At 41.0% G+C, this 143,760-nt stretch overlaps 1 protein-coding gene across 2 annotated transcripts; it reads right to left on the reverse strand.

Annotated features, from left to right (window-relative positions):
- Positions 1-46,164: 46,164 nt before the first annotated feature.
- On the reverse strand, positions 46,165-111,988 carry LOC121355885 (ephrin type-B receptor 5). 2 transcript variants are annotated; one of them, XM_041471712.1, is made up of 17 exons: positions 111,855-111,988; positions 93,093-93,311; positions 83,211-83,275; positions 80,053-80,749; positions 67,421-67,576; positions 66,081-66,419; positions 57,655-57,779; positions 56,467-56,629; positions 55,608-55,722; positions 52,787-52,842; positions 52,554-52,673; positions 51,911-52,158; positions 50,790-51,005; positions 49,634-49,783; positions 49,300-49,493; positions 47,901-48,056; positions 46,165-46,887 (listed from the first exon to the last, which is right to left on the reverse strand). In XM_041471712.1, exons 2-17 carry the CDS (start codon positions 93,184-93,186, stop codon positions 46,779-46,781), a joined length of 3,003 nt encoding a protein of 1,000 aa, XP_041327646.1. In that variant the 5' UTR covers positions 93,187-93,311; positions 111,855-111,988; the 3' UTR covers positions 46,165-46,778. The 2 variants fall into 2 exon arrangements, with proteins under 2 accessions (XP_041327646.1, XP_041327645.1); XM_041471711.1 differs by lacking the exon at positions 111,855-111,988 and adding an exon at positions 111,374-111,755.
- Positions 111,989-143,760: the final 31,772 nt, after the last annotated feature.

Consider the following 143,760-nt stretch of genomic DNA (forward strand, 5'->3'; position numbering starts at 1 on the left):
TTGTGTAAGCCCTGGTTCTGATTTTGCATTCTTCTTCATTGTTATAAACACTGAGTAATTTGATCTTTGTAGTTAAAGCAACACTTTGACATGGCAGGAGGCAGAACATAATTCAGTTACCAGTGCTAGACCTTTTTTAAATTTTGGTATCCGTTCTCCAAATGCCTTCTTTCATAAAATTGCATCCTGTGATCCTTAGCTTTCAAACTTCCTGCATAGAACCCCTGCAAACAGCAGCATCAGAACTGTGTGACTGATTTTCTGACTTTGGAATTGCCTAATGTAAATAGGATAGAGAATCAGAGAAGGAAGGGACCTTTAAAGGTCATGTAGCCCAGAAACTGAGCAGGCACATCTTCAATTGGATCAGGTTTCTCAAAGCCCTGTCCAACCAGACCTTGAATGTTTCCAGAGATGGTGCATCCATCACCTCTCTGGAAAACCTGTTCCAGTATTTCGCCACTTTCACTGTAAAAAGATTTCTTACTGGCTCCTACTGGAATTTGATTTCCAGTTTCCTAAAATGACTTGCATATTTAAAAAAAACCAAAAGCATGGAGAAAGACTTTGTGCAAAAGGGGGCAGAATATTTTATCAATAGTAAATTGATTTCCCGGTCTTTTGTTGATGATCAATGATGCAGACCATTTTTAGAATAATTTTATTTATCTGTAGGATAAATGGCTACAGAACAATACTGGAGGTGTGGAAATTTGGCAGAGGTAATGGGCACACCAGTTGCTGGGAATATCAAATTTAATACATAAATGTATTAATGACTACCTACCCTCATTCATTTGGACATAGATACATGAAGTTCACCTGTGTGAATCTCAGGTGGTGAAGTAATAGGAGGCACTGGAATCACCTTTGAGCTGTTTCAATGCAATCTGGGTCTGACTCAGCAAAAGCAGTGACTGCAGTCACACAGAGGCAGAGCACTTTCACTGTAATATTCTGCATGAATGTGCTGCTTCAAGATTTGCTTCAGGTTTTGAGCTTTTTGGTGTAGTTATATCCTAAAATTCTGAAACAGTATTGCTGCTCCTTGCTGTTGCAAGGTGTCTTTCCTCTCCCTCCTAACAATATTGCAATGATTTCAAAACAGAAATTCGTCCCCTCTCTGAAAGTGCTAACCTCAAGCTGTCTTCTACATTACTGAAGTTTATGATAATGTGATGAATGAATGTTTTGATCCACTTGCTTATAGTTGAATGAAATATATTTTGCTGACAATAAAAATATGGAGTGTCTTGACTGCTTCTATGTGTCTAAAATAACTATCAGGAGCCAATTTTTGTGTTAGCTTCTCTAGCAGCAATAATAGTCATTAGCTGACCAATTGTTTGTATTGTCACATATGGGTCCACAATAAATTTGTTTTATTAAATCTGTTGTTCCACAACAATCCACTTCAGGTATTTCTTTATACAAAGTTTGTATAATGTTCCAAATACCGATTTCTGGTTTAAACTATGAACTGTCAAGGCCCTGTTTTTTAAAGTCATTGAGAGTTTAGTAAAAACTGCAGGGCAGTTCTCTTTTCTTCAGGGAAGAAGCTGTCCTTTCATGTTCATGGAATGATGCATGTTGGACAGTGAGGCAACAACTCCAATATAATACACATTTATACAGAGTTTTCTCAGGAATGCACATGAAAAACAGATACAGATAACTCAGTTTTATAATGTGTCAGTGTGTAATCATGGTTCACTGCATTTGATGTTTACACCACTTCTTAAATAATTACTGTGAGTCAAGTTGATTTTTTGAAAGCTTCCTAAATGGGAATGAAGCAATACAACAAATACTTGGTTCATAGAGGATTAGGGTAATAATTAGAGCCATTAACTATTGATTTTAAGAATAAGGTTAACTTTATCTGTGAAATTACAGAATTTAAACCAAGCTCTCAACTGTGCACTGAGAACTCTCTGGCAAGAGTTGTGTCCTGACCTGAGAAATCTACAATCCAAGACAAGAAACTAGTGAAGATGTAAGCAAGCATTTCTGAGCTGGGCCATATGAAAACCCTCTGGTCTTGCTATTGTTTTATGCTCAGTTGATAATTGCAAATTGTTTCCTCTCTGCTGCTCCAAAAGAAGCACACTCTACCATCAACACTGCATACATGAAAACCTTGTCCTTAGAACACCTTCCTACTCCTTAATCAAATGCATTGGTTGGCTGAAGTTCTCCTTTTATTGCAAAGAATTCACTGAGACTGTATGTTGGAAAGAACCAGTAGGAAAGAAAACACTGCTCTGTAAGCTCAACCAGCCTACAGTACCAGAATAAATGATTCTTTATAATCTCTCAGAAGTTCTAAGTTAATCTAGGAACTTTAATATAAAACATCAATAAATTCGAGCTTCCAAGGTGGCAATATCTGCAACATATACTAATGAACTCTTTTACTGGTGTAGTCAAACAGCTGTGACAGCCACTTGGCAACACCGTGCTATGCATTGTTCTGTCTGGGTCATGGATGGAAAACTGAGGAGAAAGTTCTTGCTTCCTAGAATTCCCAAGGACGTAGCAGGGTAAATAATTCATTTATTTGTGCTTCAACTAAAAGATAATAAAATGACAAGAATAGGTTTTAAGGAGGTACAAGGCAGATGCAGCTGCATCTATGCTACTTCTGCACATGGATGTCCTTAGTGCTTCCTCTTATTGTATTTTATGACAGACATGAAACAGAATCCAATAAATTCAGATGAGAGGTCTTTTCTCAAGCATAGTCCTGTTAATTTGCTTGGTCTCCTGGGGAAAGTGCCCTGGACTGTTAAAGCAACAGAGACTGGCTCATTGTAACATGATACTCTGGAAATACTGCTGAGATGCTTGAGAATGCTGGCATGCTTCTTCCTCCTGTGGCTCAGAGTTTGGGATGGGCCTCGCCCACTCCCACTGGGAAGACTGTATGATATTCCACGTATGGAATAATCAGGAATGGATCATAGATGTCAATGTGCAAAAGGTCAGCCTCATGGCATTGTGTCAGCAGCTGGCATTGGCTGCGGACAGCCAGCACACACACATCAGGGTATCGATCTTCATTCTAAAGCAACTGACCTTTAACAAACACTGATCTCCCTGGGGTGGGGCTGGTGGAAGGAGTGGCTCACCAAATAGCAGGTGGTGATCCTAGCTGCTCTCCTGGGCTGAAAGCATAGTAGTTTCTACAGACTCATGGTCTGGAGGAACCTATGCTGAAAGAATACATGTAGTCAGTCCAGGTTTTTTGGTTGTGCTAAGATCTTTAGCCACCACCTTTTCACAACCAGCTTCAATGCTCTCCTCCTACTCTCTGCGAAGGACAAGGCTAGGATATTTTGAAATTCTTTTTACGTATGGTACCAATGTGTTTCCACCTCTCCTTCACTTCAAAGAGGAGTTGCCATTTATGTATTTGTTCTACATTTTTCCTTCAAGATTGTTTGATGTATAGTGTTGAACACTATACATCAGGTAAAACAAGAATAATTGAAAGTGGTTTTTGAGCATTTTTAAGATGACTTTCCAGAATCAGTAGTTGGTGAACAGGGTGCTGGGAGAATCTGAAGCAGCATTGCCTTGGCAAACTACAAAAGCAACCACCATGGTGCTTCTGTTCTTGAGCCGTCAACACAAATGATCCAGTGTCAGAGCTACCTCCTCATAATACGCAAGAGGTGACCTATTTAAAGACAAATATATGTATGAATTCTGAAAAGTGAGGGCATTTTTGAACCATAGCACATCTGGTCACAAATAACAGGAAAAGGGTGAAGTGATATAGTCAGGAACTCGGCATCTTCTTGGGAAGGTCTAGTCAAAACCCTCCAGTACTTTCCAAAGGTTTGAGTCCAAAGATTCAGACATATAATTGAATCCCAAATTAATAAAATACTAAATTAATAAAATTCTTTGTATTTATTTGTTCCTGTTTATGAGACACCATCTCTCCTATTGACTGGACAGAAGATATTGATAATATTAAATAATATTATCTAATATTATTATATTATCTAATATCATCAATAATAGATATAGATATCAGTAGTAGATATTGATAATATTAAATATTGCTATTTTATTAATATTAAATAAGATTATTATTTAGTATTAATAATATTAAATAGATCCTTTAGTTTACCATAGTTATGTCTGTGTTGTTGGTCATAAGTGTTTCTGACAGCCATTTTGATGATCTATGCTATGCAGTACTTCCTCTAGATGTATATTTGTCTTCATATTTTAAATACCTCTATATCTGGATTTTTGCCTGGATTTTCTTTTGTAGGAAGGAAAGAAGAAGTTTTCTGTTTCTATCATTCTCTTTCTTCAGTACTTCAGCAGCTCCTTCCCTGAATACTTTCATATAGTTCTTTGAGTATGGGATAATCTGCCAATTTGCCTTTTAAAACTCTTTAGTTTGAGGCCACTCCCTGACAGGAAAAGATACAATCAAAATCTTTCCTAGTTTTATTATATTATAGACCCCCACACTGCTTTTGGGGGTTTTGCAGCTCTGCAATAAATAAGTTCCCTTCTCAGCATCACATTGCAACCTCACACTGAAACTAATGTTCGCAGCCAGTTAGAAAATGAGACTTTCAAAGAAAGATATTTTCCTGGGGCTAAAATACAGAAAAAAATCTCAAACCTGTGAGATATTCCTCATAGCTAACAATTCAAAGCCTAAAATTTACTTGTCTGCATGGTACCTCAACTCATGCCCTGAGCTCTGTGCAAAAGGTATGAAAACTAGTACAGTCAGTATGGGCCCATAACAAAAAGTAAAGGAGCCCAATTAAAAAACCCTGAAATTAAGACAGACATAACTTCACCTGCTGTAGTACAGTACTGTACTAAAATAGTGATACCTGTGAGAACAAAGGCATAATCATTTTTTCCCCACAGCACTGAGGAACAACACTCTATTATTCAGAGTGACATTGCTGAAGGTCAGAAATGAGATAGATCAACAATTTACAATACAGTAAATTTCATTTTTTTCATTCTCATCTTTGCAGACCCCTAACCACTGAAATCCATTTAAAGGTCTGTATATATACAATCACTTTTTCAAGACATCTACACCCAAAGTCTCTTCTGTTTATGCAAAGCATATTTGCTTTTTTTAAAACTCAGGAACTGCAGGCTTTTACTCCTGGACTTATATTCATGGTGAAATGATGAAATGCTACATTATTATTAGAATCTTTGTTTTTAGTGGTAATTGCATAGCAGATTCAAAAGCATTTTGAGAACTACGGAGTTCAGACTTGCAGAAAAGGTCAGACAATTTCCAGAGTATTTTCTGTAGGCATGCATGAAGAGTATGCAAACAAGATACAGAAGCATGTAAGATAACTGGGTACTTAAAGAAGGTTGCTTTAAATAATTTTTCCAGGGTTTCACATTATTTCATTTGACTTCTATGCTGAGTTCGGAAATTTGGGAGCTGAACTCTTGTTTCACATTATTACTGTGCCAACTAATTTGGGGATTTCTTCCACACTATCTTCCATTGTCATTTAGCCATCTAGGATTCCTGCACAATAATATATTCAGAAAATTAATTTGATATGCTGGTTTTGGTTGGGATAAAGTTAATTTCCTTCACAATAGCTTGTATGCTGGTTTGTTTTAAAATTGTGATTAAAGGAGTGTTGACGAGACAGAGATGTTCTGGTTGTTGTTGAGCAGTTCTTGTACAGTGTCAAGGTCTTTTCTTCTCACAATGCCCCACCAGCAAGGAGGTTGGGGGTGCACAAGAAGCTGGATGGGGGCACAGCTGGGATAGCTGATCCCAGTTGATGAAAAGGATATTCCATACAATGTGATGCTGTGCTCAGCAATAAAAACTAGGGGAAGAAGTAGGACGAGGGGCAGACATTTGTCTTTCCAGAAACACCCTGCTACATGTGGTTAGTGTATTTCTATTCATTTTGGTCACATCAAACACACACCCAACATACGCAGAAGTGAGAATTGCTTGTTTGTAACCACTGAGCATTTTCTTCACTTGCCAACTTCAGTATGCACACAAGTAACCCTTCTCTGTTTGCATTTGCCACCTACGTGCATGTTTTGCTTTTGAGACCTGGGAAAAACCCTGTGACACATAAAAAAAGTAGTGAGCAATGGTGAGAGTCCTGTTTGACTAGTTTGGCATGCCAATAAATAAAACAGAATCTAGCAAGGACAGGAGTGTTTTTAAAAAGTGATTAAAATGAAAACAAATGCATGGAACAAATCCAGAAGTGACTAACCACTGTTCAACTTTTCTGCAAGTGATGTTCCATCCATGGTTTCGGCACTGAAAATTTAGAAGAAAAAAGTTAGAGGTTTTTAGTATGGAATACTAAATTTTGTTAGTATTTTGTTATATAGAACATAAAGCTATAAGAGAAGAAATTATTCAGTTTTCAAAGAAGCCAGGTTTGGTTCAACTTTTCATTCCTTGTTGCCGTATGAGCCCGAGAACAGTTAGGGAGGGAAGCCCATGGACAGAACTGACAATTTTCTCTCTAGCCATCTTTTTCCTGTGTTTAGGAGGAGATACAGAGCATGGGTAGAGCAAGTTACAAATCTGTTTTGTTTGACGCAGTCTCTGTGAAGAGAAAACTGGGTCCTTAAGGGCATGAAATACTTCAGTTTGGAGGGGACATCAGGAGGTTATTTTGTCCGTGTTCCTTCTCAAAGCAGGGTCTCCTGTGAGGTCTGACAAGTTTGCTCTGGGATTTCTCCAATCTGATCTTGAAAGCCTCTGAGGAAAGAAACTATACAAGCCCTCCAAAATCTCTCCCAGTTCTGAACAGTCCTCATAATTAAACACCTTTTCCTTATGTCCATTTGGAACCCCTCTTGTTCTGACTTTGTCGCTTGTCTCTTGACCTCCCACCATGCACTGCTGAGTAAATTGTCTGTGGGTATAACACTCTGCTGAATACCCACAGGCAAATTAAAGCAGCGACAACCTCACTGAAAATAAGTATTTTCCCAAATGGTTTGAAGAAAGCTTAGGGGTTTTCCACATATTACTGAGTGCAGAAAACATAAACACAGACAATGCAGTGAGCTACTGTGGCTTGCCACTAACTCAATTTTACACAGTACCTGGAACAGAGCCCATGATGACTTCAGATCCTGTTAATGGAGATGGTTTTACAGGGGGAAACACCACAAACTGCTATAATAAATATTTCTTAACAATGAACAGGAAGATGCCCAAGTCCTGTTACACTTGAAGCTGAAAAAGTGCATGAAACTGATTTGTATTATGGCATGTGGCTCTGCTGGAGAATGTAAAAAGAAGTATTCTGTGGCAGTTAACAAAGGGAGCAATGGAAATGTTGGTGATCTGTCATGTTGGGAACCAAACCCTTTCCACTTTATTCATGCAGATGCCAGGAAGATTTCCAGTATAACATCAAAGTTACACTACACTTATATTTAATTGACATGACATCTTGTCAGATCAATTCCTAAGTATCACTCAAAAAAACCCCAAAACCAAAAAACAAAAAAAAAAAACCCAAAAAAAAAAAAAAAAAAAAAAAAAAACCAAACAAAAAAAAAACCAAAACAAAAAAACCCAAACAAACAAACAAACAAACAAAAAAAAACCCCAAAAAGCAAAAACCAACCAACCAAAGGAAATTAAAAATTATGAGGAAAATTATATTAAGAAAATATTTTCTTTGGATTTGAAAAGAGTACTAAAGATTTTGCCCATTCTTCTGGCTGAATCATTTGCACAGGTGTTGTCTAATACTGAAGACTACCAAAAATTATTGACCCTATATTTCTGCCCATGTGACACCTTGATTTCCATCAATCTTCAGCAAGACATGCATGCAACTATCCAAAATCTGGCAGCACAGATTTTTAAACTGTTTTAAACCTGGAGGGATTCTTAGATTGCCCTGGAAATCTCATGTGAAAAATCTGATTGTCTAGATATATTCTTGGGTTGTGTTAATGGCCTTCACACTGGGGGGATGCAGTGCTGCAACTCTTATTTTCCATATCCTCTTTGAAGTTATATTTTCTAGACTGGCGCATAACTGAGCAGCTGTGAATTATTTAAAGCTTTTCTACTACTAAAAAAAATCCCTTTGTGGCTCTCTCTCAAAACATAATGATAAAGAGGTCAGATACTGGGCCTCTAACATTACCCTAACTCTTCTTTATGTGAGCTAAGTAAGTCAAAACGTTTACCTCTAGAAATTGGGAACTTATGCAAAATTTTGTTTGCCATGTCTCATAATTTTGTTACATTTTTACATTTCAGTCAACTAGAAAATGTTAAAAAAAACCCCAAACAAACCAACAAACCCAGAATTACAAGAAAAAACATAGTTAAAAATAACTTTTAGCAAATAAATAAGGGCACTTTTGTTCTCAAAACATCACAAAGTTTTCAGAGCCTCTTCATTTCACCTTTGTTCACTTAGTAAAAATGCAGTTTAAAATCGGGACCCATGATATAGTTGCTTCATTCAGGCACCACTATATTTGAAAACTATCTTGTTCTCTGCAGTTGTAGCACTACCTGGGTATTTTCAGATGACTTTGTAAATGGGAAAGTGGAAATGCAATAATTTTAATTGTAAAGGAAAATTTTCTGCTGAGCTCAAATCTATGCTTGAGAAAACAAATTTGGGACAATCAAGAAATTATTTTCCAATCTAGTTCATTTCAGTGTGTTTCCAAATATTGTTTTACAAGGTTAAAGTTAAACCTAAGTAAACTTTCTGATGTTATCTTTTTCTAAAATCTATAAAGACATGTCAAAAAAGTAACCCCCTGAAAACCTCAAGATAAGTCACTTTGGCCAGGAATTTTGATATCATTCCAGCAGTCTGCAAGACTGGGCAAGTGATCTCCAAGCCTTGAGCCTAGAAATTGGGCTCCAAATTGGAGGGTTAGGTGCAAGACAGCAGAAATGCAATTTTTAACTGTAAGAGAGCAACTGTAGGTTCAGAGAACTGTCTGACTAGAACAACCAGAATTTCTCCATTCCGTCTTTCTATTTTCTTGCATTCCTGCAAGTGAATTCCTGCAAGTGCTGCTTCATGTGGGAGAAGATGAAGGGTAGGAAATAAATAATGATCAGACTAGAAACAGAAATAGAGAAGACAGACAGAAATAAAACATAAAAAAGAGAAAAGAGAAAGTGATTCCCAAAAAGTTTAGATCATGTCTGTATTTTATGCCAACGTGAAAAGAAGGAAAAGTTTCCGTACCATCATCACAGGTGGTGGTGAGTGCTCCCCCTAAAACAGCTGGACCACTGTTTGCACAGTGCAGGTGATCACAGAGCTCCGGGAGTGATGAATTTTTACACTGCACACCAAGGCATTGCCTCAGATTTCCGTCTTTCATTTCACACGCGCGGGATGTAAGAGTTTGGTAACACCTAACTAAAAGGAGTAAAACATCACAGTCTGCGACAGAAGAAAGGAAAGACCTCCATGGCCCACAGTCCATTTTTCCTTAATCTTGCCTTGAACAAGTGGAGCGAGTCATGGCTAGGGAGTTGTATCAGCCTTGGAGGAGTCATGAATTTCAGAGGATATTTATTCATCAGCAAGTGAAGGTGTGTTCCACATCAGTGGCTGAACTGTCATTGAAATGGTGATAAAGGACTTGAGTTCATTTAGCCTTGGCTTAACTATGGCAAAAAGTGAAACAACTTCTCTAGACAAGCCAACAGAGTGAGAATGAGCTCCTGCTACAGACAGCAGAGCATTGCTAACTCCCAGCATTCATTCTTTCTCATCAAAGCAATGAAGAACATCTGAAATATTTTCTTTATTAGCTGAAAGGACAGCTTAGAGGAATCCATTTAGAGTCTTAAGCTTGCTCCAGAGTTGTGTACATGATTTATTTTTCATTTGAGAAAACAAGAATAATTCCATCTGAAGATGTGGTTTCAATTATTCCTGTTCTTCTACTGCTATGTGGCTTCATTTTTTGCCAATTTTCCTTTCCAGAAACTGTTTCTTCTTTCTTTTTGTCAGACAATCCACAAGACAATAGGCATTGTTTCACATTGTCTATTGTCTAATAGAAAATGGTGGGCTTCCAGGCACTATCAAAAGTACCCAGTACTTAGAAAATAAAGGCACTCGTTACTTTTTCTAGCTACAACTCAATATAAGTAGGTGGAAAAGAAAGGAAAGAATCAGTGATTTGTTAGGTCCAACATTTCCCATATTCACTAGAATAGAAGTGCAGATTATTTTCATTAATATATACTGAAACCCTGGCACAGCAGAGATCGAAGTGAACGGGATTAACAGGCATTCTGAATTTTCCATTTGTGGCCGAGTTTTTCCTCATCAGCATCCTTGGCTAGCCCTTGGCTAAAATGAGCAATGAAGCTGAATCTCATGATTCTCTCCCAGCTCAGAGACTGCCAGTACATATGTGAGAAAGAGATGTTTCCCAGAGACATGTAGCAAATGTGACAGGAAGCCCTAAAACATTGTGACATGAGGATGGATCCAATACATTGCACACATCAGATTTTGCCAGGCCTTTTTCTTTTTGCTTTCTGCTTAAGGCATAAATAGAAGAAAACAACAGTCTTCAGTAACTGGTCTGCCAGACACGGTGTGAAGTATTGCTTTGCCTTAACCTTAAAAATTCTTAAAGATAAAAAGAAGATAGCAGAGGATCAGAGGGGTTAAAGGCAGATACATAATTTATGTTTCTCCCTATGAACTCAGCGACTCCAAAAAATGCAGAGATGAAAAAATCCTGCAGAAGCTGAGGAAGGTAGAAGGAAAAAATAATTCTGATTTCTCATTACAGACAGAGAAGTGGCCACCAGGACATGGAATGAAACAGAAAAATGCAAGCTAGAAAACCTATTGATCATTGAGGGGGGAAAATGAGTCCTGGCTATTCCCACAGTGCTTACTAAGGACAGCAATTTCCCTACAGAACAGCAGAAAAATAAATGTTGTCCTCTAGCTAAGCATATAAAGGACTCTGAGTTTTGGCCTCATTCATATCTGTGTGCCTGTCACTTGGTGAATATTCATGTGTGCACACTGGTGTGTACGAACTCACTTTCAGCTTCTGTAATAATATTTTCCTTTCAGCACTTACGAAAGGTATTCAGTCTGGTGGCAGTCTTTCAGGGATACCTTTATATCTTGATGATGCTTTTAGCTGAGTGGTGTCAGATTAAAAGCTTTTTCTCATAATAGCTGCCTAATTTACTTCATACACTGTCAAATTATAGTTGACATTTCCAGTACCTGTTCATGTTGGGCCATGTTAGCATTCAGATCTCCCTGCTTCAAAGAGAAACAACGTATGAATCAAGCTTCTACTCTGAAGAAAATATGAATGCTGCAGAATAATAATGAATAAGTTGAACTGGAAAAAAGAAAAGGAGAAATTAAATGCATTTAGTAAATTCAATAAATTAGGACTCAGAACTGCAAAGTTAACTTTGAAGTTAAGTGTGGGAAGAAAGAGAATAGAATTTGTGTTTATGTGTATATATATAGGTGACTGCTGACTCTGCTCAGCTATTTAGAGGGTAATAGAAGAATGGAATAGAGAAGACAATGGGTTTACATTTCTCCATATTTCTGTCTTGCATGCCTTTGATAGAAGCTGCTTTGTCAATACAAAACATCTTGAAAACATTGAGCTTTTTCTCTTAACACACAACTCTTCTTCAGCATCTGTCTCTAAAAGAACAATGTCAGAATTGGTAATTTTAGGCAACACATGAAGCTCATCAAAAGTCCTTTACTACAGAGCTCCTGCTCCCTGGCTGTCCTGGTAAAAGCTTTCCTCAATAAGTGGAAGCATATGCAGATGTACAATGCTGGACATATGCTCCCAATTTGTGATTGCATCTTGGCCTGTAAGACCAAATCATGCAGTCAGTTCAGCTGAAAACCTTCCTCATGTTTGGTTTCAGGAGTGTGCAATATGTAGCAGGCTTTCATCTAGCTTCCTGTCAATTTATCTCGACTGTTGGGTTGCCATTAACATTTTACATTTCTACATCCTTAACCATGCAAAGATGTCAAAACACTTGACATATCCTATGGAGTGGGACATAATTATTCATCCTAGCAATAGTCAAATCGAAGGAGTTGAAATGAAGACTCATTTAAAATTCCTGTACTTTAGAGGGAGCTTACTTTCAAATCAGGCACACAAGATTTGAAGACCCTTACGTGTTCAAGCTAAATACTGTCCAAAATTGCACAAGAAAATACTACTGGACCTCAACACAGAAACACAGACCTTCTATAGCAATGTCATGTGGTCCAGTTTTACTGAGATTTTTAATTTGGCTCTTTGTGGAGAGCTCTAGAAGGAGAGAAGGATCTAGAATAAGACTGACTGGCACACTCATTAGAAATTAGCATTTCCTATACCACAGCATCTGATGGAATGCAGAAATTTGGCACTTTCCAGGAGCAGCAGGTAGGGTTAAGTTTTTTAGTGGAAATTTTCCATGTTGACAATGCTTTCTTCAGCCTATAAATACCCAAATAGTTTACAAATGCCTCTTTCCCAAGATTGTTTTTTCCCATTGGACATACAAGCAATCAGTAGTGGTGTTGTTTCTCTTTCAGACAACAACTCTGCCTGCATGGAATCTTCAGGCAATATGTCTTCTATTGTTTTCTGTAGCCAGATCTTAAGTTTTAATAATGGTAAAATTACAGACGCCACTGATGGCTAGCAGCTTCCAGATGCATGAGGCAAATGATGCTAATGAGGCATAGCTAAGTGAATAAATTCCTCTGTTTAGAGCAGTGATGTCCTAACAATGTGCTCAGGTGAGGCTGTTTCCTCCAACGGACCCTTTGTATCTGTCTTGTCTAAAGGCTCTGTGTTCGGGAAAGTGATGCAACTGAAGAACACATTAAAGTGCTTTTCCTTCATTCCTCATACACAGGTGATGTCAGTGTTTGCTAATATCATTATATTTAGAGCTTGTTTTCAAGCTGGGAGGTATGTGAGCCTATTCTTTTGTTAGTGCAGAGAGGTGAAAGAGTCAGTGGTGCTAAATTATAGGTACAGTGTGCCAGGAAGGGTCATGGAGGTTGATTCGTCACTGTAACTAGACTGTAGTACCATATAGTCCTGGTCACAAACTTATCAAGCTTTAAATTAATCACACAAACCATAAAAAATAAGGAAGTCTCATAAACAAATGCAGGATCATGGAAAGCATACAAACAATGGCAACAGAAACCAGGCATAAGCCTGTACATGAGGCCATCTGCTTGATTCCAAGTAAAACTGCTCAGTTAATTTCTGACATCAGGCAGTGGATTTCCCTTAACTTTCATCATGTATTAGGAAACTGCTCAATGTCATGTTTTCTCAATGGTCCATAGTGGGAGGCTGCTCCAGGTAGGAATTCAGCCTGCTTTGAGTGCCTCTTGCAGTTACAGAGTGAACTTGTTTGCTCTCTGACTACTGACACTGATGCCTTCCACTTATATTGGATGCCTGCCCCTGCAGTGTTATGCTTCAAGGAAATTTATTTTCTGAGCACTCACTTAGCAGGACATCCCTGTGATAAGACTTTTCTTACTTTCTAAACATGCATGTGTCACTTTGCTAAATTAATAATGACTGCAGGCTAGTGATATGTATGACCTCTGAAAGCAGAAATAATTGGAGGTACACATTTTGACTTTGATTTCTCTGCAAGTAGTCTACTTTTTAACAGCAATTTCACCCCCTTGGAAGCATTTTCTTTATTGTGGTAAATATTTAGACAGCTGCATTTGAATCAGAGCTACAACATTGAGATACTGCATAAAACTTAACATTTCATGGTTTCCTTTCAATTTCCCTTTAAGGAAGATTTATTGTATTTCCCCTTTTTTAAATGGAAGAACAACACACCTGAATAGGTGACATCTTTGAGATTCCAGTGAAAGTGTCCATTTATTTCATATTTGCACTTCAGATACATTGTAGTTACAGAAAACCAAAGGAATTCAACCCTATTGCTTGCCCCAGTATCACTTTGGAGATCTGCCATCTGCTTTGACCTCAGTACCCTGGTGTGCAGCATGAACTGAATGCTTCCAGGGATCAGCGTTAGGGCTGCTTTTCAATCAGAAATCCAGAAGGGATTTTTAACATGTCAAGATCACTTACTGGAAACTGCTGGACCTGTGGTAGCTCAGTTCTAACTCAGAACATTTTTGCACAAGTGTGAGGGTATTATTTACTGCAAGTAACCCCCCCTCCAAATGAGATCAAAAATTTCTAATACTTTAGAACCAGCTCCCTAAAGACTAAATGAGAGACTGTAGTTACAGTGATTTTCAGGACTAATATTATTCTTGGTTTGTTTGTTGGGTCTTCTTTCTTTCTTTTCTTTTCTTTTCTTTTCTTTTCTTTTCTTTTCTTTTCTTTTCTTCAGAATTTTGTAGTTCTTCTACTTCTGTTTCTTTTTCTGGTCTGTTTCTTCAGTTCTGTTTAATCACTAACCATTTTCCCCTTTCTGGAGATCTTTTGCTTTCTTTCTTCCATCAAAATCTCTCCATCATTCCTATAATTTTCATTATCCCATCTTTCTTTCCTTATCCTCAGCTAAATATGAGAATGCTGCTTTAGGTTGTTCTCCTCATCCTCTACTTCAGAAAATAGCAGGAGATGCAAAGGTAACCAGGGTTATCAATATGGCCAGGACTTCACACCTTTTGGGAACCTGGCCCCATTGACCTTCAGTGATGTAATTAAACTGTTGAACATGGTGCTGAGAGATAGTGCTTGAATTCTCCATAGAAGGATTGTGAATATCACCTTCCCCACTACATTGTTATTCCTGGAACACTTTCTTTGTCAAGAAGAGTTTGCTTACTTGAGGTATTTCTTATTTCCATGCTTTAAAAATGTCAGCAAGCCTGTCAGGGAGGAGATCCATTATCATATAATTCTGAAAACCACCACAATTGAGTATATTTAATTGTTTTCATATCTGTCATACTTTACAAGGCTTTATTTTATAGGATGGAGAACATGAAGCAAGATTTCTTGCCTCTTAGACCGCAGGTTAAATTTGTAAAATTACACTTAATGTGGAGCTAGACATTTTAAATTTTCAAATAAAAAGGTTGAGTCAGAGATCGTTCTACCAAAGAGTAGATTATAAGTAAGAAGTTCTGTGTATGCTCCATATTTAGGGTTTGCTTCCCAAAGCTGAATTGCACTTTAAAATATTTGAACAAGAAAATAATAAAATCAATGTTCTCAAATTTTGTTTAAAAAGTCTGGAAGGAGGGACACAAAGGTGATCAGAGGGACGGAGCACCTCTTCTATGAAAAGGGGTTGAGAGAGCTGGGGATGTTCAGCCTGGAAAAAAAAAAAAGATCCAGGGAGACCTCATTACAGCTTTTTAGTACTGAAAGCCTGTAAAAAAAAGCATGAGTCACCTTCTACACAGGCAGATAATGACAGGACAGGGGAATGGTTTTAAATTAAAAAAGAGATACTTAGATTAAACATTAGGAAGAAATTCTTTACTGTGAAGTGTTAAGGCACAGGAGCAGGTTTCCCAGAGAGATTGTGGATTCCCCATCCCTGGAAGCATTCAAGGCCAGGTTGAATGGAGTTTTGAGCACCTGGTCTAGTTTAAGGTGTCCCTGCCCATGGCAGGGGGTTTGGAACTGGATGATCCTTACGGACTTTTCCAACCCAAACCACTCTATGACTTTATGATTCTATGAAATACCAAATTTGTTTGCTCTTGGCTGCGTTATGAAGGGAAGGGAGAAAATGGAAATGCAGGGATGAATCTTCATTTAAAGTTAGCTGACTCATGATGAAATCCTAATTGAGAGAAAGTTCTTGTTAGTGTGTTAAGAGATAGGACCATAGCCCACTTAGACTTAAACATGCATTGGTAAAGCCAGGGCAAAGTGTAACCTTCCTACCCCCTGCAATAGTTCATCACAGCAAATTCCATATGTAAATAATTCTCCTTCTTTGCTGTGCACAATAACTCTTTAGCATTTCCTACCTCTCTTGCCTATGGAGAGCTGAAAATACTAAGAACATAAAGGTAATTTACCATAGTAGTATTTGTGATTATCATTGAAGATTGGGAGCTAATTGGTCACGCTAAGACAAATAAAATTTAGTGTTATTGCTCCCATTTTGTATAAGATGGAATTGAGATATAGAGCTGAGCTGCCCAAGGAAATACCTGTACTTGGCAGCACAGCTGCTGTCACATTAATCTCACTTTAGTATACACCTGAGATAAATACAATGGTGTGGTAGGAAAAAGAAACATCTTTTCCTCAATCCATCCTACTGGTTATATACAATCCGCTGTGGATGGGCTCAGATCAACTTCAGGGCATGCAGCCATCCAGAGGGACCTCAGCACGCTGGAGAAATAGGCTGACAGGATCTTCATAAAGTCCAACAAGGGGAAGTGCCACGTCCTGCACCTGGGATCGCATGGGAGGAGCAATCCCATGCACCAATATGTCCTGGGGGCCACCAGCTGGGAAGCAGCTCTGCAGAAAAGGACCTTGAGGTTCTGTTGGACACCAGGTTGTCCTTGAGCCAGCAATGTGCCCTTGCCACAAAAAGGTTGCATTAGACAAAGTGTTACCAGCAGGTCAAGGGAGATGATCTGTCCCCTCTACTTGGCTCTGGCAAGGCCACACTTGGAATTCTGTGAACAACTTTGGACTCCCCAGTACAAATGGACATACTGGAGAGAGTCCTGCAAAGGGACATGAAAATAATTAAGGGACAGGAGCATCCCTTGTACAAAGAGAGGCTGAGATAGCTGGGGCTTTTCAGGCTGGAGAAGACAAGGCTCTGGAGGGGATCCATCAATCTGCACAAATATCCGAGGAAAGGATGCAAAGGGGACAGAGCCAGGGTCTTTCCAGTGGTGCCCAGCAACAGGACAAGAGGCAGCAGGCACAATCTGGAACCCAGGAGGCTCTGATTGAACTTCAGGAAATAGACATTTCTGAGTAAAGATAATGGGCCAATTCTTCAAAGGATTGTTAGGGAGTGAGAGAGTTTGTTTTGAGTGGGCAGGGCAGGATTTTACCACTTCTAGGCCTTTTCCTGGTCAAAAGTCAGACCCTTGATATTTAATTGCTTTTCAAGGGACTTGAAAAGGGGACTTAACCAAATTGTATTTGTCTGATATTTCTCTTAAGTGGTCCTGAGAACAAGCATCATTGCTTCCCTAAAGGAAAGGCTGGTCACAACCATCAACAGAACAGTGAAACATAAGTTAGGTTTGCTTGTGTGAACACACGTTCCTACCTACCCTGAACCTGAACTTATCAAGACCCTCACTGAGGGTCCTGACAGGCAGCTATTCAATTCTGAGTTACAGAGGTTCCCCTTGCCCCTTCATTTTTCTCTTTGGACAAAGACAGACCTCTCATCCTGACTGCCCCCGATGCCAGGAGGCAACAGAGGTTTATGTTCCAAGTCACTAAGGTTCTCACACTCATATGCAGCTCCCTCCCACCAGGCAATTCCTTTGTGGGCAAAGAATCAGTCTTATGTCCACAGGGGTAGTGAGACTCTCTGAGTTCATTGGGTTTATCCTCATGCACTTCAGCAGACCGACTGCACCCAGACACCTCACTCAAGCCAGCCTGCCAAACCTTCGGCAGATTACAATCATTCCAACTCATTCTTTACAAATCTAAACGACTTTTCTTTGATCTCTGGTCATGACTAGAGAATGAAGCTGCTGTCCTTGGTTTAATGTGGCAGCCAGATGATGCTGTGGCTTTGCTATGTCTTTTTAGCAAGAGACCTGTAACCTAACTGAACTTCACACATCAGTTTTGGGTTGGTGTGCTTGGCATGCTCCTTCAGTTGAGTAGCATGAGAGACATGAAACAACGGCCTGATTCCTGGGCCCTCACATGTTTTTTTATTGCCAGTGTAGCACGATCAAATTTTCATTCAGGGATTATTAAGTAGGCATAACAGGAATCAGCACTAAAGAGATCTTATGAAGGTGGCTCCTTTTCAGTCCCTCTGCTGATATACTTTTGTTTTGATGGTTCAAACGGGGAAAAAGAACATCTTAAGGTATCTGAAGGCCATGAGCAGCTGTTACTCAGGGCTGGGTTTTAAGCATGTGCAGATGGGATGGCTATTGTCAGAAAGAGACACAAGAGAGAACTTTGCCTGGGAACTTAAAGCAAAAGATCTTCAAGAAAACCTTCATGTTCTCCTGTCACTAATACCATTCCTGCTTCTGCAGATAGAGACAAAATAAGCCTGAAAGAGAAAGAAAGTGAAAAGAAGTGGAGGTAAATTGGAACCCCTGACAATATTTGGTGCTCTTCTTGTAAATCTGCTGTTTATCTTTGAAATCTACTGTTGCAAATATGTTCTGGAAGTCCTGTGTGGAGTACAATTAAGACTGTGGGAAGCACAGTAGATTTCTTACAATCTCTGAAGAAAGCTGCCCCTTTTTAAAAGAGGAAGTAGTTTGGGAAAGGGGTGTGTGCTTGCTGTCTTTCACTCAGCAACTCTCCAGCAGCCTGTCTCTCCCTGAAACTCAGCCAAGTTGCATCCTTAGCCAAGTGTTGCAATTCCCTGCCAGTCTTCTGCACCAACATTTCCTGCAGAAGCATGATTCCCACTCAGTTAGTCTTACCTCAGGTGGGGTAGCCTTATCCCAGGTGTGCCATTTGCTCATGAGAAGGAAAAAGAGATGGAGGTGATGGTTTGAGTTCAGCTGAGGATGGCACAGAACCACGGAGATGGCCCTGCCTAAGTATCATGGGTTGCTCTGGAGCTCTTTTTAGACACTTTACAGGGTGACAGGACTCAGGTCAGATGTCTGGATGAAATCAACCTAATGCAGCAAAAAACGTATGTATAAGGCTTGCTGTACCTTTCTGCATTTTACTTCAATTTTTTGTGGGTTTTTGGGTTTTTTCTTTCTAGTGTGCTATCCCCACCTGATATTTACCTGTTTTCTGTCCTAAATTTGCTATGTTGAGAGAGCTTGGAAAGAATTTTTTCCTTTTGTATGTCATTGGGTGTTAAGAAATGGGCATTCCAAAGATGCTAAAAGCAAACTAAAGGATACTACAGCTCAATGGCATTGGTACTTTGGCAACAGAGAATTCAGCAGCTCCCAATTGTGAGGGAAAGCACAACAGAGATCATAGGAATCCCCTGTCATCATTAATAGTTTGTGGTCTTGAGGGAGCCATACTGTGAACTTTGGCCCAATTGCAACCAGAAATTTGGTGTGTCACACCCATGATTATCACATATCATCTCTGTCTCTTCTCTGCTGAAATGTTTATGAAGAGGGACAAATTTTTAAAGCATTTTAAAATTGTGTGACTGTGGAGAAGAGTAAAACAAAGATTACAGAAACGTTCCATCATGCCCATGTAAGGTCCTAGGGGAAGAAAGTCAGCCAATGAAAAGCTGTATTGGCCTTACAGTGAGGCTAAATTTGTGTGGCCACAGTTAGATGAGGTTATGTGCTTTGGATGCCACTGGCAGCAGAAGTCTTCTCCCTGTGTCCCAACCCACCTACATTCACTCATCACCTTCCTTGTGCCAGCACTAATGCTAATGTTGCTGTGCTGCAAGATGATGAAGAGATGTGGGCTTGTTGCAGAAAAGAAACCTGAGAAAAATATCTGTTTTCAGCTGGATGTGCTCTTGATGTGTTGTTGTGAGCTAACATGAATTAACCTCAGCACAAGGAGGTACAGATGCCTGCACACCTGGGGCACAGACAAGGGTGAGGCTGAGCCCTCCTGGTCTGCCCACCCCACCCCAGCAGTGTGCTGTTGCATCCCAAGACACAACACATCCCACTCCTGATCCATCTGGCTCTGCTGTCAGGCTTTTGGCATCCTTTTCTGGCAGTGGCATCCTGTGAGGTGGTGGGATAGCCAAACAAATTTAAATTAGGCTGCAAAGGGACTACCACTGCAGTCTGCTTGGTGAATGGGCACTGAACTTGTTCCTTTGAACTTTAGCTATCTGAGAAGTATCTCATCCTTAATTGCGGGGAGCTGCACATAACAATTACCATTGTGACTAATTTTCAGGATCCATAGCACAGGGGCCACAGCATCTGTGTTTCTGAAACAACACCTAGGAGAGAGAGGGGATGACCAAGGTGAGCTGTTGGGTGCTCAGAACACAACCAGAGGGAAAAAAACTCCAACTATTGTCAGGATAAAAAAATTCACAATCCTAACATAGTACCTGCTGTGGACCCTGCTCTTGCAAGGTATTTGGGGAAACTGAGTACTGCAATGTGGGTGATCATTTCCTGTGGGTGGCCAAACAGGTGAATCACAGGACTGGCTCGATCAGCTATTTATTCTATTAAGTCTTAGGGTGTGCAGAGTGTAATTGTATCTGGCTTAATCATGGTCAAGGCTTGCACCTGAGGAGCTCATGAACATGGAGGCAGTAAAACTTGGCTTGAGAACTGAAGTCCAGAGGGCCACTAATTAGTAACCAGAAGGTTAGCAACTGGAAACCTTTCCTCTAAGCCCTCCTACTCTATTACCAATTAATGCCACTGAATTAATGAACTGTTCAAAGCAAATAATGAAATTAATGGAATGTGTCTGAAAAGTGGAAAGGGGTGGGATGTTAGAATACTCCCATTGTTAGCAACTTCATTTTTTAAATTTTGGTCTATTTAAGTGTAGGAAGAAAATAACAATGGGAATATTGTAATGCTTAGCACTGGAAGCAGCCACAAGCTGAATGAGAGAAGTGAACAGTTACAGAGCCAACATCCTCCAGAAAATTTTCTCCTCTCCCAGTCTGTAAAGGAGCTCATTCAGCCTTGGTTATCATATCTTAATAAATGATGTGAATGTAAGAATGGCCACAAAAACTTATTTAGAGCATAAAGAAAATGTGATATGTGACAGTGTTTAAATTGTTTGGTTTAGGAAGATTAGAAACTGGGTGAGATGATCCTGTTCATCACACAGTGGAAGAAATCAGAGAAATTGTCAACAAAACCAAAATTTGCTTTACATAAGAAATGCAATTTGCTTCTAGAACTGTAAGTTTTCTACAGTGAAAAAATTAAAATGCAGGACATCTAGACCTTGGGCTTTTTCTTTGTTTTGTTCAGAGTGTTTTTCTTTTTTTTCTTTTTTTTTTTTTTTTTTGTTGGTAGATTATGTTCATACCAATGTCCAACAGCATGAATCTCCTGTATGCAGTGGGAGATGCAAGAGACCTGTTGAACAGCATTCTCCAGGCGAAGCTCTGCCAGGAAAGGGACAGTTAAATGTCCTACAGATTCTCCCATCATCGGTGCTGTTATGTGCTGCTGCACAGGGCACCACTCCCCAACAAGCACACTTCATTGCCTTATATTCCTGAGTGTATACGTAAGTTATACCCACAAAGGGATCTGATCCTGCTGTTGGCATTTGCGAAGCCTCTGTCATCCTTCTGCACTGTACACGTCACTGGGCATTCTCTGACAGGGCACTGAGTGAGCTGCCATTGTGTCACACTACGGCCAAGGCCATGTTACCTCAGTTTCAAAAAATAAGAAAGGAAAGCATCATGTAATCTTGAAATTTAATTGCAGCGAATGGCCTTGGATAACTTGAACTACCTCTCCTTAATTTCAACCTTATAACCTGTGGGATAGGGCTTCCCTTTTGGTTATCTCATGTCCGCCAGCAGGTCTGTGTTAATTGAAAACTTTGACTATATCTTAAGGAGTAATATATTGTAATTCTTGCATGCATTAAGAATAGGATTAGGTCGATTTGCCCCAGGATTTCATTCATTTAAATTATAATATATATTTTGATTTTTCATTTTCAAATTATTAAATACCATTAGATTATGCATCTATCATCAGAACATGCATAGTATTTTTTTCAACAATACCTGCATTCCTGATGTAGGAAAGGCCAAGTGCTATCAGTTCATGTTTCACCAAAGTTGTTTATTCAGATATCTACAAAGCACCCCACTGTCCAGCAGGAACTGGAATTTCATGTAGAACTGTCTGGGACATTCTTCTAGATGATTACATAGATAACATGCCAAGGAATGCAGCACTGCTAATAGGGTATTAGGAAAGTAGTCATTACCATAAATGACTGTATTTTTAAGAGTGACTTTTTCTAACAGGTTTATCTAAAGAGTTATTATGTAACACAAACAGCCCACAGCCGTTGCATTTTTATGAGGTAAATCCTACTCTCAGTGACACTGTCCAAACTCATTGACCTCAGTTAGCCCGTTCAAGTGGCTCCAAGAACAGATGACCTTTTGGCCAGCATTCACCTCCTCCTCTGCTGTCTCATAGGCTACACAAACAGTTTAAAGGTTTATTTCATGTTTGGAGTACAGTTTAATTTTCTTTTAAAATAAGAATAGAATAATTCTTGTTAGAAAATCCCTTTGGCAATCATCAAGTCCAAGCTTAACCAAAAGTTAAAGCAGGTTATTAAGGGCATTGTCCAAATGATTCTCAAACTGACAGGCTTGTGGCATTCACCCCCTCTCCAGGAAGCCTGTCCAGAGGGATGCTGTGAGAAATAGCACTGAAAGTCTTACTGCAATCCAGAAAACCTTCACTGACTGTCTTTCCTTCACCCACTAGGCAGCTGATGTCACAGCAGAAAGCCATCAGATTAGTTAGTCAGGACTTTCCCTTTAACTGTGCCTGATGATTTCATTGTTTCATTGCTCTCTAAATGCCTTTCAATACCATCCAATATGATCTTCTCCATAATTTTCCAGGTGCTGAGGTTAGAGCAACAGTTCTGTAATTTCCTAGATCTTCATTCTTGTACATTGGAATAATGTAAGCTAGCTTTCAGCTTCCAGTCAGGAAAGAATTCCCCAGACTCCCAAGGCCTGTGATAGATGATGTCAATAGCTGAACAGACCTGTAAACTGAATTGTTAAGTTTAGTACTGTCTCTTTTTTGGAAGAGAACTCTGATCTCGTAAGGAAAAATCGTGAATATTATTTGGAATTCGGCAAGATTTAAATTTTCATGACCGTAGTAGAGGGATATTTGGAATTGCTCCTTAAAATTGGTTTAATCAAAGAAATCTAAAATTAGGTACAATAATTTTAGTGATTTTAACCTTAGACTGACTGTAGGTTTTCTAACCCAGTATACCATCTTTACTGATACCTGTGCTACATGGTTCTGAAGAAGGTAAAAGCACTCACACTTAACACCTTGAAAAATAATTTATTCACTGTTAGCTTTTGTTTTGAAACAAAGGCTGTGTTTTGAAGGTTTACTTGATTGTCCCTAAAGTATTGTCCCAGATTTATTATTTTCAATAATACACTGAATATAACCTGTTGGCAATTCTGATTACGTTAAAAAGCAAGCAGATATGATCTGCCTTGTTACTTGTTCCTTAGGAGAGGAAAAGATGAAGTAACCGGTTGTCCATGAAGCAAATTTGGCTAAAATAGCCACTATAGGATGCTCTGTTTGGCACTTATTCCTGAAGGACTCCTGGTGATGCAATGCTACCTTTTCCTACAAAACTGTGTACACCTCCAAAACACAATATTCATTTATATCTGTGAAAAAGATCCATGCTTTCTTGGGATAGAATAGCTGCTACATAAGAGTTTACTAAGACAGTAATTCTAACAAAGGTACTTCTTAAATTACATGTAGGTATGGAGAAGCAAGGCAAGGAAAGCAGCAAGAGGAGAAAGGGTGTAGATAGGTTTGCTTAATTTCATGCCAGCTGAGTCCCCACAGCAAGTCCAGAGTGATGAACAGAAAGGCTAACAGGAGACATTAATACATAAAGAGATTATGTGTTTTGATCAGAAACAGATGTGCTGAAACGAGACTTGAGAAAGGGCTGCTAGCATTTACATCTTGGGTAAGACACACCAACATCAGTCAGTGTATGTTGGAATTGTTCCTGATTAGAAACTGTATGGACTTGGCAGGATCACTTTCCAGAGAACACCTACTACTGCAAACAATGGCAGTGTTAGAGAGACACTTCTAGTCTTTTTTGTTATGAAAATGGTGTTATTGTAAATGCAAAAACTATAAGGAAGTTTCTTTGTTCATTTAGACCAACAGAACAATTTTTGATGGAGGTCTTTATTTCACTAATAGGAAACTTCAGGTATGTATTTAAACTATTTAAAAACAGATATGTTTTACCTATGTATTATTGTTGTTCATATTGTGAACTCTGCAAAATTTTTAAGTTCTGTTCTCTGAAAGGAAGTATAAATATAACATTTTCTGTAATACAGACTTCTGTCGTCCTACTGTTGTTTTTGTTTTGTTGTGATTACCCATATGCAAGCCTTTAACTTCCAGGAGAGTTGCAACTAGCTTGACATCTATAAGCGACCTATTCTGTGAATTCTTGGAAGCATTGACAGAAATTCCATTTGAGTAGCAGCTGGGATGCATCCAAGGATTCTCTGCTAAAACCCCCCCGGTGTTTTGGGAATTAGGTTATCAAGCAGCCGTGGCGTCACCAGTGATCTCAGTGGAGCACAGAACATTCCCCAGCAGCAGAAATATCTGATAGTGTGGCACCGCTGGTATGTTTAAGTATCCAGTAAGTTCTCTGAGCTAAGAGCCACATGATGCAGTGAAATTGCTCTTGAACCCTGTGACTGGCCCGGTGACCATGAGGAGCACAGCAGGCACACCAGAAATTCAGATCTTTTCTGTGTGCACGGCTCAACACAAACTGGAGGTTGGGGCTGTTTGTGTCATTCTGTTCGTGACACAAGATTACTGTCACAAAGACATTTGAAAAGAGAACATTATTCCACAGTGTTTTTCATGAATGTTCTTTTCTAGATGAGTTTCCCCATCTGAAGATATTGTGATGCTGTGTAGAAGGGATATATGTTCTACCTTGTCACAATGGTATCACAAACATACCACCAAAGCAGAGACTATTCTAATGATCACTTTGCTGTCTTCTATCCTTCTTTCTCCCTTTCTTTTTCTAAATAAGTTTTGCCACAGGCTTATGGAAATACTTTTGTATTGGCTACCTGAAAGGGCATCAATAAACAAAACTTGAGACACATCAGTTCCATTGGTTGCCATTTGCCTTGGGTGTCATTAAATAACTGAAATTACTCACGCTCAATAAATGCCACTGGGTTTGTTTGTGTTTAAACTTTTCCAGAAACCATTTCAAAATCTCTGTAAAGGGGGAAGAAAAGAACCTTAAAATACGGTTTAGTCTATGGAGACCTACTTAAAGTGGAAGGAATTAATCCAGTAATAATTGGCCACATATGCACACAGATTACAGGGCTACAAATTGAGAGCAAACACTAACTGCTAGTTTTTAGAATTAATTGTTTTATTCCAGAGGGACACAGAACCCTTTCTACTCTGGTTTCAGACAATGCAGAGTGGTGAACAGGTGACATGGGAAAACAGATAATTCTAGGCCCATGCTTCTTATAGCAGGATGTAAGGTAAGAAGGCAGCACACAGTATCTTTGGATAAATCTTTTAGGACCAGGGCATTGCTCCCGTTACTGTTTAGTCATTCTGTTAGGAAGATGGGGGAATGGAAAATGAGATCAGGTTCTTTTGCTCTTGGGTTCTCTTTCAGGTTTCCCTGTGAGCTTAGTGTAAACCTGGATAACAGAAAGATTAATGAAAAGAGACAAGGAGCAGGTCACTGCTGCTCACTCTGTCATCAGCGCTGCAACAATAAACAGAATAAAGATTAAAACAGAGGAGTTTTGCAAGACACTGGGGTTTTTTGGCAATCTCGATCCATACTTAGAGATGTAAGTCTTGTGTGGGTTGTTTTTCTGTTTTTAATAATACGGCTATATAAACCAAGATGATCAAAGAAGAAAGCTATCTATAACAATGGACAGGGTGTGAGGGGGAGCACAGAATCAAAAACCATGTCGGGGTAGTAGAGAACAAAGAAATTGACATGACAGTCAGTGTGAAACTCTTGCCATGCATATTGAAGGTATTATGCAAGAGAAAGAATGTAAAATGTTAATTAATACATAAATTGTTAAAGCGTTGGAAAAGTTAAAAAACTTGTTGATGTGAACTCTAACAATGAATCGGTGACTGGGGAAACATGCCTGGCACTGAAAAGCTTACAAAGTACAGTCCATACAAGTATTAAAATAAAAAAAAAAAATGAGAAGTGGCATGTTACAAGAGTTAAGTATCTCCACAAGGAGAAAATGCCAGCCTGGCAACAGCTTTGTAAAGTACCTGAGAATGATGTAACAAGAAACAGTGGCTTGGAGCTTAAGCCAATGTTAATTTTAAACAAAAGGAGTGATATTATCTGTAACAGCAGCATTGATTAACTGGGGAACAAAATTCCGCAACAAATGGTAAATTTTTAATCCTCAACACTTTCTTGAAAACAAACTCCATCTAGACACCTTTACCCACACCTCTGGTATGTGGAGAGCTATAAGCATCTAAGAGGTATGGAAGGTCAGCCTCTGTGATTTTAGGGTTGCTTCTGGCCTTAAATTTTAATAATCCCCTTTATTTCAAAGAGGAAGGGAGCACAAACTCTGTAAACATGGGAACAGGGGTGTAGAGGAAGGGTAATGAGAAAAAGGCGAGCAACAGCTACACATAACCAAGTTCAGAACTTATTATGTACAAGCATCACCTTCTGCCAAAATGGTGATAAAGCACATTTTGTCTTTGACCTTGTACTTGTCCTTCTACGCTGGCTAAAGCCAGAGGTGGAGAACACCAAGTATTCTGAGGAGGCTGTCAATGCTGTGCTAGTCAGCTGGAGAACTATTTAGTCAGTAGGAAAAATGCCTGTGCCTCATTAAACTGTTTTTGTATGTTGCAGTTGAAATTGTTTTGCTCTTTGTGCTACCATTACATTCTGTGTCCTCCCCTGTTTTATAAAATGGAGAAGAATTCATAGAATCATAGCAAGTTAAGGGGTTGGAAGGCACCTTAAATGTCATCTAGTCCCAATCTCCCCTGCCAGTGGCAGGACCATCTCCCACCAGACCAGGTTACTCAAAGCCCCATCCAGCCTGGCTTTGAACACAGCCAGGGTGGAGACATTGACAGCTTCTCTGGGCAACCTGTTCCAGTGCCTCATCACCCTCACAGTAAAAGGTTTCTACCTAGCACCTGACCTCTGCTATGACCAGAGACTGTCAGTCAGACGAGGGGTTTTGCTTATACTTTGAATCTTTGAAATACTTGTGTGCACCTTACTGGGTTAATCATTGCGTATGAAGTTACTTCTTATAAGATTGCATCAAATAGTGATGACCTACATATTTAAAAGATAATAAATCTAGTGAAGAATGTCCAGTCTCTGTTTATATAGTGTATTGTGCTAGAAGTGGTTGCACAGTGCACAACCAGCTGAAATACACATCATCACAGGCTTTTGTCCTCGTCCTGGATATTGGATAATATTATAATCCAATCTTGAGTTTTAGTGACTGGGGTCAAGGCAATTAGTGGCTGCTGTCTCATAACTCTTACTTGCTTCTTTACTTCATGCATTAAAAGTACTCGGCGTGAAAGTTACAATTTAGGATTCTAGGCGCAATTCTGTGCGACAGAGCCCATCCTGTATTTTATGGGAGAGTGGACTGACTAGAGCAAGGCCCATCCATGAAATAACTGTTAGGATAAAGTGAAAACTAATTTTAGATAAAATTTCTAATTTCTGGTACATAATATTTGATGATCTTCCCTTTTCTAGCAATGCTATTTTGATCTATGCTGTGGCTAGGGCTGGGGTTCCAGAATTGTGGAGCACAAAGCAAAAGAAGGCGCCAATGCCAGAGCCCTTTGGTGTCTTTTGTGCAAGAGCCTATAGACCCTGCATTGAGCTGGTCACTACTCACTCTTTTCTGATAGAAATTCTGTGCAAATATATGAGTAACAGCACTGGTGCAAGTGAAAAATGGTTTAAAGACAGACCAACATTCTTTTGTGGTGATGTAGAATTTCTCAATCCGCTTATTTTTCTCAGTATTTTAAAATCCTTCAAACTGTTTTCACATTTGCAAAAGTGAAAGGTAAAATCTCATCTTTTTCCTTCCCGTCTTTCAAGGTACATGTGCTGTCTTTCTGAGTAGTAATCTGATTCAGGTTTTTTTTAAAGCAAAGGACTAAATAGTACAGCCTTGAGTGCTGCAGATCAAAAATTAGGAAGACAATAGAACAAGAAAGTGTGAAGAGAGAAAAAAATTAGGAAGACAATAGGACAAGAAAGTGTGAAGAGAGAATCTTTCCAAGTGAGAAATATTTTATGTAGGAATGTTTGTGGTAGGTTAGGTGTCTGGGATTTACTCAGCTTTTTGAGCAGCTTTTCGCACCTGTAGTGATGCCTGTGCTGCCTTGGGTGCATTTAAAGCTTGCTCAGGTAAATAAGCTGGAAGACACAGTTGTGACATCAGTTTAAAATCCCCAAGTAGGATAACATTTGTCAGCTACTCAGAGAGAAGAACATCTGTATTTGCTCTCAGCTTAATAGCTGAGCTGTTTGGAAGTGCAGCACACACAGAGCAGAGATGTGGAAGTCTTAGGACTGTGCAGCCTGTATCCAGAGCCATGATGCATTTTGAGTATTTTTTCGTTTGTATACTCACTAAGAGGCGGAATGCAGTGGGTGTCAATTTTCTGGCATTGGTTTAAATTCTTCTGTGATGTGTAAGAAAGAGGGCTCATGCATCTGCTCCCTTTAAAAAATTGCTAAACCCATTCATTCCCGGCCTTTGGCATATTGGACAGATCCACACTCTCACTAAGGAAATACAAAAACCTGCAATCACCCGGAACACAGCTGATTGCAAATAAGTATAATTCAGCATCTATAGTAAGGGAAGCAGAATTCTGGCACAAATTAGTGAAACTAATCTCTGAGGGATTGGCATAGATGAGTTTCCTTTTGTGTGGAATCCAATTTAACTCTGTATCAGAAACACAATTCTGATTAGGTAAATGTAAACTCTCTTAAGTGGGTCTCAGACATCTGATTTAAGCGGAGTAGTTTTAATTTCAGAATTGCTGGAATTTTTCTAATTGTCGTTATTCAGAATAAACTGCCACACAATTATTAAACAAAGTGTCAAATAAAAAAACCCAAAGCTTTATATTTGCTAACATGGAGCCATATTGGGTTAAGAAAATAAAAAGCAGTTTATGTTTTGCTGTTATGGCTTCTGAAACAGAACTGCTTCAAGGGAAAATGTCATTTCAGCATGTATGTAGGACACAGATATCAGAACTTTTCTATGTCCAAGTAGAGATTAAATAAATTTCTGTTTGACTGAGCATTTTCAGCAACTATTATCTTCACATTTGGCCGATCTGGTTTTCAGAAAAGCTAAAACTCCTATGAGTTCTGACTGGGTACTTAGCCACAGAGCAATAGATATCACCCATATAGAAAACTTTTTGCTATTTACAAGGGGTGCATGTCTGCTAACCTCACTCACCTGATGGTGAGTCAGTGGAGAGAAATTATGCAGCTGCTGATGCTTATCATGATCAGATTGAATCACCTCTATCATTCCTTTCTGCTGCTGCCTGGATAGTTCTATTGTGTCTTTGGAATCTTGAGAACAAGCCCAAATCATCTGCTCATTTATATAGGTGATTTTTCTTTAGTTACAAAAGAATGTAGTATGTTTTATTCAAAGACAGCAGGATTTTTGTGGGGAGAGAGGAACCTCACTGAAAACTCTTTTTAAGGGGTCTTCAGTGTCTCAGAATGCAAATCATTATGTACAGCAAGATATTATTTTCTTCTAAAAGATCTTTTGGGCAAATCTTGTTCTGCCCTCCTTCTGTGCAAATGGCTTCACTCTGGGCAGCATGCAGGAGTTTGTATCGAGGGGTTCAGGAGCCAGAAATGTGGCACAGCTGAAGAAAATGTAATTAAATCGGGCAGACAAAAAATGATCAATTCTTTATATTACAAGAGCTCTGTTAGCTGATATAGCATTTTCAAATGGACCAAGAGAGACTCATTGTCTGAGCCAGGGTGCAGTCAAGCCTGGGAATGAGAACCAGGTGTATAGTTTTATGGACAAACGCCCTGACATTTAGAGGTAGCAGCTGCATTCCAGTGTTGTAAATCTGGCCTCATAAAGCCTGTGCACTTTTTACATGGGGTCTGATATACCCCCAGGTGTCAATGGTTTAGCCAAAGAATAGAGTTTGGAGGGGGGGGGGGGCGGTTAGGTTGTAGTGGTTTGTAGCCACTTGAAATAAAACCTAGTTCAAGTGACTTGTATTTAACTGGAGTTGGCAAATACATGCCTTCTCCAAACAGAGATAAGGTGAGCAAGTCTTTATATGTCAAGTTCAGGCAGAGATGAATTTCTTCAAGCCCTCCCTGTTCTCCACTCAAGTCTCTGCTGCAGCCTTGTGTTCATTTATTCTCACTGCAGCAGAATGGCTACATCCTCACCAGGCCTGCCTGTGGTCCTAGAGTGACCAGCAAGAATGAGAATTTCAAGTTCATTTAAATATTTGAGGTAGTCATTTAAAGTAAGCCTTTTTGTGCTGGGTCCAGCAAGGCATCTCTCAGCTCAGCAATTTTTTTTCTAGTGCTAGAAAAATAAAATAAACTATTGTTCCTGTCTCAAACCAAATTAATCACATTTACTTTCAAAAACATAAATCACCACTATATGCCATCAGATCTACTGCTATTTCAATGTTGGGCTTGATTTCTCAAGGAGAGTATCACTAAATCTTTGGGGGAAAAGAGAAGAGAAGAGGAGAGAAGAGAAGAGAAGAGAAGAGAAGAGAAGAGAAGAGAAGAGAAGAGAAGAGAAGAGAAGAGAACTTCTTCAAACTAAAGCACTGCAAAAATAAACTGGTCAATATATGGATCCTGCTGTTCTCCATGGAAAAATCCATGTTGCTCAGCTCTGTGTCCTGGTCAAAATTACATGTTTATCTTTTCCAGGCCACTAATACACCTGTCAGAACTGTTGTTACCTAAACTATCAGCCAAGCCAATCCTAGCTGGATATCACAAGCAGTTACCAAAGGGAGCAGATGCTCTCTTTATTCAAATAAAAGCAAGTGAAGTTCTCTTCTCTTCTTTTTTTGCTTAAATACTGTGACACTGTTACAGTATTTAAACAAACATAAATGGAATGACAGCCTCAAAATCTGGAAAGGTTATGTGGCAGTCAAACTGAAATCATAATTAGTGACCCACCATCAGGCTTTAAGGATTAATAATTAAACAATAACAAGATTTCATAATTGTATGAACTTCCAAGAAGAGTGAATCTCACTGCTTGAGTCATCTTAGTATGAATAACCAGTGAGTAACACGACCAAACACATCTGGGAAGAACAAGTCTAGTGAGGCATGAGTGGAGATTAATTCCTCTATTGAAAGGTAAGAAGGACAAAAAGGGAGGAAGCTTTTCCTTTTTCTCTTCCTTTGTTGAGTAGGACTTCATTACAGACTAGCAATAACATTTCAGAGCATGGAACTACCAGTCAAATGGTATTTTGATACTCTTCAATAAGATTTTAATCAAATATATTTAATGTTTCTCTATTGAACTCATCGGGCTTTAACCATTCTCAAAATTCAAATTTAGCTACCTGGGGGAAAAAAATTCTGTAACAAAAGAATGTAGTTTCTTGATGCCTGTACTACTTTACAAGCAGTACGTCAGCACACACACTCTTTCACAGCCCTGTTACAGAAATTGATGAGATCTGTACAACAATCCAGTCTTATGTGGATACACATATCCCATCAGGTGATGAGCACCTGATGGGATTGAAAATCATTCCAAATAACATAGAATATACTATACAAAAGTTTGATTAAAGTTTTAATTAAGGGGTATTGCATTTACTGCATCTTCACAAAATTTTAATAGTAAAATTTTAAAATTCACTTTAGGCATTTTAGCATAATGAATAGCTGAGAATAGAGACAGAGAACATGTTAGGCACAGATGCAAACAATTTTAAGGCAAAGGTAGAATTATACAGACAATGATCTTATCCTTAAAGATAAAGCAATAAAATTGGTTAGAGTGGCTCAAAGAAAACACATGGAACTTAAGAAAATAATTAGGTAAACCCAGAAGATTCAGGTAGAATTATAAGAGATCCTTCAGCACAAATACAGTTCTGTAAACCTGTAAAACAGTCCCCTCAAGCACAGAAGACCAAACATTTGTAATCTAAAAGATTCAGACTTAAGCAGTGGCAAAAAGTGTGATTTTTTAACTACCAAGGGTAGATCACAATGAAACAACATTCCAGACTTACACATATATTTTCTTCTGAGAAAAAATATTACCTTAAGCTTGATTTTGTCCATATTTTAAATTTCCTGCAACTTCATGTTTGAAATTTTAATTATTCCCTAATCAGCTCCCAGGGTGTTTTTTTTTTTAACTTATCTTATAAATAATTCAGACTTAATCTGATTTAATTCTTGACTCTCTCTAGGAGTAACAAGAGACAGGAAGACCTGATCAGTTTTCCTGAGGAACCTGCTAAACTGAGGGACGTTGCTGCTGTCTACATTTTGGCCCGTTCCTAACACTGAGGACATGTCTGCATGGATAGAGAGAAGCTGTAAAGACTTCAGAACCTTTTCTATGAAGTGCTCGGAAACCATGCAGAAACACATGATGGAAACTTAAAAGACTTGGTAGAAGGGTTTCTCTCATCTTTTTGTGGGAAACTAACGGAGGATCAGGACTTACTTTCTACAATGGGTTTAGGGTAAATGATGAGCCCTATATCCTCTTTCAATGTTTCTTTGGGACTAACATCCAAATACATGTGCATGATACCTCTGTTTTCTTGAGCAGAAAGGCAGCAAAACAGAGGTCCTGGGCTGTGACTGCAGATGTTTATATTACCTACTGAACCATGAGGAACTATGACAACCATTTATCTTATCTATCTTTTTAATAAATCAGGAATTGCATTGCTGGTAACGACGAGTAGCTGACAGCACTACCTAGTGCTGTGCAGAGCCAGTGAATGCCGAACAGTGCTGACTCTATACTCAAGTATACTCCTGTCTCTTCATCCTTTTCAGCTATTTCTTCTTTGGTTTCTGTATCATATTTTGGAGATGCAGGTCAGAGAGACACAGCTCTTTTCCTAATTTTGCTCTCCAGCCTTGTATATCTGTGGTGTGATACCTTGTTGGCAAGCTCTGCTGTTACCCCAGTCTTGTCCTTTCAGCATGTTTGTCAGTAACTGCAGGCTTGACTTCTCAATTTCTTAAGCACAGCCCACCTCATTAAAGGCAGAAGGGTTTTCATTCCCTCCTTATGAAAAGCATGATGCTGCATGTTGTTAGTACATTTTCTTAGCATATCACCTTATTTTACTTACGTTAATAAAGAGATGAAGGAGAAGCTTCCTTTTTTATTTTGATTTTTTTTTTTTTTAATTTGGCAGATTAAGCTGGCTGGGACTTTACAGGCTGAACCCCTGTGGCTTTCAGTATCAGAGATAATTACAATGGGCATGCAGCCAACCTTTATGTTACTTAAAAATTATTTACTTCTCTTAACAATGACATCTTTATTTTCAAACTTTCCAGAGGGGTCATTATGTATTGTATTGAGCTGAAGCTCCCATGCTGGGATGGAACAAGATGAAAGGTTTAAATCTTTAATTAGGATTCTTTTTTACCCGAATTTCCTGGTTAAAGCAGAAGGATGAGAATCAAAGAGACAGCTTTGTGTTCTGGCTGTGTATTTCCATCTGTCAGAAAGAAAGGATTTGGTTACTGAATTCTGTACTATGGCAAGAATCAATGATCCAGTCTACTTGAAACTGGTTGATAAACTTGAAATGGGAAGAGAAATCCAGAAATAATGCCAGGAATATGTGCAATTTCTGCATGGATCTCAGATGTCATGTGCTGGAAAATGCTGAGGCCTGGCTGTATAAGATTGGACGGTAATTTGACACCCTGTACAAAGTCTAGTCAAGTACAATAAATGTACAATAACCCTGGAATGCTGAATTACCACCTGAATCAGAATTATGTTTCCTTTGTGACATCTTCATCAGCTCCCTAGTCATGTAAAAGCTGAATTATAGATCTTCTGGTTATGCAAAATGTCTGATTTATGAAAGGTGGATCATTTATATGCCTGCCTTGAGAGTTCTCAAAGTATCCGCTACCTTGAGAACAAAAACCTCTAACCAAGTCTGGTTTGCTGATGCAGCAAAACTAATTTCCTGTAACAAATGTATTTATTTTAAGACTATGAATGGGCAATTTTTATTGTTCCAGGCTTTGGGAATCTCCCATGCTGCAGGCCTTGCAGGATAACGAGCTGTTCAGAAACTTCTTGCTTGTAAAATCTGTTGAATTCGTGAGACAAGTAGCGCCCCTTCTTGTGCTAGTCTGGGTTGCAATACTTTTTTAGAAGAAAACTACTGGGGCCTGTGTGTTTGGACAATGGGAATCAGACTGTAGCTGTAGCAGAAAATAAACTTGCCAGCATGAAGGGGAAATGGCTGAACGGTGGGGACTCTCATGGGGATGGTTAATTTATTAAAATGTTCCTAGGTGCAGTGGGGGAGGCAGCCCTGCATGTGACTGCCTCGTAGGACAGTGTGGGTGCTGCTCAGCTCTGACAGACACAGCCCCAGAGCTTGTCAATGAAACAATGACATCTGAGCTGTAAGCTGGTGTAAATACATGAAAGGACAGTACGAGGACATCTAAATGATCAAACATGGTCCAGTAATGGTCCAGAACCATGTTAGACATTTACTCAGGATCCCACAGAGCTAGTGAAAATTACCTGCTCAAGGATGTTTTATTTTATTCACCCATGACTCAGTTTCTTGATACTGCTGAATACTTTGCTTTTATTCCAAGAGGTGAACTGTGTACCTACATGGCCTAAAACACCCATGTCCCTAAACTGTGTATTTATGATGACCTAAAAAGCCCATAAGTCAATTTTGTCCTTGGAATGTATCCCATTCTCAGCTTTTTTTCTCCATTTATTTTTACTATTTGATTTGTCTTTATTGATAATTTAGAAAGATCACATTGTGATCACGTCTGCAGACATGTTTCAGTGCAGTGTGGATCCAGATGATGCTTTTCCAGATGAAGCTCATTCTCACAAATGTTGCTACACAGACCTGCCAGAGAAAGCAATGTAAACAGTTGTGGGGAGCAGCCTCCTCCCTGAACAAACACAATTCATGAGAGGAGAATGCATCTGAAGTTCTTGTAAGATCATGTAGCCCTCAGGAGCCGTAGTATTTATTTGTGGTTTTGCCTAAACACTACATTCACACTGTGAATTTTTGGAGGGGGTATGTCACTTCTTAAAATGCTTTCATAGCAACTCTGCATTGCGTGAGAATTGCATCCACCTATTTCAGAAAAAGTCTAAAAAAAATATGGGGAATAGTGATTTATGTGTGAAACCTAGTTATGGTCAATTTCTGATCTATGAACAAAGATCCTCCTTTCTCTGTGTCACAGCTTCTCCATCTGTACAAGATCATTAATTATTTCAGAGCCATAAATCTGGCTCAAAGGCTACTGCACTGAAATCTGGTGAAGTAGCATTTCCAAGTGCTTGAGATACTCACACTGAAGTGTTTAGAGAGTATAAAATTATGACTGGGAGCAGAAGTGGAATAAACAAAGTGCTAAAACACTTTAATGAGAAATGCTGACAGTGGATTTGTTCACTCCTGAGTGGCAATTCATTTCACAGATCTAATATCTGCCTTTGGGTCCAAACAAATTGAATCCTGCATGGATGAGAGACTAGATCAGATCTTATGGTCCTTCTCACAGGACAAAACCCAGACTGTCTTCTAGAAAGTCACTCCTAATATGAAAATGAGAGGAGTCTTGAACTGACAATTTCCTGAGACTTGAAAGAAATCTTATGCTTCATCTCCCTAGTTCCATGGATATTCATCACTCATTGCCATGGAAATATTTAAAAATCCTGCGGTTTCCTATTATCTCTCAGTTTTTGACTAATAAAATATCTGTGGCTGTGCTGTGGATCTCTAGTTGTTGAAGTGTTTCTGGCACATTTGATATGGTGTGAGAGACAATAAGGAGATCGTGTGTGCAGGAGAGGCTGCTCTTCACAGTGCTGTGGTAAAAGAAACCATCAGTTTGGTGAAGGTGATAATGGAAAAGGGAGATGATGTCAAGAATCCTCAGGCCACTAAATAAATTGTCAGTCACAACTATTACAATCTCATCTACTTTGGTATTCACCTGTGGGTTAAACTGCTGTGTTTTCTTTATTTCTGACATGGGTGTCTCTGCAACTGTCCACCTTTTCTTCCTCTTTCTATCCACCTGTTGAATCAGTAGCATGTCTGTGTCTCTTCCACAAATCGTAACTTCAGAACTGCCAAGGAAGACAATTCTTGTCAGAGAACTTTTCTGCAGAAGTTTGGTCTTAAAAAAGGAAGCAGTTTTTTGTCCCTGTACCCTAATGGAACTGTGTCCCGTGGGGAAATGCCTGTCTGAGCCTGCAGGCAGCCTGATACAGTGAAAAGAAGCAGCAAACTTTTATCCTGTAAGATGATGGTACTGACAAGAGCTGTCAATGACTTCACTGTCACCCATTACAACACTAATACAACTAATCTGAAACTTCACACCATGCTTTCTCTCTCATACCAGGCCCAAAAACATCAGCTCTTCATATGCAACTATGAAAATATTCTGCAACCTCAACTGTCAATAGAAATATGCAATATGAAGTTCTGATGTCTGTGGAAAGTGATTCTAAACCAAAGTCATCATAACAAATCATCTAAAGAACCCAAAAGGGCAGATTGTGCAAATGCATCCTCATTGTTAATAATGTATTCAAATGGAACTCTTGTTCTGTGGGTCCAGATGTATTGTAAGGTAACATTTGACATCAGACATGGCTTCATGGTTTGCCCCTTCAATTAATACAGATGGCTTTGAGAAAGTGATATTATTAATTTAAAATTTAGATGTCTGAACATATGTATATATGAAATATTCATATAATCTCTTATCTACCCTTCTGAAATTGAAAAGCATTGCTTCAGAGTGCACAGACTTGTGATTTTCTTTCCAAAGCTGTCTTTCCAATTTGTTCCTCATGAGGATGCATTTCCTTCTTCCATTCTCTCCTATAGTCTTCGTGTCATGTCACATCACAGCACGCCACATCATCTCTTCTCACCTAATCATATGCTTCCAAAAAGCATACAACAGTCACAGACAGAAGATATTCAAAAAGGCCTCAAAAATACAACAGCAAAAAAGGGGTTGAAATTTGATAAGCAAAAGTGTGTGCTGAGTACCAGGAAATATTTGTGATGGTATGGAACTGGGGATATTAAGCATTAGGCACTTAGCAGACAAATTCCTGCTCACTTTAAATTAGAGTAGCTAAAGAAGTATTATTAATATGCTAACACTCAGTAAATCTCTCTCTTGACACAAAACATCTGTCTATGATAAAAAAACTCTCTTTGAAATGCTGGGACACCTCTGCTGCCAGGATTTGGCATGGCAGAGACTGAAGATCAGCATAGTGTCTTCTTGCAGGAGAGAATAATATTTTCATTATACTGTTAATCTGAATTAGCCCTGAAGAGCAGAACATCTCTGCAGGACAGGTGGAAAAGAAAGCAAATCCAAACAGATTTTTTTGATTTCCATATTTCATTTCTGTTTTCATTTCTCCAAATTCTGTAGCTTGCTTGTTGTATTGCTTCTCCCTATAATGCTGGGTTTTCCCCTTAAGATACTACTGGGCTGAATTGTCATTTGATACAGACTGGAATAATGCAAAAACTGCCAGTATTTTATTTATGTTAGTCAACCAGCTGGCCAGCATATTTAGTAATTGTCAATACCACAAACTGTGAGTGTAAGGAAATAAGACAAGAAATTTACCATTACTTTTATGCTGACACTTCAATTAATTTTTAAGCCAAACATCTGTGTGGTGCATATATGTATATACCTGTGGTGTGTACAGAAACATGTGTACTTTGTACTTATATATGACTGTACTATGTGTGTATTACATTTTTGCTTCCATTTCTTCCCTGGGAACATCAAAATCTCCTCCTACTGAATCTGACATCATAGATCTTTCCATCCCATTGATTTTTCAATATTCTGCTTTAAAACTGTTACTGATCTAAATTACAATTGAGAAAGCATGAAAAGTTCCAAAAGAGAGTCACTTATCTCTCCATGTAGATACTTAATAAAAGCAACTTTTCAGAGAGTTAGACATTTTTCAAATCAAATCTGCTACAGATGGTGGTCTAATCTTACTCTTGATTACTTCACTGTAAATATAGTGACATTTCATTGAAGTAAAGGCATTTTAAGTGAACTACTTTTATGATGAAAAAAAATCCGTGTAAATAGAGCCATTATGAGGCTGATGAACTCCTTTACATCCCACTCACACTATAAAATAAGATTGAAGTGGGACGTAAGCCTTGCACTGTGCATGATGAACTTCTCTTACATGATGAATGCTAAGTAGGAGCATCCCCTCAGGTTCTGTACTGCCCTGCTAATAGAGACCATGAGTAAGAGCTCACAAACAGGACATTATCAACAGGAGTTATGATTAATATAAACAATTCCTTTTCCCTTTTGTTTGCCCTTTCTAATGTTTGTAAATAATTATTTTGTTATGCTTCCACTTCATTATATGAATAGTTCTTTCCATGCCCCAAAATCATGGAGACATTTCTCTTTTAATTCCTGCACTAAAATGAAATGCCAAAAAAAAAAAAAACCCTGTTATAAATCATGCCTCTGGCTGTATGGCTTTGCAGAAAGTCTGGGGATACTGATGAACCACAGGTTGAACATGAGCCAGCAATGTATCCTTGACACCAAGAGAGCTAATCCTGGGCTGCATTAGACAGATCAAGGGAGGTGATCATTCCCCTCTGCTCAGCTCTGCTGAGGCACCACCTGGAGACCTGCATCCAGATCTGGGATTCCAAGTCAAGAGAGACATGTAGCTGCCACACAGAGTCCAACAAAAGGCCACTAAGACAATTCAGGGAGCAGAGTTTCTTTGCTATGAGGTGAGGCAGGGAGACCTGGGACTGTCCAACATGTACAGAAGTCTGAGGGGAGTGTTTAAAGAAGGCAGATCTGGACAGGCTCTTTCAGTGGTGTGCAGTGACAGAAAAGAAAGCAATCAGCATGAACTAAAGGACAGCATGTTCCATCAGGACATGTATTTTACTGGGAGGGTGATAAAGCACAGGAGCAGCTTGCCTAGAGATGTTGTACAATCTAAATTTGCTGCATTTTCAGTCATTCTGAAGCTCTAAGCCCAAAGATGTTTCTTACTTTAAAATTCTTCATAGGTTTGCTTGTGTCTTATGTATTTTCTCAGTCTGTAAGTTCTTATTCCCCTCATCTTCTCCTCTGAAGAACATAAATATTTCATTTGCTCTGTCTTTACTCTCTGCTATGACTTAATTCTTGTCAAAATAATTTTCTTTCTCTTTCAGGCAGCCCCCCTTAGATTCCTTTACTCTTTTTGCCTTCAGCAAATAATTCTGGAATGTTGTTGTGGGAATTTCAAATGAAGTGGTGGTGTGTAAATGGAGACATTTGTTGACACAGAGCTCTCCCTCTGGATCATTTGAATGGTATTTTTCAACCTCATGGTGAAAGATATTCAGTCTTAGGCACTGGTACAGTACAAACTTGAAGAAAATGAAATTAGTTCTCCAGTTTATAATAACTGATTAGGGATAAAACCATACTTCTTTTTCACCATTTTTCTTTTTCTATGCCACCATCTAAGCAGATGATTAAACAAGACAGAGAAGATCCAGGAATGGATCCTTGACCTGTCAAAAAATGAAGAAGCAGGAGAGATTGATGACTAGGATATCATGGATACAATTGCTTAAGAACTTAATAGTAGTTCAGTGTTGTGGGATATTGACTACGATGGATCAATTCGAAGAGGGAAGTGGATCAATCTGAAGAGGGAACACGTTATTTTTTATATCCATCATCAGCTTAAAGGACTTGGTAATTCACATGCTCCATTCCTCTGTGAACAGCATCACAGATCCCAAGTGATGTACGGACAACCATCGAGTTGCTATGATGAAACACACCCACCACAGCCCTCTGCAATCCAACAGCACAGTCAGTTTTATAATGACAGGATCACTTTACAGCACGGCTATCCAGATCCACTAAAAGACCTGAACACCTAAATGCCTGATCCATAGTTGCTCCAGCTAATCTATTTCACTTTCAGAGAGGATGTAGTTTAAGAATTTCTTGACTGAGTTATTTTAGACCCTAGGATACTGCTGTTATGCTTACCCATCAGATCACACATAGCTTAGACTTAGAAATAGACTTAGAGATTATCTCATCTAGCTTTGCTCTGGCAGTACCTTGCAGGGGACCTGTCTGATAGGTACTCTCTCGAAGCAGAAATGGAAAAATTGATAGGATACAAACCAGCAGTCAGGAACCAGCATTTGGCAGGTGAGGTGGAAAGGCCCACCTTTGATAAGGCCATTAGGGATTCAAAAGTTCTGGATCACTTTCATTTTTAGATATATTTGTAAATTCCTGGTTGTAATTAAAAAATGCTATAGCAATATGTAACTCCTCTGCCCTTGGAGTTTCACCAAAGTGAAGTCACAGGTTCATTCCTTATTGTATTTAAGAAGGGCTTAGAACCCAGAAACAGCTAGATGCCGGATTCTTCTGACAATGTGCTGAACAAGCAAGGGAAAACCGTGTCTAGGAAGGAAGTGGCAGACACTGATATATTTTCCTTAATTCGGGCAGTTCTGTTGAATACTTACTCTTGAGATTTGGATAGCAAAGTTTCCATACAATTGATCTTACGTAGTCCAGACTTGACTTACGGATAATTTTATGGTCTGTTAGATTGAAATACTGATTAAAAACTGCTTAGCATGGTAAAATGCCAATATGAAGATCCATTTTTTTGAAAACTCTCCTCTAACAGTAGTTCTTGACAGCTGGGGGAAAAAAAAAAAAAAAGTGCACTTTCTACATAGAATGGGTTCCCTAAAAAAACATTTACGTCAGAAGGATCAGAGTGCCCTGAATGAGTCAAAGAACTCAATTGTGAAAGGCTCACTGTGATCTGTGGGTGAATAAGCAGTGAGCAGCAGACTGGTTCTGTCTGTTCTTGATATTCTCCTCTTAGAAAGGAAGGCAGAAGATGTGAAGAAGAGAACCATAACAAGGATGGGAGGACCAAACAAGATGTGTGACAGGGAGACATGTAAATATTCCCTTTTTCTAGAATATAAAGAAGAGAGTATGTGACCCAAGGATGGTGGAAAATGCAGAAGTATCAGATTACAAGCAGCTCTTTATCCAAATTGGGTAGTAAACAAAAAGTACCAGGCAAACTGTAATTAAAAATTATCACACAGCCATGGGAAAAACCAGTCCAAAGTATCTTGTAGATTCATTGTTCCTGAATTAACCAAGATTAGATGCCTTTCTAGCAAAAATTCTTCAGTCAAATATAAATTAAACTCAACAGTGGGTCAAGAGGTGAAGTGTGCTGTCCTGGAGGGTAAAGATCAATGTTCCGTCTTCCACTTTGACAGTAGAGACAGTAAGGCATACTACAATTGCTGTCTTTTTTTAACAGAACAACATGAATAGATCTATTTTTAAATAGCTTATTTCAGGTAGTGCCTTCTCATTCATATCTGTCCAACTAGATGACTTCTCTGAATAAATCTCATTTTCTTATTTTTAATCTCCTGTTTATTTGCAGAGTTAGTAGGGTTCAAAGAGGGCAACAGTCTGATCTCAGCAACAGAAATGTTTATAAATGATCAATCTGCTCCTGCTGTCCAAATGCATAGGCACTAGTAGGTTTGGCTCAAAGTGCCCAAAATGCGATGAGATGTAACTCAAATTCCAGTTGTAGCCTGTGTAGTTTCTAGTGTCACTGTAAACTGGAAAAAATCCAACCTTACTTAGCATAGCCTGAATTTAAAAGAGTAAGTTTTCAGAAGCAAACAGCTTTATCACTGTCAGCTAAGCACACTTGGTCTTGTATAAGAGACATAAGTAACAGGCCAAACTATTAACTATTTGGGGCATAGATGTCAACCCATTGCACTCACACTTGTGTCTTGCTCTTGCAGCACTTGACTAAAAGACCACGTTACTCTGTTTGAGGAAAAGAGGTCATGGAAAAACCAGCAGGAAATCTCAGAATGTTTTCATTTTCTCATCACCTGGGAAAGGGAAATGAAATAGCTAAGCTCCAAGGCTTTTTGAGGGCAGTTCTGTACTACAGCACACCGGGACACTTCAGCTCTGCATTTAAGCACACCAGGGGGAGTGATTCCTCTTTGAACAGGTCCTAGTTACAGCTCCACAAGGTCTAGAAGACACAGTGGCTTTTCACCAGCTCAGCACAGCCCTTTCAACAACACTGAAGTGGAACAGCTTTACACAAAGAGCACAATGACCTTGAATGCCACAACAAAATATAAATTCTGAGAGAGGTGCCATTTTTTCCATATAAAGAGAAGGATTAGACTAGCTTTTAGGTAGAGCAATGAGGTTTGCCCTTCCATGATGTCTTTTAATGATATCCAAAGATTTGAATTTATGTGTCATCTGCAATCCTCCAGATGCCTGGTACTCATGAATAGTCACTAATGCACAACACATATGATCAGCTGGTTGCATTGCCCCTCTAGCATTACCTGGTTTCAGGAAGAGAATTTATCACTTTTGTCCTGAACCCAAATCTACTGCCTAGTTGCAACTCGAGGTGTAGAAGACATGAACTTCACGTAGAAGACATGAATTCTTCATGAAGAAGAATTGCATAGCCAACTGGTGAGAAAATGTGCCAAAAGCAGGATGGATTCAAGCTGGTTACCTTCACTTGGAACTGCCCTCAGGTAGATGTGTTGGCTGGAATCATGACCAAGGAAGATCCAGTGGTAGGGACAGCTCTCTTGTTTGTTTAGTAAAGCCAAATTCTTTGGTAGTGTTCATCATTTCCCACCACACCCATAGGTTTCATTCAGCTTCATAACATATGAATTATCTGGGACTAGCTACAGCAGCTTCTTTCTTTCTAGATAGCCCTAGGTGCTGATATATTTGTGCAAAACAGACAGACTCTTTCAGCATTTCTCTCCACTGAGCAGCTTGTGCTCCCTCAATTAGCCCTAATACAGTGTTGTTTAAGCATGGACTAAGATTACACCCTTCAATTAAAAAAAAAAAACAAACAAGCAAACAAGAAACCAGGGACTTCAGCCATTTCACCCGCACATGCATTGAAGGTACTTGGATGCAAAGCACAGAAATCACTGTTTAAGTTACACTGTCATTAAGCCTTTCCTTATAATCATTTCAGGCATGGAAGAAAAAATCTTAGCTTACGTGCTTGTCTTTGAACACTCTGGTGAGCAGGGCCTACTTCTGGCAGAAACAGGCCACGGCTTAGTGAGGCAGGAGTGCACAGGCATGTAGCTCCTGGCTGAGAATTCCACTTGGCTGCCAAAGCAGCATAGGTGGGAACTTGCTTGCCCGACGTGCTCTCTGGCAGCACAGAACATTAACTGACATCCTGGTGCAGATCCAATTATCTGTCTGGGAGGCTGTCCAGCAACAGACACCAAAAAGACAGGTTCAAGGAACCTCATCAAGAATAATTACAAAACAGCTTGCCTTAAGGTGAAGTTTCTTCCTGTTTCCAGATAGTGAAAAGTTGGTGTTCAAGCACAAAAGACATTAATCTTTGAGATATATTCTTTCTAGCTATAGGCATGACTCTTCTGAGCTTTCATACAAATGCCTAACACCCTTAAGAAGGTCTGTCCACTGATCCCTGTGCATTTAGTTTATTCATTACTCTTGTACACTGCCTGTTGTAGAAATCATATGGAGTGAAGGCGGGCAATAACTTGTTCGTCTCCCAATGCTTCTCTGACAAAGCCCTGTAAGACATTTTCAGCACTGTTTCTCACTCTTCTGGTGAAGGGCAGATACCAGGCGCCTAGGTGAGCCCACTGCTTTCCCTCCTCATTTCCATGCCTACCTGTTAGGGTTGCTCATATACTGCAGGACATCCCAGATGACTGTGGAAACAGAATGTAGCATTTCTGGTTTCAGATGACTGAGAAAAGTAAGATTAGGGTATTTCTAATGCTTTTGCCATGACTGCCCTTCCTTCATCCTTGCACAGGTAAGGAGTGACATGATGGCAAATGACACAAGTTGCACTGCAGCTTGAGAACCTTTGCATCCCAAACTGTGTAAGAGAATAACCGCCTGAAAATTGGGAACACACTGGGAATAAAGAGAATGGAGACACTTCTTACAGAAAAGAGTCATCCATTTGCACTCAAATGTGATGGCAAGCCTGCTCCTTGTGCAGTTTTAAGTCTCATTGTTAACACAAGAGAATTCAGGCAAGGGTCCCATTTAATTTCCTATCGCATGAAGAGAGCAAGAAAATGTTTCTTCTGCACGTAAATTTCTACTAGGCTGAAAAGAGGCCATAAAATTCTATCTAGATTGCTAATTTCCCCAGTAATCCTGACCACTCAGGGCATGGAAAAGAAAGGCTGCCTAGTTTCCCCAAATGGCACACAGAACTTCTAGAATACACTCATATATGAAGACGCATACATGCACTGTTGTCCTCCAGTGAATATATATGGAAGGTGCTAGAGACCACAGATTCCCCTCAACATCTTGTGCTCAATATGCTTTCTGAAGAGGACAACACTTGTTCTGTCTCAGATGCCGTGGGTGGAGCTGACAGTCAGTCAGCATACATGGGACTGGATGTGTGAGTATTACAAGTTTCCAGAAACCCCTTAAAAAGCACAGACTGAGATTTTCTAGGTTGGACTCTAGTTGGATGTGATTTGGGGTTTTTTTTTAATCTTCACACTCTCTTTGTACTGTCATGAATGTTTTATTCATGTTTCCTTTTATTGTTTTTGTATTGCCTTTTTATATCTTGAAAAATGCACTGTTGTTCTCCCTCTTCAGCTAAAAAATTAAAATAACGTTACTCTAATACTGCAACAAAGAGTCTGAACTGCATTGGCTATTCCAGTGCAACTCTTCTGGAGCACTTCCCATCATATTATTGGACTCTTCAATCACTCTTAAATGTGGCTTCTTGGTCTTCAATTGTTAGGTTGACTGGGGGAAATCTTTAAATCCATACAGGAGTAGTATGTGAAGAAGTTGTGATGTTCTTGACAGCTGGAGAAATACATGAGGTTCATGTCTAGCCCACAGATGAGCACAGATCAGAACAGTTGGGGTTATTTCCTCTCTACACACACAGAGGGTATCACAACTGGGGTGTCGTTTACCTGGGACATTTCCATTTCCCTTCCTATGTGCTGATGAGGTAGACAAATGTATAGTTTATGAGTTTTCCTCTCAAGTTCAACTTCATAGGGATAGATAGAGAGATACAGCCCCAAAGCTCTGCTCCTTCTTGAAGCCGATTTTCCCATAAACAGGTACTAGTCTGCTTGAAGGGATACATAAGCTCTGCCATTCTGGTCACTCTCATGTGCCTTGGGATCAACACTGTTGAACCCAAGAACGTTGTTAGCCCTTTTGTAAGGACGGAAGTGACTTATGGGACTGGTACCATTCCCTGATCACTCTTGACAAAAACTTGTGAAACAGTTTCATCTTACCCATTTAAACTGTCTGTTTGAAGTTGACTACTGCATGTCTGCATTTTCTTCAAAAAAATATTCAAACTGTGCCTAATGGCTAGGGTGAGAAAAAGAGGAAGTACTTTTCAGCAGCATAGGGTTCAGATTTTTTTCATTCTGCTTTTCATTGTAAGGGGCTCAGAAGAAAACAAAACCCAAGATCTGGGTACTCAGGATTTCCATGTATCACAGGTTATGCCTTTCCTCACAAGAATAAGCTTGTGAGAACCAGAACCTATTTGTTTCCCCCTTCACTTGCAGGTCTTGCAGGATGGATTCTAGAAATCGTTGTTTATTCTGTTGCAGTCCCATAAATAGACTGTTCCTCACGTCAGCACAAAAGATTAGCAATTCCCATCATGGAGCAGACCCAAGAACTGCACACGAAATAGCATTGAATTTCGATTCTTTACTCTGAACCTGTGTACCAGGTGACATCTGTTTTTGCTTACCACATGCTGTGCACTAGCTGGAACTTCAGTTCCAAACTGAGCTGGCACACCAAGTGACAGCCTGATGCTCATCTCCAACTGAGGAATAATCTTTCACACCATGATGGCATTCTTCTGAAAAAAAAAAGCTATTTTTTTGTTGCCTTTATTACGTCTTTGCAGCTTTGCTGGGCTCTCAGCCATAAATAAAGCCTGCTGATGACTTTGTAAAGTTGTCAGATACCTTTTGTTGGCAGACAATAGGCAACAGGTGCTTGTGATCTGTCCAAGCCATTATTCCATCTCCACCCCGTGTTATTACAACCTTCCCTCCCCAAACCCATTCCCAATGTATGAAATCAGCCACATGTAATTGTCACCAGTCATTTAGTTCTGCTTTCAAATCACGGCAAGGCTTGGTTTTTGTTCATGGAACAGGACACGTAGCGTGCACTCTCTGGGTGCATTAAGTCTTCAAGTAGCATACTGACATCTTTTTCTTACACTGAAAATCCCTCTGAATTCCCCCAGAACCTTTCCAGAGTTTGAGACTAGTGGAATGAGGATGATGTAAACATCACACTTCAACTGGTTCAAGTTGATTCAAATGGACTCGCATGAGCTGGATGCTGTTTAGAATCTTCTTCTGGTGACCAACGAGCGTGATTCCAATACGCTGGATATCTCTGCCAAGGAACAGAGGACACAGAAGTTGTTAAAATGAACTGCTTGTTCTGAACAGTCTCAATCCATGTTGCTATAGATGCAAATAAACGTGTATGGATATGTATGTGTGTGCCTATCTGTGTCTGAGAAACAGCTGACGAGGCTTCTGCTTTTGCTTGACAAACATGTGTGGGTGGAGGGGGTGTTGGCAGAACTTGGTAGGTACAAAAAGAAGCAGTGAAACTGGGCCACAAAAAGGATCAGAGGGCTGATCTCCTATAGAAAAAAAGAGAGTTGGAGTTTTTCAGCCAGAAGAGAAGGCTCCAGAAAGAACTTTCTCAATATATAAAGGGGGCTTACAAGAAAGATGGAGAATTACCAGGCTCTGTAGTGACAGGACAAGGGGCGGTGGTTTGAAACAGAAAGAGGGTGGGTTTAGACTGGAAATAAGGAAGGATGGTGAACACAGAAACAGGTTGCCAGGATTAGTTCTGGATGTCCCATCCCTGTAAACATTCAAGGTCAGGTTGGACAGTGCTGTGAGCAACATCATCTAGTTAAACGTGTCTCTGCTTATGGCAGGGGTGTTGGACTGGATGATCTTTAAAAGTCCCTTCTAACCCAAACCATTCTATAATTCCAAGAATGTTTTTTTTCCTGGATCCTGTCTTTTACATAACACTTCAACCCAGTATATGGTGTGGCTGGTTCTTCACATCTGCTTAAAACTGGTTTTTATTATCAGTGCTAGCTGTCATGAACACTCTCATAAACAGACTCTCTGCAACACTGACAATACATTTTCTGAGGCACACAGGATCAGGTTTATAGATACAGATTACAAGTGTATCACAGCATGGATGATGTCCAGAGGCCCTAGTAATATGCAAGGAACAGTAGCTACTTTGTTTTGGCTTCCCTCCCCTTTTTCATGTGCATGTATTTTCCATATAGCAAATTTCTCAGTCTGCTTTCACCTTCTGCATGGAAAACTCAGTGTCTGGTATCTGTTTCTCTCTGCTCTGTTACTTACTCGAGAGTCATACGTGATATGACATCAAATGTAGCCAGACCAGCCTGGTCAAAATTCTCCTTGTAGCGACCCATCTTGATAGCATCCAACCACTCGTGGGCATTGCTAAGGGAAGGGAAATCTGGAGGACAGTTGCTCAGGAGAGGTTGAGATGGTCTGCAAAAGAGGCAGGTTCTTAAACCCAAGCTATCGGCACGAACTGAGCACACTAGTAAAGTAAGAATTATGAGAGGGAGAGAATGCAGCCTCCGAAGAGGACAGAATGAAGAACAATGACATTTGTTCTTCATGCCCTGGCTCCTGAAGTCCCACACTGATGTGCTGTTTCTAGACTTCCAGTGTCCCTTTTTCTGCCTGAAAACAATCAACCAACCCAAGGAATTGATTCTCCCTTCCCATTGCCCATACTCTCTCAGACACATTCTCTTCTTGTTGCCCAAGATCCTTCCACATTTTCTTGGTCTAGACCTATTAGCTGGGCAATGAACTGCAGTGAGGAGGTTTCTGAAAGAGACCTTATACACCTTTTTACCTTTGTGACTAGGTGTCCCTCTCCTAAATGTTCTCTTTCAGTCAGATAGTGACCCATGAGACAATGACTGCGTTGTTTCAGCTCCAACACCCACCAGATAAAAGAATTGCATTAAAATGCTGAAGAGATGACTGTTTACATATGGTATTTGCTCTTTTCCTCATCATCTGAACCCGTCCCAGAGCTTTAGCACTCTTTATGTGCTGCTTTCAGTAAACTGGGCATCACTAGATACTCTTCCCCTTCCCCAGCTGTGGAGTACATTCCACTGAGACAAGATTTATAACCACAGGGAAAAAACCCTCCAGGCCAGCAGGATGTAATTCCGTCATCAGCCCAGCAGCCAACTAACCTTGGCACCGTTTATCCCTCCAGAGACTTCTTCTTTGCTGACCTCCTGCCTCCTGTTCCATCAGACTGCAAAATGCAGTTGGGAAAATATAGGATGTAAGCTGCAGTTCTAATTATTCCTATGTAGAGACTTCCTTCCCTCCATAAACTAAGGTCTACTTTTTCTTCATCATCTCTTGTGGTCACACAATATGGTGTGATCACAGAATATCTCGTGCTGCTGCACCCAGATGTGTCCCTCCCTTCATTCCCTATGATCCCTCAGACATCATGCTCAGTGCAACTCATCAAGATTTATCTCCTGTCACATTCAGCACTCAGAGCTCCCCATTAACTGAATCAGGATATACAGTTCTTCCAACCTGCTTCCTCTCTTTTTTTCCACTTCCTGTTTGCTCCCAGTCTCCAATGACAGGGTTAGGAAAAAAACTATATAGCCTGATTTTTGGCTTCCCTTTCCTCATGATGCCTACTGAGACACAAGTCCTATTATTTTGCATTAAATCCCCCTCTCACCTGCTGGTCCCAGTGCCAATGGCTTTAAGGGCTGATGGCTTGCGAATCATTTTATCCAGGGCACTGACTATTTGCTCAAATTTGGGTCTCTGGACCCTCTCCTTCTGCCAGCAGTCAAGCATCAGCAGGTGCAAAACAGTTGGGCAGTCTGGGGGTGGTGGCAGGCGATAGTCCTGGTCAATGGCATTAATCACCTGCAGGAAAAGAAGAACAAAGCTTTATCACAACTGGAAAATAAAAGAGCTTCAATCACTCGGTGTGTGTGGCTTTCTTCTGCTTGAATTGATACAGGATAGAGATGCAGAAGTACATCCTCACCACTTCCAAAACTTACATCCTGATTGGACATGTCCCAGTAAGGCCTCTCACCGTAGGACATCACCTCCCACATGACAATGCCATAGCTCCAGACATCACTGGAGGAGGTGAACTTGCGGTACTGGATGGCTTCAGGGGCAGTCCAGCGGACGGGGATTTTGCAGCCCTGGCAAGCAGACAGAAAGCAACCAGAATGTAGTGAGATAAGGACTGCTTGTGAAAACAACACCACTGAAACAATCAGATGTTAGCAGCACAACACAGCCTGGAGCACAGAGTGACAGTCTCGTTGACTCTGTCTTGAAAACACTGCTGGTTTAAATTCATACTATTTTCAAGGCTTCCACCTTGTTTTGCTGAAAGTATAAATGAAAAGAGAGAATCATGCCTCCTTGATGCTACAAATCCCATGATTTTATACTTTCACAGCTTTACAGCATTTGAAAGTGGCATATAGCAAAATCCTCCTGAGTCACAATCCTTTGGAAATCTAAAAGCATTTAAATAATGCCAAACTGCAGCACTTAGGGACAGATACACTGAGTAGCTAGCATTAACTCATTTCCCTTTCCATCTTGACCTCTCTAACTGCAGGTATGACCTGTAAGATGAAATACCATTCAGGTGCTGGTTCTTCAAAATGCACACATCTAAAAATTGTTCCACTTTTCAGTGACTGAATTCTTCACCCCCTTCTTTTTCAATCCACCTGTTATACTCCCACCCTTTTTGTAGTATGCGTGACAGGTGTCAAAACTTCATAGGCAATAAGCTCATTTGATGGTTGGTTTTAAGCCCATAAATACACCTAGGTCATTTATCTTTTCTGTAGGAAAAAACCCAACCCTTTCTTCAAAGAGTGGTAGTACACGATGGTAATCTCTCCTTCAGTCCTTTATCCTTCCTAGAAAAAGCTAATGAAAGGGGGAAGATAATAGCTACATCAGGCTGTGAGGTTTGACCTATTCACCATCATGCCACGAAGAACAGCACTGAGACTTCACATGGCAGAGTGGCTCAGATACTCAGTTATTTTTAATTTTTTTGCTTTGCCCACAAATAGCCAACAAGACAGAAGGCTCTACTCCATGCTACTCTATGGTCTTAAGATGGACTAAAGAGGGTACACCAAACCAAGGACTACAGTAACTCCCACCACAGCAGTGACTCACCAGACCCCCAGTGTAGGTGGGATTGGAAGCATCATCCTCCAGGAAGCGGGACAACCCAAAGTCTGACACCTTGCACACCAGGTTACTGTTGACCAAGATGTTTCGTGCTGCCAGGTCACGGTGCACGTAGTTCATGTCTGACAGGTAGCGCATGCCGGCTGCAATCCCCCGCAGCATTCCCACCAGCTGCAGCACACTGAACTGCCCTTCCTTCTGCTGCAAGGGAGGAGGCAAACACAGGCTCTCATGGCCACAGAACATGAAGCCAACAGGGGAGAATAACAAAGAGCAAGGTAACAATGTGGATTTATGAAGTAAGAGAACACACATCTTAATTTCAGTCCAAATCTGAAGGTTCAAGGACAACAAGTAACAAAGGAGGGTGGGCTTAAAACAATGCACCTCAAATAACATCAGACATTGGTGAACTTTTCCTGAAGGCAAACCTCCTCTTATTGCCACAACCCCCTTTAGCATCCTACACCTAACCTCACTAAGATGGCTAAATGAATGTGAACAGACAAATCTACTTTTACTAAGATCTTTACAATGGCTTTTATGCAGTTCTACTCAGTGGGTTCATGTGCTCTTCAAATTGCACCTGCCAAAGCATTTGCGGCTGAATGGGCACATGAATCAGTAAAAAAGGAGACGTGAAGCAGCAATACTACATAGATTGTCCATATCTGTGTTTCATTACTAGAAAACTCGACAACGAAAAATAACTGCAAGTTTCATTACTTCATTACAATGTTAAAAACAGAAAACATTCTGTGGAATAAAGTCTGAAAAAGATTATCAGAAAGGAAAAATTTGGAACATGCACATAAGCAACTGAAAGGGTGCGTACAAAGATTTGGTACTGTTTACATTAATTACTGGAGTTGAAGAAATCTAAAATACTGAGATTTTATATGGTTTTTGAGCCCTTGGAGTATTTCACCATGTTGTCCTGAAACCACCTAATGTGGCTATTTAGAATAATTTCTATTGCATCTGAAGAGGGCAACTGAGGAGTTAGGGAGACAGGACTGAAGAAAAAGGACAGGCAAAATTATCTGGTCTGAGACTGGCACAGTGTGAGATGAAGAGGTTAATGGTTGTGGGACACTCTGTGGTACCCTGAGGAAGGAATCCAGCGATCCATTCTCCATGAACTCTGTGACAATCATGACTGGTCGGCTCTTGGTGACCACCCCCTCCAGGTGGATGACATTGGGATGCTCAAATTGCCCCATGATGCTGGCCTCGCTCAGGAACTCCCGCCGCTGCTCCTCTGTGTAACCTGACTTCAAGGTCTTAATAGCCACCATGTATTCGCGCTTCCCTGGGTGTTTCAGGCGCCCAAAGCACACCTCTCCGAACTCTCCTGTCAGGGAGGGAAGAAACACACCTCAAGTAAGGAAACACAGCAATGGATTTTAGTCAGATGTACTAAAGCATTCTACTGTGGACAACTTTGGGTGATGGTAATAAGGTTATGGGACCGTTTAGATTATAGCAAAGTCTTTGGTGAAGGCTACATCTTTGGAGACTACTACATCTTTTGGGTTCAAATGAAGAGTTCTGAATCTTCAAAGAGTGTTTTAAATGTGGCTTAGAGCCAGCATGTAAGGGTCAGGAGATTAAAATGAATTTTGGTAAAAATGAAGATTTAGATATCCTGGGACACTTGATGTACTATGGACCACTTCAGGCCAGTAGTGTGCCAGGTCTCAAGACGAACAAAAAGCACTTTAAATAATCTGCAGATTCTCACACTACCTGATCCAATGACCTCCTCAATCTTGATGAGAGACACATCAATCTCCTTGGCAAATTCTCGAATGGCTTCATTGGGATCTTCATAGGTTGAAGGATCAATGTAATACTTCACTCCAAGTCCTGCAGTGGGGAAAACAGCCCGAAACATCACCAGGATCAAACCCTGAGACACAGGTGTTAATGAGTCCTGAAAAGAGACAGGCCCTTGCCATCTGTTGCTCAAACACACTTACCTCGCGCACCGATATACTGCTGCAGGCGGTCTGTGTATGGGGTCTCTCGCCTTTTACTGCAGGACACAAAGGAAAGGAAAGTCAAAACACACACAAGAGTCTCTCATCAGATGCTTGGGTAGGCTTCTCAGGGCAAGGCTCAGACAATCCATGAAATTAGGGGTAGAAGATGGATGTTAAGATCCTGCCCATCTCCGGGTAACCAGTGCATGCTTGTTTTCTATGTCGTGGTTTTTATACCACTGCTGGCACTCCCACTTTAGAAATGACAAATGATAGGGCTTTCAACACTATCCTGAAAAAGAATATTACAGTTTAACATTACTGCCTTGGAAGTTTTATTGCTATTCAGTCTAAATTTGCATTTTAATTTAATTTAATTACAACAAATTATTCTTCTCAATTATAATGTATGCCTTCTTCTGTGATGCCTTTTAGGTTCTTCAAAAACATTCTAAGAGCCATTTACTCTAATGATTAATATGTATAGATCTCCCCCAATTATTTTTCCTCCTGGCTTTGTTTAACAGCATTTACTTTGGCCAATCTATTCATAAGTATGGTACCCAAACCAAACGACACAGACCCAAACAGATGGAAATCTGTTCCTTGATGTGACTTTTGCATGTGCAGGTCAAAACAGGAATGGTCTTTATTATTGTAAGGTTTATTGCATATGTGCATCTCATTTCCAGTAAGCATAGATCCTTCTCAGCATAGGCATTTCTCAGATTTCATTCTCCTTCTGTATGTGTATGATTCAATCATTTATTTCCCACACAATCTAATTATTTTAGAAGTTTCATTCTATTCTTTGTTTGCACTAGATCTATTTGCCATTTTCAAGCTATTTCCTTTGTTCCAAGCAGTGTTCATTAAAAAAAAAAAAAGAAAAAAAGTACGTTTCATGCTAATTTCCAATCATCCTATTAATTAGACCAGACTGTAAATCAAACCCTACAGTATCCTGCAGTATCCCTGCTGTCTGCATGGATTTGTGTCAACTCATGTTTTGCTGTTTCAGCATGAGACCTTTCAGCTGCTGATTCAATTAGCATTTGAAGGCAAAGTATTGTGAAACATTATGTTACTTTTCTTTATGAATGTAAGTAATTCTGACATTCGAACAGCTAACTGTATTATTCTTACTTGTCAGACTTATCTCTTTAAATTCTGCTTTCAAATCCAGAGACAGTTTTAACTTCAAAATTTTTTCTCTTGTGCAAAGAAATCAGCTTTGCTGGGGGCCTACGCCTAAGAGCTCTGAATCTCTTGCTGAACCTGAAAGTCAGGTCTACAATAATGTTTTTTATAGGTTATCTAACAAATTAATTGTTTTCCATATAAAAAGCCAACAAAACAATTAGCTAAAATAGATGTTTCACAGTGCATATTGCCTGAAAAATGTGTACCAACAATTTATAAAAACAAGTTAAAGTCACAGCATTTGACTCTACATATGTTCAACCTTTTAAGGAACTACTCATTTCATCTGGTGTTCCTAATTTTCTGCATCTTCCAACTTACTTTTCTTATCAAGGACAAATTTAAAATAGAAATTTGGTATCTCCACTTTTTCTGAAAAGCTGTCTATTAACTGTACATAATTCTTCAAGTATAAATGAATGTATTTTTTATGATATTTCATCATATGTATATTTACAGATGTCATTAATGCCTTTCCCCAACACAGTTTTGGTAATATTAACTTATTCTGGGTTTGGTTTATTTTTTTTAGAAAAATATATGCTTTATTGAGTTGTGCACATAATATCACATTTTCAGCTGTAACAAGAAATTGTATTTTTAACAGTTCAAAGCAACAAAAGGAGGCAACATTTCAAATATAACAATATTTGATAATTCTTTTCTTTCCAAGAAGAAAAATATTAAAAAAGAATATACAAAAGAGGAGAAAACAAATGTAGAAAAGGGAAGAGAACAAAAAAGAAATCATGAAAACTAGACGTCACTTTCTAAAGTTAAGTAGTTTATACATTTTTTTTTTTAGGTCAGCAGAAAAAGCTAAAAAGTCCCTCTTGTGCAGAGGCACAGTAGAGCAAAGACACAGAAATCCATTACTGACAATCTAGGGGATTAAGTTCAAACCTCAGTAAATTCAAGGAGTGGGTAATGACTGTTTCTTTTCTTCAAATAACAAAACCCCCATTGTTTACTTTTGTACCTCTACAAAAATAGCAAACCTTACTTTTTTCTCTTTAAAATTTCTGACCTTTTTTTTTTTTTTCTCTAACAGATTATCTCTACAATCTTTTATATGCCCTTTATTCTTTCCAAAATGGAAAGTGGTATTTGCTTTCTTTAACCTGTATTTTATGAGCTAGTGCTCCATGGAACCATTGGGGTTGTATAGATTTTATTCTTCAGCAAATGAGCCCTTGTCTCTTGGTCCTTGGTGAAAGGGTATTTATCACCTTCTAAATAACTGGATATGCATACTTATTCCACCAGTCCTTCTCCACTACATTGTTTCATTCTCCACTTGCTTGCCTAAAATGCAATTTACAGTCCCTCCTTCACAGCGATGCATTTAAATACCTTTTGAGTACTGGCTTTGAACTGCTTTCCTTGTATTCATATTGCTAACTAGCCAAATATCAGCTAAGTACGTGAGTGGTTTACCAAAGGAGAGGCTCCTCAGATAGGAGTAATGGGGCAGGATCTTTCCTTAATTAGAGAATGGCATCTCAAGGACATCTGGATAAATGCAGATCAGGCTGTTTCTCTTGGGACAGGGTTATGTTGCGGGGTAAGGAAGTTCCACTGTCTGAAGTGCACATGAGCAGGTCAAGGAATTCACCTCTTGAAGATGATGGCAAGGATGGCAATGGCAGCAATTACCAAGAAGGCCAGACCCCCGAGCGCTGAGCCCACGATCAGCGGCAGCCGGTCCTGCACCATCTCCGAGCGCTCCCCTGGCAAGGAAGACACACATGCACACATGGATGCAGAGGACAGGAATTGTGCAGAGCTTCCCTTCTGCTCACCGAGATCTCACCCATAATTCCAGCCCTTTGCTCCCCAGTCACTGTGCTTCTCCAGTGCTTTCTTTCCTGCATCTGAAAAGCCAGTGCTCCCTCTGAATCCACCTTCTCTTCCCCATGTCCACTGACAAGCCACTTAAGCACAGGCTAGCTCTACACCTGGACTGTATCCCATTGTCCCCTATCAATGTAGCTTGCCATGATCCATACCAAAAGGATGGTGATCCCGCTGGAAAGCAAGCTTCTGCACATATGCCTGTGTCCCATCTACCTTTGTGTCCTGTGTCCCACCTGTCTTTCAGACATTCACAGAGCTTTCAGCTGTAAGCTGTCCCTTCCTAGCTAGCTAGGGACCAAACTACAGCAGTACATAGTGCTATGTACTGCCACATCTCCCTAGAGATTTTTACTGGCACACTGCACCTGCTGGTCAGAGGCACAGAGGCAACAAGGAGCAGGGCTGGGGAGTATGGCAGCAGCATAAACAATACCCTCTGACAGCATGAAGCTTCTCTGAGTGAACAAATCCGCATATGCAAATTATTATAAACAGAACTACAAGTTGAGCAGGAGTGGCTGGTAGCAGTCCTCCAGAGGATAAGCCAGTAGACTTAGGGACACAGGCAAGGGGAAGGGGATTATGTGCAGACCTCGGCACAGAATGGCAGCACTTACCTCCTGTTAAAGTCTGGAAATACATCTTCCCACTGTAAGGGCCGTAGCCAACTGCTGTCCTTGCACGCACTTGGAAGGCATAGATCTTGCCTGGGCTCAGACTTGATATCGTGGCCATGTTGGTCTCACTAGTTAAGGTCAATGAATTATCCTCATCTTCTGCCTGTGAATGTCAATGACCAAAAAGGAATGCGAAATTTCTGCCTACACTGCTCACTCTCCTCATCACGGCATGACAGTTTCCATGTCAACCCAATATTCTTTGAACCTTTACAGAGCCTCCCAACAGCTGCTATTCCAGACCTTACTTCCTCTCACACTACTCATTCCTCACTGCTGCTTTTCATTCCCCCAGGCCTGGGCTTCCCACAAAGCTCTGCTAAAGACTCTCAATCTAAACAAAAATGAAAGACAAAACTTTGTCCTGTGGTTCACTTTCTATAAACTCCAAACTTGTGTACTTTCCTAGGACAATTCCAATCAAGAACACAGGCAAAGCTGTATCCAGGAAGCTGCAATACACATTATCACAAATAGCAGTCCTTTTTGCCACTAAAAAACAGTAGCCCTGCAAAATCCTGCAGAAATATTTCTGTGAAAGATCAGTAATACGGAATGGGAGTTCATCTGAACAGCCCCACACATCTCTCTTCCCCTCAAGTCAGATGGATTAGGAGTCACAAGACATGTGAATGTAGGACAAATTTGTATTTGCCACCCTGTAATTCCAGCACACAAAGAGGTATTTGCCACTTAACAATTGAAAGAGGGCATTTCTTCTCGTAAAATTTCTTAGAGATGTCTGCCCAGGCATAAATGGGGACATGAGACTTCTCCTCATAAATGAATGACAGACTTGCTGTGAATCCAATTCCAGTAAACATATTTAGAAACTTCAGCTCCTTCCACTGTTACCAATGTCAGCTGACACTAAACTTATTGTTGGCTGCAGCTTTTAAGCTTAAACAAGTGTCTTCTCTTTTCTTAAAACCTGCCTTGTCCCTAGATGTTTCCAAGTTGGGAAATGCAGATGGACTGATGCCAGATGACATGTATATCACAAACTTCTGCTATTGCTAAAGTTCGTTCCTTCCTCATCACTGAAACATTTTTTTTTTCCACCTTATTCATTCGGATGCAGGGGTGCATGACCCAGACAGAAAGTGCCCAGTATCCCTTTTTGCTCACCTTGTCAAAGTAGCGTAGCTGGTAATCCAGGATGACCCCATTGGGCTGGTCTGGCTGAGGCCACGACAGTGTGATGCTGTTGGTAGTACGACTCACCTGATGCATCATAGGCACAGCAGAGGGGACTGGAATAAAAGACAAAAAGGAGACATTGCAAAGGGATAAGGTTAAAAATGAACTGTAATTGAAGATTCCTTAGGATGAGTTAATAAGTTAGGGCAGCTCTTCCTTTAATTTTCCTTAATTTGCATCACAAAGTACTCCATAAAATAACCAGAAGAAATCCAGGCACAATACTACTCTGCTAGGAGATACAGTCACTGATAACTCCGACTGAAAGAAAATTAAGAAATCCACATCCAGCTGATTATGCACAGGAGTTAAGAAATTATCTACATTATAGCTGGAATATAACTGTGATCTTCAAATGTGCAATTTTTATGTGCAAGATGAGAAGGTGCTCCTTGCCACTGCCTTAAGATCACTCTTGGACAAAGAATACGACAGTGGTCAAAACAAAAGCAGAGCACACTACTTCTCTTCTGCTCCTCCCCCAGACTGTAATTCTTTTCCTTGGGGAAAAAAATCAAGTATAGGCTATCAGAGTAACGGAGGCCTTGTATAGGAAACATTCTAGAGAATGGAAATCCACATCTACCAAAACCATTCATGAACCCATCTGCACACACATGCACACTTTCCAGGTTCATGCAAAAGCTAAGAGTGTATGAGTTTCATGTTGAGAAGAGATTTCCAAGCAAAAATTTCAGGACAATTTTAAGAGGATCCAGTTGTCTTTTCACAAAGCTCTTCTCAAGTTTTGTTTTCTCTCTGCAAAGAAAATGTCATGTTGTCAAGAAACCCACAGGTAAGCAGCTACGGTATCCTCATTTTCCTAATGGATGCAACATTTTCAGCAACATTTAAATTTTCCAGAAAAAGCACACCAATGAAAAGCTGCCACCAAACCCCACTGGTTTTAGAAAATAGACATAAACTTCCTTGATGTGAAGAATGAAGCAGAGACATTTGGCAAATGATCAAAACCTGCAGAATAGCATTTTCTTCCCTCGTTAATAGTGAAGAAGATAAAAGGATTGTTTTTAATAACAAGATAAAATTATTCTGAAAAACATATTTCAAATGGGTTTCAAACAGCTCAGGCAAGTGGGAACTAATTTAAAAATGTAAATGAAACAAGAGTCTAAGCAATAAAATACTTTCTCTCCGTGTTACTCCTTTTATTTTTTGCCATTGCTTATCCTTCAAACAAGATTACACAACTACTTCACCTGCCAATGAGAATGTTGTGACAAGAATGGAAGAGAGCAACAATTAACCAAGACCATATGTAGCATTTAAGATGTAAATTAATAACACTGTAGTAAAATGTCAGGAGGTAACTGGTCAGTTAATAATTGACCAAGACAGATTCTGCTACGTTTAGTGTTTCAAAAAGTTTAACTCTCTTTCACTGAGGCACAAAGCAAACACCGAGAAAATGTGCAAACCTAAATGCAGAGCAACATTGCCAGGGAACAGTCCACTTCCTTCTAAGATTTTACAGAATGATCAGAGTTAAATCTCCCCGCAATTCCTTTCCTTCCCACCTCTAACAGTTATTCTCTTGCTTCTCATTTCTTCCCAATCCCCAATTTTTCCCCTACCTGGAAGAATTAATCAACAAAGAAATAACAAAAACACCACTCAAGTGTATCTCTTGACCACGTGCCAAAACATTCTAGAATGTTTCTATTATCCACATATTCATCACTTAGGATAATCAGATGGTGGCGGGGGGGAGGCAACCAGGATACTGCAGTCTGTTCTATTAAAAATAGTAATTTCAGTGATTTGCACCTAATAAGCAGAAACTACTTAGAGCAAAAGCCATTAAAAACGCTCAGAAATAAAACCAGCTATGAATCACTGCAAGGCAGGTTGTCTTTAATCTGCCTCTTTGAGACAGAGTTGTGATTTTGATAGATGTTTGTCTCTCTTTTAAGGACCTAAAAAATTATGAAACACTAGCCAGGGAGCTCTTCCATCACTTGAAGCAAAAGACATATCAAGATTTCTCTCCTGAAAATTTCATACTAATATGGTATGAATACCAATACTAAGGTGACATGCAAGACAAACCTAATTGTTGGTCGAGTAAGTACCTATTTCCTGTCAGAGGTGTATTATAAGGTTATTCTCTTAGTGTTAATACATTAAGAAATATTAAGTTCAACATTTTATGTCTATAGACATTCAAAGTTCCATACCTCTACTGCCACAGAAGTGCCAGATTAGTATTCTCCCTTGTCTGCATGCCAACTTTTAAAAACATTTGTAACAGAATCTTGCTTTCAAAACTTTCTTTTGCATACACAAATCTGACCAGGTCTATATTGATTTTATTCTTTTCTTTTTACATGAGGTTTATAGACATAGACATGTTAGGTCCCTGCCTAATGGCAGACGAAATCACAGTGCCTGATTTAATCCAATCTGGGCAGTTGGACTAGATGATCACTGTAGGTTCATTTCCAACTATTCTATTCTATTCTATTCTATTCTATTCTATTCTAATCTAATTGTAATTCTATTTACTGAGAGCAAAAAACAAGCTATGAGATCAGATCTTTAATTAAGACTGAAAAAGCAGTTCTCATTCTATGTAATTTAAATAATAGCAAATGTATGGAAAATTCTTGCTCACATAAACCTAGTTAAAGCTGTAACGAAGTCCATACACTAGTTAAATACAACTCCCACATTCTATATTTTGTGGGTTGTCATTTTTTCCTGGCAGCAGACACGTGCCTGCAAGACTAAAAATCTATCTCAATCAACAGACTAGGTAGGAAAGAAATGTGAAGGAAGTGCAGACTCATGTAACAATACATAGCAATCCCCATTTCTACAGAGCACAGCCAGGTGCCATTCTCAGCAGACCATGAGCATTTCTGGCATGTGACATTCAGTCCATACTACATTCTATGAAGATATTTCGGGAGAGCCAATGTGGCCCCTTTGTGGTTCTGCCTGGAGGAGTCCTGTGGGATAACGCCCTGGAGTGAAGAGTGGCTCAAAAAAGCCAGTTCATATGCAAGGATTACCTCTTCCAGGTGCAAAAGCAGTCCATCCCAACAATCACAAATTCAGGCAAAAATGCCAACAGGCCTGCATGTTTGAACAAGGAGCTCCTACCTAAACTCAGACACAAAAAGGAAGTACACGGAGGGTGGAAGCATGGACAGGTAGCCTGAGAGGAACACAGAAGCACTGTCCAAACACGTAGACACATGGCTAGGAAAGCCAGAGCCCACCTGGAATCATATCTGGCTCCATACAGCAAAAGCAAGAAGGGTTTTTCTAAGTACAGAGCTGGATGAAGAAAGAGGGAAAATGTGGGCCAACTGCTGGGTGGTGCAGGGGTCCTGGTGATCAGTCTTTACCAGCAAGTCTTGCCTTTAGGAACACCAGATTGTGCAGACCTTGGGGAAGTCTGCAGCTGGGAAGATCTTCCTCATGCCAGATCAGGTGACTGAGCATTTAGGCAAACTACTCCATTCCATGGACCCTGATGGGATGCATTCTTCGGGCTGATGTAATTTTGAGAGCACTCTCGGTAACCTTAGAATCATCTTTGTGACTGTGAGGGGTGAATGAGTAACAGTGGAAAACAAATGTCACTCCTCTCCTCAACAAGGGAAGGAAAGAGGATACAGGGATATGCAGGCAGCTAAGCCTCACCTTCATCCAAAGGGGTTGTTGAGTCTCCCACCTTGGCAATATTCAAAGGTGTTCTGGGTGTGGTCAGGGGCAATTTGCTTGAGGTGACCCTGATGAGCAGACAGGTTGGAGAATATGTTCTCCAGAGGTGTCTTCCAAGCTTAACCATTTTCTGATTCTGAGGAGACATCCATTTAGCAGTACTGACTAGATACCCACAGAGTACAGAGGAATTCAGTGATGTGGGTCGTGGGTCATCACTTTACCAGGATTCAAACTAAATCCTGCCAAGACCTGTGTGTTAAATCTAGTTATTTATGTGTTTTCTTCCCCTTCCATCTAGCCGCACAATCTTCTGAAGTTATACGGTTTGATCAGCCTCAGCTAGACCTCTAATGTTCACTAACATGTCTCTATAGTCTCTCTTGGTTATTTCACTTTTGTTACCTCTTCAGGTATCCTATTCTCCTCATATTCCAAGCATATGACATAAAGACCCAATCTTTGTTCATAGCTTTGTTCCAGCTTCCCAAACATCATCTTCTAGGAAGAAAAGTCTGAATGCAGCATGGAAATTCCCTTCTTGAAGTGTTTATTATCTTATCCTTATTTTGAAAATGTCCTACATTTTTCCACACATTTCAATTTAGTTCTGGCCCTTTCTCTAAATACCCAAAAATCCTTTAAAAGTATCTTGGATTCTCTTCTGTCATAACCTTGTACTTTTGCTCCCTATGGATGAAGAGTGCTTTAAAAGGGCAAATTAGTCAGTTGTTTTAACTTCCCTTCAGTCTCTTATTATTGGTTTTTGTATGTGCATTCCATTCATGCTTAATGAAAAGGAAAACAGCCTTTATGACACAAGGTGCCATGTTTTACTTTGTATTTTGTACTTATACTTGCTCAAAAGATTTCTGACTTCATGTGAACAGTAAGTGAAACCTGAATTTTGAAAACAAGCACTTTCGTTCTCTGCTCATGCTGCAGAGATTGGGCACATTAAAGAGAGAAACTGGAATAGTTCCTTTTTGTGGAGTGACCATAGAAACTATTATTAATTCCCAGTCACAGCCGGGCAAATCTATTAAAGATGGCTAAATTGACAAATGTCATTAATGTTGCTAAGGGAAAAATTAAAACTTAAAAGAATATTTTTGTTGTTCCTATCTGAACAGAAAACAAAAAAGTTGAATTCTTTGGGAACTTTGGTGAGTGCTCAGGGCTGGCAATTAGATCATAAATAAGTGAACAGCTAAGGACTTTGAAAAACAATGTATTTCATTTGCCAACTAAGTCTACTGTACTTTTTTGGCTCCCTTTGGAAAAGTGAACATCTTCAAGCAATTCATCATTTCCCTTCACAATCTCATAATCATACTTAGTATTTAATTCTTTTCCCCTTCTCACACCATTTCGTGTGAAAATCTTCTGTCAGGTCCTCTTAAAGTTCCTGGCACTACCCGAAAGTGTCCTTGTCCTCATTCATCCTCTTACACAAGCCTTCAGACTGTCTAGCACTCATTTCTGCAGCGCTACAGATTCTTGGTATTGCTAGGTCCCACTGCTCTGATTTGCACTGATGCAGAAGGCTGCTACATATATTTTCACAGGTACAAGGCAACCTGGTCAAATAACCTTTACCTTCACATACCTATACGAGCTCTCAGAATGTCTGGACTCAGCTGAAAACCCCAATACATTTGCTTTTAAAAGTCTGCATTGATTTGTTCCAACATTTAAATCTCTGCTGCCTTTCTTTTTCCTCTTCTTTCTAGGAATGTAAGAACTGCCTGAACGAATAAGTTCAGTAGCATTTCTCTGGCAACAGATATTACTACATGCTTCAGTGAAAGATGCAGGGAAAAAGTGGTAGTTACAGGTACTACAGCAGTGCACAGAAAAAAATTTTTCACAGTCCTTTAAATAAAAACCTGACTTCTGTCCTTACACATGAGAAGAGATATTTGTTTACCTTGATAAGTACACTTGAAGATGTTAAAATAATGAATAAAAATTTAGTCAGTTTTATTTTTTGTGATAATATGGTAGGAGTTTAAGTTCTTTGCATTTTTGTGTGTCAGGTTCACACCTGTGAAGTATAACTTCATTAGAATTACATAATTGCCTTTCATCATGTGGTTCCTGCTATCTGCAACACCCTTCCAACATCTCTGTATACTTCCTGACATTTATTTAGGTATTCACCCTCAGCACTTCAAACCTGAGCTGAAAGCAATTCCCTTCTCTTGTCTCATCTCTGCACAGTTCTTCCGGTGATTAGCATATCATATTTGCATTTCACACTATTACTATCCAAACAGGTTTCATTACTGTTATCCAAACAGGCCTCATGTTTCAGGTTAGGTCTTACAGTAAAGGAGGTTTTTCAGTGACAGCCCTTCTAATTCTGATTTCAGGCACATGGTCACTGAACAGTAGGAACGTCATAATCAGTCTGCCACAGAAAAATCTCATTCCAAAGGATCCTATCATACTCTGAAGAAGGGCCAGAAGACTGTGAGGGGTACACAAACTCTTAGAGGAACAGTGTTTTGGAGATAAAGTTGAAGAGTGAACAGGTATGACGGGAAGAAGAAAAGGTAGGATTCTTTCCACACAGAACATTGCCTAAGATACCTCTAACAAAGGGGCAGGAGTATTTTTTGGACCAGAAATTTAGAAGAAGAGAGAGAACTCAGAGTGATGTATGAGTAAGCAGAATCTTCAGAAACTGCCAGGACTGGAGGGTCTTTTTTTGGGTCATCTTTAATTCAGTGGGGAGTAAATTTTTGCTATGGCCTTTATCCTGACACTGTACCTTTTTCTGCTTTGCTTTTTTTTTGTACCCTTCATGTTTTCCTGTACCCTTTTTCTCTCAGCATGTAAAATCCTGAAGGTTCTATCTCTGCTTGTATAATAACAGAAATAATACTAATTGTTACAATAACACAACATCAACAAGCAATGCTGAAGTGAAAAGCTGCTGAAGGGATCAAAAGGAGGGGGTATGGATGAGACAGGCCATGTGATGGAGGAAGCAGGCCTTGTTAGTATGAGCTGTCAGTACAAATCAAGGGCAGCTCATCTCAAGCTCACTCCTAACGATCCCAAGGAAAAGCAAGGAAAGAAAAAACTGCAGCCAAACACAAAAAAAAGCCACTCAGTACACCCTGATGTTTAAGGAAGTTGTTGTCCCCTGAAACAGCTTTTCTGTGCGAGAGAGGCACCTTAGAGAGGAGAACCCAAGACACCCAAGACACCCAGAGACACCCAGAGACACCTGGAAGAGGAGTGGTCAGAAAATTCAAACAGAAACAGAAGAAGAGGGTAGACTGGGTGATTCCGGGAAGGAGGAGGAAGCAGCTGCTCAATTAAGTTATCTCTGATATAGATAAAGAAGGTTGAGATGAGAAGCATGAAGAAAGAGAATTCTGTAGGACGTTAACAGAACACCCACCTTTCTCCAGGAGAAGCCAAAGGAACTGCCTGGAATTACCATACAAATTACCCAGCCACATTTTACTTCAAACAAAAACTGATCACCCACTTGCAGTCAGCTTCTTAAGGAGACCAGGGATCCTAGAGGTGCTTTGCTACTTGATGTCTGTCAGGTAACATTTCAAAGGGAACAAACAGATCAAACCTGGCATCTATTAACAGCAGCAAACTAGTTGGGGGGTATATATATATATATATTCCCTTTCTTTCCATATAATAGAAACAGAAATCGTAAAATGTGATTCAACCAAGCCCATGATGCCACATCTGGTTTCACAGCACTTCTCTGGAGCTTTACCAAAACCTTGTTTTGCAGGGGTTTCCACACTGCACTCTAGAATCTCATGCAGGATTTGTTTCAGTTTAACATTTACACAACTCTTAATGTTTGCAGACATTTTCTGTCACTCAGTTCAAAGTGTTCCCCCTCTTTCTCCTCTTCATCACATTACTCCTTATTATATCCTCTTAAACAAGCTGTGTATAATTCCTCTCCATATTAGCTTATATGTGCTTGTGAAGAACAACATATGCCCAGTCTCTTAATGCTGACATTTAGCAGAACTCTATGCCTGGATGTATGTGTCTCTCTCCAGCTCCAGTCCTTGTAAATTATATTTACAGGAAACAGAACTCCTCCGACTGCCCACACAACCCATCAGTATGTTGGTTTAGTCATCCCCATGGTTTAGTTCCTAGTTACAAGGATCACGACATTTTTGAATATAACTGCACAACACATTCTACCATGTAATGAGCAAAAAAAATAAAAAATCGTTTCTTATGAAAAGGAAAATACAACGATGAAATGGAGAAGAGTAGAGGATAGAGAAAATGAATAGCTTCTCTGGCAAACCGATGCTCACAAAATCCTCATCAAACGCTGGTAGTGTCCCCTCTCTTGCACAATGAAACAATGTTCTTCATCTGACCCACAGTGCTATACCTCATTGCAATTTCTCCAGATTCTTCCCCAACAATCACATCAGCTGCTAAACTTGAGTTTTTCTGCCAAGAAGCAAGAATGGAAAGCCCATTTAGATAAGGCAGAAAAGAGAAGAGCAAAAGTGAAACTGTGGAGCTAGCAGGGCAGGATAAAAAAAGGCACACAACACAAGTAAAAAGACAAAACTCCAGCATTCAAAAGACAAAAGCAAATCAAATGAGACACAGAAGTAGAAACTTCGAGACAGGGGCGTCCTCACCTGACTGGCTGGTGCTAACATTGATGGTGGCAAAGTGGGGCGCTTCTGAACTCAGCTCAGTGACCAAGTTGACGGCCTGGATCTCGAAGGTGTAGTGCACACGGGCCAGGAGGTTGGAGACCTGCACGCGGCTCTCGGTCAGCCCCACCTGGCGCGGCTCGAAGTGCACGCTGTCCCCGCAGCGCACGCACGGCCCCGCAGACCCCGCCGGGCACACCTTGCAGATCACGTTGAAGAAAACGTCCTTGCGGCCGCCCAGGTCCTTTGGGAGGCGCCAGGTCAGCAGCACGTTGGAGCCAATGATTTCGTAGCTGAGGTCACGAGGAGCAGAGGGGATGCCTGCAAAGAAGAACGAAGGATCAAAATCCCAGGAAAGAATGGGAGAGAGGTGAGGGAAGGGAGGAGGCAAAGCAGAGGGAAAAGCATAGAAGATCGAATTGCTGCTTCGTTTTATTCTTACTCTTCTTCAGTTGTTTCTTAGGGCGAGGCTAAGATAAACATACTCTTTACTACATCAAGCACACACATTAACAAAGGAACAACTGAATTAGCACATTTTAGACAAACAAAATTACAAAGAAAAGTCTTTGTTTCAAGGGTGTGACTTTTTAATTTCCCTAAAAGAACAGCCATTGTTTAGGGAAGTGCCAATCCCTTGAAATTTTAAACTTTACACAAGCTTAGTAAAGATTTATCTCTACTGAGACCTGTAATTCTCTCCTTTGGCACCTAGTATCTCTGAACTTTCTCAGACTTTAGTTAACCTGTTGCATCTGTTCAAGGAACTGGACACCAGTTTTGCCTGCAATTATTCCTGGTGCCAGCCACATTCCTCAATGGCATCAGAGGTAAACTCTGACAGCTGAAAAACTGCCCATTCTGCACATCCAACACTTCCCTTGATGGCACAGAAACAGAGAAGAGAAGGAGGAAAATGCAGAGGGTGAGAAGAAGGCATGGGGATGAGAATGGGACAAGACACTGCAGCTAAGAAGAGAAAAGTTCAGAAACATAGAACTGGGCAGCAGAATTGCACTGCCAAACCTGGGCACAGACACAAAGCAAGATGGGAAAGGGAGGGACAGAGAGGCTGAGCTCAGTAACAGGGAGGGCTGAGGGAAATGTTATTTTCAGAACATTTCCCTCTGAAGGCTGTAATGCAACCCGCGAATCCTCATTCTCACCATCACTCTGTAGTCAGGTGCAGGAGCAAAGGGAAGTTTTGGGTTATTTCAAAGGTCTTGAGAAGAGGGGAATTGCAACTCTCCCCAGATCATTTGGGCACATTCTCTCTCATTAACTGCCCTTCTTGCTTTCAAACACTTCATCCAAACACTTACCAGTACAGGGAGCATCAGAATTGTCTGAAGCAGATCGATAGTACCGGTTCTGACACACACATTCCCGGGAACCTGGCAGTGGAGCGTGGCTGTGGGCAGGGCACAGATGGCAGGGGTCATCTCCCACAGATACTTTAAAGAAACCAGGGGCACAGGCTAAAAGGAGGAAAATAAGAGAGGCAAAAGCAGGAAAATAATTAATTCAAATTTCAGAAACACTGCAATCTTATTTACATTTAACTTGTGCTCCTACTGCTGGGAGAAGTTATTGCATAGAGCTACTACTGGTTTTGGTTCTTTATGGAGCATATTTTGTCCAAGTTGCCCTTTCAAAACAGTTTATTTTATTCTGTATGTAAGTGCTTAAATTGATTCACTGGCAGATGAAAGACAAGCAGTCCTGAGACAGCTTTGGCCTCCTCGAGTAATTGTCTTCTCATTATTCACTCAAAGAGCTTTTAAATTGGAGAAGCCAAGGAGCCCAGCCAAGCGATTTGTCTTGAAATATCAAACAGTTGCCCACACCTCCTTCCCCCTACCCTACATAGCCACAAAATTGGATTTTTTATGCTGCCTACAACAGTTTCATTGCTTAAAGTAATATACACTACCATTGCTGATTTTGCATTAAAACTAAGAGCAGACACTAAGACTGGCAGTCCTATTTTCTTCCTGTAGGTCTGAAAACTTCCCAGTAATGGATAAAAGTATGTTAATTAGTCAAATTTAATCTGCAAATGCACAGGAACATGTATATGCAACAAGCTGAAACAAGGATGGAAATCCATCCTACAGGGAAAGAAAATGAAAAAGTAATTTATTAACAATATGGGAGTATGGCACATTCTAGGTTTGGCAAAGATGCCTAATAGGAGGTGCTTGGACCTTATATAGAAGTGCTAGGATACAGCTTTTACAACTTTTATGTATGTTTTCTAAAGCTGATTTTCTATATAAATAGATGCAGCTCTTTTAGATTTTATGGACTAACAAGCTCAGGTGAAAGTTCATTTGCAGCTGACATTTGGTTCATTAATTTCACAATAAAGAACATTTTATTACATGTTAATTAAATTCATAATAAAGGGCATTTCCATACCCAGGGAATGGGAAACTTTCAGATAGACCCCAGATACGCATTTGATGTTAAAAGACACAAGGGACACCCTCGAGAGCAGAACTATTCCAGTGGTTATTGTAAACAGAATATTCCAATGGATTGAGGATAGCAAAAAGTCACCTAAAAAAAGCAAAGTAAAAAGGTAAGAGAAGAATATTGTATAGAGGTGTTATATGAAATCAGATTCATGTGTGTTCAATCCCCATTGGGGCTACAGGCGCAGTACAGAAATAACAGCCAATAACATCTGTGGAGTCCCTTCAGTTTATGCCTCTTGTATTACTTCATCCTCTCTGTCAAAATTCTTTTTGGATGCACACAGCAACCTCCACATGTACAAAGATAAGAGTGCTAAGTCCTAGAACAGGCCAGACCATAAAGGGGACTTCAATAACTCTGAATGAAAGCTATTAGATAGGGGAACTCTGTTTCTTTCCAGCACTCAAAAAATGACAACATTCAGTGTGTGATACATTGCCATTTGGAAAGGAAAGGGGGAAAAGAGACTGTAATTTTTCATGTGATGGATGATTGTTAAGAAAAGTGCAACTGCCTTTGCCTTCAGGCCTTTATCCAGCAGAAAATCAAATTATTCCCATACGGAAAGACACATCCATATGTTTGTATGGACAAGAAAGAATATGTAAGATTTTATCCACTTCATAAACTATACACCTTTCACTCAATTTTAGGCTCTCTTAACAGCCACAGATGTAGGATATAATATCCACACTTCTTGGCAAATGCATTTGTACTGAAACTAAGGGTAGTATGCATGGGAAGTTCTCATCCAACACACTGCAAAGTCATTCAACCAAAATTTCAGGGATCTTTCTTTCTTTACTTCAAGTTTGAGAATGCTGAACTTCATGTGAATGTCTTTAGCTTCTTAAAAAGTAATTTTATCTCATCTGTTTTTTCTTGCATCAAACTCCTTCTTGAGCTTTTGTTGAGCTTAGAACTAATGACACATTCATTCCACCTGTCAAGGCAGACCTTGTAGAATGGTTATTTTCTTTCATTCAGTATTACAGCCTGATATCAAGTAGGACACCTTGCTGCTCGTCACAATAATGAAAATGAACAGATAATGGTAATGTCTGCCACATATGTGATGCTAAAGGGAAATCTGTAGAGGGTACAGACCTTACCCCTGAAGTACAAAACCATATTTACCCTACAAGGACAGTGCAAAAAGATTTAAGGTCAATTCACCTTTAGCCCAATTACTAATCATATGGAAAGCTAGCAAAGCTGTGAATGAAGAATTCGTCTGGTATTTAGTAAATACAATTAATTTTAAAATAAACATGTTGTGTTAAAATAAATAAACATTTATTTTTACACAGTTCCTTAAAGTGTACTGGCAAGTTGCTGATGAGCCTGGGGTGCAGGTGTGAGGTCTGCAGAGATGGCACACTGTTGATGAATTAGCCAAAGGTAGTAAGCACAAGTGCAGTGCTGTAGATTTTATGCAAAGGAACAAAATGGTGCAGCACCGCCTCAGTAAAGAAGGGCAGTCTGTGTCAGCACCTCTACTGCCTAAGAGGCAATGCAAGATTTCATCCATGTTATGGGCAGACACTCCAAGTGACCATAAACATTCAAAACCTGCTTGTAAAAACCAACCAAGCAACACACAGAGCAAGAACACAAGCCTCTGGACAGGAACATGGTGTCAGCTAATGGATAACAATGTTATCTGCTTATATCACTGATGCAGTACACTGCTATAGGGACAACACTCTGGAACAGGTATGTGTAACAAACACAAGTGATCAAATACTTACACCTCTTCTTAACTGCCTCACAAAATCTAATTTCACTGTCCATGCACTGTGCTTGGCACTACACGTCTGAACCATATGCAGAAGTAGGCTACTGCTGTCTCCCCAGGCACTGCCCAGGGCTCCATGCCTTTTGTCTCGTGAGCTGATTCCTTGCTGCCTAAGAGATCTCTTACTCACTGAGGCCGCAGCTATTTTTGAGTGCAATCCCAGAACTGTAAGAGTCACTCCATGAAGAATTGTTTACTTAGGTTCAAGAGTAATGACAGCATGAGACAGGTGACTTTACAGTAAATTACAGGTTTAAACAAGAAGAATATTTCCACCAACTAAAGCAGCAGGCTTCTGAGAGAAATTTAAAATACTAGCTGTAGACAAAAAAAACCAAACCCCCGCCCCCGCCAAAAAAAAAAAAACCCAAAAAAAAGTTGAAAAAACAAACAAAAAAAAACCCCAAAATCCTAACCACATTTAAGAAGGAACCTACCCTGTTTACGAAGTGATTTTGATACAGCCATTTACGTCTCTTCTTTCCAACATCTCCAGGCCAAATACTCCCTTGTCCTTTATTTAATTTAAGCAGAGTGAAGCAGCCACATAGGCTCATTAATAAGCACTCCACTAGAGCTGAGTAAACTGAAGAAACAAAACTTCACTGCAGCTGTTCCACCAGTGAAACAAATTTCAGTAATATGCTGACATGTCCTATGTGCTAGACCAGAGTAGACTGATGCCTTGGATACACCAGTGTGTCTCAGATGGCTTCTGATGTTTACCTGTGAAAAACTGGATGGAGCTCAGAGGTGACAAGCTGGAATTAGCCTCCCATTCAGAGGCACTGATCTTCAAGGGGGACTACAACCAGCCTACTATATTGGAGGAGGAACACAGCAGGGCATAAGGGTTCCAGGAAGTTCCTGGAAAGGATTGGGAACTACTTCCTGACCCAAGCAATAGAGGAGGCAATGAGGGGACATGCCCCCCTGGGCCTGATGCTCACAAACAGGGAATGGCTCACTGGTGATGTGAGGGCTGAAGGCAGCCTTTGCTACAGTGACCATGATGTGGTAGAGTTCAAGATCCAGAGCGCAGTGACCAGAGCAAAAAGCAAGCTCACAACACTGAACAACGGGACAGCAGATGTGACCACCTGGGTGATCTGGAGGAGCCCCATGGGATAACACCCTGGAGTGAAGAGTGACTCAAAAAAGCTAGTTCATATGCAAGGATTACCTCCTCCAGGTGCAAAAGGAGTCCATCCCAACAAAGCACGAATTCAGGCAAAAAATGCCAACAGGCCTGCATGTTTGAACAGAGCTCCTAGCACAGAAAGGAAGGGTATGGAGGCAGAAGCAGGGACAGGTAGCCTGAGAGGAACATAGAGGCATTGTCCAAACACGTAGACACATGGCTAGGAAAGCCAAAGTCTACCTGGAATCACATCTGGCATAGGATGTCAAAAGTGAGAAGGGTTTCTCTAAGTTTTCTCTCAGCAGCTCAAGGAAGACTAGAGAAAATGTCTAGGGTCGACTGCTGGGTGATACAGGGCAAGTTCTTCACATCGGTCTTTACTAGCAAGACCAGCCTTTAGGAACTCCAGGTCCTGGACACCTCGGGGAATTCTGCAGCAAGGAAGATGATCTTTGGCTTCTACTCAGCTTTGGTGAGGGCACACTTGGAGTCTATGTTGAGTTTTGTGCTCCCGAGTACACCAGAGACATTAACATGTTGGAGAGAATCCAGCAGAGGGCCATAAAGATGATGAAGGGGATGGAGTATTTCCCACAGGAGGAGAGGCTGACAGAGATGGGACTGCTCAGCCTGGGGAGGAGAAGGTTTCTGGCAATCTCATCAATGAGCACAAACAGTTGAAGTGAGGAAGTGAAGAGGACAGAACCAGGCTCTTTTCAGTGTTTCTCAGTGACAGGCCCAGAGGTGAAGGGCACAAACCGAAACACTGCAGGTTCCCTCTGAACACAAGGAAACAATTTTTCACCATGAGGGTGACCGAGCACTGAAGCAGGTTACCCAGAGGGGTTGTAGAGGCTCCTTCCTTAGAGAAATTCAAAAATAGTCTGGACCTATGGCTGGGCTACTTGCTAGAGATGACCCTGCTTGTGCAGGGAGGGGGTTAAGGTGTACTCCAGAGATCTCTTCCAAGTTCAACTATTCTGTGTTTTCCCTTAAACATAAGCCAATTAAAATGTGTGGATAGAGCCCTGTGGCCCTGGTTGCCTCACTGCCAGATCATTCATCACATACATGATTGCGGGTGGGTGGACAAGGAACAATGAATGGAAAGTTCTTGACATTAGACTACATCTCATTTCAGATGTTCAGAAGTGAAATGAGAATAGGATTGTCTGAGGGAGGGGCCTGAGAAAAGACTTTAAACAAGACAGGAAAGTGTAAAGAAAAGCAATAAGGAAGAGATTCACCTGCCCAGTTCCACTCAGATTACAGAAACTGCACCTGAAGAACTGTGGAGTGGAATACTGAGCAACTTGGGAGGGAAGATCTCTCCACAGTGATTATTTTTTATTGTCGAGTGAAAAAAATAATTACTACATAAACCTATAATCTCACATTGTTATTTCCAGGAGGGATGGCAGATACAGAGAAACAATCATGCTTTGAAACTCTCATTCTGCCCCTGGGTATTTCTATTTCCAGAAGAAAAACAGCAAAATGAAATCACATAGCATACTGCAAGCAAAGCAGATTTGCAGTGATTAAACATGATTCACATCTCTCTCACCTTCCTAACAAAACATAGTTGGAAAAATAATACTATGGCCTAAATTTTATTGTTGCTTATATTTTACATCTGTAATTTTGGCCAAAATGGCCTGACCGAATAAAGTAGACACCAACTGGCCTCAAACTACAAGAAGCTAAAGAATGGCTTACAAAGGTAGGCACTGCAGCTATCACAAACTTTCTGCTTCCACCTGAACCTCGCCTCTGCATCTAGTCAGAGAGCAGCTTACATTCACAAGCATGTTTATCCCTTTCCAAAATTGCCTAAGATAGGCTGCTCACAGCACTGAGGACTTTAGCCCACAGATAGCAATAATAATTGTTCCCAGGACATGGAGCTTTTCCTGGCATTGCCTCAGTCCAGTCACTATAAATAGTATATCGAAAGTCAAGTCAGGAGGAAAGAGAAAAAAATTCCCTGGCAATCTAAATAGGCAAAAGCCACTTCCTCTTATTCAAGCACTTACAGTGAGCCTAGGGCTGTCTTCGTACACACAGACAGAATCCATCTCTCATTTGTTTCTGAATGATCTTACCTTGCATTCCCTTCTTACCGCAGATCATGGCATCAGGTCCACTTGCCGTGGTCCTACAGCCTCTGCAGATGACTGTGCTCACTGGAGACAGTCGTAACAAATGTTACATACTAGTCCTGGTGGCCCGCTGCCACCAGGACTAGTATGTTTTCCTTTAGTGAACACAACCACTTCAGGACCATCCCAGAGAAAGCCTGAACAAGAGCGGCTTCTCCTGAAACACCTCCACCATGTTCCTGCAGAACAACTTCACACAAAACATGAACACCAGCTAAGCCACAGGCCTTGTCACTGGCATCACTGGAACTTATCATCCCCCAGCACCAGGACTTTCCAAGAAAACACGGATCTAGCTGTGATTGATTCACAATACCGGATGCAGGGACAGAGGGCTGCAGAGCTAGCACCTCAGGGGCCACAGCAAGCTGCCACTTCCCATCAAGTCAGGCCTACCATGAAAGGAGAAGGCAGAGTTTGGAGTGCGCAAGCGCTCTTCCTCAGCTTGTCTCAGTCATTTTTCATATCTTGGCACAGTGTCAGAATGCCACAACAGTTCAGCTGGGCACAGCTCATCTCAGACACTGACCCAGTTTTCCTCAGCTCCCCCTACAACGCTCGCCCCTGTGTTGCCTGTGTTTGCCTGACTGCTCACTGGAGACAAGTTCCACCCGGGAGGCCAGAGGAGCAGCTTCTGACAGACTTCTAGCAATAACAAACGGCAAAACCAGCACAGAAAAGTGCTGGAATCATAGAGTGGCAGTAGGGAGAGGGGTAAAGAAAATGAAGATGAAGAGAGGACAGACCAAGAACCAAAAAGGCAGAGAAAGAGGCATTAAAAAGCTCAGTCTGACAGTAACAGCAGAGAGGAAATATTTGGAGAACTAAGCAAAATACAAGAAGAGGAGAAGGACCAAGAAAGGCAGCTGGGAACTTCACCAGAGCTTTATGTACACCCAGCAGTGACTTTAGGGAATGTGATACAGGTGACACTGACTTTTTGTATGCAGTTATGACTTGGAACTGAATTGAGACACAAGGAGACATTTAGAAGAGCATAAAATTGCTCTCTTCTTGACTGAGACAAGTGATCTGTTTCTTGTATAGGAGTTCTGATCCCAGGTGTACTGTGGACAGCAAGAATAAATACTAGATGTGAGAGCATTGAAAATGAACAATGTCAAAGCTGGAACTGGAGTCAAACTGGGAAGGATGAATGGACACAGATGACTTTGAGGCCTAGGGAAAAATGGATGTGCAGAGATACAGAGGACCTCAAATGAGAATGACTCTAGGTAAAGGGATGGAGTTTGGCACTTAGAGGACAGGATGATGGAAAGGAGTTAGCAACCAATAATATTGTAGAATCATGATGCAGACATTTAGACATTACATTTCTCAAAATGCCAGAAAGATAGCATAATTAGCATGCAGAAGACATGCCAGAAAATAAAAATTGTAGTGTTGTTTAGATAAAACACTTCTTCCCCACTCCCTTTCCCATAAATATATCTATGGCTTGCTTATGGAGATAGTAAATTCCTACTGAGCCAGGCTATTCCACAGCTACTGCTACTGTGCATCTTGCATCTTGTTCTGAGTAAGGTGGGATCAGCCTGCAACAGAAGCCAGGCATAGTGATGCAATAGAGCCCTGGGTTAATCTAGAGTTTCACAGTTACTACAACTGTTTGGGTGGGGAAGAGAGACTGGAAATGAAAGAAACATAAGGAGAGAAAAGTGTGTCTTTTGAGTCTTAAAGAAGAGGATCAAATCAACTGAGATAAAATAAATGAAGTGACTAAGAACTCTTTCCTGCTTAACTGTTGATAGGAGATCAGTTGAGTAAGGGATTTTTTAGGTAAAAGAGGTGGAGCTGAAGCAATTACTGGCTAATTATATGTGGGAGAACTGCCAGGAAATGGTTTGTGTGAGGAAAAAAAAGGCAAAAACACGAGAGGAAAGATCTGGGCAGGGTAGGACAGATTATGAGTAGACAGCAAGCACTTGATACAGGAAAAGAAGCAAACTACTTGAAAAGCGCCAAAATGTATGTGCAAGTAGCAGAAGGAGGCTGGAGAAGCTGATGAAAGGAGCAATATGGAAGAAAAAAAATTGAAAAAGGTAATCTAGATCAAGGCACCAAACATTATTGTCAGCTGTGAGTTTACCTTGAAATTAAAGCTCTTACCCAGGAGAGGCTAAGCCACTGGGTTTGTTCATTTGGAAGCAGAGCAGGCTGTGGGGCGGGAGCTTACGGCTGTCATCAGCCACCTAATGGGAGGATATGAAGAAGGTGTAGGCACAAGGTGGCAGAACATGAGATAACAGACACAAGTTGTAATAACCTCTTACTACATCTTACTAAAATCTTCTTCTACATAGGAAGAAGTAATTTCACCATGGGTGTTGTCAAATATTGGAACAGTTGCCCAGGGACATTGTGTTTTCAGTAATAACTAAAACTAGAGTAGAACAGGCCTTGAGTGACCTAACCTAATTTGGTCCTGCTTTGAGCGTGGAGTTGGAGCAGATGACTTTCATAAGTCCCTGCAACATAAATTATCCTGTGGTTTTAAATGAAGCATCCTTTAAGTGATTAAAATTTAAGAAGAGCTTGTTGTGCTCTTTTTTCCCTTTGCTACTAGTATGTGCATATTTTTTAGCAGACTATCAAATCTTTTATTTTAACACAAATCTTAACATTCTTTTAGCCTCACACACTGAAAAAGGTTTATCCAAGCTGATGAGAAAGGGCATTTTTCAGTAACACAAAAATAATCATGCAATATTCTTCCCAAATGAGACCTCCAACAGCTTCATGCACAGTTGCTTTCTCCTGTAGTTATCAGCAGTACAGATGTGATTCCTTCTGCAATCAGAAGGGACTGCGTATAGCCAAAGGACACTGGCAATTTTATGGAATCCTTACAGCTACCACAGATGACAGGCAGACCTTTTGCTTGCTAAATACTCTTAGAAACAAACATCCAGAGAAAGAAGAGAGGACAAGCAGCCATGTGGATGGCTAACCTTGGTGAACACCCAAATGCCCACCCTCTTACTCTCCCTCCTCAGCAAGACATAGGGAGAAAACTGCATGAGAAAGCTCGTGGGCAGAGGTAAAGAAGTTATAAAGACAGGGAGCTTGTTTACCAATTACTATCACAAGCAAGACAGACTTGGCTTGGGGAAATTTAATTTATTGCTGATTAACATAGATTTGGGTAATGAGAAAACAAAAACAAACATTAAACCAACACCTTTCTTCCTCCCTCTCCCAAGTTCAGCTTAAAGCTTTTCACTCCAAACTTGTTCCCTCCTTCTCTTTCTGGCTGATGTTTTCTGCCTCTGGTTAAGTATGTTTGTACAGAGGTGCCACACACATGGCTAATCAGCTCAGCTCTGTCCAGAGCTCTGTCCTTCTTTATTTAGAAGTCAGCTTAGCACTTTATCAGGCAGTCATTCCTCTTCTCTTTTTTGTCTACACTGTAATTTTAAAAATATTTTTTAAAATGCCCCAGTCATAAATTCTAAATATTATTTTCAAAAGTACCTGGTAATCTAAAACCTATATGATTTTGCATAGCAAGGCACCCTGTGTGTGCATACATCTACAGAAAGAAAAGGAATTAAGGTCCCAACCTTCTTTTTTCCTCTGTAAACCGCCATTCTCTTTTTTGACTGTTCACCATGACAAGTCTAATCAGATAAAGTGAAAAGTGAATCCCACGCAGATTGCACCCACATCACCCAAAGGGCTTGCTAAAAGTTGCTGTTTTACTCTTCTATTTAGCTGGAGAAATCTGCCATATAGTAACACAGAGCAGGCAGTCTTATAAAAATAAGGAAAGAAAGTAGCTTAAATCATGATAGGGGACAGGGTGGAAAAAAGGGCTTTCTATCTATCTGCTCAGAATGGCTCTTGGCAGATTTGTTGTTCTAAATAAAGAGGTAACAGCTGGTCCAGGAAGGAATCCACAGGCTTGCATATGGTGAGGGGGAAGGCAATGCCCACACACTCTCCTACCAAAGTGTAAGAAGGAAACTTGCTTCTCCTTCTTATCCTTGGTTGATTCTTCAGTCTTATTACGAACACCTCTCTGCATTATCATCAGGAGAAATCTGCCCTTGAGCTATTGCTTTTGTTCTGTGTTTCATCTAGAACACTGTGTCTGCTCTGTATCAGGACAGACGTCTGTCCTTAGGAAAGGAGAACACAGGCACAGAGGAGAAGGGCTGGAGAGGACTCCACACAGAGAACACCAAGCAAGGGGACACAAGCTGAATGTGGCTTCGTTCAGACAGGACAGCAACATGTTGTTAGAAAGGAGAAGAGATTGGGAAGGATGATCAAGCCAGAGGAGTTCACAAGAAACATGAGGAAAGAATACCCTTCAACATTATGATTCATATTTGGTTGTCATTGGCTGCTCTAGGCTGCTCATGGAATCTTGGGAAGTAAATTTTAGGAACTGACTTTTGTAGCTTGATAGACTGTCATTACTTCAGTTATTCCTACAATATTAACCATTCTCATCTGTCTCCAGCTTCTGTGACAATCAGGCTGCAAGGAAGTATCAGCTTTCACTGAATACTATGGAAAATGGAAGACATTAAAAAAAATTCTTGTTTTTATTTGGCAAGCCAAATTTCATTCTTTTTTTTTTAAGAGTACTATATGAAACTAACTTATTGACTGGCAGTTTATTTAGACAGTGAACTAGTCATGCTACTGATGCAGACAACAAATTTAGTGCCATTCAGAGCTGCTCTATGTCAGAGCTTACTGTCTCTGAAGCAGCACTAAATGAATGTAGTTACATTTCTCTCAGAATGAGCAGGATAAAAAAGGCACACATATTCCAATTATTCTCAAAGTTTAAACAAATGAAAAGCACTTACCAATTTTAATTGCTTTTTAAGGCTCCAGTACAATGACCTGTATTTTAATCAAACTATTTTGCATGACCCAAATCACTTCACGTAGCAAGAATTTAAGGTAATATTGACAACACCAATTATTCGTTGCATTTGCACTCTGTTGTTAACCAGAGTATTTGTACGTTCCATGTCCACGTTGAACTCTTGTTTTAATAAATCCAACTTTTAAATTTTGTCTGCAGCCAGGACTGTTCCATGTGACATTTATTTTTTAGAGTACTAAGTGTAGTGCAGCAACATTTTAGACTGCTGAGAAATTTTGAGTAGATGCAGATTAAAACAAAGGATGCACAAAAAGAACATTATACACAAATTATACAACCAACATAAGCAGTTTTCTCTAATGGACTGTCCTAAGCTTAAGATACAAACACAGTCATGACATTAGACTGGGTGCTCAGACTTGGCCGGATTTTAGCCCAATACCACTTCTGGGTGACATGTAATGTACTCTACTCCTCCTACAAACATATCACAGAAATACCATTGGCCCTGGGGCAGAGTACATTATTGGTAATGATGATACCATTATGACTGATTTTTCTAGTCAGGACAGGCTCACAAAGGCACATTTTCTCTGTCCCGTGACCAGGCTGCTGCCCTTTCCACTTTTTTTATTTTATTACTATACACTAGCAAAAGGGCCCAAAATAACTAGTACAGAGATTGTATTAGCTCTGGGCTCAGCTCTCCTCCATGCAGCATCTTCCTTCTAATGCTGCTGCCTCTTGATAAAGAAGTGGAATTATGGTAGATCTGGCCAGTGACAGCTCCTGCTAGTTCTGTATGTACCCTCAGAGGCTGTCTCTGGTGGCAGCTGTAACTAAGGCCTGAGTGGAGCTTCCAACCATTTTCTTAGCAGCTAGTAGTAGTGTCCTGGTTTTGGCCAGGACAAGGACAATCTCTTGCATTAGCTGGGAGTGGGCATGGCTGTGGGGGTGTAACCAGGACCAGATGTTACTCTACACCACCTCTTATCATTGACAGGGGTGGGGGGAAGGCACTCACACTCCAAGGAAAAGGGCATTCCTTTCTGTTGGGAGAAAACTTCTCTGTGTTGCAAAGAACCAACCAGACCAATATTTGTTTATTGTCACTTCCCATGTAAATCATCGGTCTTACACCTTTTGTTGTTAATATTGTTGTTACTGTTCATTTTATTATCGCATTACTGTTTCTAGTAAATGTTCTTATCATAACTGATGATCTTTGCCTTTCGTGCTTCCAGCTGGAGGGGGAGCGAGTGGCAGCATGGTTTTAGTGGCAATACCAAACTGGAGAACACCATTCCTAAACCATGACAAGTGGTCACTCTAACTCCAGTCTGAGGAGCTAAATGTGTGAAAAGAGGCTGCCACAAGGTGATCTCTGTGGGAAATTATTTACTCTCCCAGCTCTGTGAAATTTTGGCTAGGGCCAAATATTGCTGGCACAGAGAACCAATGAAAAAATGGCTGCCTAAGAGGAAGAGGGAAAAAAGTTCTCTCACCTTGGCAGGCTCGATCATCATCCACAGGCTGGTAGCCAGCCTTGCAGGTACACCGTCCAATGGCCACCATCCACTCCCCTTCTCCATTGCAGTGCAGCCGAACACTCGAGGACCCCGTTGTGCTCGTCTCTTCAGCGTTGGGTACACACGTCCCCGGGGACTCCACCAGTGAGGTCCTCTCCCCGCCAGCAAACGTTTCAGGAAAGGAGGCAAATCCTTTCACCACAGCTGGGCACTTGTAGAAAAAGACTTGGACTGCCACCAAGGACATGCAGGCTCCCGAATCCTGGAAGGCCAGGTAGAAGCCATGCTTGGTGAGTGGCCCAAAGCTACGGACTTTAACATTCATCTTGACCACCTTCCCAGTGCTGTCCACCTGGGAAAAGCTTTCATCAGCTGCAATAGTATCCACTTTGGTCCAGGGGCCCTCACGCCACTCTGGCACGTCCTGAGAGGCTATGTCAGCCTCTGACTGGTGGTAGTAGAGTGTGAAGGTCTCCTTGCAGGAAGAGGCCACAGTGCGCATGCTGGCGCAGTCCCTCACGGAGAAACGGAGGCGGACGTGGACGCGGTGGGCCCCGCGCCGCTCTATGAAGTGAGTGCGCAGCCAGTTGTTCTGACCTGGTTCAGCCACGTTGCACACTTGAAAGGTTCGGATCAGGCGCTTCTTGTCATCCAGGACACTTACCTCATCCCACTACAATGGATACAGAGGAGAAAAAAGAAACAGAAATAAAAAAATGGATTCAGTATTCAACGGCACCAAAAATACAGGACAGATCTTTGTCCTCCCCCTCTCCTTGCCATGTCTATGACAAGATTTGAACTTGTTGATGCTATGTGCAGCAGAGCATTCTAGACAGAGTATGACCCTGTAAAGAAGAGCAGTCAAAGCTCCGAAGTAAGAATTGTTGTGACAGAAAACATAAATGATGCAAACTTGGTCACACGACATTGAGAATCTTAAAATGCAAGAGTCACACTTTCTTACTTCCTATTTTCCCATCTCTGATCTCCAGAGACAAAACAAATGACACAAACAAATGAGACAGAGCAAAAAGACACTGTTCTCTGGCGAACACATTAAAGCAGAAGTCCCTTCTACCTAACTTTACCACAGTGGGAGCTATGTTCTAAATCTCCTATGCACATAAACCACTCAGCATGGCCACTACAGGGGCAGGTCCAGATCTGGTTTGTGGCTGCAGGAAGGCACAAGGATAAGGAGGGGTGAGAGCAGGTTCCTCCTGTACAAAGCTGTAAGACAAAACCTACTCTCTCAAAAAGCTTTACAAAATAGGTACAAGGCCCTGGGTATGACAGAGGATGTGCACAGTGAGGTAAAGGAGAAGGAACCTGCTCAAGCATTCTCATGAAGGTCTGACCAACTTCTCACAACAAGATTTGCATTAGGACCATTGGCCAAGAAGAAACAACAGCAAGTTATGGTCATTAGTGACTCCCTCCTGTGTGAAACAGAAGCACCCTTTTACTGATTACAACATCTTTTCAGGCAAGTGCTGTCTCCCTGGGCCCCAGTTTAGCAATGTCACCAGATGATGGAAGAGCTTAGTGCAGCCTTCAGACTACTATTCACATCCGCTTTTTCACATGGGTACAAACAATGTCCCAACAAAAACTGCAAAGTTGATCAAGAGAGTTTTCAGGGCCCCGGATGAAATGTTAAAAAAATCAGGAGCACAGGTAGTGTTTTTCTCAATCTTTTCAGTAGCAGTAAGGCACATTTGAAAGAAACAAATGATGCCAAGACATCAATACTGGCTTCAGGACTGGTGCCTCTGTCAAAATGCTTGGGTTCGTAACCACTGAAGAATCTCTGAGACATAGGGTGTGTTGGGACATGACAGGATCCACCGTCCCAATGGAAGAAATGTATCTTTGTTCATAAACTGGAGGGACTGATTGAGAGATTTAATCTGTAATTGATGAAGGAAGGGCATACCACCAGGAGAGCTGAAGGTAAACCACGGGCTGGCATGGCATAGACTTAGGATGGCAGTGCCAGCTGGGATTATGTATGCTGCTCCTGGGAGCACGGAGAGCTCAGGAGCACAACTGAAATGTTTGTACACCATGGGAGCATTGGGCAATCATTCACAGCACAAAACATAACAAGAACAAGTGCCAGATCCTGCACCTGGGATGGAGTAACAGCAGGCACAAGTACAAACTGTGACAGGAGTGTCTGAGTGCCCTGCAGGGAGGGCCCTGGGGGTGCTGGGGCAGCAGCAGCTCAGTGAGAGTCAGCAGGGTGTGCCCGGGCAGCCCAGAGGGCAGGAACCGCGTCCTGGGGGCACCAAACACAGAGCACAGCCGGGCAGAGCAGGGATCATCCCCTGTGCCCTGCGGCCTCACCCGGAGTGCTGGGAGCAGCTCTGGGCACCACCACTTCAGAGGGGTGGGAAAGTCTCTGAATGTGTGCAGAGGAGGGAAACAAAGCAGGTGAAGGGGCTGGAAGGTGTGTCCTGGGAGGAGTGGCTGAGGACTCTCGGTTTATCCAATGTGGAGAAAAGAGAGGCTGAGGGACAACCCCCTTGCTCTGCAGCTCCCTGAGGAGGGGAATTGGAGAGGGAAGTGCTGATCCCTTCTCCCTCAGATCAATGACAGGATGCATGGGAATGGTTAAAATCTGCCTCAGGGGAAGCTCAAAATTGACATCAGGAAACATTTCTTTACCTAGAGAGTGGTCAGACACTGGAATAGGCTTCCTAGAGACGTGGTCAATATCCCAAGCCCGTCAGTGTGTAAGAGACATTTGACAGTGCCCTTCATAACATGCTTCAACTTTAGGTCAGCCCTTAAGTGGTCAGACCTGGACTAGATGATTGTTGTAGGTACCTTCTGAATGAAATATTCTATTCTATTCTATTCTATTCTATTCTATTCTGAGGGGTGCCTGGAGAACTCTGTAGTATCTCTGGAGCAGAGGTGAAGGAATAGGGTAAGGACGTGGCAATAGCATCCCACTCAGCACCCTTCTCTCTTAACAATCTGGCTTTACAAAAGACATTGTGTTCAAATTCTTCATATATACAAAATCTACAGACCAAGTCTCACAGTTTCCCTTTCTTCATCAGATGCATACATGTCTTCCCAGCAGACACAGAGTCAAGAAGAGGGACAAGGGAAATGCTTACCCCATCAGAAGGGTGTGCAGTCCAGCCAATCTCTGAGGTCTCTTGAGTTGTATCCAGAAGTATTTCTGTTTGTATTTAAAAACATTAAATAAAAAAAGTATTTTGTGCTATTCCAAGTCAGATTAAAATCTTATCTGTTCCTCTCAAGATTGTCTTGTAGAGGACTTCTATACACCAAAAATAAACATTGATGTTTTGAGACTAAATATGACAGGTTATGTCCACACTAATAAATTAAGAAAGGCAAGACAAAGGCAGAGGCACTGGGCACATAATCATGTTAACTCATGATTCTCAAGTTGCTTGGCAATATTCTCACCAGACTTTCCCAGGCAAAGTATAAGCACACTGACAGCATGGCGCAGAGTTATCATAATCAGAAGTTCAGATGAGGCCACTCTTTTTGGAAAGGAAAAAGTGGGACACAAGATGAGCTACATGAATGCATGCCAGTCCCATTAGGACTACGGTTGCCCATTTTATCTGCACATGTAAGTGTGGACATAAGGCCAAAGCATGTTTGTTCCCAGTTCTGGAACCAGATTTCTTTGGGAGTTTATGACCCAGCTGATCCTGTAATGGATTAATTTTGTTCTGGAGCTGGGAATTACATTGCAGGCCTCTGTAGGAATCCCAGTATTAAATAATCTGTTGCATTATTACACTGCTCAAGAGTAGGATACATGCAGCACTTCACAGGCCTAGTTTATTCCCACAACTAGTCTGCATTTCCATTGTTATTGAATCTACCACTGGAGACAGATATCAGCCTTGACTGCTCTTGGACAGTTATTGTCTGCTTGGGTACAAAGAAACACAAAAGAAATTTTGACATTACAACCTATAAACATAGTATTCTCCAAAAGAGAATCTCAGGGTCTGAGACCTCTGTGATATGCAAGCATGTGCTCTTCACTCTGTATATTTAGGACACAGAATAAGAAAATTACTCAGATGAATAGGTATTTACATGTGTTGATATATACTGTATAAATCAATTTTCTTTTCTTAAATTCTGGGAAGCTTTATTTGCTTATTTTGATTTTCATATTTCTATTTTATTGCTTCAAAAAAAAAAACCCTGCAAAAAACGATTAAAAAAATCCAACCCAAAACCTAACAGCCAGCTTACTTACAAATAAGGTTCACAATCCATTATTAAAACTTTTAAAGGTTTAGTAATATGACTGTTCCACATTTTATGCAGCACAGATATCCTCAATGGTTTTTATTTCCAGTTTATGGATTGCTTATGTCACTATCCCTACCAATACACCTAGGGATTCACTCCACATTAATGACTGGAAAGGAAAGACTAGGCTCATCCTAAAGCAGACATGATCGAGTGAGCAAGTTTATACAGACCTCAGCCTTGACCGATGTTCCTGAACTATATTCCCTATATTCCTACAGGACATTTTATACTTTTCAGACCTCCCTGAGGATGCAGCTCCTTGATTCAAAAGCAGTGCAAAGTACCAGGGCTGGCTTGCCAAAACTGGAAAGAACTACTGGTTACAGCTGAAGAACAACCCCACTAAAATTATGTAACAGACCTCAGGAAATGCTGAGCTGCTCAGTTAAGGATAGCTCAGCTCAGACAGCTCCTCTGAGCAGCACAACATCTGCAAAAGGCCTATGCCTCCCTGAGGCACAGTCTTCCCTAGGCTGTCCTAGCAGCAGAGGAACTTGGCATTCCCCCACGCCCATCACCTTCTCAATTGCACAGTCTGGCACAGAGATTGCACAGTGTCATGTCATTACTTTGCCACTGGGATCCCAGACATAGTCTTGATATGCTGAAATAATGCACAAGGCTATTTTTCAATGCAGAAAGAACTTTTTTTCTAATCAGATCTGAGTCTCCCATTTCCCAAAGCACAACGCTTCTACCCCATGGAAACTCTAGAAGAAAGTAAAATAGAGAAAAGTTAATCAGGGCATGGAAAACCATACAGAAAGTGAAGAAGGAATGGGGAAGAAAGGAAATAGAGAAGACTTGCTCAGTAGCCTGTGCTCTGCCGTGTCAAGCATATCCTCCAGACAGCTTCTCACCAGTGAGCAAGGTAGTATTGACCAAGCACGTGAGTATTTTACAAGCAAACAGAAATAGGCAGCCTGAAGCAGACAGAACTGTCCCTTTCACAGTGAATGCTTTAAGTCAGAAACCACTAGAAAAATAAGAAAAGTACACAAGAATTTTGTGTGCATAAATCTCATTTCTCAACCTACGGCCGAAAGTCCCTCACTATTTTTGTTCTTCCTCCCCTTCCTACTGGCTGTATGCCTGGAATCACATCCCCAGTCACACTAGCTGCATGCACACTCATAAATCTAACAAGCTGTTAAACTGCTCTCTAGCTCTGAGGACAACAGGCACAGTATGGTTTATGTTCCCATGGCTAAAAATTCCAATCCCATAGAAGTGCACAGCTGCATCCAAACCACCTCCCAGGAATGGTCCTCAGTCCATCCTAACCCCTGACCTATGTGTAAGCACTGTTTATGATAAGATTATTTGGCATGGGCCAAACAAACCCATGGCTGTGCTCATAATTTAACAGTATTAATGACTACAGGTGTACAGGTATAAGCCTTCACTCTGGCACTTTATTAGCACTGATGACTGATGAAGCACTTCACATCCTCACTGTGCTGGGCCAGACCAGTATTCTGCTGCTCTTCAGTGCAGACAGAAATGATCTGTTCAGCTGAATTTACCACCTTGGAAGAAAAATGGCTTATACCCTTTCAACATTGCTCAAAATCAAGGCTCTTGCAACATCAGTTGAGAGACTGAGACTGAGACTCAGTCTCAGTCCAGCCCATGATGCTGCTAGAGACAACACTGATTGAGGTATCTCAGGGTATCATTGGAGCAATATTCCACTTTGCATTAAAAATGAGGAATAGGCAAGATATCTGAACAACCTAGAGGCTTTGAAACATGTGTAATTATGACAATTCTACAATTCTTTTTTCACTCCTGGTATAATCTCAGTTTTGAAGAATGATATTCCAATTTCATATTGTAAGTGTTATTTTACTTCAAGGAAGATAAAAACAACAGATGAGAGATTCTCCTATATGTTTCTTCCCTAAACTAAAAAAGAAAACAACATCACTTTTTATAGAAGAGTCAAATGGGTTCATTACACTCTGCAAAATCTAAACTCTCATTTGAGTATCCTCAGTTCTTGCCAGCCAGAGAAGGTGAAATAAAAATCCCAAATACTTCAGCTAGTACTATTCTACATTTACATCACAAACCAATCTCTTGGGCTACATTATGCTATAATGTCAACATCCAGAAAAACTGGGCAGAGGCTGGAAGCTATTACTGATCAGGCTGTTCAGAATAGGCACATTAATAATCTTCACATTTTGGTCTGCCTGTACTTTCAAGCAAGACTACTAAGCGCTTGTGTTACAGACAAAATGAGCCCCTGATGCAAGAGGATGACAATTCACCCAAGGATGACTGACCCTTAAAAACCTTCATGGAGGCAGAGATGGCCTAACAGCTTTCTGGATTGAAGGACATTGCCCTCGGTGTCTTAACAGGGCAGTGGTGCAAGAGGGAATTATACAACCAAAGCCTTGCAAACTACAGCCATGGACAAGAGAGCTGATCCTGAGAAGAGAGGAAAAGAATCCCTTTACCTGTGTGATGAGAATCTGCTACTAAAACTATAGAATCACAGAATGAAACAAGCTGGAAGGGACGTACAGATGTCATCTTAACCAACACCCCGCTCGAGGCTAGGCTAAATTACAGTAGGCTGCTCCAAACCTTTCCTAACTGAATTCTGAATATATCCAAAGGTACTGATAGAAGGCAAAGGGCACTATGGTAAAAGGTAACATTTAGAGAGTTTTCTTTGCTATGGAGCTGAATGCCCCAAGCAGCAAAACTTGCTCACTTAACAGACCTGAAATGAAGTGAAACATTTCTGAGCTTACTCTGCCTTCTACGATCATTCCTTGAAAAAGTAGGAAGGGTGTGAATGCTCTCTAAGAAGGCTGGGAAGAGAAAGCATTCCCTGGGCTTGTGCAAAAAGAGTGTTAGGAGTTGTCAGATCCAGTAACCTCACACAAGCCAGGCTGCTGCAGCTCCGTGGCCCCAGGCACAACCAATAGCAGGGTTAGGTGGGTATTCCCAACAGGCACACACACAAACACATGCAGGCACTGCACATCTATGAATGGCCAGCCACAAAGACCAACAAAGACAGAAGCACTCACCAGTCATGCAAACAGAAACAGCACCACCAATGGCCTCATCCTGCTCCCCTTTCTGGTTGGTCAGGATTAAGGTCTGTTAGTGGGAAATATATATGCATTTGTATACAATGTGGATCTGTGCAATAATTGTCCTTCGAGATTTAGCCTTCTGACCTCTGGATCTGTGCTCTCTCCATCTGCTGGTGCCTGAAGCTCACAGCCCCACTCCTGGTGTGAGTAGTCAGGCTCACTCACCGATACACCCCTTCACACACACACACATATGCATGCTATGGATCCCCTGCTAACTGGCTTTCTGGGTGCAGCCTACCCAGCAGCTAGCCCTGGGTGCTTGCTCCCCTGGGCTGCTATTCTGTGCATCTCTCCACCAAGCGGTCTTTGCCATTCAGCCTACCCAGGAACTGCCCTGGGATCCTCTTGTCTCCGGGTGTGCTGAGATACACAACACACAGACAGTACTCTCAAAGAACCCCTGGAATTTATGGTGCCCAGAACAGCTGACCTGGACCTCCTTGTAGTTCTTCCCTCACTAGATAAACCCCTCCATTTGTCTCACTCATAGAGACACATACACATTTAAACTGGTGTCTCATTCCTCCTCCAGACTCTGCTCTTTCCCTGCCCTCCCAACCCACTAACTCCACCATCAAGCTAGTCTGGCTTGCTATAGAGATCACAGACTCACTAATACAAGCTCACTCACTCCAGCTGCTTGCATCACAAGTGCACAGATCCTATAACCTGTGGTCCACCTTGAGTTGCTAGCACTTGATTTTCATCCATTCCATGATCTCCAGCTGCTGGTAGTGCTGACTCATGGGCCACTCTGACCTGTGGTTCAACTCCAGTTGCTGGTATATAAATGTGCATACACACACACACACACACACACACACACACTGGTGAAAAATGGAATTTAATAAGACAGGATAGACTGTGGTGATCAGATGCCTGACAGCCATACTGACCTGCAGCTGGTGTATGTGACTGGCCCCTTATCTCTCTACTTTCTCACACTTAATCCTCCCTTTCCACACACACGGTTACTCCCCTAGACAACCCACAGTAAATTCTGCAGATTATCTCCCCTACATCCCATAATAAATACCATGCCCCTGTTGGCAATAATCTCCTTCAATGTGAAAGGTGTCCCAGAGAGCATTTCCATTGATTTAACTTAATGGGTTCATTCCCACCCCACAGACTGATCACACTCCTGCGATAGCTCTGGGAGAAGATGGGTCAGGACGCTTATTTCTCTGTTTGGTTACTGAGGTTCCCTGGCCTTTCCCTACTCCTCCTTTGAGCATGGGGAGAGGGCCCTTTTATCAGGAACCTTTTATCACTCATATAAACAAATATATTAAGGCACGGGGTCTGTCATCGGGAGACAAAATACAGTGAAACCTTTTGGAAGCCTTATATACAATAGATCTTCCAAAACTAAACAGCAATTGTGGTGAAGTAAAAAACATATGAATAGTTAATGACATATGCAACTGTAGCAAGTATTCTGTTTTTCACAAATGAGTTGATGAAACAAGTAAAAAACCAAACAAAAATAGTCCAAAAAATCCTACTTGTTCATAACTGTCCAACACAAAGGTTGCTGTTATTTTTTAAAACAAAATGTCGTAAAGTAGCTATGACTTAACATGAAAAAACAAGATACAGAGTTATAGAATATGCCTCCTAATGGATACAAAGCCAAACTATATGAGAGAAATTAGTTCAAATTTTTTCTTGTATAAAGCCATAATGTCAATCCTGCAATGAATGATCCTGTGTTACTTCTGCAATGCTACATCTCAAATGCAATTAATTTTAGAAAAGCTATTTGGAATCAATGGGATATGTGTTTAGTAAGTTCCATGAAGTATAATGTAATTTAACTGCTTGCTATGTCAGAGCAAAATGCTGACACTATCAGAATATCAAAGTTGTCATCTGCAAGGAGGAATTCTCACACTCCAACCAGGAGTTATGTACCATCTGTGAAAGAGAGAAATGACAGCCAAATGGTGTAGGATATGGAAATACACAGCTTTCTGCAAGGTAACACAGTTTTTAAGCTTTATGAATGATTGTGTATTTTTCTCTTCCCCGGCCCCTTTCTTTTGTTAAAGCTCTAAGGAAACTGCTGGGATTAGCATGTTGCACTACTACTGATGTCAGAAAATGCAGACATCAAGAAATTAAAATAAAAAAAGTTCCAGCTTTGCATATGAAATCAAGTTAAATTACTATTTACAACTTTCCTAGAGATACAATATAATATCTACTCTTCCACAGCTTAAGAAGTTCATTCTCCAAACACCCACTATTAAGTCAGGAACTTGGGTCCAACTGCCACTGCCACCAAACCAGCTACTTTCGATACAGCACAGCGTGACTTTTTATGCTTATCTACGTTCTCCTGCTTGCTTATTTTCATAGACATTAAAAAGGGAGCTTATGTCTTCCAAAGCTTTACCAAGGCTTTACCAAAGTCCCGGAGACCCTGCACTACAAGAATGCCATTCCTTTTCTTTCAAGCTTTAATTAGCTTTGAATATAAACAGTGTTAGTTGCAGCATGAATAGTCTCTCCTGTCCTACTGGCCTCCAAGCAGCAGATCGGGAACAGATTCAACGCAGGGCATGGTGCAAACCTGGGAACAGGGATGCCCCCTAGCACAGGAACTACACAGGAATCTATTATGGAAGAAAATGAATCAAATGGAGCTGCTGAGACTGACCAAAAGGATAAAACCCTGCCTGTTCCCCCTTTACAAACAGGCTGCACATCCAGCCCCGTCTCATTCACGTTCTGCATGTCTGCAACAGGATATTCCTCTGCCCTGGGCTTTCCAAGCACGTGGCAAAGTTTTTGGCATGCAGGAGAGCGTCAGGAAAGAACTGTGAAGAAAATGTTTGCTAGGATTTTAACAACTCATGTGAATCACAAGCAATCAAAATAAAAAGTTAATTTTACTTTTTTTTTTCCCTCCTGAAGTAAAATGACACTAATTTAAACCTTTCTTTGTGTATACTAAACTGCATATAATAAACCAAAAGACAATGGTATTTTTCACTCTGAAGATTCCCTCTGAGGAAGGTATATTTTCCTCCACTTCAAAGGCAAGCCAATTTGAGCAATCAATACATTATTTTCAACAGCCCAAGAAAACAACCAGTTAGTAGAAAAAAATAGGGGGCAAATGAAATAAGAATGTCTGACCTCACTATTTTTTTTCTTCCATATTCTCTTTTGCCAAGGAGACACTCCTAATTCAAAGAGGTTTTACCAAAGCAGAATAATTATTTTCTCTATATCTTGAATTTCTGGAAGATACTTAGAAAGATTGCCCAGCTATTCTGCAAGCTAAAAAAAATCCTGTATAGAAATGTTTTCTGTTTGCAAAGCAGTCTTCCCTCAAGTTTCCATTCAGGCTTTTTTTTTTTAGTGTAAAAATCATGTCTGGAAAACTTTGCACAGACATGCTCATTCCTGGTGAAATCAGTGTGTCCAAATGCAAGAGCTGTATTAAATAAATTCAGACTAATGTCTCCTTTTTATGCATTAAAACCAATACCAACAAAATAATTTCAATTGCTTACAAGAACTTCTTTACTTCTGAGTCATGAGGGCCTTTAAAGTCCCATCAGGTCCTGCAAAAGCGTGCTGCCTTCTTTCTATCTGAGAGGCATTCTGCCTGAGAAGTATTTGCTCTCTTCATAATGCATATAAAGATAGTCTGAATCTTTTGACTACTTCCCTTCCCCTCTCCACACCTTCTCCCTCTTTTCTTAATGATTAACATTAAGGTTTAGAAAATTTCAAAGTTTGAACAACATTTGGTTTTGAGACAAAATGTGATTTACATTCAGATTATAAATCTAACTCAAATACCTGAGAAACACTAGGAAGAATTGATTGACTGATTTTCCCACTCAGTCAATTCTCTTCAGTTGGAGGTGAAGTGTATTTTAAACACCATCTAAAACTTCTAAGAAGCTCTACAACAACTAAAGACCACACTGGATATTCCCTATATTTTTTAACTTAAATCTGAAACCTGAATTTCAAGTTTCTGCTATATATAATAATGAGTCAACAAACAAGCCATGGGCCTTTTTTCTTCCTTATGGACAACTCTGCACTAAAGCAAAGCTTTCTACATAGTTATCATCAGACTTTCCTCCCCTACCATATAATTTTTATTTGACTTTTAACCACAACAAAAATACTTGCCTCTGAGATGCAAATCAGTTTTAAAGTGCAAACTTAGGACCATGCAGTACAGTCACAATGAAGATGCTGACTCCCCTGACCCTGAATTGAGAGCTGAAGTTCGGCTCATGGATGCCTTTACTGCTTCCTCTCCACAGGCAGAATTTTACTGTCCTATTTTAATCCAGGCAGCTCAACCATGTGATCTGTGAAGCTGTATCACACAGTACTTTCTAAACTCTTTTTATCTCTACAAACTTTCAGGACTGAGCACTGAATTTTAAAAATGTTCATTTGTACAGGCATCACTCAGTTACTTCATATTTGCAGAGAGAATTTATATTTTCCCCCCTTTTCTATCTCAGTTTCTCTACCAGTTACACAAGGAATTACACAGTAATTTTAAATACAATTTTAAAATCAGTAATTCACAGAATTTCAGAGATTTAAGAATTTGTATTATAATCTTATATCAATTATTTAGCCTTTGAACTTCCCACACACACTGTATTTCCCTCCTATTAAGAAAAGGGATGCTTTAACAAGCTTTCCTCTTTTTTCTAGATCTCACACTATTCTCCTTTCCTTTCCTCTAGGTCTTTCCTTGCTTCCCTTTGATTCCATCTCTCCCTCCTCTCCTCTTTCAATGGCTTTCAGAAATGCCAGAGATGAACATTCATCACAAAGCAGTACAGTTCACTGAGCACATGTAGCTGCAAGGATATTCTTGGAACAAACAAGGGGACTGTTTACAGTACCTCTGCCCTTCTCTAACTCTGCTCCATAGCTCTCATCTTATCTCCTGCTCTCATCGCCCTCCCTTCTATCATCTATTCTCTCTTCTGCCATTTTCTTGGCACCTCTTTTCCCCTGCCTACCTTTACCCTACCCTGACTCCAGTGCTTTCTCCCTCCTCTCTCCGCTGAATGTGAACTGCCTCTTCTTGTTAATGCAAAGCATTCTCTCCATGTCTGTTATTTGAGGCAAGTTTTTCAGAGGTGAGACAGAAACTCTTGATTTCAGTCCATTGGGTGCTGTCTTCTTGAACAGTATAAGCATGCAGAGATTGTTTCACAAAGCAAACATGGTGTAAGAAGAGAAACACGAGAATCAAATACATGCAAAGTATAAACAAGGAGCTTATTCCTGGAGCAAAAAAAAAAATCTATTCTTTGAGGCAGTCACTTCTGAGATAGTTAGTAGTAATGCTCACTAATGATCCTTCATAAGAGCGCTTGCCTCTCCCACCAGAAACAATACTAATAACTTCTTAAATCCCAAGAGATAGTGATCAACCATCAAACAGAAAGACATGTGCTCAATGCTCATCTGGACTAGGATATAAGCATACTGGAGAGCACACTTTTCTTTTTTTTAACCTCTACAGAAAGCTCTTTAAAGTTGATGTGAAACATCTGTTCTTACCTTCTAATGAGGTGACTAGATGAAAGAAGAAGACCATCCAGAGCCAACCCATTCCCGACACTCTTCTTGCACTGATGCCAGCATTAGAATCCATGAAGATTCTCTGCAAATACCACCATCTTCAACAAGCACACACCACTCCCTTGAAATGGTCTGAGATTTCTTGGAGTGTTTTAATATCTTCCCAAATTAAAGCACAGAGGTCTTTGCAGAGAAATACTGTTTAAGAAAAAAACAAAAGGTAGAAACAGAAATCAGGTCACTCTAACACAAAACTGAAAGTTTTTATACACCCATTCCATCATTTACTACTTCCAAGATATGGGTAAAAAAGGAGTGGCACAGACCCAGTATTTTCCATATACCCACCCCTCAAGACTTCAGTCAGTCACAGGTGTTTTTTTGAGACACATATTTTGAGCCTTTCATGGCATCAGGGACAGTGTGGTTCCCAGATCAACATTAATCTCTACCACAGTATAGGCTGTACTATTACGGAAGTCCTGATCCTTTCTGCATCTTTGGCAACGTTTCTTGGAAGGTGTCCATTCCATTTCCCCTGTATGCTTTTCAAATTCTATCTCTTGTAGTTTACACTTTGCCTTTTAAGGACTCTGCAGGGCAGTAGCCATGACAGGAGTTTTTGCCAACAAAAATCTGCACAGTTGACACACTTGTAACTGCGTCTCAGATGCAAGCATTTGTCTCTTTAAGCATTTGACTGCACAGCACTACTAAGTTGGACAGTATTTTTCCCATTGATATGTTGTACGTGTGGAAGCAAACGCTGTGATATTTAAGGTCAAATAGGGAGCCTGCATTACAGCCAGAAAAATCACACAAGTCCAAGTTTATTATCTTAAGTGGGAAAAAATCCAAACAAAATTCTACCACCACCATTAAGAACCTGACATAAAAGCTTATCTTACAGTAAGGGAGCAGCATGTAGCCTAATCCAGCCCTGCATTAGATCAATACAGCATAAAAATTTTGCTAAGCAAGGTAATTCTAGCTCCATCTGTCCAATTCTCAACCCAGCAGAGAAATATCACAGTAATATGTAGGTTGCATGCAAAAAGCCAGTATGTTTTTTTTTTCTTCAGGTGCTCTTTGAGCAGAGCATGGAAAATGCTCCAATGTCTTCAGTGAGACAGTGAAGCGTAGCTAAGGAGAAAGAAAAATGTCTCAGGCAATATACAGAAATGGTTCAATAACTTGGCTGAAAGAGGGGAAGAGGGGGGAAGAGTTGTAATTAAAAGGGGCAGCCTCAGTGCAATTATCTGAAAACCTTGCAGTAGGGGATTTGAGCAAGTTGGGCATAGCAGAGGAAAAAGCAGCCTGGGGAGTATGTGAAAAGGCAGCGGAGTGCAATTAGATTTGCTGTACTGGAGAGAGAGAAAAATTTGGGCAGGATGGAACAGTTCTCTATTCTGCTGCTCCCAGTGAGAACCTAGAGCACCCAGGACAGATGAACCAAAGGCACTCTGGGCATCACTAAAATGTAAGAAAACTAAAGGAATCTCAGCAAAACGCAAAAGTTTTGATTCATGACTTCTAAGGAAAGAAAAAAATAAAATCATTAAATATTACTGAGAAAAAATTAGGATTAAATGTGAGGATGGATACAGGTACTGCTTATTACTTTATGAAGCATCTACACAACACAACACATCATTTACAGAAACAACTATCCAAGCGCACAGCAGCAGTCTCCTGGAACAGGAGTACAGACTGCTGCCTGAGCCACCAAAACTAAGACTGCGCACACCAAAATCAAGCCTGCAAGACACCTTTACATGGAGATATAAATACTCACCATTTCCACTGGTAGTCAACTATAATAATGTAATATCTGTAAGTTTTTTATTAGACCAGTGAAATCCTAAGAGATGGGGACTTTTAAGCATTCATAATGAAGGCAAACAAATGCAGAAACAGAGGTCAAACAAACTGAAGAATACTTTCATTTCAGTCAGTGGGACCTCATTTATCTGCAGAAGGCTTGAAAACATCCCACAATTCAGATACGCTCACGTCACACAATTTCAGAGTCACAGAGCAGAAAACAGAACCCAAATACACTTTGGCTGCTGGATCTCATGCCAAAGCATCGAAATTACCACAAAACAGATATAACTAAAAAATCCCTTGTACACAAAACCAGACACAAAACAATTTCTGGCTCCAAGGAGACCAATTGTTCTGCTGCTGCCCTCCTCACCTGCACATCACTCTTACAACATCTGTTTGCCTTATCCTCATTTCTCCTGTATCCCACCAAAGTTACACTGCTCTTCAAGAGGAATCATGCAGCCGTTGTCTGGATTAGACTGGCAGTTATTTTCCCTAAAATAAACTGTGGCTAAATCAAAAAGCTGGTTGTGATTTAGCAGATAAAAAAGGTAATTTTTTTTTTTTTTTTTTAGGCTTTGGGTTTTTAAAAATTTTTATTCTGCCTCTTCCACACCTCAATGAAAAATGCTTACTCCACAATGAAGGATAGAGAGAACATTATGGAAGCATTTAAGGGAGAGTAGGAGGGAAGCACTAGCCTCTGTGAATTAAAGAGTACCAAGCCCCTAAATTGCTAACCACTGCCCTGCCCTTCCCCCTAGCACTTGATGTGTACAGAATCTGACTACACCCAAAGACGCTCATCTTTCATTCTTCAGTTCTCCTACTACTTCTACCCTACACCAAACTACGTAAACAGAAACCTCAAACCATCCCAACTTTCAAACCACCCTCTTCTCTTGTCCACACAAGCACCTTTCCATGGCCGCCTCAGCTAGTTACTTGTTCCAAAACTGCTTTCAGCAAGATTACTTCTCTTTGCTATGGAATCCACTATTCCCCACACTCCTTCAAACCCAACTGGAAAGCAATACATCTCCTGCGCACAGGATCCTTCGATAAACTTCCTTAAATACCCCTCCTCTCCCTCTGTCTCCTCCAAGTACATGAACTTGCCACTCAGGTACCAGCTGTCAATCTTCTTATGATAACCTATTTTTAGGTATATATTTCCTTAGCTAGTGGAATGATCTCTATTTCCTTGGAAGTCCCGAAAATTTTAAACCACCCGAGAAGTAACAGTTCCTGAGGATCAAAAGGTCTTTTAATGATTCAACCCTATAAAACTGTGAAGATTCCAAGCAGTCAGAAAAGACCAGTCACATATTACTTTTGCTGTAAATCTAAGCTCCAAGATACGGGAGACAGAAGTTTCTGGGTTGTCTCCTTACATTATTCACCAAAGCTATCATGACTGTTTACTTTGGCACCATCACTGTGGTACCTAGATTACCAAAATTTATGTTTGAAATCCCAGTTAGAGATAAATACAATCACCACCACTATTTTCAAGAATCCTGGTTTCTTAGCTGGTCAACGAGCAATGGAGTAGAGCTCTTTGGGAAGCTTGTCAAGGTGAGTTTTAAACATCACCAAGGACGGAGATTCCTCACCTTTTTTGGGCTTCTGTAGCAGTGTTGAACTAGGTAATTTTTTTTTTTTTTTCCTGGGGATTTTTAGTCTTCCTTATATGTAGTCAGAATCTCCTTTGCTGTCTTCTGTTTGCTATCTCAACAGAAGAAAGTCAGCTCTTGCCAAGCACCTCAAAGCTTCTTCTACCCAAGACTGAAAACACAAGCCATTTCAGCTGGAAAGCCTTGAATGTGAAACAGCATGCCTGGCTTGACTGGCACTGTTTAAATCCTATTTATTCTCACCAGGCAGGGCCAGTGCTGTAATTTCTCACTTTTTCTGAACTCAATCTTGAAGTGAGAACACTTCAGTACCATCTCCAGGCAAATGATGCTCAGTGCTACAGAGGAGATAGTGATAGTGCTCCCACATGTGCTAAAACAACTGACAGTAGTACAGTTCTGTGCTTGTCAGACTTCTGTCACAAAGAGGGCTGCTGTCTGTCCGTGCTGTACCCAAGCTGTGGCAAAGCATTTCATGCAGCCAGTAGCTTTGCAGCAGCTTCTTTATGCAAATAAAGGATTCCCTCAAAGTTCAAGCATTGTCAGTGATGACACCTGAAGAGCCATAGGGCACCAGTGCTGCTAAAAAGGTTAGCATTAATCAAGAATTCCCTTCCATCAGCGCATGTGGGGTTTTTTTGGAAAGGAAGCAGGTTTGCTCCAAGGTTTGTGCAGTCACTTATTTTAGAGCACACCAACAGTATATGTCTGGAGTCTTGATGAAGGTGGTCATGCACGTGACAAACCTAAGAGGGGTCTCCTTGGAATGGACTGCTTTTTTATTCTTCTGGGGTTTGCATGGCACTCTGAGACTGATCAAAAACAGTGGCAGCTAGATAAATGTGTTAATTATGTGCTGGCCACAGGTTCTTCTTGACCTAAGCTTTGAACAAAACCCCTCCTTTTCTCAGCCTTTTGACTCCAACCATAAAACTTTGGACAGATCTTCACTGAAGCACGTTTTAGCTTATTACCCAGACAATATGTAGTCACAGATCAGAAAGTAAAGTACAGTGACCCTATTCCCCTCTGACAGATACCACCTGCAGAACCTGACATCAAATAGCATTAACCACTCATCAGAACCATGCATGTGTCTGGCTTCCACAGGAGGAATTCAGGTACGCATTTCGGACTAAGAAAAAAGCTGGGATTGTTCAGGTACTGCACAAGCTTTCTGGAGAAAAGATGAGGGCCTGAAGTTAGCTGTTTCTTTGAGTTCTACATTTCAACACATAAGAAAATGCAGAAGCAGATGAATGTTCACCTAAGCCAAGTTTTCTCCATGTCCCCACTGCCAGGAAGAGGTGCTATGCACAGATAGCTTGCAAGCCTGACCTCCGTGTGACCCACTTCCCTCCTCTTCCTCCGGTATCCACAAATGTAAGACAGAGATTACTAGAGAATATCCCCCAGCTGATTCACTTTAGTATCTCCTTAGGAATTCATCCAATCCCTGTCTTGAACTTCTAACAGATTTGGAAAGATGTCTACCCTCGTGCAACAAAGTATTTTTACGTATTTTATATTGTTCTACTAATAGAAGCTGAAATCGTAACAGTGCCAATTTTTTTATGCTTTCAATTCTTCTTATCTGTTCCAAGAACTTTTCCAAATCATCTTGTTTCCTCCCACTGGAACAATGCTTCTTCCTTGTTCATTGTTAACTGACTCCTCTAGGCCTATTTCACAGTAGAAATCATTATATGGGTCTAACTTCCCTCTGCCACACTTGATTCCACAAATTTTCCCTGTATTTGTCATACTTCTTCCTCACACAAAGGATCTAGATGCAAAATAAATGCACCTCAAGAACTCTCCAGGGTAGAGAAAATGCTGTACCTTTGCAAATACAGTCTTTCCTCCTCCTGCACATTTTGCACTGTGACTCATATCAGCTTAATATTATCTCTCAGCAAGAACCATTAAAAAGATAAATGAGCACAACATCTGGGAGAGTCAATAAACTACTATTCCAATTAATTTGTGCCGCACACTGATTCATCACATTTAGGCAGAGTACAAAAAGTGGAATTGATACCTCTCATTCATGATAAACAGGGAATCATGATAGTGTTACACATCAAGCAAAAGGCCTTCCCCCCTCCTTTGTGCCCCCAGCTCTGTCCTGCTATAATTGCTCCTTTGCCACTGATATGCCCTTGCAGCAGTGGTCACACATCTCACTGGGATAAATCTCACAATGCTGTTGTGAAAAGCTGTCACTCAGTGCCTGACCAGCACTCTGAGCATGACATAATACTGCCTACCTTCTTTCTTAGACAATAATTACAATAACTGCTATTCATAGAAATTTTTCTACGCCCCAAACAGGAAGTGAATTGGGGGGGGGGAGCAACACATAATTTATCGCTCAGGGTTTTAATATAATGAAGTTAATGTGTTTTCTTCAAAAATTCTATTACTATTTATGGGCACATAAAGCACCACAGAAAAATGATTGGTTAAATAAATAAATCATTTTGATAGCTGCTGTATATTCTTTTATCCTCTGTTACTAATTGAGATTATTTTTAATGACACCAAACTACTCTGAAAATATCTGAGAGCAGAATTTATTGAGAAAACCCTTGTGGATTTTTTACAGTCTGCTCAGTTGATTAATTTAATTTTGAGAGAAACACTCTAGATAAAATGTATAACTAAGTTTAAAGGAATACTTCCTCAAGAGCATACTTCATAGCTGGCTTGATCATGAGCTTCCTACAGATTATCCAGATAGAGTTGTGTCTGTGTCTCTTGGGATCCCTTAAGTATACAATGACACTCCAAAAGCTGATTCTGAATGTTCTCCAAAGAAAGGCATTCATTTCCTTGTTTACCATGGAAACACCAGGCGTCTTGAAGCTGATCTTCCATGCTCTGATTATACATTTCCTAGTGGGATCCAAATTAAGAACTTCCATAGCTCTTAAAGGGAAGAAAGAGACGCTTATTTTCATGAATTTTTATTAAACCCTTGAGGGTCTAATAGGGTGCCTAACTTAGAAGCATAATCACTCAAATGACCTCTACAGTCAGTGGACTGAGCTGAATCATGCTCACCAGGGTAACTAGGATCTGCACTAATTAAAAAGGGAGCTATGGACAGCTCCCCCCCGATGACTCCCCAGGTGCAGCCTGAAGGTATCTGGGGAGATTCTGAGCCTCTGTGCCATCTCCCAACCCACACAGGAGGCCAAGGTAGCATCTCTTTAGATAACTACAGTGCTTTCCCTTAAATCTCTCTGCCATGACACATACTTGGCTAGAGTAGCTTTACAGCTTAGCTTGTAAATCTAGTCCTTCTTCCTAAGTAAAATTCATTCACAGCTGCCCTGTGTTTCTGGAGACTTTCTCAATGCCTCCACATCATGTTTTGCTCTGCCTAACAAAGATCGACACTGATCTCTTGAAACTACGGCAATTAAAAAAAAATTCTAATTAAAGATACAGACTCTTTCTTCCATCTATTATGTACTTGAATTACATACATATTAAACACAATTAAGTTCCTGAAAACAATTTTTTCCCACCTCAAAAGATTTGACTTCACTGACAATTTTTATAGTGATTTGTGTAGTTTTCAAAGAAACATTGGCAATTATAGTCAAGTTTCTAACATTAACACTGGGAAGAAAAATCCCAGCTCTACAATATTAACAGCATTATAGAATGAAAAATTTGAAGAAATTAATTGTTATTTATGTTATCCATTACTTGCCTGATAGGCACTCCTCTAAAATATAACAGGAATTGGAGTAATACAGAAATTACTCCCTCTGAATTTTCAAACTTTCATAAATAAAGGAGACTGTGCAAACAGGGAGAAATGAATTAACAGCTGTCCATCACATTTGTCTTCTTTGATGGAAAGAGAAGATGACAACTGTACCCACTGGGTATGGTTTCACTGTCCTGTTATTGATTTTACTCTAATTTCTCAGGATACTTCTCTCAGTACAACTGTGCACAGATCCTTGAGCTTTTATCTATATAGAAATAAACATGATGTTATCAACTTCAAGTATAATTTATCTTCGACAATTATACTTTCTTCTCTACAAAAGGAAGACACAAGGCTTCAGCGAGGAAAAAAATACGCAATTCACAACTCTAGGGCACAGCTGCAAACCTTTGTCAAGCACTATGTAAAATGTTGTATTTCCAAAATTCTAAGCACAGAATTTTAAGTTTAGAATACTAGACTCTGAAGACATAGACTAGACAACTGAAGTATCCCTGAAGATCACACATTATTAACTTCTAGGTGAAAGTAATCTATGGTACTAAAAATTCATAGAAAACTGACGTTTCCTTCTCTGATGCAACTTAATTTTAAACAAACACCCCAAAATTCACTGCAATTTTATAACAGAAGATGTCTGGAAACAAGGAAGAAGATGCACCCTATTTCGGCATTTAAAAGGGGAAGGGAAATAACATATTTTCACAAATGGTTATTAAACAAATAATGTTTTACTGTCCTGGTTTTGTCTGGGATAGAGTTAAATTTCTTCTTAGGAGCTGGCACAGAGCTGTGTTTTGGATTGAGAATACTCTTAATAACACAGATGTTTTAGTTGTTGCTAAGTAAAGCTTACTCTAAATCAAGAACTTTTCAATTTCCCATGCTCTGCCAGTGAGGAGATGGACAAGAAACTGGGAGGGAGCATGGCCGGGAACAGCTGACCCCAACAGGCTGAAGATATTCCACACTATGGAACATCATGCTCAGTACATAAACAGAGGGGAGGTGGCCAGGATCTGTTGATCACGGGTCAGGGATGTGCTGGGCATCCATCAGTGGGTGGTGAGCGACTGTACCATGAATCACTTGTGTTTTTTGGGGTTTATGCCTCCCTCCCCATTTCCTTTCCTTTCCTTTCCATCATCATCATCATCATTATCATCATCAACATCATCATCACCATTATTACTCTTATTATTTTACTCCAATTATTAAACTGTTCTAATTGTTGTTATGTCAACCCGTCTTTTACCTTTATCCAATTCTCCTTCCCATCCCACTGGGATGGGAGGGGTGCGAGGGTAGGGGCTAAGTGAGCAGCTGTGTGCTGCTTAGCTGCCAGCTGGGGTTAAACCACGACAGTGACGTAAAGAGAATGTCCCTAAAATCATGTTCTCATCTACTCAGCAATGCTGATCATGCTTTTTTTTTCAAGTGAAATTAAAGTTATTGTATACCAAGTTCTGTTTGCTGATGGGTGGAAAGTGGTAAAGAAGACAAGCACAGTGTTTGCAATGGCCAGACAAGCAATGCCACAAATCAGAAAAATAACCATGACATTTGCTGACCAAGTCTGCAAATGCAAATGCAAATCTGCACAGACAACCCAAACACAGAACTGCCCAACAGCCTTAAAGGCACTCTCAGGACACTGGAAAAGAAATCAAGGGCCTGAATGGTTGAGCAGGAGCAAAAGTGAGAGCGGCTTGCAACACTAAGATATGAATAAGTCTAAGAAAAGAGATGTTTTATACTAATGCTGCTTCCCATTGTAATTTAAGAATGTAGCCTTACATGCCATGTCTAGAAATATATGAACCAAGATCCATGCACAAACACTCAAAAGATACAATGGAGGGAAAAAAAAGAACAAGCTGAAAATACTTTTCTTAAATCGTTCATTGTGGACCAGTTTGAAAAATCCTTTAGTAAGGATTAGTATTTTCTTCAGCTGCAGTAAAGAATTTCATTTTTTGCAAAAATATGCTTACTGTCTTCATCTCTAATTTTACTTTTGATTTCATGAGGGTTTTACAGTGAGAAATATTTAGCATAAGCAGAAAATGCATGTTATTCATATTCACAGTATCCAAGGTTATGTTGTCTATTTGGATATAGTGGCAGCACTGACAGCCAGTCAAAAGATAATGTTCCTCTTCTATGGGAATTCCCATCATTTTGAAATTACCTTTCATTCCATGAGAGAAACTGTCATTTCAAAACAGATTACAGAAAGAACTAATAATATTAAAGCATCTTAATTTAAGTGCAGCTCTTTTTATTAACCTCCTGTCTGGCTTCAATGAGGCAGCTTGGGTTTTCAAAGAATGTGCTTCATAATTTAAGGGTTAATTAAAACTACTTTTTTCCATTTTAATCAGTTTCACAGCCTTGGGCTGTCATAGAGCTTGGTTCACAAATTGTTGGCTTCATGCATTTGCAGATAGAGGTTACTTTTAAACTATTCAATTACTAGCATTATTTATCATCACTTTTTATTCCTGTTAAGAGAAGCAAGAATGTTTCTTTGTAAAACAACAAGGCAGAAAAGCACTGAAGCACGATCACTTTACTGCCTTTATCACTGCTTTGACCTTGCTGTCCAAACCTACTCTCCTACCTTCACTCCATGCAGATGATTACCAGGTACCTCCCCTCTAGTTATTACCCCACAGAATTACAAACACCAGTTTTTGAGTTCATAAGGTTGCCCCAACAGAGCTCTGTAACATAACATACTCCCCAAATGGTAGTGAGAATAAAAAATTATATTCAGTCAAACTGACTCCCTGATGTTTTGCTGACTGCACTAACAGGCTATACAATATACAAGCTTTAGCTCCAGCACGTAAATGAGAGCGTTTGATGTGGAAATATATGCACAAAACTAGGAAGCTATGAGGGAGGGAGAAAATGGCTCAGAGAAGAGCTCTACCACACAGCCTTCATTCTTTTATGACCACTGTTTGCCTAGATGGGAATTCTGTCTGTTCTACCATTATTTTGAGTCTCACATTCATGTTAGATAATAAAACATCATAAAACAACCCTGCACTGCACTGGTCATACTCTGAGAAGTGCATACCAACACTTACTACAGTCTGTCTACAGCCACTTTTTGCAGGAGGTGTTACTTCACTGCGCAGTAACAGGCAATTAGGGAGCTACCTTGGCAGCATCCTCCTGAGAACACAGAGAAAAGAACTATGAGACCTAGAACTTCTTCTGAACAGACTTTGAGAAAATAGATGGTTTCTTCAGTTTTGCTGTCTTCAGTTACAGTCTTGAAATCCATAATATTCATTCAGACTTAGTTGTCTTTCCTCTTACTTCCTTGGTCTCACTGTTAAAATGACTGAACTGAGCAACAAGAACAGACACTACAGAAGTTCTGCTGGACTTCAGAAAAATCTCACTTGGCCTTTCACACTAAGTTTCTTTTAACTTTTGTCAACATCTAGATGTTTATTTGGAGAACAACACTAATGATTCATGTTGATTCAAGGCTCCGACCAGGTTTTCACTTTGATTTTGGGAATCAGGTTGCCCAAAACTGGATCTCATCTATGAGACAATCAAGAGGGAATTGAAGCAGAAACAGCAGCTTGAAGAAAAGAAGTCAAATGGAGGCTGCAAAGAAGAAGTGATCTGAATGGCAATGCCTGATTGACACAATTACCCGAGTTCAGTGAAGCATCAGAAGGAGCCCATGTGCAGCAAGAGTGGGTTAGAGAGCTCCACCAAAAATTTCAACTTGCCACTGGCAGAGCCTGAAGAGCAGCCAATTTTGCTCTCAGGTCCTTCCCTCCTCCTCCATCCTGCATTTCCAGTTCGATGTTTCCACCCTCAGGAAATGGGAACATTATGTGCCACTAATACTTCAGCAGAACAGAAATAGTCTTAAGAGGAAAAGGGAAGGCCAAGCAGGTTACGGTAGAAAGATATTTCAGGCTCATAACATCGCTTTCTAATGCATGTTTGTATTATTTTTCGTGCCAGAGATGAAAGCAACAACACATAATTCTCAGAGTTCATCCTGCCTCCTCAGTGTCTCAAAGGCTTATTTATATTTCAGTGTGGATGCTGGGGCTCACTGCTCTTGTTACATCCATGTCCAACCTCAAAACCAAAGGATTACATTTAAAATGGAGTGAGTAAAATACACCACTTCCTTTCCTTGGATATCAACCAGTCTTGGTCCTAACAGAGTGGATGAAAGGTACATTTTCTGTCAGGAATGTAGTCCCTCCCCCAGCTGGTGGTAAGACTATAATAATAGAAATTAAATAAGGAGGATGGGAACCTTTATTTAGACAATATCTGGCCTACAGTCCCTTGTCAACTGCAGGATTTTTGTCAGCATATTTCTTTAAGCTTCCCTAGTCATATTTTTAAATGTCATCAGCAATAAGGCTTCCATGACTTTCTACCATCTATGTGGGTCTTTGCTGGAAGAAACCACACCTTAATACTGAACCCAAACCCATCTACTTTGGGCAATTTGAGCCAGCCCTTTTCCTTTGGCCAGCACATTGCCTAGGATCCTGTCAATAGTCTTTTAGGTACTCTAGCTACTCCAGAGCAAACCCTTTTCACTCATCAGTAAGCTAGTGCTTTTTAATAGCGTTTTAAAAATTCCCCATAGTCACCTAATCACTTCTGTTGCTCTTCACTGAGCTCCCAGTTCATCAGCGCTCTGGCAGAGAAGTTCATGCAGTCAAACACAAATAGTCTCTGTGCATTTGCATTAGTGCCATCAAGTCAGGGCTGTCCAATTTCAACATCACAGGTTCAGAGACGTAAAAGAAAAACAGTAGAAAATGCCAGGCTGATATGCTGTGGTCCGGATGGAAGAGGGGAAGGCTAAGCCTTTAAAAAAATAATCTAAAAACTAATTTTAAAATAACTTTCTAAGGATTTAAGGCAAGTTCCCCCTTCCCACTCTGATTTCCATATACAAAACTCTTTTCAACACTGATCTGGTACAGTGGCCTGGTACAACTATCAGCCAGGAGAAGCATTGAATGTACAATTCAATGGACCCTATTCTGATCCTGTCAGTTAGGACTGTCCAGTAGGTGTTAATTTATCAAACAGAGTAAGATCTGTTTTAGCTTAATTCTTTTAAAGAATTTTTGTTTTTACTCTATTTCTAAAGACTGATTTGCTTTCTTCACACTCTGTCATCATGCACACTTTTTGGGGGGTAACGCATTAGACACAATCAGAAGAATCTATTTAGGAGACAATTTCTTAAGCTATTCTTATCAGGTAACAGGGATCTAGTCACTAATTTGATTTCGCAGAATAACAGAATGGTTTGGGTTGGAGGAGACCTTAAAGACCATTCAATTCTGACCCCTGCCATGGGCAGGGACACCTTCCACTAGACCAGGTTGCTCCAAGCCCCATCCAGCCTGGCCTTGACCACTTCCAGGGATGGGGCATCCACAGCTTTGCTAGACAACCTGTTCCAATGCCTCACCACTCTCTGAGTAAAGAATTCCTTCCTCTACACCAACCCTTCAAGTGTGAAGTCTTTCACAGGTATTGTATTGCTTACAGGTCCTTGCCAAAAGTCCCTCTCCAGCTCTCTTACATCCCCTTTACGTACTGGAAGGCCACAATAATGTCACTCCAGAGTCTTCCCCAGTCTGAACAATCCCAGCTCTTTCAGCTTGTCTTCAGGAGAGGTGCTTCACGCCTCTTCCTGGACTTTTCTGGCCCTCCCTTCATGGCCCTCAATCTTCTGCCTGAGGATGTCCTCAGCTCTTTCAAGAACCTCCAGCTCTCTGAGACCATCCAGAGCCACTTCTAATTCAAGAGTGGTAAAATTAACCATGAGAAACACACAACCGTCAACACCATTCTTACAGTCTGAGTTAAGAGGACTTCTGACTGAAACAAGGAGCACAAGTCATGCATCATTCCCATTACGTTATTTCACCAAATGTCTTTCTGGTGCTCAGCCTGGGGCCCCAAGCAAAAGGGTAGTTACAGTAAGGCTCAAAATGAAGACTAATTACTCTTCACCATCTGACTCCACATACATGTCCCAGCAGAACAAGGCACGTGCAAACTAAGATTCCCTCTGTCAAAGCCTCTACCTATCCCCTAGATTTTACCAGACTGCTGATTTACACTCAAGTCACCAGAATTTGCTCTCACATCACATGAGAACATTTTTATGTACTTCTAACATGGTTAGATACTGGAAGAGGAGAAGACCACTAAGATCCTCTCTGTACTAGCAACGAAACAACCATTCCTCAACAGCGCTATTCCATTCCTGATACCACAGTGATGGCAGTGCTACCTGCTGATATGGTAGCCCCTTCATGGACAACACATGCACCAAACGGGATTACTGAACTCACTGAAAAGCGAAAATGTCAGTACATATTTGCATCCCCATTGCTGCTGGCACCAGCTGAAAGCCCACTGACATTAGAAAGGGAAGGGACCATCTGGGAGACAACTGCAGGCATGCATCCCAATCCAGCTGTGCTTCCAGCAGCTTCTTCCTGGCTCAAACCCAAGAAGGAGTAATTTCAAACATCTTCTGGTAAAGAAAGCATTCCGGATTCTGCGTACTGGAATGAAATTGATCCTAGCTGTGAGTGAAACATTACATTTGGAAATTCAAACAGTCTTATAAACAGCCCAGTTTGAATTTCCAAATTGAAATTATTCAAAACCTGCCCAGAAGAATCTGCAATATTGTCCCTCTTGTGACATGCCACTCTCTTCTTAGGGAATAGTTAAGAAGATAAGAGAGTTCTGCCAAGGAACCAGGCTTCCATTTGCAGACATCCCCAGGATCTGAGAGAAGCTGTGGTAAGCCTGATGCTAAAGGCTTTCACACAGGCGTCTGTATCCTACACACTGCCTCTGAAGTGGTCAGCTGGGCCAAACAGATTCATATCATGTGAGTGTTTTGCAGTAAGTGGGAGAGAGATCAGGTCATTTAGGGAGCTTTGAAAGCTTTACAGTAACTTGGAGAAACATCAGTATGCTAAAACAGAAATATCTTACAAAGAGTCAGTAGTTCTCAGTCTTTAGCTTCTAGGGTTTAATTACATGATTTAGACACATTGGATATTTTCCAGAGACATGGCACAGAGCAAAAAACTGTACTTGGAAACTGCAGAATCAGCAGAGGAATCATTTACTTGGCAAGCTTAAGGAGACAGAGGAAAAAAAAAAAAAAGCCTGTCTGAAAATGAAGTCATGTATGTTTCAATGTGCAGGTCTGGGCTGGCGAGAATTCCCATCCCAAGGTGAATCAAGAGCTTAAGGATTCAGCTTTCATATGTAAGACTGTAGTTTTCAGTCTGGAGAGGCTGTGTTCTTATGGTACCCAGCATCTTCTCTGCTCTTTGCCCGGAGCTGTGTGCACACTCGGGCATGCGCACATGCGTGTACACACGGGCGTGGGGGTGTGCATGTGAATTGTTTGAACAAAAATCTTCTTGACAAGCAGGCCTGAGTAGCAGAATGCACAGGGGCCTCTGGAGGCATGGAAAACTGAAACCAGTGACTAGAAGAGCTTTTGTCAGAAGTGGTCTCAAGAACAATCTTCATGTAGCACCTCTGTGACAGAAGCATCAGCTTGCTCCATGGTGACTTTTTAAGAGGCAAGACAGCACCTTCAGTATAAAATAAGGTGCCAGGATCTTTAAAAAGTACACACATTTTAACTGCATTTCTTAAAACACAACATAAATTAACAGTATACTTCCAATAAAATTCTGTTTCTGGTGGCACAGTATTTCTTGAAAGCTCAACAGACTGCCTCTGAAAAGGAAGTACTAGTGTAGTTTTTTGTTAAGTTTAAAACTCCTTGTATAAATCAAGAGTGAGAAGAGTGACAACATGAAATGGCTTTTTCTTACTCAGAGTTGCTGCTCACATGTTTGACTGCTGTGGCTGACATGAGCAATTAAGGAGCTTTTATCCTTTTGGGGGTCTGTTTACCCCCATGCTCATGTCAAAGCAGCAGTGGTGCTGCTCATGTCAAAGCAGCACTGGAGAAAAAGTGCTAGTTTGCTGTTGTACAACATCTACAGAATTATTTACAAAATACACCCGTGTTACAATTGTGTACACCCCTGAAGCCCATGACACTTCATAGTTGCCAAAGAACAAACATGGAGAGAAGAGTGATATCCAGCCCAAGATTTATCAGGTAGAAGCTAAAGTATAAGGTCATGAGTTGGAAAACTGCTGAATGCGTGCAGTCAGTAGCTGGAAGAAATACCTTACCTGTATTTCTGAAAGATGATACAAAACTCACTAACAAAATCAAAATCAACAGCAAGATATAACAGTAATATAATACTAAATCAGGTTTAACAAAAAAAACAACAGCAAACAAGACTAAATAATGACAGTATTATAGGAGCTCATCAGTTTCCCCCTAAACCTTTAATCAACTTTTCACAGAAATAAGTCATTGAGCTTTTTGAAAAAAATCATCACAAGTTTATGACCAAAACCAGACAATCTGGAATATTCTTAATAAATACTTTTTAATGACAGCACCCTTTTTAGAAGACACTGCCGTCTTGTTTGGCGGCTAAATGACATTACAAAGCTCTAGCTTGACCACCAATTTGTACTTCTTCCACCTTCTATTGTTTATGTGTGCAGTAAACATATGCAATATGGCCACAAAAATGAAAAATAAAAATATATTGTGCAACCTTAAGTGTGCTCCAAAAGCACTCCGCACTAATCTGCAGTGACTTCAGGTTAACCCTCTGTACAGGGACTGCTGATGGATAATGAAATACAAAGAAACTAAGGTTTTAGAGGAGCAAATCTGGAGACAGGAGCATTCCTGAACCAGAGGAAAAGCATGCATAAATCTTCTGACAGTCCAGGGAAGGAAAGCTGGCCAAAAAACAAAACTGTCTTAATTGGAGGCACATCAGATAACGGGGCGGGGGGGGATACACTCATCTCTTACGTGACTCTCTGCATATGGCACATGCAATATCAGAGGGGAGAAGGGGAAGCCATCTGCACCTGGGCACAAAGAGGGATCCACACAGTGAATCCGTACAGGCATAAGGAAGACAATTCCCAATGGGCTAAGGGATCAGCTCCCTTGTCAGACACATCTGCTGGCAGCCTATGGGAGCATGCTGGAGAATAAGCAGCTGCCTCCTTGGAGCCACCAGCTGCCTTCCCCCCAAAAAGGATTTACACTGTGCCATTGGTCAGCCTCCAAGCAAAACACAGGAGGCAAAGACAGTAGCAGCCTTGGGCAAAAGAAAAAAGAATTAGACATCTCCTCCCCAACCCCCTCCAAAAAGTCTCAACAACCTAAGCTGTTCATGCCACAGATAACAGCTTGGAAGAGCTGAGAACTTCAGGACAACGCAAGAAAACATGGCTTTCTGTGGGGTTTCAGTGATTAAATTAGAAAGAGATACAATCCTACTTCATACAATATCCAGTGTAGCAAAGTGATGCTTTTTCCAAAAATCAAAACACATGGCCATGCAAACAATTCTGAGCAGCTCAGTGCAAGTGCAAGAATGTCAAATAGGAGAGAACTCAGAAGACAAGAAAAAATGTTCAGTGGCTAGAGGGGCATACAAGTCAAGGAATTAAAAACTGCACATGAGTAATTTGGCTAAGAGAGCATACAGGCAAAATGCAGTAAAGGAAAGAATGCAATTATGTGCAGTTATCTGAAGCTTGCCAATACATTAGCAAAGTAAACTGAAGTAGTGCAAGGTGTTGAATTTAGGTGTTGAATGAACTTCTAGAGAAAAACAGTATTTTTTTCTGCAATGAGATGGGGTGAGAAGGATTATTAGATTGTGGACTATCTTTTCCTTTCCTTCTATTCTCCCAACATCAGCATTGGGATTATTTCAAACTGGAAATACCTAAAATGAAAAATTAAGAAATACCTAAAAAGTAGCCAAAAAATCTTGTATTAACGGCTTAGGGCAGGTGGATCAGCTGTGACTAAAAATGAAATGCACAGACATCCAGTTCCATGTTTTGAATTAGAACCTATATAACAATGAAAAACTAAGCCTCCTTCTCCATTGCAGCTGAGGCTACAGATTTGTCTCTGTAACAGACATGCCGGGTGGCAGCTAACTCTCCTTGACTTTGTTGTTTCCATTTGCCCCCTCACTCTACTTCACCATGAATCTGCATGACCTGGTATCACTGCTAATGAAGGATGCCCCTTGGGAGATTTGCTTCCCCATCTTCACTCTCTGATTTCTGGAACCTGTAGGAAAGGCAGGTGATGCTCACTCTCCTTCCCAGCCAAATGAGGGTGGTAATAGCAAGAGAAACTTCAGAGTAAGTGAAATCATCTCAGTGGATACCACAAAAGGCAAAATTAAAATTACCCATCACAACAGCCCCTCCCACATTCACAGATTTATTTAGCTTGAGTAGTAGTAACTTGCATCATCTCCTTGAAAAATAGCCTAACACGGCTTTTCTCTGCCACAAGCACTCATACAGCCATCTGTCCCCCACAAGAGCGCTGAGCAACCCTACCCACAGACAAGGCCACACAGCCTCCCTTGTGTCGTTCCACGAGGATCGTGAACCCACACCAGCATCCATCAAGCCCCACTTCAGAGACTTCAAAGGCAGCATTTCCCTACGGCTCTCCAAGGGGGCTAGAGAGGGGGGAAACACCGCTCGGGGAGCAGACCAAACGCACCACGGCCGTGTGGAAGGGCTCTGGGGGTGATGGCAGTCTCCGAGAGCGGAGAGGCCGGGACCCGATTCCCCACATCTGTGCCCACGGCGGGCACCTGACAGCAGACGTGCGCTCGAGGGATGGTCCCGGTAACGCCGCCTTTAAACAGCACACACCGGGAAAGGAGGAAAAAGAACATCACCTGAGGAGTTTTAACCCCTTTCCAAGTAGTCCTCGTTTGTTCTGCGCCCCCTCCCCCGGATGGCAGAGACCCGCGGGTACCCGCGACCACGTCCCGCTCGCTCCGAGCGCTCCGGCCGGACTCACAATGCCCGTCCTCGCCCGCCCGCCACGGTACCTTGTGCAGGACTCCAGCAACACTCCCTCCACTTCCCAGCATTACTCGAGCAGCGTTCGCAGGAGCCCTTCCCGCTAGAGCCGCGCCGCCCGGCCTCCCGGCATCAGAAAAGTTGGACAAAGACCATTTTCACCGCGCGAGTTGCACCATCCCGGCGGGCCAGCGCCAGCTCCCTCTCGCTCCGCGCCCAACGCCGCTTTGTCCCCCGGCCCCAGGCACAGCCTCTGGCCTCGCTCGACGTCTTTCAACAAGTCGGCTGCTTGTGAGCAGTCCCGATCCTTGCGCTCCCCTCCAGGCCCTTCACTGGGAATGTGCTCTCCCCGCCCAGGTTCCCCCTCCTGCAGGAGTCTCTCTTTCTCTCGCTTCCCAGGATCTGCCTTGTCCCTTTCTCCGGGCTTCACTCTCTCGCTCGCTTTCTCTCCCCCCTCCCTCCCTCCCTTCTCGCCGTGCCCCTCCTCCATTCTCTCTCCGCCCCCCCGACCTGCTTTCCTTCGCAGAAGCCCAGCGACGGCAAATGGGGGTGGGGGCGCTGCGAGATCCCGCACTCCAAGGCGGCTGCAGCCACTCCTGTCACTTCCGCGGCCATCGCCATCCTGTGTGCCCCACGCCCCGCCGGCTCCCCCGGCCGCCGGCAGCCTCCCCTCGGAGCCGCTCCGCTGGGCGGGTCGCTGGGCGGCACCGGCTTCCCTCCGCTGCCGAACCCCTCCCGCTTCCCCCAGCCAGCCTCTTCTAGAGGGGGATTTTCCAAAAGGGTCTTCCCTCACCTCTTGCTCTCCGGGGATCCCGAGCGTGGCCGCAGCTGTGCCTGCCCCAGCCTCTGGGCGAGCCCCTGCCCCAGCCCCTACCACTGCCAGGTTCAGGTCAGGAAGGACAGTCTGGCTGCACAAGACTGATCCTTGGTCAGTCTGTCTTGACATTGTTGAAATCTGTGTTACTGTGTGCCATCTCCTGTTGGTCTGTATAACCCAGCCTCAAGTTCGTGCATCTGCGCTTACTTGTACTCCACCTCCAATGCTTCCTCTCTACTCAGCCCTTGAGAGGCTCCTCTGGAGTGCTGCGTCCAGTTCTGGGCTCCTCATTAAAGAGACATGGAGCTCCAGGAGCGGGTCCAGTGGGGGCTACAAAGATTATTAACAGGCTGGAGCACCTTTCTCATGAGGAAAGGCTGAGAGAGCTGGGCCTGTTTAGCCTTTAGAAGAGATGCCTGAGAGGGGGCTCATCAATGTCTATAAGTATCTGCAGGGAGGGTGTTGAGGGTGGATCCAGGTTCTTCTCAGTGGTGCCAGACACTGGGACACGGGGCAATGGGCAGAAATTGATACACATGAAGTTCCACCTGAGTATGAGGAAGAACTTCTTCACTGGACATGGAGCTCCAGGAGCGGGTCCAGTGGGGGCTACAAAGATTATTAACAGGCTGGAGCACCTTTCTCATGAGGAAAGGCTGAGAGAGCTGGGCCTGTTTAGCCTTTAGAAGAGATGCCTGAGAGGGGGCTCATCAATGTCTATAAGTATCTGCAGGGAGGTGTTGAGGGTGGATCCAGGCTCCTCCCAGTGGTGCCAGGCACTGGGACACGGGGCAGTGGGCAGAAACTGATACACATGAAGTTCCACCTGAGTATGAGGAAGAACTTCTTCACTGTGCAGGTGACTGAGCACTGGGACAGATTTCCCAGAGAGGTTATGGAGTCTCCCTCACTGGAGATATTCCAGAAACATCTGGACACAATCCTGTGCCGTGTGCTCTGGGATGATCCTGTTTGAGCAGGGAGTTGGAGCAGGTTGGAGCAGATGATCCCTCCCATGATCCCTTCCAACCTGACCCATGCTGTGATTCTGTGAAATGTCACAGAGGCAAGGCGCTTCCTTCACTCTAGGTACTGACAAACCTCAATCATGTGGGTGAATCAAACAGGGTTTCTCAGATATTCCAAAAGAGAACCTCACCTTCCAGTGTGGAAACAAAGGACTGAAAGCACCTTTCTTGAAGAATCCTTCTGGATGTCTCCTGTTTCCTGCTAGTGCAAGAACAAGAGTCTACCTACTCATTCTGCAAATGTCACTGGCTGCATAGAGAGAAATGCCAGCGCATGAGGCACACAGCATTACCCTCCACTCATTCCTACCATTCGGTGAGTTACACAGCCGAGTGGCACAAAATGAGGGAGGGTGCAGTGAGCTAAACACAGCACGCATTAGGACTGGATGGAAAAGATATCAAAACTCAGTGCCTTACAATTCATAAATGCTTCTGTTCCCAAAGTAACTCTCTTTGGTTTGAAGTATCAGCTTCACAACACACACAATAGAAAGTGACTGCGATTCTCTTCCACGTAAGACACTGGTACACGTACAAAAGGAAAAAGCACATTCAGTGAAGTTCTGCTTAAAAGAAGCACCATCAGTAGACAGTGACACATCTCAGTGTTAAAAAAGCTAGGGCTGGTTTCCACAGAGCACAGCGTTTTCTTGCAGTTCTGTGTCTATGCAGAGTAACACAAATACCTACTTCTTCCCAGACAGCATAGTTTCTTTCTTAATCCTCTCTGTGGGGGTTTCTAGACACCAATTACAACAGACCTCTTTCCTTCCAACTTCCCTCCCTCTCCCTCCCCCCATCTGATTCTAAAAGAAATTTACTTCAGGAGAAATTGCAGGTATTCAGCTCCTTCTGGAATCTGGTCCTTACTAGCTGGGTAGTAAATTTTTGCACATATGTTTTCCTTTCTTCCTCATTTTACTACTATGAGGAGCATCTGGCCCCTAGAAAGGAGCAGTGGGACTGTACCATTGCACTGGGGTCGGGAAAGAGGTTAACTAGCTGCTTTGTTCAATAGCTGCAGAAACACTTCCTCCCCTTTATGGTAACGGAATATTCCCCCCAAAACCTCCTCCTCCTCCTTCTTTTGGAATGAAAGCCAAGCATGAGCGAACTGCTACGCTGAATGGGGAAGTCTGAGAAAAGTTCCTGTGCATGCATGCACGTGCAACATCCAAACCCTCTTTAAAACTTCACCTGAAGTGAAAGGATGGCTGACAGTCAATCTTTTATGAGGGATTAATTTTTACGTCAGTATTTAAATGGTTTTTTTCTCCAGTGTTGCAGCATTTTGCAATGCTGCAGAATGTGTATGTAAAAAAAATTTTCCAGTTTCTGAAATCTTCCCTCTGCTAGGCAAATTAACACACCCTACCAGAAAACCTCAGCCCTCTCAATATATAAACAACCACAGCCGACATGACAGAAACAAAGAAAAAGCTCTCAATCCCAACTACCACGCATAGATCGAATTCTCAGGAGAATCTTAAATGTGACAAGACCAGCATATCCCATTCAGCAGTGTGGCTTGCATGATAGAGAGCTGTGATCTCCAAAGAGGGCTGCACGCACCGCAAAGGGATATGCAAGGCAGCCCATTGGTGTGCAGGAGGAAAGTAATAGAATTTCAGTAGTACATAACTTATAAATAAGTAAATATATGTATAACGGGGGTGTATGCTAAAGCCTTTTACCAAGAGGGATACGTGATCAAGAAAGTTTGGAGACAGTGATAAAGGCAATCATTACACAGACAGACATTCATTTTATAGACACGATTCCACACAATAGTGAGTTTCAGATGTCCAGACACACAAACAGATCTTGTAATATTTAAAGTTGCAGTTATTAAAACAATGGTCAGAGCAGTAAATCATAATTCATTTATCAAATACTCTCCTCACTGTGTGAAACGTGTTAGGTCTTGAAGAGAAAAGAATTGGAATGTGCAGGGCAGACCACACAAACCAAAGAGAAGAAAACCACCCATGAGAGAATAGCTGAGGAGGATAAAAGGGAGGGGTGAGGCTAAGACAAGGGGAATAGAGTTTCAAAGAAAAAGGAGAGAAGAAGGAGGGTAAGAGTAAGAGAGGTGGGAGACAGAGGTAGAGAAAGCAAGATACACAGGGAGCAACTATAAAAGACAGACAAGGAAAGAAAGGGATGTGAAGAAGAAAGGGAGGAGCTGGGAACAGCAAATAGAATAGCAGGCAAAGCAAAGAATAAGAAGGGTACTATTTATACATGAGAGGACATGTTTGACAAGCAGTTTTGAAGCAGAACTATTTAGTGGATAAAATCTTCAAGAAGATTTTTTCAAGGGCAGATTTATCACTGCAACTGTCTGAAATAGCACATTTTCCTTCACAGATTTCTGAAAAATAATCATACAGATCAGTAAACTAAAACCTTATTTCCTTTTGGATACCCTATATCCAAAGCCTTGTTGTTTTGTTTGTTGCTGTGTTTGGTGAAGTACAAAGGTATTTTCTCCCTAAGAAAGCCTGGCACAGAAAGAGGAGAAGCTTACAGAAAATTCATAAGAGATAACTGAAGATAATTTAGGGAAGCACAGAAGTGCAAAGGACTGAGGGGCAGCTCAAGATGGAATGTGAAAAACCAGATCCTGCACTTTTACAGTCTCCACACTGGTTTTTGGCAACAACCAGTACACAGTCATGGTTTTTAATTATTTTTTTTAACCTTTATCACAAATAATGAGATTTTTTTACCAGCAAGAAGGCTTCTCAGTCTCAGTGCTCCCTTGAAACAAGCAGTATTCTTCTGCTTACAGACCAGGCTTATTCTCTGTTTTGTCCCTTCTTTGCCATCATTCATTTCTGCGTAGGGCTTTGCTTATGAGCTTTAATGGAAATAAATGCCAGAGAGGAGAAAAACCACAATCTACATTAGCTGACTATTCACCCACCTGTAATTTTAATTATTATTTTCATTAAGTATGTGTATCAGTTGTTATGAAAATTATCTTCCTTGACTATTATATCAACAAATCTTTATAGTGTAACAGTGCATTAATTTTGTTAACATAGATTATTTCACATTGTGCACTGTATTGTCACAAAGTTGTGAAATTTTACTGCAGTTAGTATTGTTCCTGCTTAAGTAAAAGAAACTAAAGGGTAACCTAGTCCTGGATATATGGACTTTGACAACCAAGATAACAGCAGCATCTTAGACCACATCTTGCCAGCATCTTCTGGCATCAGAGCAAGTAATTATAGCAAGACTGAATACAGGGATGTCTGGATCAACAGATAAGCAGTAAGAATTCTGCAAAAATGCAGGTGCTTTGCAGAGATTTACTGTTATTAATAATCAGAAGTGTAGGTGTAAGTGATTAGTCAAATCATGTATTACCTGAATATTTGAAGGGTATAAGAATTGTGTGTAAAACCACATTCAGGTTGCCCCAATTTGGCTGGGACACCTCATGCACGTGAATTAACATTTGCCCATTGTAATTCTATGCTTTGTATCCTAACCTCTCTCCTCAGTTGGCACGGGCCAGTTGCAAATTATCATGACAGTCTCAAAGGGGAAGAAACAGCTAGACTTGTGCCAGTTCACCAGAGCTACAGTCTAAATGTCTGTTTATCTATCCGTTTTCCAGCATCCTACTTATGCAACCTGAGTGTTCTAACACACTCATCACACAGACTGAGTGCCAGTGTTCATCATGTGTTCATCATGCTAACAGCCAGAGGGAAAAACAGTCATTTTTGCTGTGGACCAGGATTTGGGGAGCTTTAAAAAGAGAAGTGGCTGCCTGGGAATCCATGACTGGTTTTACGCTAAACCTTGTTCCTTGCTGGGACTGGACACTATTTAGTCAATTTTGTGCAGACCTGCAATCCAGCTGTGTAAGTTCAATACCGTTACTAGGTTTTACCTGAATGCCCAGACCTTGTAAATTAATTTTTGCTTACAGGAACATGAGACACTACAGGGTTTCTGAAGCTGCCAAAAGGAGAAAAAGTAAAATTCATGAACTCTGGAGCCATGGCTGAGGAACAGAAATGTGCAGTTAAAGAGATGTATATTTATTTTGTATATATTGTTACTGAAGTCCTATGAATTCCCTAGAAATTATGAATGCATAGGTATATCTTTTATAAAGGGATTGAAGTTGTGAACTTGTACATCTTTCAATCTCCTCTGTATTCTATAATGCACCTCAGAGCAGCCCTGTCTATCTGCTGATCCGTGTTGATCCAAGCTTCGCTCACTTCCTCTGGATGTGTGCTGCAACCACAGTTCTTGACCAAGCATGAAATTTCTAATTTCTTCTTGTGAAAACCAGAAACTCCAAACTCCTTTTGGAATAGCACAGACAAAATCCCGCTGTATTTTTTTTTCAGTATTGTCTGTTTGACTTGGAAGGAAGAGGGGCTCAAGTAAACTGCAATTATCCTATTGTTCTGTTGCTTCCATAAGAGTGTTTGGAAATATTCCATACTTTAAGGAGACCTGTGCTAGATTTGGGTGACTGTTGCTCATCTGAAGAATGACTCCAGAAAGCTGCAGGAGATTCCAAAAAGCTCTGTTTTCAGTTGCATGCTTATGCTCTAGTGGAAAAAATGGACCAACAGTTACGTAGATGGAAAGGGAAGTTGCACTTCCTAAGTGCCCTGGGATTTCAGCAAAATCGCCCTGCTAAAAAGATCACATAACATACAACTTATTCTTGGAAGCCCAGTAGAAAAATAAGGACATTAAGTTACTGGCATTGAAAGGCAGAGAGGTGAAGGCTTCACACCCTCGGGAAGCTGAAAGGAATGGAGCTGAGCTTCTGTGAGAGAACGTAAGGTACCCACAGGAGTTTTCTTTCTGGCTGCCAAAGAGGGTGACTGGTGCCACCCTATGTCCATACCCATCAGTAAAGGTCTGTGAGCCTGCCCAAACTTGCAGCAAGGGGTTACATAAATGACTGCCTTTCTCATTTAGCTCTTGGCTGAAAAATGAGTAGGAAAGGAGAACTACAAATTTAGTTGGGAATAAAATTATTTATTTTCTTTCAGAGAGAAAAAGAACGTGGGAAGTGTTAAAGAAATTTTGTTTAGCATGAAGCTCCACTTAATGTAATTATTTCAGGAGTTTTTCGGAGAAGGGAATGAATGGCTGGATACATCTTCTGGCAGAAAAAGTGTTTCATGAACAGAACCATTCTGTATCCTGGCAGCTCCTGGGTTTCAGACTGAGCCAGTTTCTTCCCCAAGCAATGCTTAATTATTTGTAAGACATGGAAACATCTCAACAGAAAAATTAATTTCTCATTCAATCTCCCATGAACAGACTGGCATATACAGGAATCCAGAGGTGGCAACATATTTCTAGAAAACCGTTTAAAAGCACTGTAGTGCAAAATGGGAATTTACTTCTAAGGCTGTAGTCCCACAGATATTTCAACCCCACAGGAATATGAACCTCTACAGAGACAGATAACATTACACTTTTTTTTTTTCTCTGCCCTTTCCTCATCACCTTCCCAGTGCTATCAGCCTATCAGCAAAGATTTGTGCAGTGATCTGGATCAAGGACCTGATCTGTCTAAAAACTAATTCATCAAAAATTAAACGCACAAATTTGGTGTACATGTAGGAGACTTAATGGAATTGAACAAAATGCTACAGCTAGAAGATGGATGGGAAGGCAAAGGGTGGGCAGGTTGGGGAGGGACAGTCAAGAGAGTTGATGTTTGTTTTAAGTGGCCATATGCCAATCCCCAGAATATGAGGCCTTTGAAATTGAGTATCCCATAACAGGGATGTGTTTTCAGTACCCCTTGCTGTTGCAGGCTTTGTATGAAACTGTTCTCTTCCCACCAAAAATAAAGCTGCAGAAAAGAAGGAAAGAAAATCTCTAAGAAACTATGCAAGAAAAGAAAGCTAAACCTGAAAATGCCTCCAGAAATTGTTGAAATGCCCTTGTTGAGTAAATCTGGAAAACACTGAGGGTGTGCAGGTGTGAAGTCACACAGGTTTAGCCACAGGGTAACATGCCAAGAGTAAACCCCCTATGCATTAGGCAGCACAGCTGCAGAAGGTGAGTAAGCACCTTGAAGGTAACAAAAGCAATGAACAACTGCTTATCTTCATCATGTTGGGAGTAATCTTTTACAATCACATCAGCTCTCTCGCTTATCACCCTGAATCACAGAATTATAGAATCAAAGAATTATAGAATCACAGGATGTCTTGAGTTGGAAGGGACCCATAAGGATCACTGGGTCCAACCCCCTGCTCCTCACAGCACTGCCTAAATCTAAACCATATGACTTAAGTGCTCCTTGAACTCCAACAAGCTTAGGGCTGAGACCGCTTCCCTGGGGAGCATGTTCCAGTGACCAACAGTGCTCTTAGTGAAGGAATTCTTCCTAATGTCCAATGTAAACTTCCCCTAATGCAGCTTCGTGTAATTCCAGTGGAATGAAAAGACAATAATAAATACATCAGCAACAAATGGAGGGCTAGGGAGAATCTCCATCCTCTACTGGATGCTGCAGAGGCAAACGTAGTGACAAAGGATGGGGAAAAGGTACATAATAGACCTTCCTTGCCTCAGTCCTTATTAGCAAGAGCAGTTGTTCTTCAGGTCAGCAGTTGTTCATCCCAGCTCTCTGAGATGGAAGACAGGGAGCAGAATGCACCCCCCATAATCCAATGGAAATGCTCAGTGACCTGCTGCAGACACACACAGGGCTTTGGATCCAGATGGGATCCATCTGAGGGACCTGAATCACCAGGGAGGGCCCAGGTGACAGGATGTTAACAAATGTGATGCCCATCCAAAAGAAGGGCCAGAGGGAAGATCCAGAGAACTACAGACCTGTCAGGCTGAGCTCAGTGCCTGGGAGTGTCGTGGAACAGCTCATCCTCTGTGCCATCACACAGCATGTGCAGGGCAGCCAGGCTTCAAGCCTAGCCAACATGGATTTAGGAAAGGCAGGTCCTGCTTGACCAACCTGATCTCTTTCCATGACAGGGTGCTTAGTGGATGAGGGAAAAGCTGTGGATGTTTTCTTCTACCTGGACTTCCATTAAGCCTTTGACACCATTTCCCACAACATTTTTTTTGGCATAAACTGGCTGCTTATCACTTGGACAGGTGCACTTTCCACTGGGTTAAAAACTGGCTGGATGGCTGGGCCCAGGAAATGGTGGTGAAAGGAGTTGTGTCCAGCTGGCCGTTGGTCACTTGTGGGGTTCCCCAGAGCTCAGAGTTGGGGCCAGTCCTGTTTAATATCTTTACTGATGATCTGGACAAAGGGATCAAAGGCATCCTCAGTCAGTTTGCAGGAGACAGCTGGGTGGGAGTGTTGACCTGCAGGAGGGCAGGAGAGCTCTGCAGAGGGATCTGGACAGGCTGGATCCATGGGCTGAGGCCAGTTGTGTGAGGTTCAATAAGGCTGAGTGCGGAGTCCTGCACTTGGGTCACAACATGCAGAGTTACAGGCTTGGAACAGAGTGAAAGGAATGTGACCCAGCAAAAAAGGACCTGGGGGTGTGGCTGAACAGGAACTGGCAGTGTGCCCAGCTGGCCAAGAAGGCCAATGGCACCTGTATGATCAATACTGTGGCCGGCAGGGCCAGGGCAGTGATTGTCCCCTATCTCCTTGGCACTGGTGAGGCCACACCTGGAATCCTGTGTTCAGTGCTGGGCCCCTAACCACAAGAGAAACTTTAGGAGGCTGGTGCAAGTCGAGAGAAGGGCAACAGAGCTGGTGAAGAGTCTGTATGACAAGTCCTGTGAGGAGCTGCTGAGGCAGCTGGGGTTGTTTGGCCTGGAGAAAAGGAGCTCAGGGGCACCTTAGCATGCTCCACATCTGCCTGAAAGGAGGGTGTAGCCAGGTGGGGGTGAGTATTTTTCCATCCTATCTCCTTGGCACTGATGAGGCCACACCTGGAATCCTGTGTTCAGTGCTGGGCCCCTAACCACAAGAGAAACTTTAGGAGGCTGGTGCAAGTCGAGAGAAGGGCAACAGAGCTGGTGAAGAGTCTGTATGACAAGTCCTGTGAGGAGCTGCTGAGGCAGCTGGGGTTGTTTGGCCTGGAGAAAAGGAGCTCAGGGGCACCTTAGCATGCTCCACATCTGCCTGAAAGGAGGGTGTAGCCAGGTGGGGGTGAGTATTTTTCCATGTAGCAAGCAAAAGGAAAAGAGGAAGCACTCTCAAGTTGTGCCGGGGCAGGTTTAGATTGGAAAATAAGGAAGATTTGTTCACCAAAAGGTTTATCAAACACTGGAACAGGTTGTCCATGAAAGTGGATGAGTCACCATCCCTGGAGGCATTTAAAAGATGTGCAAATGTGGCAATTAGGGACATGTCTTAGACACAGACTTGGCAGCCTTCAGTTTATGGTTGGATTTGATGATCTTAAAGGTTTTTTTCAACCTTAATGATTCTAGATTTCCTTGTGTCCTTTCTTTGTCACCAGAGAGAGAAGATCAGCATCTCCCATTCTACTTCCCCCATGAGGAAGCTGTAGGTCACCCCTCAGCTTTCTTTAGGCTGAACAAACCAAAGGTCTCCAGAGACCTTTCATCATCTTGGTCACCTGTCTCTGGACACACTCTAATAATCTGATGTTCCTGTTACATTCTGGTGCCCAAAACTGCACACAGAACTTGAGGTGAGGTCACGCCAGTGCAGGGCAGGGCAGAGCAGGACAATCCCACCCTCCCTTGGCCATGCTGTGCCTGATGCACCCTGGACCCAGTTAGCCCTTTTGCCTGCCAGGCCACTGCTGCCTCCTGTTCCACTTGCCACCAACCCAAACCCCCACATCCCTTTCCACAGGGCTCTCCAGCCTCTCATCCCCCAGTCCGTAATGTATTAGAGTCCAGGCTGTGAACAGCGCGGACTAAGATTTTGTGAAAAAAGTACGAAATTGAAGAAAACCATGGAATAGGGAGTGTAATTTTGAACTAGACTCGGGAGAAGAGAGAACAAGTAATAAATTCTCGCTCGCGCTGGGTGCAGACACTGTGTGGAGGGCCGGGCCCGTCTCAGGCTCTGCCGGGCGAGCACGGAGCCCCGGCCGGCTGTGTGCGTACGGACTCCCGCGCGGGCCATTCCGGGGCCGCCCGCTGGGGCCGTTCTGCGGCTGAGCAGCGCCGCCCGCTGGCCAGAGCTGGTAGCGCACCCCAGCGCCCCGGCTCGTCCCTGGCGCTTCCCAGAACCCAGCGTGTGAAAGCGTCGAGTATCCAAATGCTAGAAATCCCGTGAAATAAAAAACCACGAAAACTTGGGATAGTACCAGCCCTCTCCTTTTTTTGGGGGGTCATCACTAGCACTGCACAGTTCAGGGTACCGAACTCGGTAGGGAAAGTAATTTGAAACACAGTACTAGCCCTCTCCTTTTTTTGGGGGGTCATCACTAGCACTGCACAGTTCAGGGTACCGAACTCGGTAGGGAAAGTAATTTGAAACTACCTACCTAATCTCTAGCATTTCAGGGATACTCATGAATTCTAAGTGACTGTGAGTGATCACTAATCATTAACTACTACCCTGATGGGCTTTCTCTGCTGCAGAAAGTACCTTGAAGCAATGGGTGCTCGCTGTTTAAAGTCATCATTATCCCACTGACACAGTGTGATGCTACATGTGATTTAAGTAAACATCCTTTTTCAAAGTCTATTATTTCCTCTGTGGTGCTTGTTGAAGCTGTACTCCTTCAGCCAAGACAGTCAGGGTCCTGAGCGCACCAATAAGCTTTAATTGTTCTAGACAAGCTCACCTGCACTCTCCAACAATGCAGTTTCTGCCCCTTGCCCCAAAAGCTGTATTTAAACTCAAATGTCAGCGCACATCCCTTGTCTAAGCTGCCTTGTGAGCAGGTATTCACCTGTGTTGTTGGTAAGATGGGTGAAATGCACAGTTGGTCTGCACGTCCTGCCTTGCATTTGTCATTAGAAAAAAGCTCCAGAGATCTTTTATGGACTATAGTTACAAATTGGCTGTTCTCATGTTGGCAGTCTTCTGCTGGCTCATCTAAAGGCTTTCTCTCCTATTTAGTGACCACTGGATTGATGCATAAATGCTTGAGAGCATTTTAAAGGCAGAGTGTCATTCAGGAAAGGCCAGCTTAAGGTTTTTGTCACTGACACAAGTGGCTATGTTACATTGCCAAAATACAGACTTTTTTCTCAGATCCCATTAGCATTACTCAGACAATATTCAGTCCTTGTACAGGCAAGAAGAGTGAAATGTCATCTTAAAAAGAACTGTAAGTTTTATGGAAACTACTAGTAGTCATGGAACTACTTCTTCAATGTCTATCAATTAGTCAGACCTGTGAGGATCCATATGTGGTTAGATCTCATCTGTACTGCAGCTCACTTGCTGCACAAAAAAGGAGTAACAGTTTTGACAAAGATTGGACAGCTCATCCAAATAAGTAAATAAATAAATAAATAAATAAATAGCGTGCATGCAAAATGTGTGATACAGTTGTTTCATTGATTATGTGTCTGCTCAGAGGGACATAGCAAATAGCTTGTCAGGGCACAAAAACCAGGTGAGGAAGAGGATACCTCTGCTAAAGCAGGTAGTGAAGGCTGCTTGCAGTGAGGTGCTTTCTGGTTTCACATTCAACAAGATGAACAAGGATGTGCTTGAAAGATTTCTGTCTGTAACAGCAAGTTTGCATCCTTGGCTAAGAATTCTCTGTCTCAGAGAAAAAAAAAGCTTCAAGAAAATGCTGTGACTTCAGATAAATGCAAGACTGTACTTGAGGGTCAGTTCTTAAACTGTGGCCTGTAAAGAAAGTAAAGCTGCTTTGTCCACAGTAAGGTGGGTTTGCTTTTTTCTCCACAAATAAACTAGCCTAATGTCTTGCTTCCACCTCAGTGTCCTAGGGACAGACCTTAATCCCAAATTACCTGTCTTTTGTTTTCTGCAAGTCCATTTTTCTTTTTCATTCACATTTATCCTAAAACACAGCCTGTGTCAATCTGCCTTACAATGAGTCTGTGATAGTCTAATCAGGCAGTCTGGTATTTCTACCTGCTGACTTTCTGTCATTCCCTTGATATTAAGTACTTTTTAATGAACTGCTGAAATTCTTCATTTTCCTGGACTGAGCTACTGAATGAGCAAGACTAAATCAATAAATGTTTTGAGCCAATCATTTAAGAGGAGAGGAAGTTGCCACATGCAAAGAAGTTCATACAGTCGGTTCAGGGTTCAGCATCCTATGCTCAAAGAAAATAAATTAATGTGAAAAGTTGTAAAGAACAGAAATTAATGTGAAAAAATGTAAAGAACAGAAATTAATGTGAAAAAATCAGGTTTAAGGTGCATTTATCTCTTCTTTCAAAGATGGAACATAATTCATAGAAGGAATACTCCAGGAAAATGGGACTGGTTTCATAACCAGTTTTTCAGTAGTTCTCTGGTAAAATGATTCTGTGGAAGTGGAATGTTGAATAAAGCACCATAGGAAAAGTATTAACTTCAGATTTTTCTGGAAATTGAAAAAATAATTAAAAAGGGGGAACTGGGAATAAAGGGAGAGTCCACAGCATAACCAAATAAAAATCCAGACAAATGAATTAATGTAGACTGGAAGAAGGGAGGTTTTGTCGGGAAAAATAAAATCCAGGCAACAGATAGAACATCTGGCTTCCAAGTGCCTGATGTCTCTTGCTGACATCAGTGCAGTTGCAGGACAGGGAAATGCTGACATGGTTGTTGTTGTTTCTCTTTATTCAGCTGCCGAATGTAAGGACACATTGTAAGCTCCTGACTGGAGCTGTCAGGACCAAGAGGCGTATCTTCTCTTTTTTCCCTCCATCTTTCAGGTGAGTGCTCTCGGACCTTTTGGTAGCCTCCCTGTTTAGTTTTTCAGCTGCAGGGATCATCAGTCCAGCTTTCTGGAGAGCCGCAGTGGCACTGTTCCTGGGACAGTGCGAGCATCCCGCACAAACACTGTCACCGCTGCTCGGCAGAAGAGTGACACCAGAGGTATGTTACTGGTGCCTGGAGCCTCATGCTTCTGAAAAATGCGTATTTTATGATTGGCTTTTCGCAAATACTAAAATGAATATTATATGTGTTATGTTAGAAAGTTATGCTGTGTTAACATTTTAACAGTATGGCAAATGTAGTTTCATAGTTAAAAGCTAACTTTTATAGTTAAAATAGGAACTGTGTATGTGGAATGTGTTCTTTTTAGAAAGGAATGAGGTGTTCCCACCGGATGGCGGCTGCAGGACACCTAAATCTTTCAGAGAAAGAGAATTTATTGCTCTTTTATCAAGAGAAACGAACTTCTTCCCGCCTTGTTCACTCAAAAATACGCCGTTAGGATTAAGAGGAGAAGTTGACCGAAGTCCTGTGTTTGAATGGATTTATGCATCATGTATGAGGTGTATGAATATGCAACAGGTGATGGTTTTTAAGGGTTAATCCTCTGTTAACGGATGTCCTTTTTCGGGCTTGTGTTGCCCAGAAAAAGGTACCCGGACGTCCGCATCTCTTTGTTTTTATTGTCTCACATTGTCCTAATCTCAATTGTTCAAATTTTATTACTCTAATTATATTACTATTGTTATAACCATTTTATTACGATTAAACTTTTAAAAATCTTAAAAACAAGTGAATGGCGTTTGTCGCCTGCTGAAAACACATGAGAACAGAGCTCTTGCACGGAGCTCTTTACAGGCTGAGCAGAGCTGGGCTGGTTTCAGCTGGCACTTCCCACCCTCTCTCAAGGGAGGTGCCCCGGGCTGCTTCCTGATAAATACGGGCTGTTTACCTTTTGTTAATCCTGGAAGCCGAATGAAAAAGGAACTTTTCATTAGTAAAGTCTTTTCAGAGGTTTCATTTCAGATCACAAGTACAATTACTTCCAAGTTTCAAAGAAAATTCTGAGTTAATCAAAAGGTTTTTTACTAATTTTTCCAATATCTCTGATCAGTTTTGTATGTTTTTCCATTGCTATTTTACATATAAAAATTCACTGGAATCTTTACTATATAAGATTCACTGGAAAATATAAAACTGCCTTCTCCTTGAGACTGTTCTTAAAATCTGCATTTTCAGGATGTATGGAATGTGGTTCATCTACTTCAGTCTAAGGAATGCTCATCAGTGAGAAATCCATGGAAAGGTGAGCCCTCAAGTGTGTTCATGCCCTAGGGGAAGGGGAAATAGGATCAGCTCACAATCAGTTTAATTATGTGTGGGAGGGACAATTCCTTTTGACTCACCCTGTACTGAGATTTTATTAATGAATAGGGAACAGGTTGTTCTTAAATCTTGTACAGGCATTGTGCCTCTTCCCTAAAATCCTGCTCAGGAGCTGGCTGGCACAGCTCGTGCTGAGGCTGACGAATGCTGGGGGCAGACACTGGGTCAAAGACAGAGCACCAGCAGGCAGGACAGGTGCTCAGAAAGGGCCAAAGGGCCATTGTCACCTGCAGATCGCTGGCACCTGCAGCCATCCTCTCCGTCTGCCACATTCTGCACAATCTGCTAATTTATGAAAATTATTTAGACCAAACCTTTGAGATGGAAAATATAAGCCCACCGGCTTACTCAGAGTGCATTTGGAGCAGACACAGTAGCAGCTGGATTGCTGGGACTTCTGTGCTTCCCGGTGTTTCACAGGGGATGCCCAAAGCAGGACGGAAGAGGAAGGATGAACATTCTCACTACCCTATAAATGACTAATTGATTTTTTTTTCCTTGTAAGGGCATGAATTAACAGTTATGGGTTCTAAGATTTGAAGCTGTATGATTTGAATGCTGAATAAATGAATCCCTAGTCTAGACAAAAGGGGGTCGAGCCCCTGTTTGTCAGACTGGCTGCATTTCTTTATGAGCTTATGAAATAAAATTTAGATCACAGATATTTTTTCCTGTAAATTTGAATTATCCCAATGGACCATGGCCAGATATTTAATTTGACAGCACCTGACAACATTGAGTATGTCCTAATGCTGTTCCATCTGCAGTCTTTTCTAGAGATGCTTGACATTTTCCCACAGGTTGAGAAAAACTAAAGGCTAAATGATGCATAAAAACTTGTTTTAGGGCCAGAAAAATGTTGAAAATTTTCAACTAGAAAAAACAAGGCTATAAATAACATCTTCCCTGGGCTGCTTTATGAGAGAAAAGCTCATGTCTTTACCAAGAGTTTGATGGGTGAAGGTGTGGGCGTTAACGTCTTTGAAATGGCTCTTCATGTCTCTGCTGACTTAGGGCAGCGGGTTTGCTGCAGAGCCCGGACACCTCGGCCCCTGAAACAGACAAGGGGCTGCACAAGCCCGAACTTCTGAGCTTTGGGGTACAACAGCGGGTTCAAGGGGCAATGTGCGGTAGGCAGTTCGGGAAGGCTGTACCTTCCTAATGCCTCAGCAACGGGGAAGGAAGAGGGAAACGTGCGGCCGGGAGTTCAGGATCAAGGGAGGCTGCGCCCTCCGAAACCTCGAGGGAAAAACCCCAGTGGGTGTGTGCCCCAGTGGGTCTCCCTTTATTCAAATAAAGCTGAAGGACTCCCCTGTATCCTTTTTGGACATAAACCTCTGGCGTTTATGGATTTTCCTGAAAATTATACCAGTTTTTTAACATAAATAAACTTTGTCTTCTGCTTTCTTTTAGAGTATCTTAATACAAGTTTATAGTGAATAATATGAGTAGGGAAATATCCTTTAGCCCTACTGCTATTAGAAATTCAGCATAGTTCTTAAATCATCATATGTAACTGCAGAAATAAGAGATTAATTGATTTCTAGTCTTTTATATTCCTATTTGTCTGCATATACTAATTTATTGACACATATTTAATGCCAACTTTATATCACAGTTTGAGCGAAAATTGTGTTATCACATTTTGCATGTACATCAACATAGGTTCGTTCATATAATCACACTGCTCCCCAAACTCCTTTTCAGCTTCACTAAACAGCTTCAAAATCTTGTAAAGGAAATGTAATAAGGGTTTTTCTGTGGATTCAAGAATATTTATTAAAGTCAATAGTGTTAAAGCAATGGAGAAGCTCAGGTATATCTTAGTTAGAGAAGTTTATCAATGCTATAGAAGTTTATCAGTTGAAAATCCTTTATCTTTCTCTATGAAAAAGTCTAGATACTCAAATTTTCAAATGGAATAGCAAAGTTTATTTGTACTTTATTGTCCCAGTTTCAGCTGGGGTAGAGGTAATTTCCTTCCTAGCTGTTGCAGTGCTGTGTTTTGGATTTGGAAAGAGAATGGTGTTGGTAACACACTGATGTTTTGGTTTTTTGCTTTACCCTGAATTAAGGACTTCTTTACTTTTCCATGTCTCATGCTCTGCCAGTGAGGAAGTACACAAAAAAAGCTGGGAGGGAGCATAGCTGGGTCAGTGGATCCAGAGGGATATTCCACACCATAGAACATAATGCGCAGTATTTAAGCTGGGGGGAGTTCATGGAACCACAGCCACTGGGGTTGGTCTGAGGGTGGTGAACAACTGCATTGCAATGGTGAGACCATCACTTGTTTCATTATGATTATTAATTTTCCTTATTATCATATTTAACTTTATTTTCAGTTATTAAACTGCTTTTATCTCAACATACAGGTTTGACTTTGATTCTCCTCTCCATTCCACGGGGGGAAGTGTGGGGGGGAAAAGAAGGGGGGTGACTGGCCATGTGCTGTTTCATCTCCAGCTGAGCTTAAACTCACGACAGTCCTTTTTTGTCAAAGTGGGGCATGAAGGGTTGAGACAAGGACAGATCCAACCAGAGCGTGTTGTGAGATTTTTTTCTTTTTTTTCTTGGTACTTTGATTACCAACTCAACATCAAATACCACCACAAATAAAGGTGCTAATGGACTTAACTGTTATTTATGATTCCCATCTTCCTTCCGGGAGAAGAAGTGTGTTCAAGCAAGTATAACTAACTGCATGAGTAATTTTCTTGGGATGTAATAAGAATTATGAAATATTACAGGATTTGTGTACATTGTTGCACAGTGAAAGTGGCCTGATAGATCGTGCTCCTCAAACTACAAAAAAAAGTTATTAATGTCACTCAGATTCAGCCCCCCTTCCCCTCCATTTTTAACTGTTCACAGAATCAGCTTCTAGGTAATTTTAGCCAGTATGTAATAATGTTTTTGGAATAATCTGAACAGTGAAAAAATGGATAGTTGTGACAGATATAGAAATAGTAGTACTCTTTCTCAGTCATATCCTATTACCAAACATATAGTTATATCATTAATTGAAGCTACCTTAAATACTGTAGGGTTATACCTCTGTGTTGTAATATCATCAGCCAGAAGGATTTCTTCCTTCTTCCATACAGTCCTAGCAGTATCATAAAACACAAGCTGTGTTTCTTGGTCCTGCAGTATGAGACTCCCACTTTATTCACTGCTTGGCTATATGTTATTTTTATGTTGTTTGCAAAGTCAAACGTTTTGGTTCTATTTTTTTATCATATGGATAAGATTGGCAGGAAAGACATTAATTTTATTTGGTGGTTATATGTGAGATTTTGTACAGATGTGCCAGAAAGAAAACTCTGCAATTAAATACTTTTATCACCATGTTACAAAATACAGTTTCAGGCTGGTTTTAAGGTTTTGCTGACTTGTCTTCTTTCCTTGGTTTTTCAGTAAACTGTTGAATAGTTAATGAGCAGTATCTTCTACTCAAGAATGTGTGGCAGCCAGCATCCTTTAGGTTTTATTTGCAGCTGTGCTGTAAAGCATGCTTCTTTACTTACATGAGAATTTAGAGGTCTATAGCTTTTGCTTCCTCTGCAAAGTATTTTATTGACTGCATTGACAGCAAATATACACAAAATCAATACTTTGAATGTTAGGCATTGTTTAGGTGAAGGACAAGCAGCTTAATTGCTGCATCTCGGTCCACAGCATTGCAAATAGACTAAACATCCTTTCCTTGTCTTTATATTCCCTTTATTTCACCCTCCACATATCTCTCTTCTGCCTGAGGTAATACACCTGTTGGTCTCCTGTCTGCTATTTCCAGTTCTATCTTCCCTCTCACCAAAGTAGTTGCATTGTTAAGAGACAAGAGGACTTAGCTTTATGCCAAACTTTCTCTTTTACTGTTTGACTCCTAATGCTGCCTGTTTTCCCACTGGCTCTCTTTTCTGAAGCATTCACAAGCTGGTTTATTACTGAGAAGCAGAAGATCAGTAGGGCTGCAACATACTTGATGCCAGCAGCTAAAATAGGAGGCAGAGTAATAGGAGTTGTGATCAGCTGCCCAAGGAGCCATCAGTCCTGCAGGACAGGATATTCGTGGCTTCTGAGTAGTGTGATATGAAAGACTAAACCTGGATGACCGTGAGAATGTGCTTTATTCTGGTGTTGATTGCCAAACAGAAGAAGGCTTTCAGTATCTATAGTTCCTGTCTATGATTGAAAGAACAGAGAGTAGAATTTGCATTATGAGGTTGTGTAGACCAGATGAGTGGGTGGGGGGAGCCTGAGAGCTTCTTGTGTTCTTAAACACTTAAAAGATGACAAAAAGTAGTAATTTGAAGGTCTAGTAATGGAAATTTTAAAAGGTTGCTTTGTTATCTGGAGACTAACAAAAGTACAGTCTGATCACAGCTGTGAGGTTTGGCAGGCCTTGATGCAAAATGGCCATGTAGTTGGCACAGGCACAGAAAACTTGTTTAGAAATTATGAGTTTAGAAATTAATTGAGGAAGAGGAAAACAAGAAGATGGGAAGAGGGGAGAATGGAAGTAATCTGTAAGAGTGTTGTATGCAAATTCTGGAGAAAATTAGTGATAAGCTTAAGGCAAATGGCAGTGGAAGATAGAAAGTCTGAAGTGGTATGGGATTCAACTGGTCTGTAGCTTTTACCTGCCTGGAGGAAGGAAAATTGTCTGAGATCAGTGATGTTTAAGGAAAGAAAGCTACCTGGGTAGCCATTGCTTCTTCTTTTTATCACGACATTCACTAAATATGTTAACAGAAATTATCTGCTGTGCATGATAAGACTCTGTCCTTTCTCTGGTTTTGTTTGTTTATTTTGCTTGTTTTACTCCTTCCCTCTTTCCTTCTTTTTCAGGTGGATTCTCTGATTCTCCACCAGGAGGGGCACAGAGACAATCTTGCATTTACTGCTTCCAACAACCAGTTCAGGGAGTTGAGACAGCATGTTTTAGTGCAGGCAGCAAAACAAGTGGAAGTTTACGCTGAGTGTAAAACCACTTTATCAGAAAAACAGGAGACTCCAAAACATTGGGGTGCATTACAGTGCCAGGAGCCTTCAGTATGACCAAGCATGTGCAGATCCTGCAACAACAAAAACATCATCTCCTTTACCCTGACTGTGAGTAGCTGAACAGACTAAGTTTCTGTCAGTAGTCCAATTTCTTTCCCTTCCACCCTCACCAATGGATGTTCCTGTGATAAACACTCCATTCCTTAATTCCATTGTATTTGCCATAAGAATTTAGAAATGGTTCAAATGAAAAAAAAATACAAAGAAGTCATCCTAAAAAAAGTGGATTGAAATTCTAGGCCTGAGTAGTGGGGCTATAGCACCAAACCTACATTGCCAGTGGCTTAACTGAATGACAACAGTCTTGTGCTGTGCTGACACTTCCATGACCCTCACTGAGCAACACAGTGTCCTGAAACAAAGACACCATCAAGGAGTTTGGGATCTCCTGAAAGAAAACCTGTAATTCAGCCCTGAATAATAGTAGCATTCAAATTTCTGACAATGAAGAGAGCTAAGAGACCCCTGATTTATGAGATAAATATTTTTACATCTCTGGATGTTATGATTCACGCTGAAACCCACACTGAAATCCTTCTCAGTGTAACTCATCCTCACCAAAAATGCTGTGTGAAATTGAACTGACCACAGAAGAGACTATGGAACATGCCAATTATACTAAATACCATTATCATATCTTTTTCAAATAAAAATACAAGTCTGAAACAGCTGGCTTACAGACAGAAGTGAGTATTCTCTCATGTGAAATGTTCCTTACACTCATGACTGGAAGGTGACAAATGTAACTAATTTTTAAATAAATTTGACAAATTGAGAAAAAAAAGGGCATGTTTTCTACATTTTGTGTTGTCTTTTTTCCTGACAGGATAATAGTCAGGGAATTAGAACAAATATTTTTTCCCCACCCTAAAAAAAAAAAAAAAAAGAAAAAAAAAAGAAAAAAAAGTGCAGTATTTAAACGAAATTTAGAACTTTTTTTAAATTGACAATGTAATTTTTTTCCTGAAAAATGTATTAGCATTTACTGGGTCAGTTCTATAACATTGCTAGTAATAACTTTTTCCACATCTTGTAATTTCAGTGTCACACAAAAATTAAAAAAACATGACTAAAAGGTTAATCATGACATTTGTTGAGAGTGAAGTCCATGTTACATGTGTTCATTCCCATTAAGAAGAAAGTAAGCCTGTCACAGCACTGAGATGATGATTAGGTGAATAGGTTACCAGCCATGTTATGCTCAGAGTGCCCCAGCAAGACATTTTGATGCTTTTATTTTTACAACTTCATCAGGAAGACCAACTGAACAAACTCACTGCCAGGATTAGGTGATGAGGTCTCTCCCTCCAACAGCCCACATGTAACCACTGGTGTGCAGCAGGATGTTGTGTGTCATATTTTCCTCTTAAAATTCTTTCACTTTGTATTAAGTGAATTATTAAGTGAATACATACTTAAATAATACTTAAATATTTATTGAATAAATACTTAAGTATTTATTGATCAAACATAGAATCTGAAACCTCAGCTATAAATTTGAATTTTTTTATACAGTAGCAAAAAATTAGTCATTAATCCCTTTGTGATGCCTTACTGCACAGTGCACTAGAGAGCTGGTTTGTCAGGATTCAGATCTTGTCTCAAAACAGCAACATGGGATTTGAATATAGATATTATTCTGAAAGGTTTTACCTGTAACATTGCTGTAGACCCCCTCCTCTGCCTGCTGTACCTTGTAAAACCCAGAGGAGAACTGTGTTCTGACTGAAAAGAGGTTTCTCTTCCCAGCCCGTTTACTTGGATCTTAGGATAGTTTTTACAGTGTATCTAGTTAGGAACTTCATCAGCTACTACACACACTAGTTCCCCTCTTCATCTGAATTATGTTTTTGAAATCCCATTCTCAATATCACCTCTGATGTTTTTCTTCTTGTCCAGATAAAGAGCCCATGCACTTGTGAGTCAGCACTTTCCAAGCAGCATTTCACAGTCTCCAGTTTAACAACAGACATGTATATATCTCTGGTACATTAGTTCCAGTCTCTTTTCCATGAATATCTGCAAATGCAAAAATAAAGATCTGTGAAAAATAATCTTCTAAGGTTCAGTGTAAACACCCCCTCACTCCACCAGATGGTACCCTTTCACTTAAATAAGGAATAATATTTTCAGTAGCACAGGTCTTGTCTTGCTTGATATGAGCACTGGCCTCTGGGGCCACACTTCAAAGCTATAAATGGCAAATTACGAATAGTGTGATGGCTCCCATGGTGCTTCCAAAATACCATGGTGGGACAGCAATCAGTCTTCTTAATACAGGTTAAAAGTTTGTGTCAGAATCAGTGGTGTCACTCTGGATCCTGAAAGATATATATAGAAATATATATTAAAAATATGATTAGTACAGGTACTGCTGGCCAAGAAATTGTTAGATATTTACTTCAGGAATAACCCAGTTTTCCTTCATTTTTGCTTTGTGCTAAGGCTGCAACAGGCTCCCATATAAAGCTCTTCCCAAAATAATATCATGCATGCTTGTTCTAACAGGTGGAGAAAGAAGAAAAAAAATTAAGGTCTGAGCATAGATATTGTATTTTTCCTGAAAAAAAAAGATCCATGAGTTACCAATACAAAATGAAACCACATTATTTGGTTGCACTAAATATTTTCTGGTTTATTCTGCAAAACAAAATATCAAAAGGTAAAAAAACCCATGCAAGGTAAATAAAACCACACTAAATATTTTCTGGTTTATTCTGCAAAACAAAATATCAAAAGGTAAAAAAAACATGCAAGGTAAATAAAACCACAGTTGCCATTGGTAGACTATGAAAAGCCTCCAGATGAGTCAGTTTGAAATTTCCTGTGTGCTTTCAACACATGCACTTCAAATAAAATGTTTGCTTGAAACCTTGCAGGAAGGAGCTTGTTTTTCTGCGTAGATGTAGCTGTTACAAAATATCCGCTATTGGTTTAGGGGAAGCAGGTGAAACACATCTATATAAGTCTTATGGGGTAGGTTCACTGACTCCCAAGGCAGAAGTGAGGATGTGGACAGCTCTGTGTGTGGCAATGTACTTCTTTGGAACAAGTAAGGAATCAGTGGAGCCATAATATCTGCTCTGCTGCTGGGAAAATGTGCCTTACTTGTTTTGCTGTGTTTTCATTTTGTTCTGTTTTACAGGAGCTGAAATCACCCAAACCCCAAGCCTTGTGGTGAGAGAAGATGAGAATGCTACCCTGAAATGCAGTCAAAATGACAATCACAATTCTATGTACTGGTATCTGCAGCAGCCAGGGAAGGCGATGCAATTGATTTATTATTCCTATGGCTTAAGTCTAAAGCAAGAGGGTGACATTTCGGCTGGATTCCAAGCTAACCGGCCAAACCTTGCAGAATTCCATTTGGATATTTTGTCTGTGAAGTCAAACTACTCAGCCCTCTATTTCTGTGCCAGTAGTTTGGACACAACACTTCAAAGTCACTTGCTTTCTTTACATAAACCTCTCCCCTTTCAGCACCTTCCGTCCGAAGGGAGCCGCTCTCAGCACAGGAAAAGGGGGTGTAGGGCAATCACCTACTCACAAACCAGATGTTACTGAGAAGGTGGAACAAGAGCAGGTAGAAATAAGACCTAGGCAAAATAGGTGCTTGAAGTGCAGGCTAATTGCTGAACTCTTTCCTGATCAGGAAAGAGGAGTTCAGCAGTTTATCCATTTATCCTTCACCTTATCAGAACAATCAATAAAGATTGTTAATCAAATGCAGATGTAAAATAAAGGAAATGTAAATTGTAGTTGATACAGCCACAAGTTATTGTCCACTAAGACATCTTCATACCTGACACAGAGCAGTTGCTTGACATACACAAGTCTGAAATACTTTAGAGATAGTGACTTCTATGTGCACTCTCATTCCTTCCTGAACCACAATGTTTTTCACTGTGCTTGGAAAGGTTACCCTAATCACAAGAAAACTGTAGAATTATCATTTTCAATGGTGATTAATAGGAGTCTGGACAAAAGATGATGCGGTAATAGAATCTATATAGAACTAATGTGCAACAGACTGGATTAAAGTAACAAAAGAGGAGTCATTACCATGGCCTGTAAGTGCATGGACAAAATCCTGAAAAGCTGAATATATATGGAGGGTATAGAGTGGAAAGACAGGTAGTCAAAGTAGTATGCAACTTGGAATGAATTCACATTCAAGAAAAAATAACATAGATTTCCTTTTGTTCAGAAATTGTTCTGACTATGGAGTTTACTTCTGGCTGCATAGTGAATTCCATACAACTGTGTGTGTCACATCTATCTCTTTATATCTCTCTCTCACAACTGAATAAGTAGCAATATTCAGTATTAATCTGGTTCATTCCTTCTCTCTGGGGTGAGTTCCGAGGGCTTTTTTAATCCAAGGCAACTTTGTGATGTTTCTCAAGGCCTTATAAATCTTTCTGACTGTGAGCTAAGTCCTGATATGAACACTGCTTCGGAGAGCATCCATATTTTGAAGACAAAAAAATACAGAGGGATGAAAAAACCAGGATGTGAATGTAAATTTATATACTGCATAACCTCTCCCTGACAGGATATTTCTGGTTTGGCATGAAGACTCGTTCATGCCACTCAAAAAGACTTACCAGTGTCTTTCCATCACCACCATTCTTCCAGATAGTGTAATTGATGCAGTGGGATTAGTCATGGCCTGAGATACTCTTTGGTGTAAGCCTTTCATGGTGATAATGTAACAAATTTTCTTAAATTGTTCTAAACCAAAAAAGCACTAAGCAAGGTTCTCGTGCTGTATAAAAGTCACCTGCATAATTTGCTAGTTCTGAAATAAAGAATAATAATAATTATCATTATATATAATATATATAATAATGTGTTTCCAGTTTTGGAAGGGTTTAAATAAAGGATGTAGAATGGGAGCATTCCATAATTAGACATAGCTTCCACACTGTGTTATTATTCTTATCCCAGTCTGAACTCTATCAGATTATATTGTAAACGTTGTAGGGCAAAAGACTATTACCATACATGCAGAATAACCATACTGATCTTCAAGGGAAATTTTCAATATGTGATTGTTTTGCAGTGTTTCTTCATTGGGATGGGAATTATTGGACTACAGGCACAACCCTGGAGAAAAGGCAAAGGAACTTTTATGTGAATCCTTTAAATATCAGCTGACTGGCTAGGAGAACCACAAAAATGCTAGTTGCATTTTTGGTTGCATTAGTTTTGGTTGCAAGGGTGCAATTAACATGCTGAAGCACTCTAGAGAAGACATCTGGAATACCACCTCTGTAGTCCACACACATTCCTGCCCTGTCCCAGTCCCAGTACAACAGAGATAGCAAAAACTGTAGAGTGCAGCAGAGGGTCAGTCACTAAGATAATCTAGGGACTGGGGCAGAAATACAAGAGGGGTTATGGGAATTGATTTTGTTCATTATGGAGAGAAGGCTAAAAGATTAGTAATTGCATGCCTCCAAATGCCCAACCAGAATTGTAGTCTTAGAGAGACACAGTGGAATCAAGTGGGAACAAGCTGCAGCAAGATAAACCCTGATTAGATTAGATAATAAAAAGTACTTTCTCTTGATCATGCTTCCACACTGGAAGATGTTTCTTGGAGATTTTGTCAAATCTCTGTCCTTGAAGATATTCAGAAATCACCTGGACAAAGCTCTAAGCAACATGTGTTGGAGCATTGGAGTTAGCCCTGTTTTGAACAGGAATTTGTATTGAGACACTTGCAGAAGTCCCCTCCCATCAATTTTTCTACAAGTCTATGATTTTTATTATCTTGATTTGCTGATTTGAGTTGCCTACAGTTTTTTAATTTGTAAAAGCAGGTCAGCAACTCCCCCAAAAACACAATTTTTTTTTTTTTTTTTGTATGTTGCACAACAGAAAGAGCAGCTGCACATGCAGGACCCATCTGCCGACTTGAGTAACAAGAAGATTGTGTGATAACTTGAGGCAAAAAACCCAACAGTTTTCATGAGACCGTTCATGTGTCACTTTTTCTGCCCAGCTGTAAAATGGTGAACAGAAAGCCACATCCTGTGCATTGTCCTGACAAGCTGGGGTGGTGTTGTGGTATGAGAGGCTGATGCATTATCAAAATGGTTTCCTAAGTAAATGTCAAACCGCATCCTGTTTTGGTAAAATTTAACTGCTGTTCCCTTAAACAGATATTTTCCAGTGCATTTTGGCACATCACCTGCTCTCATTCTGAGGTACCATTTTCTGCTGAGGCCTTCAGCGACGGTTTCCTCTGCTGTTGAGTCTATGTTAGAAAAAAACTCCCTTTAGGACCTCTGCTCTAAGCCTCCTACTTCTTCTGCCCGGCTAGTACATTCTCAGGCCTTCTGCTTCCAAAGCTTCACAAGTGCTCCTCTACCTTAGTCTGCGTTATTCGTACACCTATGCAAGAAACACTTACACATAAAATCCTCTGTACAAAACACTCTTGAAGAAGAGCTTGAAGGACAAAAAGTTTCCTTTAATCATACTTCAATTCAAAAGGAAAAAAATAAACAGGAGATATTATATGAACTTTCTTCTTTAATGACATGAACAGAAGTATGACAGATTCCTTCCAAGTCTACCATCAGATCCTTTTGAAAGAAAAACATTAAGAGTCAGGTGATTTTTAATCTATCCACCAATTTTTTTTTTTTCACTACCACAGGGATTCTGGTGTCTTCACCAAGATAATCCCGCAAAAGAACCATGTGAGAGAAAAAGCAGCTCCCATGCCTCTCCCAAGTGGATGTCACTTCTCATCAGGCTGGAGTGCTGTTTCCTTCTCTGCCACCTTTGAATCATGGAGCTGTTCTGGCTCAAAATCAGCCCCAGGCGAGGGCAGGCCTCCAAAGCCTGCAGCCCTGCTCGGCTTGTTGGCACACAGTGTAAGAACTGGATGAGCCTCTGCTGTTCCCATAACTGATAAGTAATTTCTACAGGGATTTTCAGTAAATTATCATTAATATATATTTGTCACGGCCCTATTACTCAATAAATGTTGTGTAGTAGGACATTGTTACTACAAAAGATGCAACTTAAAAACAACTACTCATGCTTTTCAAGGGAAAACAAGGAAAAACTTTATTCCTAAATCAATCAGATGAGTTCCCAGCTGCTGAGCATTAAGAAGGTGCTATTTTAATGATATCTTACAACAAAATATGATACATTATTATATGGAAGTACAGGGAAAGCTCACAAAAACGTGAATAACAGGACAGCAACTGATAATTACAAAAAAAAAATTATATTCAGATGTTCGTAGAAGCATAGATTTTTTTGCAATGGAGAGGTAGCGAACTTGTCATGTTCCTGCTGATGTGAAGACAAGGGCTCTTCATTTATTCTCTAGATAACTTGACACCACTCTAATTGAAAACAAAATGGGATAAAATAAGAAGAACAATAAAATAGTAATGACAACAACAACCACCAAACAACAAACAACAGAAACAAATATAGGAATTGGCTGGATGACCTTGCCCAAAGAACTACCATCCATGGGGAATGTTCAAGTGGCCGTCAGTCACAAACAGTTTTGTGACCCTCAAGGGTCTGTACTGGGGCCAAAAGCATTTCTTCAACTTTCATCAGCGTGTCATTGATAGTGGGAGCAAGTGCACCCTCAGCAAGTTCACAGCTGACACGAAGCTGTGTGGCCATCGGCGTGTGTGAGGGAAGGGATGCCAGCCACAGGCACCTGGCCAGACTTAGGGAGCGGGCCCATGTGAACCCCCACCAATCCCACCTGCACTTCTGTGTCCAGCTCTGGAGGCCCCAGCCCAGGAAACACATGGCCATGACAGAGCAGGCCCACAGGAGGCCCACCAAAGCCAGTCACAGGGCCTCAGGGTGTGCAGACAGGCTGAGAGAACAAATCCTCTGGAGACTGGAGAAGAGAAGCCTCGGGACAGGCCGGCCTGAGGCCTTCCCATACACAGCAGTGGGGGACTTTTAAGCAAAACAGAGATGTTTTACCAAGGCCTGCAGTGATAGGATGAAGAGGCCAGGTTTTAAACTGATTCAGGGTAGCTTCAGATTAGAGGAAGAAATTTGTTCTGGGGAGGGTGCTGGAGAGTGGGACAGGTTTCCCAGAGAGGCCGTGGATGTCCCACCCCTGGAAGTGTTTAAGGCCTGGTTGCGTGGGGCTTTGAGCAACCGGGTCTAGTGAGAGATGTCCCTGCCCATTTCAGGGTGGGGATGGAACTAGATAATTTTTAAATGTTCTTTCTAACCTAAACCATTCTGTGATTCTAGAATTCTAAGATTCCATGATCCATGATTTCTCAAGCCGGACTGCACAAAGCCTGTCAGAGCACCTGCCACACCTGTGAGAAGAGGTTTAACCTGCATCCACTGATCCTTGACCAGTGAGTGAGCCCAGCCTTCCAGGGCCACTCTGACTCACCTTGGCTGTCCACACCAGACCACTCACCAAAACTGCATAGACCAAGGCTTTGCCACAGAGGATGAGGTAAGTGAGCTTCAGGGAATTTCCATACCGCAAGTACGACTCTGCAAGTCAAACACCATTTGTGTATTCAGTTTTCATCACCATCATTACAAGGTGCCGGTTTGAATGGAGCTTTCATCAAATGACAACACTTGACATCTTTAGCTAAGCAAAATAAAAGAACTAGAGCCAAATGAGTGGCTCTGTTGACACCAGAGAAGCAGGGAAGGGACAGAACTCAAAGAACCAAAAGGGAAAGCAAGTCTAGGTAAAACAGAGATTGGCTTTATGCTGGGAAAGTACCGAGTTCCACACCTACTGATGAACTGGGTTGTTCATCTGAGTCCCCTCTTTGGAACACAAAATAGGCTGAATCAAAAGATATGGATGTTTTATTTTGTCTCATTATTGTCAGTACCCTTGTGAATGCTGCTGATGAATCAGGGAAGTTTTACAAAGCCCAGAATAGCATGCCTTCTAGAAGATTTTTTCTTGAAGATTTTTCACTCTTAAGGAGTTGCCATAGTATTGAGACACAAGATCTATCTTGGTTCAGCCTTAAGATCCCTGAAGCATTAAAGAAGTTCTTGAAAATCAGGAGTGTGTGCAAATATGTATACAAAGAGGAAAGAAATGTAATTTGCAATATGGATGTCCTCCATACATGACAGCAGTGTGGAGTGGAATGTGACTTCTCATGGGAATTGTTCTGAATTTGATACTGAGAAACGAGGCAGACATGAGAAGTTATTCACAAGCCAAGCAGTGACCCTAAAAGGCAGGGGGAGGGGGTTCCATATACTATATGAAAATGCGTTTTTGACTCATCTAGAATGAGAAGCCCATGAGGTCTGTAGAGTGCTGCTGGAAAAAGGAATGCAGGGAAAACGCTGAATCCAAAGAGAAAATTATTTCTCTGGGGTTGGCTTTTTTGTATGAAGGCACTATGAATTGTGAACGTTCTTCCTGGCCACTCTCTCCTTTGCAGAGGAAGAGAGGTAGCAGAATGAGCAGAAATTAGTATCTTGCAGAAATCTTGTCCCCTAAGCCCTCGTGTTTGCATTCCAATGATGCCTTAATTGTGACCACCAGTGCTGACTCTGCCAGAATCCCTGGGCTGCTTCTCTATGAGCTTGTACAGACTTTAGATGTCCTGGATATTCAATAGAGTTAACTGCCTGGAGGGTTTAGCACTGCTCTGCTTTCCTTTTAGTGGGTATGAAGAGAGGTTGATCGCTTCTACTTCTCCCTTCCAGCACTTGGCGTTATGATTTTATTTCCTATCCTAGAAGTATCTCTGACAAATTCTTCAGCTAATGCCTTTAATGGCTAATGAGTGAAGAGATGGAAACAGATAGGAGGACCAAAAAAAAAGGGGGAAATTTAATAGACTAAGGAAAGAAAGGAACAACAAAAAATGTGGAAGGTAGGTGAAAAAGAGAGGCAGAATGAAAGAATGATAAAACTACTGAAACTACTGGAAGGACAAAGAAAATCAGAAAGTTAGCATGCTTGAAATAGAATAAAGAGATTGGTCAAAGGAAGAATTAGAACAAAAAAGTCTGATCAGCAGCCCATTGTGTTCTGGTCTTCCATGCCGCTCATGGCTGACACTGGCACAAAGCTCGATCACTTCCATGCATAAACTCATTCCCTGTCACACAGACTTCACCCACCTGAGAGAAGAAATATCTCAGTTCCTCCATTCCCACCATCGCAAGGGCAGTTTCATAATTTCTTGTTATCTTTCACTCCTACTCTCAAAATCATCTCAGTATATGCTACAGATCACAAACGCAAGGGCAATTTTCAAGTGTCCTCCACACTGAGCACTCGGGTTAAAAACAGCTCCTTACCTATGACTCTGAGCACAGTGCCGACTCCAAAGTTAAGCTGCTGGTTTGCACAGCTATACAAAGTCAGGCTCTAACCCCCAGTGTCATTGTGCTCTTCCTGCCAGCCACATAGTTCCTTAAAATGGCACTGTTTAAAGGAGCAGGCACCAGTGAGGATTTGTACAATTTGCTATCAGATGGGAAGGTAGCAGATGGAAACAGTAACTTTGCCCTGTGATTCTGACATTTCCTGATATAGGTGATGTTAAATCCTTTGCTAGGATGGGAGAACATAGAGAAAGAAAACACGGAAAAAGAAAAATGATAGAAGAAAAAAGTATGCTAAGAGAAAAATAATACAGTCCATGCTGAGCAACAGAAGTTGTGAAAAGGATTGCTAGCAGAAGCCAGCATCCCAAAGCAACTTTAGACAGCCTGCAAACCATCTACGGACAGGCAACCAAAGTGCCAGCAAGATTACTCTTTGCCTCCATGGTTCAGCACAGAGGAGAATCCAGACTCTACCTCCAAAATGATGCTTTGGATCATTACACAGATAAAATGTAAAAACCTACAGAGAAGTATTTTTTCATTCCCAACCTCTATAATATTTCCTTGGAAGATGGGTGAAAATAAAATCATTTATTCCCTTCTCCCTTTGTGAAGTTCCCAGAAATGAGACAGAGGCTGCATACACAAGGACCTCAACACTTGTGCCTGTAAATCCTACACTTCCATAATGGCACATCTCATTTTAATAAGCAAGCAATAAAGCATTAATCCTGTTCTCATGGTTGCATGAAAAGTTATCATTAGTAAGCTTTTAATTACGAATGCTCTTGTCCCCTAACCAGTATCACATAGATCACACAGATCTGTCTTCTTACTTACCTATCACCGTAAGTTTTGTCCCACTGCCAAAGTACAGTCTGTTATTATTCACACCATTTTGCAGCTGCAGAAAAACCTCTCCTCTACTCCCAGATCTCTGAGCCAAGCCTGTGGACTAACCCTCCCCTCATGTGGCACCAGCAAACATCCAAATTTACATTATCATTCCTCTACCTTAGACGGCATTATTCGTACATCTTTGCAGAAAACATTTACACATAATATGTATATGACTCCATTCTTCATTTAGTCCTGTGTGAGCTTGCACTGAACTACCAAAGATTAACTTGTGGTGTGAGGTAAAAATGAGATGCAAAGCAGATGAAAGATCTCCAGAAAGACTCTCTGCATTTACTAATCCCTTGGCTTTATAGTTTATGGAGCACAGAAAAGGTCCCCACAAACACAGTTTTACAGAAACACACTCTGGCTCCCTTTGGTCCCCCTCCACTACAGGTTAGATTCTCTTTCCTCTCTCTCAGTTGCATCCTTTTCTCATTATCTCTGAGTTGTGTCTTTATTTTCATCCTTGGTTTGCTTTTCTTAGCTTTTATTGTTTGGTTTTCTTACTCTTCTTAATTTTCCTTTTTGCTCTTTCCTTTGAAAGGTCAACACAATTTAATCATATTTCATCTATTGTCCAGTGCACCTCGCACTCTCTCCTTCTTTTTGCCTAAAATCCTCCCCTTCACTCTCACTAGCTGGTTCTCTTGAACACTGTAAGAGACACAGTGTAATTGTAGGGAAGTGGACTTACGTAAATATCACCCTGAAGACAGCATTTTGTCCAAAGTGGTCTCCTGTATGGCTAGAAGGAGTGACAACAAATGGGTGCAGAGCAGAATTCTGCTTCTTTCCTTGGACTTAAGCATCAACCTCATCACAAACATCTGCTGTAGAAAACACTCTTGAAGAAGATCTTGAAGGACAAAAATTTTTCTTTAATCATACTTCAATTCAAAAGGAAAATAATAAACAGGAGATATTACATGAACCCAGACAATTCTTCTTTAATGACATGAATAGAGGTGTGACAGATTCCTCTCAAGTCTGTCATCTGATCATTTTGAAAGAAAAAACATTAAGGGTCAGGTGATTTTT

Source organism: Pyrgilauda ruficollis, unplaced genomic scaffold (assembly GCF_017590135.1).
Source record: "Pyrgilauda ruficollis isolate IOZ18807 unplaced genomic scaffold, ASM1759013v1 scaffold274, whole genome shotgun sequence".
NCBI classification, from domain to species: Eukaryota; Metazoa; Chordata; class Aves; order Passeriformes; family Passeridae; genus Pyrgilauda; species Pyrgilauda ruficollis.

Excerpts from the sequence above, each read along its gene's own strand:
- LOC121355885 (XM_041471712.1), bottom strand. The coding sequence starts at position 93,186 with ATGGATTCTAATGCTGGCATCAGTGCAAGAAGAGTGTCGGGAATGGGT. Across the intron at positions 52,159-52,553 it reads TGAGGAGGTCATTGGATCAG|GAGAGTTCGGAGAGGTGTGC; the intron begins GTAGTGTGAGAA and ends CCTCCCTGACAG. Across the intron at positions 48,057-49,299 it reads ATTGGCACTGGGACCAGCAG|ACCATCTCAACCTCTCCTGA; the intron begins GTGAGAGGGGGA and ends CCTCTTTTGCAG.